This window comes from Myiozetetes cayanensis, unplaced genomic scaffold, assembly GCF_022539395.1.
Source record: "Myiozetetes cayanensis isolate MyiCay16 unplaced genomic scaffold, myiCay2020 scf1, whole genome shotgun sequence".
Classification (NCBI taxonomy): domain Eukaryota; kingdom Metazoa; phylum Chordata; class Aves; order Passeriformes; family Tyrannidae; genus Myiozetetes; species Myiozetetes cayanensis.
The window spans coordinates 27,491,036-27,635,214 of NW_026086604.1; the positions used below are offsets into that span (position 1 = coordinate 27,491,036).

The 144,179-nt window shown below is 40.9% G+C and overlaps 1 protein-coding gene across 2 annotated transcripts; it reads left to right on the plus strand.

Moving 5' to 3' along the window:
- Positions 1–467: 467 nt before the first annotated feature.
- On the plus strand, positions 468–102,115 carry ZNF704 (zinc finger protein 704). 2 transcript variants are annotated; one of them, XM_050332944.1, is made up of 9 exons: positions 477–726; positions 19,354–19,601; positions 63,046–63,149; positions 67,263–67,495; positions 71,168–71,268; positions 73,843–74,104; positions 78,592–78,696; positions 84,206–84,300; positions 86,063–102,115. In XM_050332944.1, the coding sequence occupies exons 1-9, from the start codon at positions 484–486 to the stop codon at positions 86,172–86,174; spliced, it is 1,503 nt and encodes a 500-aa protein (XP_050188901.1). In that variant the 5' UTR covers positions 477–483; the 3' UTR covers positions 86,175–102,115. The 2 variants fall into 2 exon arrangements, with proteins under 2 accessions (XP_050188910.1, XP_050188901.1); XM_050332953.1 differs by lacking the exon at positions 78,592–78,696 and having other exon boundaries at positions 468–726.
- Positions 102,116–144,179: the final 42,064 nt, after the last annotated feature.

The following is a 144,179-nucleotide window of genomic DNA, read 5'->3' on the forward strand; positions in this document are numbered from 1 at the left end:
GGGGGCCGGCGCCGCCCGCAGGGGAGCCCGCCCGCCGCTGCGGGCCAAGGCAGCGCGGCCCCGCCGCCCCGCGCCGCGCCTGGCGGAGCCGCGGCCGGCGGGAATCCAGTCCGGGTTTTGACGCCGGGGACCGGCGGCGGCGAGAAAGGCGAGCGGGAGCGGACCCCGCGCCGCGCCCGACAGCCGGGCCGGGCCGGGCGGCAGCCGGCGGGGAAGGAGGAGGAGGCGGGCGGCGGGAGCAGGTGGGCGAGCGGCTGGGCGGCCGCGCCGGCTCCGGGCCCGCCTGGCCGCGCCCGCGGGCCCCCATGGCCGCGGCGCGCCCGCCGCACACACCCACCGCCGCCCCCCGGTGAGCGCCGCCGCCGCCCCTTGGGCAGCTCGGCGGGGCCGCTGCCCGCGGCCGGGGCTGAGCGCGGCGGGAGGCGGCCGGGCCGGCCGGGCGGAGGCACCATGCAGGCGCGGCGCTTGGCCAAGCGCTCCAGCATGGGCAGCCGGCGGCTGAGCGCGGCGGCCGCGCAGGTGGACGCGGTCCGGCCCCCCAAGCCCGAGAGCGCCTGGAGGCCGCCCCGGCGGGAGGGCTCCGCCGCGGCGCTGGAGGAGGAGGACGAAGACGAAGATGTGGTGGTGGAGGTGGAGGAAGAAGAGGAGGAGGAGGAGGGCGGCCTGGGGAGCGCCCCCTCGGCGCTGACCGGCCACGGCAAGGGCCCCCTCCGGGGCAGCCTCAAGGTGCGTCCCGGGAGGGCGAGGGCGGGAGCGGGGCGGGAGCGATGGAGGGGCCCGCTCGGGGGTGCGGCGCCGGCGGGGCGGGCCGGGCCGACCGGTGTCCCGGGCCAGGCCGGGGAGCGGTGGGGGCGGCCTGCGGCCCGGAGCGGGGCAGGGAAGCGGGCGGGCACTGGGAGCTGTGGGGTCGCCGGGGCCGGACGGACCGGCGCTCAACAAGTCCCAGGGGAGGCGGCTGCCGGGCTCCGGGGGCGGCCGGTGCGGGCGGCGAAAAGCGGCTAAAAGCGGGTGGGGGGCGTGGGGCGCCACCGGTGTCCGAAGGAGTTTGAGCATCGGGAGTGGAGACTTGGCTGGGTGATGCGCGGGGCTGCCAGGGGTGGATGTTCATCCCAGTCGTGTGCGCAGAGGTGTTTTGGAGAGCCGTGCCCTGCGGGCTGCCCGGGGTGGCTATCGGGAGGAGACCTGAGTGGGCGACCTGTGGAAAGTTTGGGAATGGAGCAGTACTGTGCAGAGGCCCGATTCGAAAACCATGGAAGCGTGTGCGGGCAGTGCGCGGAATTCGATGCGTTTGGGAACAACCTGCTGAACACACCCACCGGCTGAGATCCCGCAGATTTAGGCTTAATGATTTTATCGTGGAGAGTTTTCTGTAATTATTTTCCTCTTGGGATAACCAGGGTAGTAAGATTAAGTCTGTGTGTAGTTCTGCAGAGGATTCATGTGATACGTGTACAATGGTTATGGAAAATGGAAGTTTAGAAGACATCCATTTGAATTACTTTTTTTTTTTCTTTAATCTGGATAATGATTCTTATTTAGCAAGAGTTCAGGGTTAGGGAAGTAGTAGTGCCGTATTACCATTGGGGTCTTCCCTGTACCCACAGTTGTAAAAAAAATAAAAAAAGGAAACAAATTCAAAACAAAGAACACATAAAAAAAATCCCTGAAGGAAAGTAGCAGCAGAAATACAAGTTATCTCCATATTACTTCAGAGCAAGATTGTTACAATACTGACAGGATCAGTGTTATGCCACTGGGACATTGGAGTAGGGTGAGTCTGTCAAGGGCCATGAGTTGTGGTTATGGTGTGCCTGAGTCAAACCATCCATGGTGCTGAGGCCTGACAGGCTGGAACAGCTTGGTTGATACAAAACCTTTCGACACTTGACTGGTAGCCTTAGAATGAAGGGCACCTTAACGTGCTTCTGGTCTCATCTGTCTCCCATTCGTATGAAACTCTTAAGTGGAAGAGGAGGCTTAGAGGAACTTCCTGTATATAACCAATAGAAAAAAAAGTGAAATTCTCAAGTGGAGCACAGTAATCTGAACTATCAACTGGATTACATAGGTGTAGTCTGTATATAATGTGGATTATCAGAGTGCACTGTTCTGTTTGTCAGCCTTCAACATGCTTTTGAGTAGAAGAACAGTTAAAGGTAACTGGTATTTCTGCCTTACGCTTAGGAGTATGTGTGCATATAAAAACATAGTTCTTGCATGTATTTACTTCCTTGGACAGAAAACCTACCTCATAGATGTGATGAGTAGAATCATACCTATTAGGCTACTTTTAGTGTACGTAATCAACTCTGCAGACGTTTTTGGTAACCAGGTGCACATAGTTACCCTCTTTGGAAGAGTACGTCTAACTGTCATGACCTGGCTGGTTTCTGCTTTCTCTGCTTATCCTTTTGAGTACTGTAAACTAAGAAAACTTACAATTTAACACTGTAAAGAAATTATCTTTGGTTTCTGTGTATTTCTTTAGGGATTGTTAGTGTGGGAGTACATAAAGCTTAATCTGAGTGTTCTTCCAAGTAATTTTAAAGCAACAGATTAAACTTGAGAGAAGCAGGCATGAAACGAATGCAGAGGTCTAACTGCAAACTGTGGGAGGGTAATAGGACTGGCGCGATCTGGCTGTGATTTGTCAAGTGGTATACCTGCCAAATGGAGAACTAGCGTGCGATCAGCAGCATTTGACTCCCAGACCTGGCCTTCTGAGCTGGGGACTGGGAGCAAAAGAAACTGAAGGGGTGTCCATGACTGAGAGATTGTGAATTGCTGCAGTGACCAGTACTCTTCAGAACAAAAGATGTCCTGAAAAGCTTCAGAATTTAATCAGATTTGAAAGCGAAGTGATCTGGGTACTGGTTTTGCGGTGTATGCTACGTGGGTAATGCAATTAAAAAGCATCACACAGGGTTCTGATGTGCGGTGTAGGTACAGGTAATTCACACATAACACTTGATGTGTGTGCCCTTCGATGGAATGGCATTTTAAAGCCAGAGGTTTCAGGGGCTCTTGACAAAGTCAGTTCTGTGGACTGCCTGGGATACAGGGATGAATGCATGGAATTAATATTGTTAAAATGTTGCCTGAGAATTTGGTCCAGTAGTCAAGATTAAAAAAAAGTAGTTGCACCTTTAGGTCTTAGAGCCATATTGTGTCCTTCAGAAAGAAGTCCACTGTGTGGCTGCACCACTGGTAGTCTGTTTCTGACCCTCACTCTTAAACATGGGGATAGAAAGAGAGGAAGAAGTACTTTATAAAGATGAATCTTACTTCTCCAGTTTCTGAAGCCTTGGAAGGAGAAAACAGATACAGCAGAAAAGAGAGTAAGAGAGATTGATAGTCCTGGGGAATATATAAAATTTGTTTCTTTATATTGCTGTAGCCATGTAGATGTCCAAGTGGAGAACAGTGGAGAACATTTTTGTTGCTTTTTCACTCGTGCTATTTGTCGTACTGGAATAGGCATGAGTGTGCTGTGTGTGGGCTGGTGGGTAACAGCAGAATAGCCAGAGTGTCTTCGAGAGCCTGTAAAGCCTTGTTGAGAAGCTCTGTGTTTTCATACTTTGTCAGAACTAATTCATTAATCTCTATAGAGAAACTAGTAACACCAAGGTGCTGACACTACAGACTCATGCACATGAAACTCTTTTTGGGCAGCCCATCCTTGCTTTGGCTGCATTTGGATTTCCAGCCATTTGAAACTAGGTGAAAACGAGTAAGTAGTGTAGTTACCAGTACTTTGTCTTGAAGTGTGGATTAATTTGCAGTCCTGTTTAATTCACCATTTGTATGAAGCCTAGTTCAGATGCCACGAACAGCCACGTTAGTACCATGCTGCGGTTAATGCACCCTGTGGAAACTGCTGGTTTTGTTGATATGGAGAAGAGGTTTTGAAGTGGAGGGTCCATCAGTGGCCTGCAATGCTGAGTTTATCAGGTACTTGGAAGAAAGCCCTGTTGCAAGTAGCAGAGCTATGCTAATTTGTCTGCAAACCACTAGAGCACTACGATTGAGAATTTAGGGTAGTAGTGAACATGGGCTTGTGATAACATGCCAGATTGTTGCAGTATTTTCTCTACTGTTATAAGTAGTGAAGAGATTAGTGTTTTCTTCTGTTTAGCCTAGTTGAGCTGCCACTTTATCTCCAGCCCAATTTCTGTCCCCAGGCTTAAAGGGTATGGACAGAGGACATTCCTAACCCAGCTGACTGTGGGCACTGCTCCTGTTTCTCACCTGTGGAATTACCTATTCCCAGATACTGGTTTGTTTGTGAGCACCTCTTGGTAGTTAAAAGGATGAATTTCCCACAAAAGTATTTGTTCTTACAAATACGTAGCTTTCAAAATCATGAGAAATGATTAGTTGAGAAGTCTGAAAACTAAAGGCCCAGAGAGCTGTGTGGTGATACTGGACAAATATGAAAACCCAAGGTGTGTAAGGAAGACTTTAACTTCACACACATTGGGCTCAGTTTTACCCACCCCACAAAGTGAAATTTGTGACAGATACACAGTACAGAGCATTTACAAGCCTATTCCAGAGGGTTCAGAGTAGGGGTGACAGATGCTAGTAGGAGTTTAGTCCATGAAAAAGTATGCTTTGGGGCATGATTTCTGTGGTTTGTTATGTTTTGTGTTGATTTATTTGCCCTCTTTTGTTTGTTTGTTTTAAAGATAGAGACATCTGTGTAGTATATGGGATGCAGAAGAATCTTCAGAGTTGTGTTGAAGAAATCAGTTGCCTGTTACTTACGTGTGTTGTTTGGCTGGGTTGAATTTGCTTTCTGCTCCTTTGCCCCTTTTCTCTGCATTCTTTCTAAAGCTAGGTGTGAATTCATTGCTGCCCTTTAAATGAGACTTTCAGCTTTGCTGTTTGAGTGGGCTATAGGCTCATCATGGACAAAACAAAGTGGGTTTTTTTGCTTGATTAACAAAGTGCTATGAATTTAGCTTTCATGTGTGTGTGCAAATGTATTCTAGCAGGGAATTTGCAGAATGCAGACTTCAAATACTAGATTTACTTAGTGGAGGAGAGACGTCATAAGACACATTAGGAACTTGCACGCTAACATAAGAGTAAAATGAAATGTTCCTTCTCAGACTAATAATGTTATTTTTGTAAATACTGCTAGTTATTAGAACACTGAAACTCACATTTTGATCTTGGAGCAGGATCCTGTTAGATTAGTCTGTGTACAAACTCAGAACAAATATGATCTTGCTCTACCCTCTTCTACAAAGTAGAAGAGTAACACGAGATATGAATGGATACTGATGGACTGTGAGGAACAACTAAAGGGTGAGACAAGAGTCAGATAAACACCAGCTGCTTAGACATAATTTTGTAAGGAGATAATTAATTTTTAAATTTCAACTGTTATTTGGTTTCTTACAGTTCTTGAGTGGAAACCTGCTTAGTAAAGTTGGTGTGGAAGATACATGCTAGATTTGAGATTTTTTTTCTTCCTTATGAAAAATTTAAAAAGTTTATACGTAGTATGGATTACTGGAGGCAGAGCTGGGAGTGGTGAGATTGTAGGATGATTCCACTCTCCCATAGTAAAGAATGAATGGGAGTAATTTGCTGAGGACTTTTTATTGAATTTTCGTAGTTGTTTGGACACAGACCAAACATAACCACTTTGCCCTTAAAAGGAATTGTATTAGAAAACTGTAACTATGCAAGAATAAAGGTGAAGCCACTAACAGTTTTGATCCTTATTTGTTATACTGTTTTTAGTCTAGAATGAATCCCGTTGAGAATTAGTGGTTGGCAGCCTTCAGGTATGCAGTACCTACCAATGGATAGGGATGTGCTAGAGATGTCTGAGGTGGGAAGGGACCTCTGGAGGTCATCTGATCCAACCCCTTTGCTCACGCAGGGTCCCCTAGAGCCAGTTGCCCAGGGCCATGTCCGGATGGGTTTTTATTATCTTGAAGGAGGGAGGCTTCACAGACTCTCTGGGCAACCTGTACCAGTGCTTGGTTGCCCTCACAAGGGAAAAATGTTCCCTGATATTCAGAGGGAACCTCCTGTGTTTCAGTGTGTGCCCATTAGTTCTGGTTCTGGAACTGGGCTCCACTGAGAAGAGCCTGGCTCTGTGCACCCTCCATTCAGGCATTTACAGACATCTGCAAGATTCCCCTAAGCCCTCCCTTCTCCAGACTGAACAGTCCCAGCTCCCTGAGCCTTTCCTCATAGGAGAGATGCTCCAGTCCCTTAATCGTGGTATTATAGAATGGTTTGGAATGGAAAGGACCTTAAATATCATCTAGATTCAAGCCTCTGGCCATGGGCAGCCACTCACTAGACCATGTTGCTGAGAGCCCCACCCAACCTGGCCTTGAACATTTCCAGGGATGGGGCATCCACCACTTCTCTGGGCAGCCCGTTCCACTGCTTCACCACCGTCTAAGTAAAGAATTTCTTCCTAACATCTAATCTAAACTCACCCTCTTTTCAGTTTAAAACCATTGCCCCTTGTCCTGTCACTGTCTGTCCATAAGAAAAGTCCCTCTCCCTCCTTTTTATAAGCCCCCTTAAAGCATTGGAAGGCTGCAGTGAGGTCTCCTGGAAGCGTTCTGCAGGTTGAAGTCATCCTGGTGGCCTTTTGCTGCACTTTGTCCACTATGTCCAAATCTCTCCTGTATTTGGGATCCCAGAACTGAACCTGTGATTCCATGTGTGGCCTCTCCGGTGCCTAGTGGAGGGGCACTTGCCTCCACTTGCTGTCAGTAGTTTTTCTGACACAACCCAGGACACTGTTCAGCTTGTTCTACCATGAGGGCTTATTGCTGGTTCATGTTCAACCTGGTGTCCACCAGGAACCCAGGACCTCTTCTACAAAGCTGTTTTCCCATTGGGTGACCTGCCGCACGCACTGGTGCCTGGGGTTATTCCTCTCTATGTCCAGGACTTCACATTTTCTCTGGCTGAGGTTCCTGTTGACTTCCTTGAGGTTCCTGTTGGCGCATTTCTCTGACCTGTTGGGATCTGTCTGGGTGGCAGCATGACTGTCTGGTGTATCATTCACTCTTCTGTGTTTTGTGATCCCTTTCGAGGGATCAAGGTGAAGCTGACCAGCCTGTAGCTCCCTGGGTCTTCCTTGAAGACAGAAGTGACATTTTTTTTAATCCGAAAGTTAAGTATTGAGAAAGTGCTTTTCATGGGCTGGTAATAAACATTTGTAATGTGTCCTGTGACAAGTGTGGATGCGGAGACCATCTGTGCCTTTCTTGATCCTGTGCTCTTGGATCTTTCTTCAGATCTGAGGTTACAGAGAAGCCTGAATCCTGTAGATCGGCTTTGAACCCTTGAGTCCTACTCTGTGTTTTCCCGCTGCTAGATTATAAATTCCAGTGTTATGAGAGCACCAGAGAGATCTTAATAGACTGTGGGATAAATCATTGTCTCAAAGATGGGAGCTTTGCTGCTTGGGCAGCAAGGAGCAGACTGGTCCTTGCTGGTGTCTGCTCTGTAAATACTGATGTAGGTTGAGCAATGATACTTCTATTTTTTCACCTCAGAATAAGACTGACCATTGGCTTTATAATACTTTCAAGTGATTTATTGAATTGCTTACTTCTAAAAATAGTGAGCAGCTTGAGCATTCCTGCAGCTTAAGGCCAACCCAAAGACTACAGAAGGACAGTAGGCTAAAAGGGAAACTCTTAGTAAGTGTTTTTGTTTATTTACAAAAATTGAATGAAAATTGAATACAAGGTGAATGAAAAGAGCGTTCATTGGCTCTGTGATCAGCTTCAATTTCACAGACTTGTGTTCATGTTTTTCACTGTAGCATTTTGTGGAACAGAGCACGTAGGAATTTAATGTTATCGCTGTTGCTGAACAATCTGTGATGGGATCACTTTCACTGCTCTGGCACCTTGCCAAACTTTCCAGTCACAAATGATGATTGCAGTGACATTTGTCTCATTGTATTAAAAAGTACATGTGTGGGTGGTATTTGTTGTTTGACAACAAAACTAATGAAGACAGGAAACTGAACAACTTCTGTTTCTTGAACCTTGGATAAAAGCACAGATCTTTTTATTTGTGCTTTTGCAAAACATAGAGAATCCAATTTCCATAAAATCCTGACCTAGCTGAAGTTGATGAAGAAGTCTGGCTAATTTAAGCAGATTTAGAATTTCAACCCAATTACTTAACCACAAGTGTGAATCCATTAGTCTCCTAAATCCTTTCCACAGCAGTCCTAATAATTCTTAAGTGTTGCTTCAAACTATAGAAGACCATTATGGTCACTGAACGCAGAATCAGGGGAAGGTAAAATGCCTCAGTGATTAGATACTGAAGTGTGAAATTCTATAGCTCATTGTTTTACCATCTTTAATGTATTTTTGTAACATGTTGGATAAGAGGTTATTTGAACTTCAGGTGGGCAGTGCTTTTATGTCAAGCAGTCATAGGACTGGATGATTACTTAAATTTTATTTTCTGCTTCAGGAGATAAAGTGGTTGATGCCTACATCATACTGACATAGAGAGCAAGTTGTGCAGTCGCCTTCTATAAACTGGACTTCGTAAAGTTGGTGAGCTAAACATTTGAGCCAACCTGATCTCTTATGTATACATGCATATCCCTTTGAAATGGCAGAAAAATTTCTCAACAAGTTCCTTTCTTTAATATAGTTACGACAAGTGTGAGTAGTGCCAGAGGGGGGAAAAAACCCTGTTTTTTCTACTTTAAAATACTTTAAAGAGAACACAGTGATGCAGTTCTTGCTGCTCTTATATCCAGGTTAGTGGTGGTTCATAAGGCTGTGGAAAGTGGTCTCATCTGGCTTAGAGCTATATGGAAAAAGCAGAGAAATGAATAAGGGTAACCTGGTGTTTGCTAAGGATTTATGGTGACATTTTGCTTCAACATGCGTGGCCACCAGTGTTTCAGACAACTGTCCCTACTTTTTGCAGAGCAGGAGAGAAGTGTTTAGTCTTGAAGGTGTTTCTCTTTCCAGGCTGGTAGGTCCAAGTGCTGGAGCAGCAGCCTGAGCAGCACAGAGTGCTTTGTGCTTGGGCACTGGGTGTAAACAGACAGTGTTTGCAGATTTGATGTTTCCTCAGTTCCAAAAAAGGGTAAAGTATTCTTGTCCCTGCCCTTCTGTCCTTCCTCCAACCCTCAGCCACTCACTTGCAACCTTGTGTTTGTGCCAAAATTAGTTGTGTGCTTTTGAGGGCACTGAAACAGTGAGAAACGTGCAGCAGAGCTTCTATGGATTCTGTAATGTACATCACTTAAGGTGGATCAGGGAAGGGCTTGTCAAGCATCTGGATACTGCAGAGGAAAAGATGGGATATCACAGCTAGGACATGGATAGGGAGGAAAGAGAAGGTTAGAAATGTACCAAGCCGTCATCCTTTAGAAAACAAGCTGCATTACAGTTGGACTTTGCTTCACTTTGGGCTTGGTGGTCCTTCAGGTTCTTAGTGAAGGCTCTTCTCCCATGCGATATCATTGCACCCCTGTAGTGGTTTGAAAGAGGGCTGGTTTCTGGAGTGGCTGAGGAAGAAAAGATCGCGTTTGGCCTCTGCATGTTTTTACTAGTGTTATTCTACTGCTTCCAGGGATAATGAACTGTAACTCTGTGATACTATTTCTTTGCATAGTCAGACCCAAAAATAAACTCCTTTTTTTGGCACCTCTCCTACTCTGAACAGAAAGACTGGTAAATTTTTTTTTGTCCCAAGCCAAACATGTATTTGGGAGAATCTTTTAAATGGAGGCAATGCTTCTTCCTTATTCACCTCCTCTGAAGGATTGTGCTTTCTACTTCTAGGCTTGAGATCCGATAGAGGAGATAAGGACATGGGCTTAATTCTGATTTTGTAATACCTCTTCCAGGCTTTCAGCATCAGGATCAGCACTGGCCCTTGAAACTTGCATTCACAGCACTTACTTCATTCAGAAGTTACAACAGTTGGATACATCTGTGAACTACCTTGGTTTAATTTCACTGAAATCCCATAATTTAGACAAACAAATAAAAAAGAGCAAAGTCTCTTTATTGCCAGGATGTTAAGGCAAATGGATTACATTTCCATACCCTTTTAGATGATCTAAAATCAGCGGCGTCTCATCTCAGATGGCTGCTTCCAAAGTCAGATAATAACTTTTGACCTCAGAAATATCACACCTGTGTGTCTTATTTGTGAGAGATCTTGAAAATAAAGGCAATCTGGTTTTATTTTCACTAGAGGTATCCTGTTATATGTCTCTATCCAGGGAGGCTTTCAAATGCAGATGATCCAATGAAGATTTTTTTTTACCGAGAAGCAGTGAGGCAACATTTCCAAAGCCTTCTGCTAAGTATGGGGAGTTCCCTACTGCCTCTTCTATAATCTGATTTTTGTGAGCTCTCCTTGTCTGATCCTGAGTGAGATTATAGAAGTGATAGTACTTCTTTGAGCTGCTACCATCCTTACTGATCCCAGATCACCAGCAAATGTAAAGAGAAACAAGCGGAGTTTCTTGTTTATCTTTAGCAATTGTCTTGAAATAGTTGAAAGATACTTTATTTCCACATGAAATTCAGGAAGTAAAGGCCATATTGATATATCTGTCCATAAGACATGCCATATACAAGGCTGTATTAAGCTACATAAGCTGTTGTGTACAATTTCTTAATCTAGCCAGGTAGGTCCAACTGCTGGAACAGCAGCCTGAGCAGCACAGAGTGCTTTGTGCCTGGGCACTGGGTAAACAGACTGTGGATTTGATGTTTCCTCAGTTCCAAAAAAGGGTAAAGTATTCTTCTCTCTGTCCTTCCTCCAGCCCTCAGCCACTTACTTGCAACCTTGTGTTTGTGCCAAAATTAGCCAGAATCAAAATTAGGGGCAGCAAAGATAGTAGGTGATTCAGTAATGGGTTCTGGGACTCTCTTTGCATATCTTACAAGTAGGAAAAATCATAATTTCATAGAAAATAGATGTTCATAGGCATACAACAGAAAATATGTGACGTTTTGGAGCTTCAGCCAGGGCAGTAAGAATACCTGGTTTGACGTTGCTCATTAATTGCAGTTTGTAGCTAGAACTAGTAATAAGAACAAAAAAGTTTAACTGAACTTCCCTGCTGCCCCATATTAGCATGCTTTTAGTTTTGGCTCCAATTCCAGGTTTTTTTAAACTTTCCCAGAGGTGATCAGCAAGACCCAGTTGTATCCTACTCTTTTCTCCTTCTGTGCTCTTTGGCCAGCCCAGGGCAGATGTTTCCAGGCTCTCTCCTCTCCTTTCCAGTGCCACTAGGTTGCTCTAGTGGCACTGGGCATTGCTCGTGCTGTTTTTGCTGCTGGAGGGAGGAGGGAAACCTGCTGCCTGGGAGGCACCCTTCCTTCCTGCTTGCATGGCCAGGCACGTTGGTCCCTGTGAGAAAAAAAAAAAAAAGTGATAATTAGTTTAGTTCATTTTAAATTCACTTTTTTTGAAACCAGTAATTGGGAAGGCAATTATGGCTGCCCATTCCTGGCCCACAAGTCCTTTTTAGCGTGGTGGAGTACCAAGCACTCAATGGTGAACGTGCTTAGCAAAGATTGAACTACAGCAACAGCATTGCTAAATAAAAAATGAACCTGTTTTTTGCAACTATGATCCTCTGCTTTCCTTCTGTTTAAGGCTTTTCAAGGTAGCCTTAATTTTTAGAAGATTTTTTAGAGTCAGTGTGTTTTCAAGGCACTTCTTTTATTTAAGAAAAGGAAAACAGGGGTAAAATACCTCTACTAAGATCCTGCCAGAGATGCCAAGCCTGGGGGTCAATATCCAGTTGAACCCAGGTGGCTGGATTTGCAGAGCGGTGACCGCAAGTCATCCCCTTGCATGGGCAGCATATCCAGAATACAGAACATGGAGTTATTTCTTTGAGACTTAAACATTGCAAGCAAATTTTGAAGATGCACACATTCGATAATTAGTATTAAAATTTGTTAATTGTTACTAATTAGTGTCTGGTTATCCTAGAAGTTATGTCATGTACTTTCTGTGATGAACCTGCATATGGGATGGGAAAGGAAGCTGCCATACTTTCCCATCCTCATCCCTTTGTTTATGTGGTGGAGAGAAAGGCTTCTAAAATATCTCTGAATCATTTTTGTTTAGACCTGAAAATGGTTTATGGGAAGGACCATGGATTCGCAGCGTTCCTTGCCGTCTCCCCCTGTAATCTTATTAAGACCTTTCTGTCCAGTTTTAGTAACATTTATGCTTCTTGGGCCAGTTAGTGCAGAATTTTAGATGTCACAGGATTGGTCCTTGTTTCATTTGGGGTACAACAGGTACCTGGATGGGTACTGGATTTCAAATGTGGGAGTGAAGGTTTCTGTTATTCATCTGGGTAGATGCTCCGTAACTCAGAAACACCTTAAACTGGTGCTGGGTTTCACAATTTTTGAAGATGAGTTAGATTTAGCCATGTAAGTGCTGACATACACATGATGATGATGGAGGGTAGAAACTTCTTGCTGACTCCAGGTCTTGCTACCTAACACTGTATTGCTAATCCAGGCAACTTAAAATGCTTGGATTTGTATTTTAATATCTAGAAAATATGTTCTATGGGTGGTTTTCTATGTTCAGTTAAATGGTGAAGATAGAGACTTTGTCCTAGCCTGGTTGAAATGATAGTACATTACTGTACATTAATGTGTACTATATATTGTAAAGAACACTTACAGTGACCTTAAAATGCGTTATCTTCTATATTGTTAGACACCAGCAATTTACAAATGCTTAGAATGATTAGATTGACGTGGTTTATGTGTAATGAGCAACCACTGGTGAAGCGAGTAATTAAATGCAAAGTATACTCAAAAATGTAATAATACATTGAAATTCAGGGCAGATTATTTCCAAGCATCATTACAAGAATCTGTCTTATCTCTTTGTGTTCCAGTATGAATAGAGATCTCTGGCAAAATGGAAATTCAATGCATTCTTTCCTTCCAGTGAGGACACTGTTTTAAAATGTCAAAAATTAGGGCCTTTTTACATAAAAAATTCTGTTACAGGAACTTGAACTGGAAATACTGTACAAAGTAGTATGAGTTAATCAACCTTTGTCCTTCCAGGGATTTAATTTAAATATTTTTTATTTGCATTTAATTTTGGTAGCAATTTTGGTGTTCCTCATTTCTGCTTGTTGTGACGACTTTCTTTTTGAGAAAAGTGGCTTATCCTTGTCCCTGGAGCATAGCCTGGCTGTTCAGGTTGGCCTGAGAAGGGTCTTGCAGTTATTGAGGTCTTGTTTTTTGCTGAACAAATGTATGTCATGTTGCATACGCACATTTCATTATTGTTTCCCATTAACAGGCTAGCTGAAATATATTGATTCCTTGTTTCGCTTCCCCCACTGAGCTGCACGTTTGTTCTGCAGTGGATCAAAAATGTTGCTAAAGCCCTGTTAAAAAGAAAAAAAAAATCCTGAGGGTTTTGTTTTCTTACCAGTTGGGAGTTTTATTGGCAGTCCTTAATGCTTAGGATGCTTATATCTATTTCAAAAAACGGAAAGAGATGGTCACAAAGCCAGAATGGAAAAACTGTTTATAAAAAACAGGAGTTATACAGCAGGTTGGCTGGTGCTAAAACATCTTGTAGCTATTGGTGGTTTTTTAACTGGTGTTTTATCAAAATATTTTTTTGATGGAATTAGACCAACTGATTACATAGTAAATCAGATGGAAATCAAAAATCCTCATCCTAAATTTTAACAGCTATGTAGTGTTAATATTGTGCATAGGCCTAGGACTCACAATTAAGTTAAAATTATTTATCTATTGACAGTGCAAATATACGAAATTGGAACAGTGTTTTGGGTGATTGCTATTGGGGTGGGTGGTTTTTTTTTTTGGTATGTGTTTTTTAATTAGCATGCTCCCCCCTCCCCCCTTTCTTACCTCCCCCAGTCTGGAAAGCAGCCAGTGTGGCTTGTGAGGCATCTTGTTGTTTTTGGAATGAAGTGACACTGAGGTTGAGTCCAGTTACAGTGGTCTGTAGCTGAAGTAAAGAAAATACAGCTTTTGGGTTGAGGGAGAAAAGGAAGTTTGTAGAGAAACAGAAACCTGGCAATGGCATCAGGATTATTAAGATAAGGTGGTGTTTTTTTTTTTTAAGATAGCTTCCCCAAATGTATTCCCACTAGCATGGGTTTTTTTATAGGGAGACTTGGATGCAGTCGACTTTTTTATAGATGCTTCCCTCACCCTCATAAAATAGTTTTACTGGTTTTTAGAGGTACTTCTATTACTGTTGTTGTAAAATGAGCTTTTTTATCTGTATGAACAAAACATAATGGCACAAAGTAGGCCACAGTTGCAAAATTATTTCATTTACCCAGGTCTCTGGGATTCAAACTGTGCATGGAAGGAACTTTCTCAGACATCTAAGTTTTTCCAGAATCCCAGTAGACAGAGTGAGGAGAAACCAAAGTTTTCCAGTATTCCTCCAGAAGATACAGGGAGCCTGCTGTGCTCTCACTGCTGTCCTGCTGCCTGACAGCATGGTGCCAGCCTCTCTCTGCCGAGCCTGTGTTTGCTGGCCTGTTTTGTGGCAGGCAGATGCAATCACGTGTTCTTCAGCTGGTGTAAAGTGACATAGCTTCATAGAAGGTCCCAGGGTGGGAAGCAGTGCTGCCTGGGGAGGAATGCTTTGCCCTGGGCAAAGCATTGCCACCTTCTGCCTGTGTGCTTCCGACGCATCCAGTACCCCCTGCCGACTCCTCATCAGGAAATCAGCCCTTGAGTTGTTGGTAAAACAGTCAGCAAAGTAGGCGTGGTATGTGGCGTGGCAATTCTTTCACTAGTTTTCTGTATTACCCTCTGTCCGTATAAACCATTACAAAGCCTTTTAAAAATTAGGTTTCTGCTCCTGGTATGCCCACCTGAGTCCACAGGTACTGCACCAAAAAAAAGGAAAGAACATATGTGGGAGTCAGTTTTCCCATTTGAAGATGTATTTCTATACAGTTGGGTCACATAGAGGGAAATAATGCTAATATTCTTGGGAGTTTAATACTTTCCATTGTATAAGAAACACAGACGTCTCAATGCCTGTTAAAGGTTAGAGAAATATTTGAAAATAACCTACTTCAGTTTTTAAGCAGCAATGCACCATAAGCAAGAGAAGATGATAAAGTCCAGTCAGGTTGTACTCAAGGGATGACATACATAGTCTGTCAAATCTAAGTCTCCATGTTTGCATATAAATGTGATAGGTCTACTTATTGTACTGTTTGCTGATCCTTTGAATAGGCAGTGCAGTGGCTGAGTTTTCTGTTTGATCAATATTTTTTTTTGCTGTTCAGGACAAAATCCAAGCTGAAATTTAAGTGAAAATGGAGAAGACTAAAGTTTGACTGCAATGTCAGCATCTTATCAGGACGTGCTTTTGGGCGTAGCAAAAGTTGAGTGCAGATAAGTTAGAGCCTAAACTACTAAAAAATTACAACCCTTGTACACCCCTTGTAAGGAATAAAGAAAAATTTCTTAAAATTCCTCAAAATTTGTGTCAGTGTCAATCATGCTCATTTAGGGCAGGACTTACATTGCAACACATGATCTTGATTGGGGCATGTGAAGTTCAGGACTAGCAATTTGGTTATGACAAGATACCACCAAATAAAATTTCTATGGGCAGTTTAAGATGGTTTTTGCAATGAAAAATTATTAATATACTTCTGAAAATAGTAACTGTGGTAATCATTTAGCTGTCACATAGAGTGTTAGATTTTGTCATTTAATAAAAATGAAGCAAGCAAGAACTGTAACTTAAAAATAAAACCCTCAATCTAAATATATACCATTGTCTTGACAACTTCAAAACACAAATGGAAAGGCTTTTGTAATGAAGTTTTTACTTAGAAACCAATGCAAGAAGTGGCTTTCAGATTTTGCAGGATGATTACAGGAGGAGTAAAGCCACATCAGAACTCAGCTCCGGCACTGCCATGTGCACGAGCTCCAGCACGGAAGGCACAGGTAATACTGAGCTGTTGCTTCCAAGTGGTGGCATAACTAAAGTTTCTCTTGGCCAGTAGTGGTGGAAGTTGTCAAAGTCAGGTGAGGGTAACTGCAGAGAGGAACAAAACCGGTCTTTAAAATGTGCTGGTGGTTTATAACTCCCATGCCAGTGACTGAACTTCCTAGTGATGTTGGTTGCCCCAGGCCAGGTTGCAGAGGACTCAGCTGAAAATAAACTGTATGTTGCGAATGGCTTAAGGGTGGAAATACCTAATGAATTGCACAGAAAACCAGCCTGTTATAAAGTGGCTTGTATGACTGATAATTCATCAAGTGTGGGAAAAAGACCTAAATTTTTGTCAGCAGTTGATACTGGAGGCAATAAGGTGGCAATTCCAGAGGTATGATGACAAGAAAAGCCAAACCATTTGGGAACAACATAGTCGTAAACTTTGAGAACAGCAAAGGAGAGAGAAGTGTGGAGTACTGGAAGTAAACTGAAATAAACTGGTGTTACATAACTGGTGTTACAGTGGTAATATCTGTCTGTCTGTGAGACAGGCTGTCTACTTGGGCTAGACCTTCCACAAAATTCTTGCTGAAACATTGTGGACTTAAAGGGCCACCACAAGCCTCAGATAGGTTAAAAGAATATGAAGGATCTATGGAAAAAAAAAAGTTACTGATAAGATATGACAGGACAGTCAGTTTATCTGGAAAAATATATTGGAAATTTTCTGTGATAATCTCAGAACTGTGAGAGTTTGAAATCACAGGGATCCTGGTCATTAATCTGTGTGTTTGCCAGCAAGTGAGGAACCTGATCATTCAAAGGACTGTGACCCTCAGCACTCCCCACATCAGTGGCTGCTTGTGTAGGTGGTTGTATTTCTGGCAAAAGACCCCCTCTACCCTTCCAGACAGTGCAGGTCTCTCAAGTGGAAATGGCTTCCATAGACATGGATGAATTAAAATAGAAAAACTGCCTGTGGAGCAGGAGAAGGCTACTGCAGAGTGCCCACCAAGGGAAACTCTTGGCTTTCTCTCATGATCATCTGCTTCTAAAGCAGAAAAGATTCTTTATATGCAGTCACTCTCAAGGGAAAGTTCAGAAAGAGGTTAATATTTCCAAACATCTGTTGACAACTGAAGGAAAGGAAGAGAGTTAGTACAAGCAATGGATTTGGTCTTCTGCTGTTTCTGGCCATTTAGCCCAAGAATCCAAACACCTTGGCAGCAGCTCTGCAACTTTAGCATTTACTTCAGTGTTTTTTGTCTTTCCTCACTTCCATATGCCTGCATGGGGCCAGCTATTAATTAGGGCATATTGACATATGGAAACTAAGGTGGTGTTTGAATGTGTTTGAACTGGATGTGGATAAAATTGATATATAAGAATAGATTATTTGGTATCACAGTTCAAATATTCTGCTATTTATGTTTTAGACTTTAGCTGTAGTCTGAGCCTGTAACCTTCTGTCCTCACTATTAGGTCTGTAAAGAAAACTCAGTAATGTATGACACAACATGTTTGCTGAAACTGAGTACAATACTACAGTTTTATAAATTGAAGACACTTACAGGGTTGGATATTGGAACTTGGATATTTTTAGGGATTTTTTTACTTTAGGACATAACTGTTATATCAATTTTCTGGAAAATTGAAGGCATCTCCATATCTGTTAAGATTTTCAGACTTTGAGAAGAGGGCTTATTGTGAATCTAAGAAATTTTTAAAAAATAAATCAGAATTAAATTTATCTTATTTATATGTCTTCTCTTAATTCTGTAGGATCACATGCTGACTGTTTTGTCTTCCAGACAGATTTTCCCAGTAATGTGTCATCTGTTTGTGTGTGGAGAAGTGTAAAGTGACTAATTCTTTCTACTATTTACATTCATAAAGTAAAAATTGTTTTGTTCTTGAAGAAACTGCTAAAAGCCCTTCAGTGGAAGCACTAGAGGCAATTAAATCATCAGTCCTAAATATATTTATGCATTAGCGGTTCAATATGCTTTCCCGAACACAACAAAATTACCTTGGCAAGAATGTCTTTCCTGTGAACTTAAAATTGTTTTCACCATTTTTATACCTGCCAGGGTTTGAAATCTATAAATAGAGAGATTTGTGGAGGAAGGGGTATATCTTTATGCATAAATATATATATAGGGACATTGAATAATTTTTTTGGATGATGAAAAGGAGGAATAAAGGGGAAGAGTTGACATAGGAGTTTCAGGTTATAGATGCTGTTACTATCTGAGGCAACACAGCATGGATATCTCCACTGTAAAGATCAGCAATAATTTACAAATATTTAAAAAATCAGTTTGCCAGTCCTATAAGGTGCCTGGATTTGTCTGAGATAGCGTATGTGGCACTACCTGTGTGGAAGTGCCTCTGTTCAAGGTGGGCTGTTATGTGGGGCTGTATTTTTCTTGGCTGTTTGAGTAGAGCCATTGTCTGCCAGATGAGCCTGCCTTCATGAAGCTGGGGAAGTGTACCTGGCCAGGAAATGGCATTTCAGAGGAAAACCTAGATCCTGGGCTTTGTTTTTCTTGCTGGGAAGATGGAGTGGCTTGGTTCTGAGGGCTTTCCAGGCTCTTCACTGCAACCCTGCAATAGTTTGCTTTATAAACACCAACACATTGTATTCCAGAGAGGTAGTGTATTTGTTAAGGTACCTATTTGCTTAGATGGTCTTTGCTTATAGGAAGCAGCAGACCTGAAGATCTGGGAAGTGCTGGTAAGCAGATAGACAGCCTGACACTGCTCCTGTGTGGGGCCGTGCTCCTTGTTGCTGGACAGGCTCCTTAAGGAGATCCTGCTGGTATCACTTGCTCCCCTTTGCCTTCTGGCAACTGAGTTGGATCATAGTAAATTATTTTCCTGCTCCTGAGAAACCCTCATTTACAGATACAGCTGTTAAAGAATCCAGTAAGTGGCTCTGAGAAGCGTTTTAGTTTCTTGGTTGCCTTTTATATGGATAAATTCTGACTTTTTTCTGGAATTTTAGGAGGGCAGCTGCGATTTCCAGCAGTTATGCAGCAATGATGTGTACATTAAAGATATGTTGTATATAATGTGGTTTCCAACATTCTAATTCAAATACTGATTCAAATACCTTTTTCATTTAACATTGAGAGGCAAATGATTGCTTTATCAAATGGACTAGAATTGCTTTTTTCCTGGGTAGTCTTCAGCACTGTTGAGAAATTAATGGCAGTGTCTGAATTTATGAAGGGCAAAGAAATGGTATTCACTAATTCAAAGAACTAATTAGAAATAAACGCCTGTGGGTATTGGGTTCCCCCCCCCACTACATTTCAGGAGCATTAGAGGAAAATTTAATAATTGCTTTCAATTTTTCAGGCAGCCAACATCAAGCGTGAAATGACCTTCCCTGCATTTCAACAGGAGGATGTAAAAAGTGACATCAGTCAAAAACTGCCAGACCAACAGTTTCTCCTGTTTACCACAAAGGAGGAAGATTTAAAAACAGCAGAGACCAAAAAACTAAATAGAGCTCATGAGTATGAAAAGGAAAACACTCGCTCTGTTTGTCTTCTGGAACAGAAGCGCAAGGTTGTTTCTTCAAATATTGATGTGCCTCCAGCAAGGTAAGAAGAGTTGGAGTTTTTTCTTTTAAGCTTTTTTCCACTTTTTCCATGCCTTTTTTTTAAATGGGATATTAGATGCAAGTTTCATAAATAGCACTATGAACTGCTAAGACTAGTATTCATGCCCAAGCAGTCCTAAGTCAATCACAACTCCCATACTTAAGAGATCTGCTAGAAAACTAAAGACACTAGTAGCAGAAACTGAGACCATCTGCAGAGTAGGACTTTGTATTTCTTTTTTACTGTTTTTGCTTTTAGAACATGCTGTAGCTGAGGTACTTGCCGAAGAGGATGTATCTTAAGAGGAAGAGGCTGTTGACCCAGGTTCACCCTGAGAAGTAATCTTCTAAATTAGTCACAGAAACATCTTACCTGATAGCAGTTTATTTTTAAAAATATTTTTACTGTCATACTTGCAAGAGTTTATACTCATGGGAATGTGCAGCGCATAGTGAGGATGTGGTATCTTATGTTCTGTTATATCCCTGTATGGGTATACACCATAATGTGGTCTAGGAAATGGGTTCATAAAAAACTGTGGTGAGGAAAGGCCAGTACAGGGAAATCAAATTTATACAAAAGGGGGATTTTTTTTATTACTTTTTAATTCCTTTAAATTCTTAATTAATTCTTTGAGGATTTGTTGCAAATGCACATAAATGTTTGTGTCTTCAGCATTTGCATCTGTGCATTTTTATTATGAACAATTTATAGTGAATTATTTTGAGAAAAATAATTGTTCTATAATCTGAGCCTGACATATATCACAGCAAGAAATTCAAGGTATGTTTGTCTGGGTTTTTTTCTTCCTCATATTTAAGGAGAATAGTAGTAAGAGAGAAGGATAATCTGGAGAAACTGAGAATTTAATACTGGCTACTGATTTAAAGAGAAGGCCCTTCAGAAATACAGAGTCTAGAACCTTGAACTTCTTGGAAAGACATTACTGCTTTGAAAGAGAAAGGGAATGACTCCTCTAGGAAATGCTGAATATTAATATAAAAGAAACATTCAGTAGTGCTGAACAGAATCTTTTCTCTCATTGGTGAAAAACTGACAATAAGTTGGATAATCTGCATTGCAAGATGACGAGTGCTGCTTCTTTTTTTGTTCATGATTTCGTGTTAGCATCAGTCTTTCTGCGGACATTTTTCTTAACCAGGTTAAGAAAAAAGTGCAGATTTCACTTGCACATAATATTCAGTGAAAGGCTTCTTGAGTTTATAGTGCCACTTAAAAAATTTGTAGTCAGAATGAATGTTGAGTTGTTTTTCGGTTTGTTGGCTTTCTAAAAACCAACACAAACGAGCAGGTTCTGCCATATCATCCAGAACAGAATGACTCCTGTTTTCCTCTGGCTTTCATAGATGACACTTGTGAAAAACACAAGAGTTCATGGATGCTTTGGCAAGATTTTTTTCCCCTATAAAAATCTAGTAAAAAGCTGTGCATTAAAAACATGAAAATATTAGGATGCTTATTTGAGATTTTCCCCATTAATCAACCATGTTAATGTCTGAGTGCCCTTCTCATTGATCCTGTGTGTCTCAAAGCAAGTAGGATCACCACAAAATTTAGGTCAGGAGGGACCTCAGGAAGTCACCCAAGCCAACCTCCTACTCAAACCATATGTTAGCATTTCCATTTAACAATTCAGACAGACAAAGTACAATATTTAAGTGTATTTCTGTATGACTTCATGCAGATAATCCACTTGAAGTAGTAGTCGAGCTCCTGTTTTCCATAGCTGCAAGATCATCCTTCCTTGGAGGGTTGGATATTTTTTCCTGAATGAGCTGGAAAAGAGGATGAATAAATATCTTTAATGCCTTCTTAAGGCTAATTGTGACACCAGTTGTGAGCACAGGCTGCTTTAGATGATAGGATATAAGTTCATTTGCAAAGGTGTCTTTTTAAGTTGTTCTTTGTTTCTGTATTTTGTTGGGAACAGAAAAATTACTATGTTATGTTGTTGCATGTTTTGTGACATGCAGGTTGAGCCTCCTGCATTAGCAGAATTTGAGAATGAAAAAGAAAACAAACTTAAGAGTCTAAATTCAATAGCATAATAAACATTTTGGTCATTCTTCCTATATTTTTGCAGCCAAGGTCAAGTTTTTCTTTTAATCTGAGGTGAATTATTGAACCATTTATCTATAACAGATAGGAAGTACACTTAAACCTTTGCTTGGAGATCTTCCTAAATATTTGTTGTTGTAATGAAGGGAGTGCTCGGTTTCTCTTCCTGTGCAGCACAGTTTGATCTCTAAATCGCATTCCCCAAGAAGAGTCCATGCAGTTGAAAATCTCTTGCATCCTTCCTTCCACTCTTCTGTGTAGGACTGTGCTGATAGAGTTTTGTGTTCTTCAGAGGTGAATTCCTTCTCCCTTTGCCTCATGGCAGGAGTTGTTGGGTTGACTATCCTCTCCTCTGGTGGGAACATCCATCCACCTTTGCAGATTGGTCACACCCAGTTGTGGAAGATCATCTTGTATTAATCAGATGATGTTTAAAAAAGCGTGGGAGAAATAAGGGCTTTGATATGGTCTTCAGTTTCTTACTGCTACATACACCATCTTTACAAAAAAAAATTCAGCTATTATTTTGAAATAGGAAAATGCTATAAAAATGAAGCTTGCTACTTGTTTTGTTTTAAAACCCTAGTGGAGCTGAGGGGCTTACCCTTTCACTTCTTATGCTGAAGTAAAGGGTAACATTAAATTTTACAGTATCCCACTAAACCCAAGACAACATTTAAGTGATTTTGAGACAGAAGTTTACAAAACTGCAGATTCCTTATTAACATGGGTATATGAGTATCTCCAAAAGAGCTCTGAAAAAGTATTTGCAAAGGTAGCTGGTAAGAGCGTGGATAAACATGCTTCATTTTGACCACAAAATGAAACAAAGCCCATCCCTTCTTATCTGTTTTTAAGGGTCTCAGTGAATAGAGGCTCTGCATCTAAAATAACTAACAGTTCAGGAAACACCAGCAGAATAAATGTCTATTTGAGGCATTTGGTTGCCAGGCTTTCATTATTGCTTATAGACTCTGAAACTTTAAAAATGTGAAAATATCTTAGCTCAGTCCTAGTGTTTTAGGTGAATGGTAGTCAGGTGTGCTGAAAATACATGAGATGGAACTGTAGAGTAGGTGGCACATGTTCTACATGTGCCACATCAGTCTGTTGTGCACATGCAGGAGAACAGGAAACCACTGGAAACAAAGGACACTTTAGAGTTTTGGCTTATAATGATATCTGGAGAGAAGGGATAGATCCATACTATTTAATAGCTCAGCAGTTATGCACTTACCTGAAGCCTGGCAGGTGTGGGTTCAGGTTCTTCTGCTGTTGTATTTGGAAGAAGGACCTGAACTGGGGTCTCTACTGTACAATGGAGATGTTTCACCACTGAAATGATGACATATTCAGGTGCTTCTTAGGGCAGCTCTTTAACATAATAGTGTCAGGCTAAGTGCCGCAGACCTGAAATAAATATTTTATTGCATGCAGGAGAATTTTAAGATTGAAATTAAATTACATTTTTTAAGTTCATTATTTGTATTTTCTGTTTCATCTTGCAAAAGTATGATGGACTTTTCTCTCTATGTTAGATGTTCTACTGGAAGTATCTTTTAAATTAAAAGAGGAGGAGACTGACTTTCTTAATGATTTTTTATGTTTGGAATGCAAAAATGAAATGAGAGGTTAACAGCATTAAGTCTTTTCCCTTTTCATATTTCTTCATTTGGTCATTCTGAACAAAATTTATAATAGCTAAATAGCTTTCCTACTTCTGAAACTCAGATAAGCATAAATGAAACCGTTCAGCTTGAGTAAATGAATTGATATAATAAGGAAATTTGAATTCCTTACTTTCCCTTTAAAGTGTAAATTTATTGGTAGTTTTGATGCATAAAGGACTGCAGTCTTGGAGAAAGGGGTCTGACCACTCAACTGTGAACTGCAATTATCTCCAAGAATTGAGATGTTATCTGTAGAGCAGAGGAAAATATGCTTTAGGTTGACCTTCAGTTCAAACAGGAGCGATCAAACACAGCCAGATCCATGGATCTGAGTAGTGAAAGGTCTTTTTTTAAAGAGAAAGTGGTGTCACTGAGGGACTAATCACCTTGTGTGGTGGGCAGAAACAAGCCCAGGTCTACCAGTGTTTCAGGCAGCTACATCTGTAGAGGTCAGATATAATCAGAGATGATGTCCCCCGTAGGCAGCGGTGTGGAAGTTAACAGAGCCTTCTTGCTTATTTGTATTTTCACCAGTTACTTACTAAGTCATGCAGACTTAGTTCCAGAGAAAGTCAAAAAGAAAGATGTAAAAAAAGCCTGGACTGCTGATACAGGGGATGTGAGCATGTGAGTAGAGACGCAGTGCAGACCAGGTACACAAGGAATGACTTCTGCGTCTTGGGGGAATGAGGAGGGAAGAGTGAGCAATGGAGAACAAGAGATGAAATTACCTTATTTTAAGTAAAATGTGGGAATAAATGTCTGGAGATGGTGATGGGGTTAAAGGACCCTTAAGACAGAAGTGTTTTGATGAGTGGTACTTGGAAACCTTCAAAACTTAAATGCATTAGTGTCGTAAGTGGTGTCCTTTGGGTGTCCCAGAAGGAACTAGGCAGGTGTCACTCCTACCCCTCTGATGGGTGGGAATGTTTGAATAGTTTTGCTTTTGTTAACCTTTTGCTAGATGACCTCAAAATATTGTGGAATTTGTATTACCATATCACATCATTCTTCTTTTCCCCAGTCCTACTGTACACTGTTGTCTCTGAGAAAAAGAACAAAAGATAAACTTTCTTTTTCTACGTTGTTTGTGGTCTTAAACGACAAGCCAAAGCTAAAGCTCAGCTGCTTAAGCACTTCCTGATATAGTGTTAAAATAATTATTACGCTTAAAACCTAGTTTTTGTGCTCTTCTGGTTCACTGTTACTAAGAAGTGACATTTGCCATGAGAATATGTTGAATTTTACTATCTTCAGTTGCTTCTACATTAAAAAAGTTGCTCAATTACTGCAAAAATAATTTTTATTCATGTACCCATATTTTATCTACTGATTAGTTTATAATTGAATGAAGAATATATGAAATAATTGAGATAAATATCTCTAGGAATTCTCTTTGACATTGTCTCTTTAGACCTTCTAGAATAGCTACAGAAAGTTGGGGCAAAATGAATTGCAGCTGCGTTTTCTGACCATCGTTATAAAAGAAACAGTACAGGCAGTGCTGTATTTTCATCCCTAAATGATTTTCATGCCCGGTCTCTCCAGGAACATATCTCTGGGCAGCCTTCTGATTAGAGAGTGTGTTGTTGATTTGTAAGGCCTTCTGGGCATGATTGATTATGCATCATGCATTCTAGTGGAAACATTTGCATATTTTTTTAACCAGAAATCTCCAGGAGCCTGACTCCAAGATCAAAAACAGTATCTGCTTAACTATGATAACCTCACTAGGAGGACTTCCCAATCTGCTTGCAGAGGGAAGAGGCTGATGATCAAGTTGTGGTTTTCTCTTTATCCAGAGGTGGTGTTTATTTCAGAGATTGTCTTCTATTATTCTTCACCACTGTTTTATTTCATTTGGGGGAGCTTCTTTCCTGTATCTCTCACAATTTTTGCAGAGGGGATTGATGGGGCAACTTCAGAGGGCATCAGCTATTTGTTGGCTGCTGAGGCTTTTCAGTCAACCTGGATGAAAACAAAGAGGCTGAGAAACCAAGCTGTGCTTCAGATTTACTGACTGTAGCTCTGTGAGCTTCTGAGTTCTCTAGTCTTCCTGTTAGCCCAAGAGCACTTCATTGAGATGTGAGGTTTTCTTTGAGATTTTTCACCATCCTATGGGCTGGGTGCTCCTGTTGCTTAAATTTCATTTTCTCTATGCCCATGTTATTTAGAAACTTGATTGTTTGGTTGTTTTTCTGTAATGAAAATTACTTGCAGAGTCATTCCCATATTTCTGTTCAAGTGCTGATAGTTGGCAATACCATGCATTTGAAAGCAGCTTCTCAGAATACCCACACCAGCTAATTATTGAAGTAGTAAATTGTTGCTTTGTTTTGCTAGACTTCTTTAGTTAAATACGTGTGCAGCTTGATTGAATTTCACCCAAGCAGTCATTAGAGCTTGATTATGTTTAATATTGATGGTAAACTGCCATCATGGTCTGCTACAAAAAGGTGTGGTGCCTTGTAGGATTTTAATGGGAAAAAGAGTCTTATCCAAAGAGCAATCAGAGAATCAGTCTGTTAGCACATTTTGGAATAAAAACTTATTTCTTGATGGTATTTTCTTTGTATTCTAGAAGGACTGTATACATCCTTTTAACTCTAGATGCCTTTCATCTGCCTGCAGCAGGCAAAAGCAGTGTAGCAGAAACTTCACTGAAAACTGTAGATTAAATTGCAAATAAAAACTGCAGGTAGTTACTGCAGAGCTAAATCATAGCTCCAGAATTCACCTTGCTTATTTTGCTGGAAGGCCATCTTCCAGGTTACTGGCCTGGTTGTGCCTAGTGTTTGTTGCCACCTTTCAGGTGGTGAGACAGATCAAGTCTCAAGAGTGCTGGGGAACATAGTAAGGCTGTCCCATTCTAGGGGTGGCTGACCACTGGGATGGTTGAGCTTGTGCTGCTTCATAGCTGGGTGATACAGACTCAGAAATTACCATTCAGAAGTCCCCACTGCCAGAGAGAGACAGCAACATGTTGAATGGGATTCTTTGTTGAAAAAGGTGTAACATTCTCAGCTGTAGAAAAATTTACTCTGAAATTGTGCGTAATGTATCTTTGGCTTTCAGTGGCCTTTTGTCAGTTCCTCTGTTTCTCTCCTTTGTGTTGTGCTGTGTGCAGATCTGAGAGTTTCTAGGTATCTCATATTTGACTGTGTTACTGACATCCCCATGATATTCAGTCAGTTACAGCTTGTTTAGAAACCAATCTATGACTAGCACGATTTATTCTTTCACCACTTGCCTTGGATACACTCGCTGGCCTATCCATCAGGATTTTGCCAGCACATATACTGTGTAAATTTTGGATTAGTTAACGTTACTCCATTTTTTTCCAATAATGTTCAAAGCAGCAGGAATATGAAACACATTAGTAAAGCAAAGTGTTTTTGTTGTTCTTTACTTGTAATGTTGTATTTCATAGTGATTCTCACACAATTTGGTATAATGGCAACTATGTGTGATTGTAGTCTTTGAGCCTGGTTTCGTATACTTGGTCCTGTGAGATCAGGATGTGATGTAAGAGTGACAGACCTAACGAATACGGATGAAGCTTTCTTCTCATGAAGCAGTGACTTTCTGTTTGGTAGGGCCTTTTGTAGCACCTAGTCATCACACAGACCTCTTAGTTCATTGTTCCCAGGTTTCCATAGTATTAATGCTAGAGGACCGAACTTCTGGTGCACTTCACACCAGCTGGTGACTTCAGCCATATGGATTTTTTGCCAATATTACTGTCCGTATTTTTAACTGTGGACTTGCTACCCAGTGAAAAATCAAATGTGTGAAAATTTGATTGTGCAATTAAGTGTGACAATGCTAAGTTGATCTTCTGCCTGACATTGGAGTCTGTATTATTTTAGGTAATTAGTGTTTTCAAAAGAAGGCTTTGCTTGTGCATGTATACATATATACACATAAGTAAGTTTCCCATTTCTCTAGGAAATCCCGTATTCAAAGCACTGCTCAGAAAGATCTGTCTTCGTCTATTGAAGTGTAACTACTTCTCTTTAAAATCTTCTTCCGCTGGTAGCCAAGACAAAGGGCTACATAATTTTATCTGTGTGATGGAAGTTGCCAACAGACAATGATCTCATTACCAAGCAACTTTCAATGAAATCCTCTAAAGTGGCACAGAGGAAAAATGTGTCCCTAATCTGCAGCAACCATTAGTCGCTGGTTGGTGAAGAGCTGCATTCAGTCAGCACTGCTGCTCTATCTGTTAGCCATTGATGTGAATGCATGGCTTTTTCTCAGCTCTTCAGTTCCCTTAAAAAATTGAGTGTAATTTCAAAACACTCTTCAACAGCAGGCAATATTCAATAAGAGTAATTTCTTTGTGGTTTGTGTTAGCTGTGGCACAAAAAAAATTCCTCTTGAAGTGCCATCTGTGCTGAGAAAAAGAAAAAAGTCAGTGGGTCTGTGGTTTGTAACTTGTGTATCTGTGAAACGTGCAAGAATGGGCTACCGTATATATGGTTACACAGAATACACACATCATAGCTATGTTCATAGCTATAATTTTATTTAAATGCTATAAAACTAACACATTCTAGTTTGTGCAGTGGTATTTGATGTTATATCGTTGAGGTCAGCAAAGACATGAAACCTGCCTTTCTGGAAGGAGTTATATCACTGGCTGTTATTTATAAAACAATTTTAGAAGTTTTTCTTTTAATTCCTTTAGTATCATCTGCAAGAAAACATTAATTTTAAACATTTTGAAAAAAGGAGGTAGAAAGTGTGACTTTTCTCCGTGTATAGTAATATACTTGTGTAGGGGGAGTTGTGTTTTGTTTGTACCCTAAGAAAACTACATTACAATGAAACTCATGCTTATTACTGCTTCAGTTGTTGTGACAGTGGGAGCATCGTCAAAGAATGGAACACTTAATGACTTTGAAATAACAGTATCTAGATTAGGACATGTACGTAAATTAGATATTTCTAAAGGGTTATTTTTATTTCAAGCAGAACCACATCTTCTTGTGATTTTACTAATCTGCATGGTTTAATATGAGCTGTGTCTCTTCTCTCTCCCTGATCATTTTGGGAAAAAGGTGGAACAGAAATGTTGCTAGATACACAAGATCTGCCTGAAGCCTCTGCAGGTTTTGGTAATTTGGTAGTGTGGTGGCAGCTAGGCTTTAAAAAAAAACACCTGTGATTTTGTTACTGAAGCAGCACTTGGTAACATGGTATTTTACCACATATGTACTACATATGAGTTGCAGCATGGCTTTTGTTCCCTGTGGAAAGCCTAGTTCCATACCTGGATGAACAGCTGCTTTTTGGAAGTTTGCAAGAGTTAACCTGATTATAGTTTTCTCAGGCCAACATTAAAAAATAGTTTTCGTCGTTCAGGTATGCTAGTTGAGCTCAATACACAGGGAGCTTTGCAGTTTTGCATGGGTCTGTATTTTAAATTCTACCACAAGAATTCCTGCAGGTGATCTGCTACTGTATTTGACAAGTGACCTTGGGCCATTTGTGCTTGGTACCCAGTGAACAGAATCAAGGTAGTAGCATCTTCAGTAGTGGCATCTTCAGAGGACAAGGAGGAAGCTCTGTGTAAAATATGAAGTTCTGCTGTTAGTTGTCCCAGCAGAGAAAGTACATCCCCAAGTACCTCACTCTTCCATCCACAGAGTAAAAAATGAAAGAACACATTTTACTAAAAATAACGTTACCAAGCAAATGTATCTTTACACTTTGCATAGAACCAATGTTTAGAAACATTTGTTCGTTCTCATTTTAGGATAAAACATTCTCTCATAGTGGCTGTGTATGTGAAATGGTTTGTTTAATAACCACATCTTCAAAACAACCTCCTTGGGGAACTGAGCGAAAAGTATAGAACAACACTGTCAAAATACAGTAGCAGAGTGTTGTCCATCCTTCTCTCTAGAACCCTGTCAGAAGCCCCTGGGACATCTGAGCTGTTGTTCTCTGCAGCATCAACACTGGCATACAGCACTGAGGCTGCTAATATGTTGACACATGTATTTCTTTTACAGTAACAGCAGTATTCCAGATGGTAAATGGAGTCAGTAGCCAATTGATGCTTTTAATAAGTTTTTCTTATATTGTAAGTTGTTGTACCTGTTGCTCACATCTGCTCGTAATTGGATTTGTTTTGTTACCCAAAACTTAACGTCATGGTTGGTTGTTTGAGGAGGAACAGAGGGTGATATTTCCACCAGTAGACATGCTGTCATTATCATCAGCTTTACAATGGAGTTAAGCCTGTGTTTAGGTAATGCTTTCTCCAGGAAAACCTCCATTAAAATACTTGGTAGTCTTTTACCTAATTTTGCAGGTGAAGGACATTCATCCTGTACTGTGTTCCCAAACTTGTGCTTCCTGGTGTGTCTGCCTGCTTTCCCCCTTCACCTTAATTTGAATCATCTCTTTTGTCTTCACTGTGTATGTCCAATTGGTTCCTCCCTTTAAGCTGAGGCAGGCAGTGAAATGAGATGTTAGAAAAGGTATTTAGTGCTTTCCTACGTACACACACAGAGTGCCATGTACTGCACTGTGCACCTGACAGCTTGGTGTGAGGAGACTCCTCACCTGGCTGGGTGAGGAGGGAAAGGATGATGAAGAGGGGGTACTGGGCCTATTTTTATATTTATTTCTAATGAGAAGGGAGTGTGGAAAAAAAAGGGTTGATGTCATCTCCTGGTAAGTCTGTGCTGATGATTTAGAAAGAATATTTTGGCCGCAATTTCCTAGCTTGTTAATTCCTGAGAACTGTGTCCTGAAGTCATGGACCTGTGTCAGTGTCCTCTTGGAATAAATGATTTATCCTCCCCTCTCCAAATACCAAGGCTATTAGTATGGGGCATGCTCATGGTATCTCTTACTTCTCACTGTTTGTTAATTTATTTTACATAATGGTAGTTGCTTTTATAGGGTGCACTGGGCCCTCAGCTCCAAGATTACAGATGAGTAGTTCTCACCTTAAGTGCAGAGTAGCTATTAAATAATATGTTTATGGATGTATGCATACATATATATATGTGGAGGGTAAGCTATGTGTTTGGTGACATACTTGTGTGCTCATCTGTTATATCTTGAGAAATGTCTTGCTGATATTTAACCTTTATAAACTAATGTTTTTACTTCTACCTAGCTAGAGTACTTTTAAGTCAGAGGAATAATAACAGCAATAGTAAAAATCTAATTGATGTTGAAAGCCCTTTAAAATATGTCACATAAAAAGGCTTGTGGTTACACTGATTTGTATTTTGTGGTATATATTTTATGATGATGTTGACAGAAATTTAAAGTATTGCAGAGGAAGATACATGAGTCTTCTCTTGCTAATCTCTGAAGGAATTATGCAGAGTAATGCACAATTTTGTCACTTTATTGTGTTCTGATCTGAGTAAGAAGCTTGGAGAGAAAATCTGCATTGAATGTATAATACTGATTTTACTCAGCTAGATATGCATTACACTTATAATAAATCATTAACAATAAAGCAGTGCAAAACCAAGCTTTCACATCTTAATTTAAGACATAATAAACATGGCTTGTATTGGTCCTACAGATAGAAGCTTTGAATTACATTATGCAGCAAATGTTCTTAGTTATCTTTGGTGGTTTGTTTTTTTTTCCCTTGGGATTTTTTTTTTTTTTGTTTGGCAACCTGTTGTGCCGACATCCAAACTGTTCACAGTGTTGAGTTTGCCTGTCATTATTATGGCAGAAGAATATGAGAGGCAGCAATCTGCAGTGGGGAGTTGGATTTATGAGCAGGGAAAAATATAGTTGCTGTTAAAGAAACCATGAGGGCTCAGCAGATGTCCCACCTACCAGTGCTGCCTGGCACAGCCATGGCTTCCTTCTGTGGGACAAGGATTGAGGTCTCAGCAGTTGGCTGCCCCTCAGAGTCGTGGTTGCAGCTAAGCCTCCGCAGCAGGAGATGTTGGCCTCGTTTCACCAGTGAAATCCCCCTGAGATGGAGGGGACTGCTTGGGTACAACTGAGGAGACCCTGGCTCCTAGGCAGTTTTTATTGTATATACCTGGTAAAATACAATCCTCATAAAGGAACTTCAGTTGATCCCAGTACTTCAGTGCCATTGGTGCCTTTTAAAGTGTTGATGGCTTTGTTGGTATTTGCCTCTCAGTGGTCCTAGAAGTATGGCTTACTTACTTGCTATTGAATATGTTAGAAACAGGAAATACAGAAGATAGAATCTTTAGTCAGACTTCAGTACTGAAAACAAACTCTCCCTCTGTTCATCCCTATATCAGAGGGCAAATACTAAGCCATTCTGCGTGTTTCTGCCTTTCTTACCTACTTTTTAAACCTGAAGCTTGTCTGAGTTAAGTGTATCCCTTGATGCCACGAGAACGTACAAAGCATCTGGCCTAGAGTGCCCTCCTGCTTTGTAAAATCTGTTGACTCACTGTGCTCTGCAACCTCGCACCTATCGCTGTGTGTTCTCTTCCTCCTGATTGTTCTCCCCAGCTTCCTTCCATGGGAATGCCCCTTCTCTAGCCATCCCTTAAGAACACCAGCAACTCTCCAAACCTGCCTTCTTTTGAATACTTTATATTTTTCATAGTTGGACTTCTAAAACATTACCTTCAGTTCCAGTGAGGAAAACATTTATCTTCCTCTCCAAAGGATATACCTCAAATCTCCTCGTGCTTATGTGATGTATTCTGTAAACAGTGTATGGGATAAATGGTATTGTGCTGAATTAAGGAATTACATGGTCCTCATATTATGCATTGAGTGTATTTGTGCGCCTGGAAAATATCCAGGTAACCTTTGCCTGCCCCACCACGTTGCAAAGGAAGGCTCCCAAGAGCTGTGCAAGTTCATGGAGGGAAGTAGCTGGGAAAAAGCAAATCTGGCTAACTACATATGTGAACCTAGGTGTCATTTTTTCACTACTGTTTTTGTGAAATTATCAACATTTGTTACATAAGCTGATCATACCCAATTTTTGTTTGGGGGAAAACAGTAAATAACAGAGTGAAGTTCAAAATTTGCTTTGGTTGATGGGAAGTATATTCATATATGTGAGCTAGCCAAAACTAACAGACTTTAATAAGCAAGGGCAGATGTGTATACATGCTAGGATATGTTTCTACACAACACTAAATCACCAACAGCATAATTAAAATTTGCTGAGTAACACCCGTGGTGAGGCCACAAACAACATACACATTAGTTTCTTTATGTAAGCATTGAGGGACAAATTGTTTCCAATTTCTGTAAACAGTGCAACCTAAAGAAAACACTAGACTTTGAAGAAGCTTATCTTTCTAACTACAAACAAAGAGAACAAAAAACCAAAAAAACCAACACAACAACAAACTAGAAGTGCCAAACAAAATACCCCAAACCAAGCCCTACAAGCCAAGTGAAAGATAGACAACAAAAAGCCTGGAGAGGAACCATTATGAACAGATGGATAATTTCCTCTGTTCCCAGACTAGTTTTGTCAGTATATATTGCTAAGTCTAATGAGTTGGTTTTTGTTCATGCTATGCTTAAACCCAAAACGTGCATAGCTATCTCTAGACCATAACAGGAGCTCTCCATTCTGCCAGTTCTGCACAAACCTGAGTGGGTATCTGTTATGGAAATTACATTTTACGGGGTTAACAGGAACTTTGTTCCTCCCAGCACACAAAACCAGGCCCTTTTTTAGGCTCTCAGAAAATGTTGTTCATTACTTAGTAGGGCAGCTACCTCTGGAGGACAAGGACTGGAAAAGGAGTGAGCAGGGCCAAGGTGTACATACACTGGACTGCTCTTGCTGTCATGAAGCAAATTTACTCTGCTTTCGTACATCTTCCATAGTTGATTTTGACGAAAACAAGGTCTAATCATCGTCTGCAGTACCCAACTTGCAGAGAAAGGTAGTGGGATTTATGAAAGACATTACGGAAATCTAGGTGGTGATTGGTAAAGATTTTCCTGAAACATATGTGTATATGTACATACAGTAAATTCTTCATGTTAGAGTTCATCTTGATGGGAAAATCGGTATGCTGTCATTACTGCAGAGCCTTGCTTTGTTTATGGAGAGAATTGCTGTTGTTTTAATGGAAAATATTTGAACAGATTTTAACAACCCTAAACTCATACCATCTTCTGTTTAAAAAATATGCTGATTACTACTCCAAACTCTTATCTTTTAGGATGTGCATGACTGCATGTTTTATTTCTGGTGTATTGCCAGATTTCCTGTATCATCATCTATGCCAAGTAATTGCTCATTTATTATACTGGTAGTTTAAATGCTGTTGCCTCAGAGACATGTTTAGAAGATACGATAGATAATGGCATAATATGATTTACAGCATTGAAATAGAAAAAACATGGGTGGAAAGTCCTTCATGGGTTATATATGTCTTGCACAATCAGTTGTATCTACCGTTTTTGGTAACTGTCTAATCTGTTCTTAAAAGTCTTTACCTATTGACAGATTGCCATTTAGGAGGACAGTCAGTTCCAGGGTTTAAGTATTTTTACTGTTATTTAAAACTGAAGTTTTTTGCTTTAGTTAAACCCTCCCTCATTGCTTTTTGCATGCATTTCATCTTCCTCATACCCCAGTGGGCATGGAGAACAATATAACCCCTTCCTTCTTTTCTTTCTATAACCTTTTCCTTCTTTTCTTCCTCATCATCATTTTACATAGTGGAAGGGACACCTCATATTTAATATGCTCTTTAATGCAGATTGCATAAATAAAGTTGAAAATTAGCATTCCATGGGTGGATGTCCCATTTCATTTTGGCATAGATGTTCAGGCTATTTGCTGAGGATGCCTTTTGCTGAGGACAAGGGATTGAAGCACCCTCCAGGAAACTGGGGGGTCACATTTGGGATTCTGTGGAATGGGAAGGGGATTGAAGCACCCTTCAGGAAACTGGGGGGTCACATTTGGGATGGCGTGGGATGGGAAGGGGGCTGATGCCAGTCAGTAGAGACACACAGTGGCAGAAACCCTTGAGCATGTTGCAAGCAGGAACCAAAGAGGCATGTGGTTTCTGTGTTGTTCACGAGGAATTTGTTGATCGTACTTTTTAAGCATCTGCATTTTCTGTGGCTTTATTATTATTTTTCCCTCTCTTCCTCTGTTCTACAGTTTTTACACAGAACATAAAATAGTGGTGAAGAGAATTAGAGAGCCCCACAGCTGGTTCGGTGTCTGTGTGGGGTTAGTGAGTAGAACAACCGGGTGAGGCTGGTAGTGGTTTCATGTGCTAAAAGAGGTCACATGGTCTGAAAACTGAATCCAGCATTTGTTTTTCCATATTAATGCATTGTATGGGCTCAATCTGCTGTAGTTCATGCATGGTTGGGAGCCCAGAAATGCCACTTTATCCGCTGAAGGATAGCCACTTTTATCCACTCTAAACTAGTTTAGAGAAGGCATATCTGTTATTCACTTGTAAAAGTAATAGTCTTATCACCACTGCTAGGTCCGCGATTGAAACTGTTGTCTCTTTTTTATGCTTAATATGCTTCACCTGCTCCTTCTGCCCACACCTCTCTCCCTGTGTGCTCCCCAAAATGTACACAGGCTCTCGACACCTGAGTGCTGCTGGAGGTAGGGAGGCTTGCTCTGAGGATTCAGTGCTTTGAATGCAGTTTGTTTACAGCAGGTATAAAGAAGATGCATTGTTTTACGCTCTAAAGGAAGGGGGAAGTTGGCAACCATCCATCTGTGCAGCTTTGAAACTTGATTACTATTTGTTTGAATAGTAATGCACTAGATAGGTTTTGACGAACTCCAGATTGCAAAACAGTGTTGATGAAGCATTCGTTTTGCATAAGTGTGTACATGTGTGTAAAGTATAGATAAAATATGTATGCGTATCTGTAAAACCTTGTGGACATGCATTCAAAAAGACCGTGGTTTAGATGAGTCTTGGGGATCACTTCTATTTTCCCTCCCCCCCCCAAGGAGATTTCCATTGTCTTCTGTTGGAATTGGGTCGAAGTTAGACCTGGGAATGGTTGAACAGATGACCCACTGTTAAAAGTGAAGGACCATTTCTGGGGGTATTTTCAGGTGCACCACCCAGTTGAAACTCATGGCATCCAAAAATTAATCACTCTGAGAATGGTTGCTTTGCCAACTACATATGGTACAAATGATTTCCCATGTATCTTCCCTTGTCCATGCCTGCACATTGTTTAGCATCTAATTAGTGTGCTGTGTAATTCAGAAGGGATAATGTTTTCTGCTTTTTAACTGAACCTCAGGTACGCACAGAGCGATGACTACGTTTGGGGAAAAAAATAATTACTTGGTGATACCTTCAGAATTCATCAAGTCTGCTTCAGTGTGCAGGATAGCTACTGTGCTGACAATAAAAATAATAGTGCTTAGTACAGCATTTTTATGATTCAGTGCTGTAGAGACAATAGCATGTTCTAAACTAACAGAGAACAGTAAGCAAAACTACTTTAAAGATGTTCAAGAAGAAATGCAGCAGGAGGAAGTGGCTGCCCAGCAAGGCAGAGGCTGTACCAGGATTAGAAGTGGAGACTTCCTGACTGCCAGCCCTGCCCCTCCTCCTTCTGATTCCCAACAGGCTGCTTCTAACTTTTATGCCCCATTTTTACTTCTCATGTAAGGTCTCTTGTTTAAAATTCACCTCAAAGTTGAGTTGAAAAATAGGGAAAAACCTCTAATCTAAGCAAGCAAAATACCTTCTACTTCATATAAAATCTTATGCTCCACTTACAAAAAAAATCTGTGCCATTCCTGCCTTGTGTGCCTAATGCCCTTGAAAAAAAAAGTTCATGGTTGTCTGTGGTTTCTCTTAGATGTTAAAATGCTTTTTCTGTTCTCATATTTAGATTGCAGTGATGGTCAAAAGCATGTATTCTCAAAATGTAATTTATTTGTTTAAAACCTTTTATCTTTGGGTGTTTAATTCAAGTCATGTAAAGTGTGGCTTTAAAGCTGCTGAGCACCCAGACTTGCAGTGGTCCGGGGCGTTTTGTGGTGAGACTTGTGCATGAATTTGTCAAACTGAATCGTTCACTTTCTGAAAATTGTGGCATAAGTGAGTTGTCTAGATGGACACAAGGGCACTGATAGCCTTCGTGGGAGATTCTAACTATCTGTCTTGCTGCACGTAGCAATTTTAGATTATTGCCAGTCTCTGATCAGTCCAGAGGAGGTGTTAAACAGCAAATTTTTATAGAGGTCTGGTGATGCAGAAGTGCGATTTTTATGTTTTCGTCTGGTTTAAAGCCCACTTTGTAGAAGAGTATGCTTCACAGCAGTTGAAGTTTTAAAGAAGAATGAAAGCATCATTCATTCTTATTGTAGCTTACCTTATGAGCAGCTTAGTGTCTGTGATACCAACCCTTGCACCTCACCCCAGATATAAAAGTAAGGAGCAGAAGAAGGGTACATTTTTTGAGTCAGACAATACATTTTCACATTCTCCACAGCTCAGGCCAGAGGAATGAGCTGGATGACTTTTCTGCCATTAGAAGGTGAGGGGTTCAGAGCACCTGTACTGTTTTCAGCAGTTACACACTTATCAGCCTCATGAAGAACTACTACAAATGGAAGAGTTAAAGTGAGCTATACAGCACATGTGAGTGTTGTATAAGTATATATAAATAAATCAAACAGTGCTACAGAAAAATACATGTCAGTCAGTCACAGTGGTACCAGTGGCTCTTTACAGCATCAGTGGTTTGTGTACCATATGTTGCTGGTCTCTTGCAGTGCTTTACTTTTGTTCAGCAAGAGTCTCCAAACTAAGCATCCCATCGCAAGGATTGACTAGCGTGGAAATGCGTAAAAGATTTTAATCTCAGTTTGATAAATTCTCTTTTGGTCCACATAATGGAAACCTCTTGAGCCAAAGAAAACAAAATTGTATTTGAACTATGATGGTCTGTCATTAGTCAAAAGAAGCAGAGATAAATCAGCCGAAGAAAACATCTGAGAAAGTGCAATTTGGTTTTCTCTGATGTCTTCTGAAATCCTGTTCTGACCGGGGAGCCCTTCTGCTTTGCCCACTGTCATTTTAGCACTTCTGCTGGTGCCTCAACATCTCTTTGAGCTTTGTCCTACAGATTACATGTTTTGTACCCTGGAATGTGTTCCCTCCCATTTTCACACCTGGGTGTGTTTTCTGGTCCACACCACTACATCAGGGCGAAAACTCTGTTCTCAGCCATGATTTTTCTTCTACCTCTCACCTGGCATGTAGTCCTCTCTTTGCTGGTTATCCTTCTGTGTTGTCCAACTCTGTTTACTTCTGACTGTTGTAGCTCTTGAAGTCTTTCTGCTTATTTTATCCAAAAGTCCCTTTTTGGTGTGTTCCCCATATATTTCCTGTGTACCCAACTGCATGTTCCCCATGGCTTACACAGCCAGATTTGTTCCACAGATCTTTAGACATTCCTTAAAGTGCCACTTCTGCCAGATGTTACACAACAGATTGACCACTTCTGTTTTCGGGCATGCCAGTGTTGGTGCCCCTGCCCATCTTTTATCTAACAGTTTAGATCCCTGCCAGCAGTCCTTGACTCTGAGCTTGTGTTATGCAGATCAAAGAAATGTAAACTAAAACGTATCGTTATGAAAAAGCCACATAAGCAAAGCTTGCATGCAGTTATGGTACTTTGTAAATGGTTTTTAAACCCGTCCTTAAAAAGTTATAAATAAGTTATACTTGCTGTACACATTCCCCAGAAAAGATGTTTTATATTCCATAGATTTTCAGAATAACTTCTACAGAATTAGATTGTTTTTTTAAAAATTAACAATAAGTAATAAAAATGCACCTATCGCTTTGACTATCCAAGTGCGTGCCATTCTGTACATCCTTTTGTCATTCTGTCCATCCTTTGAAAGCCACTAAAATTCTATATCAATAGAATTTTTACATATTATGACTCTTCATTTATATATTTTCTACTTGGAGAGATTTATCAAGCACTAAAGGCTAAATTTTTTTTTCATTAGTCACTAAATTGCATTAAATATTTGCTTTGTGCAGATGGAAGCAAAATGTAGAAGAGCTTAGGTAACGTTTTGTGTTTTTTCTAAATTACAAATCTAAAATTACTTTTTTAAAGCAGAGGCATTACTGGCACATTTTGTTAGCATCTTCTGGGGAGAAGTAGTGTCATAGAGAGATTAAACAATCTGTAGTTTAATCTAAAGTTTCTGGTTAGACTTTGTCCAGATTAACTCAAAGTATCCCATTTGGGGGGTGGAGTGAAGAGAAGGGAGCAGTTTAAGCTGTTTGAGATTATAAGAAGAGTAAATATTGAAGGATAAGTATGTATCCTCAACCTGTGGTAGAATGAAGGTAAGGGATTTGGATCTGGGGGCTGATTGCCAAAGACTTTGATGCTAACATGGGAGACTTCCAAATATTCTTCATAATACAAAGTCTGTTTACAAGATTCAAAATCTGCACTTGGATCAGAAGGGATGTTTTGGCTTGTTTTCCTCTGCTGAAATCTTATTTTCTGAAACCTTGAGCATATCAATATGCAACTGTTTACATAGGAGAGCTAGGCAGGATTCCTTGGAATAGAAGGAGATTCAAGGAAGAGCCAAAGTGTTAGTGCAGACACTGTTTTATGGCATCCTGTGTTTGTACATGTCCCAAAGTCCTACTGAAATCAGAAATCAGGGGTCAGGCTCTCCTGTGATACGAACCTCTGGTGTTTCACCTGCCACCCACCAAAAGGACTTCGAAATGCTTCACCTGATAGATGAGCCCCAGGGGGAGATCACAGAACCACAGAATTCCTGCTGTCTTTTGTTTGGAATTGGTGTTTTGTAGTAACATTTACCTGTGCAGTGCTATAGCTGAAGTGTGGTTTTGTTAATGTATTTATTACATTCTGGGCATGTATATTTTAGGTTTCTTCATCTTATATCTGAAGTTGTATCTGGGACTTGTATTAGTTTGAAATAACAGGGCTTCTTGCTTGTTAATGGAAAAATTAATTCACAGTTTGTTGAGCACAAATCTCTTCTGTTTTGTTTTCTGTTAGCATCTGAAAAAGGTCCTAGTCCAGGAATAACACCACTGTAGTAGACACTAAAAATGCTATGCAAAGTCATAGTCCTAAAGTTCTCAAAGCTAAAAAAGTCCTCTAATCTTAGAGCTTTCTCCTCCTCTACTTCTGCACCAGGCAGGTCATATCAGGTTGTAGTGGTCCTTTGCCCCTCTACCACCCCTCTCCTTGTGACCTCTGACCAAGTCTTTTCTTCGGTTTTTTTTCAAGCACTTCTCTGACATTTCTAACACTTTCAAAATACCCCAGTGCTTCCTGCATGGCTGGGAGCCCTTCCTGCTCTGGTACACCTTTTATCTTGCTTAGGCTGTGTGGTACTGACTTCTGGATGCATTCTGCTGCCCTGAATCCTTCATCACTGTCAAATGTGCTGCTTCTGCAGCCTGTGTTTGGTTTCTCTCATTTTCTATTTTTCCTGTGCATCTAAAAAGCTACAGTCTTTTCCTTCAGGGGCCTGCTTCAATTCTCCTGTATGTTGCTGTCTGCAAAGACAGGAATACACGTGTGCCTGTTTTTTTCTCCAAACTGTAGGTTTTAGGTAGCATAGTTCAACAGACAACTGGCAAGCCTCTAAACCTCCTGCAGCCACATTCTGTCATTCTCACTCGAAGCAGAAACTTAGTCCCTTGGTTTTGATCCAGAATACAAGACAAGAAGTGCATATTAAAACTACATTACTTAGCTTTGGGTGTGTTAACTTCAGGTGTTTTGTTATAAAGACTTCTACAAGAAAACAAAAAAAGGCATCTAAAATTTCAAAATTGCCAAAAGAATATTTTTGTGTGTTTTCTGAGGAATCCATGAGTATAAGGTTTAAAACTTTCCTTGTATTTCCTTACATTTCTTCCCTTAGTGTGAAGAAAGAAACCTGATCTTTGCATGGGCTGTTTACCAGACCAGTAGATGCTCTGAGACTGAGAGGTGTTTCCAGTTTTGTTTCATTGAGTGGAATGCTGACTGCATTGGGCAGCGAAGCTGTGCTTTCAACTGCAATCAGTAATTTTATGAACTTATCCAGTATAACAATAACTTTAATTATTGAAGAGTATGAAATAGACCTAAATGATCTTGTTAATATTAATTAACTGTACTTTCTGAAGTTAGTAAGCTTGCTACGGACCTGGGCTAGCGTATGCTTAAGAGTAAACAAATGCAGTTGCCCTTTCTGTTCATGGATAAAACGCCTTGGATTTCTGGAGGTTAGTATCAAAATTGTTGTCAGATCATTTCTTTCCCATACATTATTTCTTCTGTTGATTTTAATTAGCTATTTAGTTTGTTTATTAATAGGTTCTGACTGTTCATCTGTGTTGCATATTTTTGTATCTGCACCTTAAGTGTCTGATAACTAACTGAAACAGTGTTGGGGAAATGAGAGATTTCAACAGTATGGCTGTATGAACATTTTCTTTAAAAAACATATCTCTTTGAGGACCTGGTTTTGAGAGTGGTTTTGCGGTCTAAAGGTCGTCCAGTTGCATGTTCAATTGAGTGGTCCTTTGAAAAGTACTTGTGGATCTTATTCTAAGGCATGTCTCTAATTTTTTTTAAAGTATTTTTTGAGTTGGATTGATAAACACGCAGTTTCATTCTGTTCCAGATAGATAGATGTATCTTTTGTGACTGTGCTGGAGCTGTGACAGATCTAAGAGGACAAATCCCATGATTTCAGTGCAGGTCCTCCAGCTGCTGTTCCTTCTGCCTAGATATATCTGTATATAGTGAGCTTTTGGGGAAAAAAGCTGTGTGAAAAAGTAGCAGAAATCCTGTGTGGGGAGGAGGAGACAGGGAGGGAGTGTGAGTGCACTCGCGGCTTTTCAAGTATGATGTCATTCTAATTTGCAGTGCTAGGGGATGAGCTCATCGGGGAGGGGCCTTGCAGATTTACAGCTGTGCCAATTCATCTCTGGTTTGATTAACATTCTCCAGGCTCCCTCTGTGAACTAAACAACAGGCACTGCGTTATGAATTATTTAAAGACCTATGAGAGCTTCTACTAAATAAAAACAAGCCTCAGTGCAAAACAAAAGAGTGAACTCTATTTTGCTTCCACAATGTTGTTAGAGAATGGCATGTCTGCCATTCCCAAAAGGATAAACAGGTATTTTTTTTCTCCCTCCGTTCCTGTTCCTTAACATTTTTGCACTACTAGTTTTCAGCAGCAATCTGAATTGCCTTTTGTGGAAGGTGAATATGTAGACCTAGTATGTATGTGTATATATATATTTCTTGTTTAGATGCATTGTAGCATTGGCAAAGCTGTATTGTTCCGCTCTATAACTGGGTTCTCATTTCTAATAGTAATTTCAGTATAAAACTTGTGCTGTTAGAAAAAACCCAAGCATGTTCTTCTCTTTCTGGAGGTCACATTTAGACTAATAATGTTTAATTTTTTTTAATAAGCCATGAGAAAATATCTGAGAACTACATAGGTTTGCCCTTCACTGTTTAAGGAATTTGGTTGCCTTTAATAGAAGATAGTTATACTTTTCTGTATGCAAATTTAAGAAAATAATTTAAAAATTTTGCTTGGCTCGAGATCTAGTCTGGATTTTTTGTAAGAAACTATGCCATTTTGCAAACAGGTCAGAGCAGCTACTTGAAAATCAGAGTACCTGGAAACTACTTCTGCTGTATTCTGCCTCCTGCACTGTTGCAGGCTGGAGGTGTTACTGCTTTTGTATACTTAGATTCAGTGAAATTCTCTCAGAACTGCATTTAACAGATTTTTTTTAAAGATTAAGATGCTAGGTTGAGATGATGTGTTCAAAGGTTGAGAACAGAATTGTGCCTAGCATCTGGAAAATGCTTTGGGACCTCTCTAAGAAGCAAAATAAATGTTCAACATTATTTTAGTTTCTTACAGATACCTTGTCCCTTCTCCTTCAGTGCCACATCTACCTTCAGAGATGAGGACAGGGTGAACTTCTGTATTTCTAATCCTAATTATTGCTGCTATATGTAGCAGCCTTGTAGGTTATTCATTCCTGATGTGTTAGGTACTTTAGCCACCTTTCTTTAGATGCATCTGTCTTGGTAGCTGTAGGACAGCAAGCAATACAAATACAGGGAAATCTGAAATTAAGCAGAGGTTGGGTTTGAGTTATGACAGTGGGTTTACTCTAATATCACTGTGTTCCGCTTTCAGATTTGGGTTTGGGGTCTGAATATCCCAAAAGTGAACAAACAGATGAATGTTTTGTTGGGGAATAATACTCAAAAAACTTGTTGCTGGGGTAAATAACTCAGTCCAAAGGCCAAGCTTTTATCAGTAAATTCACAAAAAAGTAGCCCAGTAAGAAAACAGTAATTTTCTAAAATTTACTTCAGCTAGGTAGAGTATGAAATTCTGCACTAGCTATCCTCTTCTCTGAAGGGAAAAGAGTATTTTAAGTGTATGATACTACAGGTAGATTTTTAATAAAAATCTTCTGCTACTGAAGGTGTGGAAGGACTTCGTGTAATTCTTGTAGTCTCCATAACTCAAACAGATAATGAAGCAGGATTTTTTATCTTCATGAAAATATCCTAGAGGCATGGCCAGCAGTAACAGCTCTTCAGCACCTATGAAATGCTTCATCTGGGTGACTGCTAATGCTCCCTGTCCTTCTTCCACTTAAGGAACATTAGGAAAGTCTGGAGAAAAGCAAATAGACTTGCAGTTTTAAGTGTCAGCTTCCTTATAATCAACTTTATCTGTGACAGACAAATTGCATACCATGCCAGTTTGTATACTTTCAAAATAGTAATCTTTTAATTTCACACCGTTAATGGGAGCAGTGCCAAAAAACATTTAACTCAGAGGTGAACTCAAAATAACTTCAGCATTAACAGCCCAGCATGGCCCTCTGTAAAAAAACCCACAATGTTGAATAAAGACTATTTAGTTTTCAGTATTTTATGGCACATTATACACATTTGTGCTTGAGGATGAACTTAATCTTTGAGATGGCAAGCGGTTTGCATTCAGAGACAAAAGCGAAAATAAACCTGCTACCCAGATTTAGAAGTTTTGAGACAAACCTCACCTTGATTTTATTGAAATAAAGTTTAATTAATTGTTTTGTAAAGTTACCTTGAAATGCTGTTGGGGATGCTGTTGATTCCAGAAGTGATGGATGGAGGGGGATCTGCTCTGGGTTTCACTGCTGAATTGGTAGCACCAGTTGTGGTGGTGTAGCTGATACTGGGGACAAACTTTGTCACTCTTTTACCATTCCATATGTAAAATTTGGACTATTTTGCTGTACTGAAAAACTAAGTAAGAATAGGATCTGCCTTTCAGAGAGCTGAATGTAAGTATCTTGTGTAAGCTGTTGTTGTGGTCAGGATACCTCCTCAATACAGAGGCCATAGAGGACTTAGAGATCAGTTCATCTTACCCTGAAGGAAACCCCAAGTGGAAGATGGAGCTGTCTAGACATAAACACCCAGTGCCATGTTACATGCCATCAGGTGTTTGAGATGCCTGTGCAGAGCTCTGGATGTGACCCATGAAGGTCCTGAGACCTTGCTCTGGGAGCAGCAGCTAATGACGTGGGGGGTGGATATGCTAGGTCATCTTGAAGATGCTGGATACTTAAATTTAAGCAAGCCAAATTTTAACCCTGCTGGTAGTGTCTAGTCTTGTGTTCTTCTAGTTTTTGTGACCATGTGTCTCTTGCCAGTAATGGGAGTGCAGGCACATAGCCCACTTGTATACCTAAATATAGATGTCCTGACCTGGAGCTGAATCCCACCTTGTGTCAGCCAGCTTTGCATGTATTTCTAACTCATTCTTAAACTGAAGCTCAGTGTCAAGTATCCTATGTATTTTGGTTTAAAAATCCTCAAAAGGAGTGTTTTCAAAACAAATTTGTTGCTTATGGCTGTGGTTTGTAAAACTTACTGATGTGTTAAAGACATTTTGTGTCAAAATGGGAAAAGGCTTCTGTGAGAGAAGAGCTTCTTGACAGAAACCCACACTTCCCTTTGGAGCAGCCCCGGGTGCTCCAGCAAACACTCCACCAAGCATTGTTCTAGGCAATGAGGTTAAAATGTGGGGGTTTGAGCAGGGGGATGCAGAGGGAGGTGTAGTGCTGCTTTCCTGCTAGCCTTGATAAAGATACAAAATTGGTTTCAGAACTGCAACTAAAAAGCATCCCTCAATTATGGTAGTTAAGGAAGCATATGGAAACTACAAATCAAGTATGATTTCAAGTGGCTTGCGGGAGAGTGAGAGTAATCAGTGCTCTCAACTATACCCTTTTTGTTCCCAGGAAAGTGAATAATCAAGCTGGAGGCAATATTTTACTACGTTTAAAAGCTTAAATACAGGCATGGGTGTCCTAGATTTGTTACCAAAGCTTTCTGAATAGTTTTTTTCTGTTGTTTGCTGTATTTTTTAAGATACCGGTGACTATAGGTGTCATGGGAGAAGATGGGAAGGAGGGACACCAACACTTGGTTTCATATATTAACAAACTCAACAGAATGCAGTTTTTAAATTCGAGGCTGGGTTTTGATTTCCTGACATAGAGCTGCGATTTGCAGGTTCCTGCAACTGTCAGAGCTTTGCCTGGAAGATGGGGGATGCAGGTCTGAGCTTTGCTTGCTGGCATCACACCTGGTGGTCCATTGGCTGTACGTAATCCTGAGCTGTCACGTTAATGGAGAGCAGCAGTGCTGTTGTGCTGCCTTTTCTGCAGCACCAAATATCCAGCCTATGGGGAACTGGGCTTGGTAATTTGGAGCTGGCTTGTGTGTGTAAGCATATAATGTATATGTCTGTTAATATATATAGTGCAGTACAGATTCATTTTAACTTGTGCTTCTGTTAAGTTGTTATTCCGGGAGCTCACGTTCTGAAAGCGGTTGTTTCAGAGGGAGCCAACATGTAGATTTTCATGTGGCCATTTCTAGGACATGGTTTCCAGAGCTGAGTTTTAAATTAATGGGAACATTTTTGCCTGGTTTGGAGATGTAAGGCAGTCTGTCCACTTAGCTGTCACGTAATTCTGCATTTCGTTTTCCTAAACAGATAAATAAATCAAAAAATAATTTGAAGTAATTAATCAAAGTTCCTTTTATAGAGCTAAAGCCATAATACCAATGCATTTTAATCCTATAATATATGCCAAACAGTCGTTTTCTGGGGGGACAGAGGTTCTGTTCTAGAGGGGAGAAGAGATGAGTTTTGCTAAGATTCCTGGTACAAACTAAATTTTACGAGATTAGACCCTTAATATTTATGGCAAGTGTAATAAAAAGTAAAATATTTGAAGGAAATACATAATTTTCATTAGCTGATCATTTGATTTTTTTCTGAGGACTTCTCAAAGCATTTCATGGAGTTCAGTGGTTGTACCCTATGTTTTGGTTCTTTCTACAAGGGTTGGAATAGCCAGCCATGCACAAAAACATTGATTTTAGCACATTTGGCTTAAAAACAGCACAGGGAAAAGGATCACTTGGCTAAAGGAGCCAAGTATTTGCAGAAACTTCTTGTTGAGTCTTTTGTGGTCCCTGCTGGGCGTTTCTCCAGTGGAAAATTAATGGAAATTAAATCAAGTAGCAACTCAACAGGACTGTTAGCTGATTTCTGAGTGGAACAGGTATTTATTTGCTCTTTCCACCAATAACTATATCCTTGTCACTGCTGTAAATGAATTTTAAAAAACATTATGCAATCAATTGTTATTTCACATTAGCAAGCTCAGGTTCAACTTGTTAAATTGTTAAAGTTAAATCTTAACTAAGAGAAGAAAAGAGCAATATATAACTTCATGAAATATTTCTGGAATGCAAGTATAGGAGCAAAAAAGGGTACCCCTTTTATCATACCTGCTTTATGTTTAGTAAAGAGGACTGTGGGCTACTGAAGCAAAATTTCAACTAATGATTTCTCCCAGCTGTCTGATGTGGGAAAATGCAGTCCAGAAATACGCTGAAATCCTCCAGACTGTACGTACAGCTTTGCAACATCATCTAAGGCACAGCTTGAAGATGTGTGATTTTCTTCTGACAAAATAGTAAAAGTCATAACTTCCATGGGGGAAAAAAAAAAGTGGGAAAATGGAAACTCCAGAGTTTGATTTAAGAATACAGTTAAAATTCTGGCTGCAAAAAAGCTTCTCTAAATGTTTGTTTTTTACAGACTTCTGCTCATAGAAGTTGAAGCTGAAGTGAGGCTCGAGTTAACAAAAATAAAATTGACCCCACAGATTTTTCCCTGTGATTTAGCTTTGGGAACAGACGTTATTCAGATCCATGCCAGAAATCATTAGAGAAAGTCTCCCTCTTTAATAGCAGTCTCTTCTCTCCCAGCTTTTGAAGCAAATACCCTTTTCAGAACTGACATTGTAGTAACCCCCAACCCACTTGTAACAACTCAGAAGTACTGGATATTACTTTTGCAAACATTTTGCAGTGTCAGAGAACATATTGCATGTACTAGAGAAGTACTGTTCCATGTTATATTTGGTGAGAATACAGCCCTTGTTTACTGGATTATACTCTAAACTTAAGTTACTTGTGAAAGTTTCTGTGAAGGCAACTTTTAAAGCTTTTAAAGCTGCATATTTCTCTGACTCTAATGAGTCTCCTGTGATTCTTTCAATAGTGGTATTTTTAAGAAAAATCAACTGAGAAAGGAACTGCTTATTCTTGAGGAATAAAAAATTGGGAGATTAAGCAAAAAACAAAGGCTGTGATTACTTTTGTGATTACTCTGATATATCCAAAATCTTGGCTGTTCACCATGGCAATAATACCACAGCAGAGTTGTGCTAGACACTTAGGCTTCCCTGAATAACTCAGATGTCCTCCAGTCTAAAATATGAAGTCAGTTTTACTTCTACACGTCTTTGATTCAAGAATGATGCATGAGGCTGTGTTGATCACATTGTCTGATTGCAACAACTGATTGCAACTTTTTTTTTTTTTTTTTTAAATCTTTACCTCAACATTCTCCGAAAAACTGATCCTTACAAGGTTGTGCTAGGTTGTGTGTTCTGAATTACTGGTTATTCTAGGAAAAGCACAACTGTGAACACATATGGAACAACATAGTTTTTTATTTTGCTTTAGATTTTCATGAAGTATTTTGAAAAGATGGTACCTTTGACAAACCTTTCACCATCAAGGTGGTTCAGACATGGTCTGAGTCGGGATACCAAAGTAACATCTGTCTACTGAAGTTGACAGCACATGAGTATGTTTAAACAGCCCAGCACATGTAGCTTTATGGTACAATTGTCTCTTTCACATCAATAGATACAAATGTTTGAATTTATCTGAGATACGTTGCTTGGTAGTGAGGTATGCTGAAGGAAGGTGTGAATTACAGAAGTTGGTCAAAACTTTTTTCTTTCTTTTTTTAAGTATATTTTACTGTTGTGTTTGCATTCAGCACTATCCAGTTGAAAATCTGTTTTTTCTAGTTATTAATCTTTGGCTGAGGCATAGGCCCTAGGTTATACTCAGGTGGATGTTTATCTACACACCAGTAAACTGGGGACAAACCTTTGTAGTTACCAACAGTTCCATTATCCAGGCAGAAACACAGAAACCAGACCAGTTCAAACCAGTCCTACACATCTCAGTACTGGGATGCTTGGACTGCTGATTTACCAGTTGAAACAGGAGGGAGCAGCTTTCTCTTTTTGGGCTTGGTCTCTTCTGTGCAGTCCAGCTAGAAGCATGCTTGGTCATCAGATGTCAGCTGGATGAAGACTCAGGCACAATAAAATGCTCAGGGATGAAGCCTTTGCTTTTTCACCTCCTGTTGTGTTGGGTTTTTTGCTGAATTTCTGCTTTGGAAAGGCAGGATTTTGCCAGTTCCCAGTACTGCAGTCCCAGGGGCAATGCAATTGCTGTTGTACTGGCAGGACTCCATGCATTGCTCTTCGTGAGCCAGGTATGGCAGTGAGGAGACACACAAGCGTCATCTTTAGAGTTATTTAAAGAACAAGGAGAGCCTTTGAATGCAGAGGAGGGATGCTGACATGCTTGGCTTTCCTAAGGCGAGCAGTCAATGCCAGCAGAGGAACCACAGATGGACGTATTGCGTAACAGCCTTGCTGGTCGGCTGGTTGATGTATCCCTTGTGACAGAGCATCCCTTCAGCGCAGCAGTGAGCAGGGAGGGCAGGGAGGAGAGCAGGCGTACGGAAACTGTCACACGCTGAATCTGCCCTTGAGTTTATTTTCAAATCTTCTAAACGTGTTCCTGGTTGCAAACTGAGACCAAGGAAAATAAGTCCTAAAGCGTGTGTTACTGTTTTAATAGTATTTTTCATTGTGAAATGTTCTTTGGAGGCTGTGTCATTACAGATGCTTGCTTCAAAGTGATTTATCATGCTCTGCATATTGCTGTTTATAGCTGAATATCTTTTGTTAGGAAATCCCATTTGTAGAGCGTGTATGGACACAAATGGGTGACTGATTTTTTTTTTTCCTGGCATTATAAGTTAGCAATTATCTTTTTAAGATATTCCTTTAAAGTGAATGATAAATATACATCTGGTGCATGGTTCTTTATCTTATATGAAATCAGTGAGCAAAAAAATCAATTATAAGGTCCTATACAGGACTCAGGGAGGACTTGGTGAAAGGAAATGTTATGCAGGCACCAAACCCTGACTGCCAGCCTGACTGTCATGGCTGAAGCTTCTCCCTTTTATCTGTTTTATTTATTTGTTAATGGCTTTATTTGCCTTAACCTTTAAGTTTTCATTAAATTGTAGGGGTTTTATTTCTCCCAGAAATTCTTGGATAGTAGTTGGAAAAGACAGGCATGCTGGGGGAAGTCCCATGTCAGGAGGAGAAGGGAGTATAGGAAAACTGGAGCAGGGCATCACAGGGGGACTAAGATGAGAGGGGAGAAGTTGAAGAGGGAGGATGTTTGAATTTATTACAATTGTGGACAGTCGGTGACAGTGTGCAAAGTGGGATGTGTTGCATTTGCAGTTCTCACAGCTCTCCAGGCCTACATTTCTAGTGGGTATGATTTAAGATTAAACTAATAACAGTGCTCCTCTCAGACTCCATTCTGAAGAAAGAGGTGCCATTCTCTGTGTTGTGTATGAAGAGAATTCTTTAAATAATTTTAGGCAAAAGTTTAAATGCCAGTGCCTCTGTGACTACAAATGCTCTCATTCATTATCATGGAACATTCCACATGCTCAGCCTCTTCTGTGTTTGTGATATGAAGACAAAGAATCGAGACCATTAGGTCATTACAAATCCCATGAAAATAGAAAAAAGGATGGAACATGTTGTATGTTGTTGACTAATAGTGGAAAAGAATCCACTTCTTTATATGGGAGTAGGAAGAAAATTGAGTTCTATAATGGAAAATGATGCCATCTTGTTATTAAAGCCTGTGTTATCTTTGGTAGATGTTAAGTAGAAATAAGGTTAATAGTATCAACACTAACATGAACATTTTATAAGTGTTCAGTAAGACTTTGGTAGATTTTTACAACATGCATCTGTAGTTTAACACAGAATTCTGCTTCCATGGGATGGTATGGAAAGTGGGGAAGATGTTAATTTTTTGGTGTGATTCCTTTTGGTGACAATTCTTGTACCTCTCAGCAGCAGAATTAACTTTACAGAAGTCTGAGAATTGGTAACGAGCATAATAGCAGACCCACAATAAGTGACTGGCTATTTTATGTCATGGTAATTATCGCTTGTAATATTTGTTACAGCAGTGTTTTCCGACACAAAACAAAATGAAAACAAACAAAGAAGAGGCAAGCACATTCTGCTGTGTAATTTGAATACTACAAAAACATATTCAGTAACTGAGTCCATACAGCAGTGTTGTGTTGTGGCTTTATAAACAGTTACTAACACAAATACATATATACCCAAGGAGAATGTTTCCATCTAATAGAACAAACTGGAGAGCAAGCTGGACCTGGTACTAACTAGCCAAAGGCTGGGCAGCGTGTACTCAATACCCCTTTGATACCTGCAGGCCACAGTTCTAGTAGTTTCTTGTAATGAAAAAAAGGTTGAATTCAGAACAAGAACACAGTAGAGTTAAGCCAGATGCGTTCTTCTGGTACTACATTTTGTGTTAGTGGTTTCGTTCTTTTGAATACAAAGCATTCAAGTAATTAAAACCAAACAAAAACACAAGAAGCCCGCCCCTGGATTCATGGAGCAGACATGTTATATAGCACAATGAATGTTTAATGTTAAAAGCATCTTGGAAAAACACTTACATTGGGAGTACTTATAAAAATTCCTGATACTTCCTTTCAGTTTTATTCCATCTAAATTGTCCATCTTGTACGTTTATGGTGCTTTATCAAAAACAGGTTTCATAGGACTTCTTAATCCATTTCTATTTCCATATCCCCAGACTTTTTGTTAAGTTCTGCCTTTATTTCATTCAAGATGTGAGTATGTCTTTTGGTTACTGTTTCCTATAATGGTGTTACAGATCATAGGTAAGCTGCTTGGAAACAAATGACAGGGTAATAATTTGCAGATCTGTTTTGCCCAAATCTACCATCCCAATAGAACTATAGTTGGTAATTGCTGCCCCCCCACTTTTTCTGCATCCTCTACCACTTTGGAAGGTGTTTTGTATATTGCCACTTGTAGATTATTGAGTGTAAGGCTTCCCCTGCTTTAGTTTTTGATGATTTGATACTGCCATGTTGCAGTTATTGCAGTTACAGGGTTAGATTCTAATTTCAGGTCCAGTTTGTTCCACTGGAATTGTTACATGTGTTTTAAAAAAACATAACCAGTGTAGCTCTGGGCAGCCTGGTCTAGTAACCTGTCCCTGCCCATGGCAAGGGGGTCCGAACTACATGATCTTTAAGGTCCCTTCCAACCTAAGCATTCCGTGATTCTGTGATATGAAAACTATGCCATTTTTTTGTTTTTCTTTGACATTTCTCCATAAAAGGACAAAGCTTTCACTTCCCTCATAGAACAGTATCAAAGGTGAGAAACCAGAGCTCAGAAATTTTGTGAGGGCTTGAATGGCTTCCCAGTGGTTTTAACGAGAAACAGTTGTGTATCCATAGTTGTTATGAATCACTTGTGCTGCTGTTTTTTGTATGCTAGAACTGCTTATAAGTGAATAAATCCGCTTTAAATAGTGGTGAAGGGGCCCAAAGTAAAATGCTTATTTAGTTTAAGGTAGATCTGAAGGTCTGATATAGATACAATAATGTCATGTTGTATAAATGAACTGTGACAACTTGTTTGATGGCCTTCAATGTAGTGTAATGCAAGGAAGTGGTTCATAGTACTGGTTTTCCTAGCACAACAAACTTTTTAGTTCATGCTATTCCAGCAAACACAATCATTCCCAGCCAAAATGTCACCAGATTTGTGTGTGAAACATCCCTTTTCGCACTGTGACACATAGCCATGGTATGCTTTGAAAGCACAACTCTAGGTCTAGTGCTGTGGGTTTTAACTCTCATTATTTGGAGTGCAGGACACTTGACAAATGATCCTAACACAATTGAAGCAAAATGATGACTTATCTGTCACCACTGCTCTCTGAAATCATCTATCAGCATGAAAATTGTACCCTGAGCTGGGAAATACGGAAACAATTTTTTTAATTGTTTACAGACTAAAGAAGTACCTTCTACAGGAGATTATTTTAAAGCAGGATTGTTAAGAAGAAGCATCTTCAGCTCAGTGAAGATGGTGAAGAAATACGTATAGTGATGAAGTCTCATGCCTACTGTTAGTGAACACTGGATGCTGTTTAGAGCAGATGGTCTGGATGGTCCATACTTTCTCATTTTCTCGTTGAAACCATTCTGCTGTACATAGATACCTAAATTCCTGTGCACTTACTCCTGCCGGGGGTTTCTTTGACAGTCACGTGCACACACTGTACGGTGTACATGCAAGGGACAGTGCTTTTAGGAAACTCTGACTTTTCCACACGCCAACTGTGCGGATGGCTTGCTTAGCCACAGAAAGCTGGCAGCCCTCACTGGTGATGCTTTGGCATGGCTCTGTGATGTCACTCACCTTTGGCTCATGCCCAGCAGGTTCTGCTCTGCCCAGTGTCTACAGCAGCATTAACGTACTGCCCATTCATCTTCTCAAATGTTCTGGCAGATTTTAGGTATTTTGTAGTGTCTGGTTTTATACACATCATTTTTAAAATATCATATCCCTGTAACAAATGTTTAAATTATGAGGTGAGAAGATGGCTATCCATGAGGTTGTATTTGGTTCCTTTGGAAAAAATGAAGTTGTTTAGGACCCTTGAAAGGTTTGAACAATTCTTTAAAAGGCAAGAAGAAAGACTGATGTTTGACTTAAATATATTTTATCTTTATAAGAGATGGTTCAGAGAAGAGATGGTTTTGTGCCCTATTTGTTTCAAGGCCGTGTGCCCTTGTTCAGACACTTTGGGTGTTAGACCTCTCCAGGCCTGGAAATCATCTGGTGGTGGTACTCACAGTTCATATTGTCAAGTTCAAGTTGCAGGTACTAACCAAACATCAGAAACCTCTCATCTATGATTGTGAGATTTAAAAAAACCCAGAAAACAAAAAATTGTAACCTGCATGAAAAGTCTGAAGGACGTAATGGTAAACTATGTGTCACCCAAAACAAGATTATATGGTGTAGAGTGTGTGCAATATGGTTTTACTTGCTTCAGAATGTATTTTTAATGTGGTGGTATCTATTTTAATCTGTAATCTAGCACTCTCTTTCCTAAAACAGAAGGACTCAGGCCTTCAGTAGCTCTTCACACGTTGCCAGTGTGTTGTCAGAACATCAGCTCGTCTCCTGAGTCATCATGGCATAGAATTGGTGAAGGCAGTTTCTTGACACTAGAATAGCCTCAGGGACTTTGCTTTGTATTTTTCGTGTTTAATTTAGAGCAACTGCAGGTTGCTATAAAGTACATCAAACAGTGGCTGGGTCCCTAGCAGACTGAGATATTATCACTCCAAAAACTCCTGTTACCTTTTTTTCCCTTGGCAATGACATATTCCAAACTGTGGCTTGATCAACATGGAAGGACCTTGATGTAAAGAAATGCTGAAGTTACAGGGTATGTTCACGTCAGAGGCAATTGATAGGAGGCAATGTCATAGCAAATAAAGCAATGATGAGCTTCTGCTCTCTGTGTCTGATAGTGTGAAAACAACAATTGGAAGAGTTACTAAATCAAACCTGCTAAAAGAGAATATTGGTCTCTGAATAATGTAACTGGATTGCAGTGTTTCCTGTTGTAGAACGTGACTGAAGCCCAGACATGATGACAATGTTCAGGGGATGGAGAAAACATGGAAGAGAAGAGTATCCAGAGGCACAGGTGATAGAAGATGTATTGCAAGATCTAGAGTGTTCTCTTTGTGTTGCATTTGTTACTTTATTTTGAAGGAAACATTTTAGTCACCCTTTCAAAAGAAAGAAAAGTTAATTAGCACCAATTAATTCCAACTTCATTAGCTGTAAAAAAAGACATGAAGGGAACAGCAGTGGGGTTCTTCTGTTCATTACAGGTGACTGAGCTATCCTTCTGAGTCAAATCATAACGATTTCAAGTGAGACAGTGAAATAATACCGTCCTTGTAGAAGATGTGGACAACACCATCTTAATAACTCTTAGATTAGCTCTGTTCTTGATGGATATACTCACATCAACAAGAGATGAAAATGGACTTGTAGATGATCAGGGAAATGAAAAAAGAGCCCATCTGAAGAGGTGTACCTGGATGCTCTCCATGAACATGTGGACATAGGCAAAAGAGCTGTGAATTAGCTATCACAGGTACTGTTGTCCATGCAGCCCTGCAGAACTGGTCCGAGGACATAGAGATGAAGGGAATTTGGGAGTGGAGAGGACAAGATGAGCTCTGGGTGCTTTCCGTGCTCTGAAGCAGATGTCTTGAGAAGGGCAGAAACCCAACCAGTTGTGAGGAGAACCTTGGTGGGTGTCTCTTGAATTGCGGCAGTAGCAAGGATAACCCTGGCAGATAGCTTACCTGTTGGCTCCTGTATGCCATAGAAACAATGGTTTAATGGTTCCACTCTGGGATATGCTATCTTACTTTGACAGGAAGCAGAGGATCATCTCTACTTGCCAGTAGTCTCCAGATCTCTTTCAGCAGTACTGGTGGCTGTGGACAGCCTTGCCCAGAGTCAGTGGCTTTTTTATTTCCGGTTTTCTTTGCTTCCCGCTTAAAAAAAAATAAGGAATTGGAAAGCTCAAAAAGAATGACATCTAAATATTAACAGTAAACAGAAACTGACCCCTGGGTCATTTTTGAGATTGATTTAATTACAGCAAAGTGCTTGCCATCTTCTTCACAGTAGTAGATATAGGTAGCAACAGGACATCATGCCTGTAGCTCTGCAGTTTGTGAGAGGAAAACTTGCAGGTTTCATCAGTGTGTATTTTATTGGGAAAAAAAGGTATATTTTAATGTATTTTATTTTAACTTTACTTACAGCAACTTTCTAGAGATAAATTGTGCTAAACAAATTATCCATGTAGATGCGTAAGGACTGTATATAGGCATTAATATTATAAAACGTATTTTGGGAACGTTAGACTTACGTTCATACAGTATAGGAACCATGCTGTTTGGAGTAAATAATGGGGAAAGAAGGAAGAGCAAAACATCTCTGACCTTGTATTTTCTCTTCTACTTTGGGAAAGACAAAGTTCATTGCATCTGCTTGTGTATCTTCAGCTAATCACTGGTAAGATAATTCTCAGAAGTTAAGGAAGATCTGTGGAAAAAAGAGTTTTACAACAGGCTTAGTGAGAACATTGTAAAAGAGACATCAGACATCAAAATGTTCGACTGTGGGGCCAGGTGAGGGTCACAAATGTTGCTTCTCTTCAGCAGCAGTGGGAACCAGCTACCTGGATAGGCAGAGTGTCTTACCCTCTCTATGCTCTCAGGTGGCATCAGTTCCTCTGTTAGCACCTCAAAACATTTCTTGGCACAGTTCTTGTTACACTTGATAAGCTTGGATTCTCTGGCTTTTTTTCCTTTTATTTTGTTACTTTTCCATCTTTTTTCGTCTTCAGCATGATAATTCATATTTCATTGAGCAGGACCTCTCGGGCATTGTAGCAAATGTTTCAGCCCCTTTCCCTGAGGAAAGCATCAGAAGTGTGAAAGTTTCTTTTTGTAAACAGTACCCCATCAAAGTGGTCTCATTTATGAGTGGGGATGTGCCTGTGAACAAGCTAGAACAGTAGCATAAGGCAAAGGCAGGAAAGGGATGAACGTGAATATTTTGGATAAGTTTTGGAATAATTGGTCTGTTGCTTCAGGGCGCTATTGAGAGTTGGTTTGCAGAGACCGAGTTATTTCTTGTATCAACAAGTGGCCTTTAAAGTAGAGGAAATGGAACAGAAAATCTTCCAAAATAATCTTCAAGGTTTGTGGATGACCATAAGGGATAACCGTTCCCTGCAGGGTTCTGTTATTCCACTCTGAATTTAATTTTTGCTTTGCACTCATAATCTATCAAGTGATTACCATTTATTTGATTGCTGTTTTGAAGCAGACAATTTCTGTGTCATATTCCTACTTCAGCTTCTGTCATTGCCCCAAGGGCTCTTTGCCAGATAAGTTTTCCTTATATGTTGCAGCTGTTTGAAAAGTAAAAATTATTCATTGGATCAACTTTTTCAATATATGGAATAAATTGTTCCTGTAAACTGCAGCTTATCTCCCAGTGTGGAATTTAGCTTGCCCCACTCTTCCTGTTTATGCAGAGCATTTAAAACCGTAGATCTTATCAAAGGCCAATAATGAGAGCCGTGTTTTACTACCCATCCTTTCCCTCCCAGCTCCCAGCACACTGTATCCTGTATTTTGTAAAACAGATAGTGAGATGTAGAGTTCAGTCCTATTCCCATCTGGATAGGTTTGAAATTTCAGTTGCCTTCTAGGAAGTCAGAGAAATTGCTTGAAAAGCAGTGATAAAAAAGGTTTCTAGGAAAAAGGCATTTTCCATCTGTTTTACAAAACTTAGGCAAACTTTTCTGGGGAGTCTTAGAGGGCAAAGCAGCTGTTCCTGCCACTGGACTGCAGAGGGACAGTGACAGCAGAGCATATCTGTGGGGTGTGTTTACAGCAGTCAGCAGAAATCACAGTAGTTTGGCATCCTTTTTGTTGCTGGTGCAGCTCTGCCAGCACTCCCCAAAGAGGCCTGGTGTGGTGGTAGCCTCCAGAGCAGACAGGGTAGCATCACTGGGCTGTACTCCCGCAGTGGGGAGAGGGTGCTCCAGGTGCTCCTGGGGACACACCTGGCTTGGAAAGCTGTCTGGCTTGAGGAGGTGGCAGGAACAGCAGAGGGAGAGGCAGGCAGGAACCCTGTCTGTGGGAGAGTACATCAAACAGCCTTTGGAACCAAATATCACAATTTCTTGGATATCTAAATATAAAAAACAGTTGTAAAAATGAATGGATTCTCTTCTGTCAAGTTTTAGTGTTTTTAGTGACAATGGCTAGAGAAATACATGTTTATAAAAACAGGCCTTTTTATTGTGGAGCAGGGGAAAAATGATATAAGGTCTGATGCGAGTTAAGTAAAAGACTTTGAGAAACCTGCGTGCATTGCACATCACTTCATTTCTACTGTTAAAGGTATTTTCTGCTCCAGGATGCTGAGAACCACTCTGTGAATGTCTCCCATCTGTTAGGACTGATTCACAGAGACTTATTGTCTTTAAACTATTATGGTCCAAGTGGAAAGTCAGTATCTCAGTTACTGATGACTCTGTCGAGTGTTCTCAGGCTCTAACACACCAGCCAGACTTCCAAAGGCCCTTTAAGTAACTGAATCACTAAATCTGTTCACATGGCCAGGAGGAGGTGAAGAGCTTCGAGGTGGCCTGTGATGATATAAGTGGTTTTTTTAGAAGAAAAGATCATATATTTGTGTAATAGAAGATTTTTATCTTAATTTCTAGTAGCTGTCAGCATAAAACAAAATCTACTTGTGCATGACAAGGAAAGCAGAAACAGACAGAGAAAGGCCCTTTATTGTGCATAAGAACTAGTCTGCAAAAATAGTGTGGAAAACGTTAATTTTATGTTTGGTTATGATGAGCAAAGGCAGAAATCCCTAGCTTCTAATTAGTGCATTATTATTGTATCTCCACTTCAAATATCAAACACCAGTTCTCTTTTTAAATGTGCAAATAGTAATTACCATTACAGTACTATACTGATTTAATATTCTATTTGAAAATATTTCCCTTTACTTTTTGCTTTATTATGAAAAGTTATGGCTTTTACTAAAGAATGCTGAGGACCTTGGACTGCATGTATGGATCATTCCCTCTATAGTTTTTGCTTTTGTCTTTGGCAAATGGGTAATTTTTAATCTCCATAATCAGCAACCAAACATAAGAGCAACAAATAAGATCATTTACTTATCTGTATTGTCAGTATTTTGAGTCCTTAGATGATAACCAAGTGTTATTGTAAACGTAAAGTATTTTATGGATTAAGAATATTTTGCAGCATGATGTAGATCTTTGCTCAGTACAGAAGAGTGGTTGTAGTCACTTTGGATGCATGGAGTCACAGCCACAAACATGGCTTTTCTTCTGGTTCTTTGTTAGGATGTTGGTTTTGCCAGTAATGATGAATTGAAGAAAAATAATTTTTTTTTTACCTGTAGAATGTAATTTAGGATTTTTATTTCTTTCAGAAGTGTTTCTATTATTACTAGTGCACTGCTTGCACTGATTACTTAGATGATGGATCCTATTTTTGGTGTACAAAAGCCTGTAGCAATATATTTATCAATCAGTATTGATGCAGTGCTCAGTATGACAGCATCAGTGTGATGTGGCTGTAATCAAGTCATCAGAGTCAGACTTCAGAGGTCTCTTTATGAGAATTTAGCACATATAAGTATGGGAGGGAGATATAAACAGGTATCTAAAGATACTGTTATTTTGTCCTAGTTGTAGCATATTAATGCACACATATTTATAGGGTACTTCCTTAACAAAAGGTCCAGGTGTTTTGTGAACCATTGTCATAAGCTGTTTTTTTTAGTGGAGGACAGTAGCCAGCTAACATAGCATAGTAGCATTTTTGTGCTTGGCTGCCTCTGTCCTTATCAATCCTAGTTAATTTTTAATTTTTTTTTTTTTTACTGTCCCTCTGGTGAGGATAGCAGTAAGTAATAGGTAAGCACATGCCTCTGCCAGGACAAAGGAAAATATAAACCTTTTAATAAATCTGAATGTTTAGGGCATATGAGCTTCAAGTGCTTATTGTTTAGAGAGTAAATTAAGGAAAGGCAAGCTCAACAATGCTGGAAAGCAGGGGTATGTGGTTCTAGAGAAGAAGGTTGAATTTGTGACCATCGACTTTTGTAGCCAACATCCACTTGAAGTAATTGGAAATGCCCTTCCCTTTCCCCTCTCCTTGGGCTCATGTCCTGGTGCAGCAGTTTCTATCCCCATGCATCCTGGTCCTGCCAGCTGCAGGATGCTGCTGTCCCTCTACCTGTCTTGGTTGGGAGCAAAGCCCTGGTGAAGAAACGCTGCCTGGTCTGCATTCCTGTCGTGTCAGGGCAGCTCCAGAGTGGGGGAGAGCACTTTCCATACAGTGAACCTGTGCCTAATTGCTTTGAGCTTTGCTGCACTGGAGTCAGAGGTTTCTGGTCAGGGAATTAACTACAAGCTTTGGAGTTGTGGACAGGGAAAATGAGGTGGGTTTTTTTTTTTTCCTTTGCTTCAAATGAACTTAGATGTCGTTTTGAGTTAGGTCAATTTTATCAAAAACACCTGCTACCCCTACCGGTTTCTCTGCTGTAAGAATATTCTCCAGGACCCTTAAAATATGCTTGAGAAAAGTACTGACTTAAGATGCAGTTTTTCTAAGAGGAAAAACTGCAGGCTATTTTGTCTAAGGCAGGCAAATAATAAATGATAGACTAAAAACTTAAAAACTAGAATAAAATGTGTATTTCTAAAGATTTTTTGGAGAGCAGGTTAATAAAAAGGTTCCCAACACAGATGATGTGGCTGATGGAGAAGAAAATACGGAAGTGTGATGTAGGTGTGTCCGGATGGGATTAACACTTGGTGGGGAGTGTGAAGGTCACAGTGGCCACAAGCAGGCAGAGGAAATGGGACAGTAGGAGATTGGATATTGTGTTGGCTTGGGGCACTTGCATAGCTTTGGACTTGTCTTGGACCCACTTTGTCTTATCTTTTGCAGCTTAAACCCAGCCTTTCCTTGTAGGAAGCTTTGAGGAGTATGTGATGGTTTCTTAACATTGATAAGTTATTATCAAAAAAGTAGTAAATTCATCAGCAAAACCAAGGAAAGGATTGAGCAAGAGTAAGTGTAGTAACTAAGTTTAATTTGGGCTTGGCTATTAAAGAAAAGGACGCTTCTATTGGCATGTGTTTGGATTTACAAAGGATGCAGAACCGTTTGGTCTCAAATGCAGACTGGGTTGACACAAGCACATCCATCAGTATGTTGGGAAATGTTTTTTTTGGAGACTCGGATGTGGGATTAGAGGAAAGAAGAAATCTTCATAGCTGATGCAGTAAATGGTCGTACAACTTATTTAAATTTCATTACATCTAATAACAGTATAAGGAATATCAGGGGCTATAACTTCAGTCCACAGAAAATTGCCTCAGCAGTGATGGGGTCAATGTTTTGTGAACAATCCATGTGTAACAAACGAGTTATTCTCCCCTCTGAGTGCAAATACTGTTTAACAGCTGTATGCAGGTTCAGCTTTCCAGCAGAGAAAGCTGGAAAATGCTGGGGCAGTCTTAAGGCATCAACTCACATGCGGTGCTGACTAAATGCAGATGGCTTAAGTAGTTCCTGTCTTCAGTTTTATGCTTTTCCTATCTCTTGAAGGCTGCTGCTGCTGCAGCAGTACTGGCTGAGTGATATATGAAATATGTGTGTTTACATTTATGAGCCAAACTGTAAAAATGTGTTTAGGAGCAGAGTCACATAAGCTAGCACTTGTAGCTGCTAAAATTCTTGTGGCTGAGAAGCATGAGAGGAGCATTCCTTGTTTGTTGGATGCAGCTGAGGAGCTCTAAGTACTAAAAATGACCGTGATTCAAAATGGGCAGAGAAAAAGTCCATTGTTTGTTTTATTTGGGCTGTTAGCCTGTTAAATTGGATCAGGTGGAAAAAAGCATTCCAGTAATTGCAGGAGTATGGTTTAGCATGGCTAGAAATGGCAAGGATTCTCATGACTGTTCCTGTCCTTTGTCTGCCTGTATAAACTTTCACCTTAGGCTCAAATGCCAATGTGGACAATTTTGGGACATAACAAAATTGTTTGGAGCAAGGGTTAGTTTTTCAGAGCAGCAGTGCTTGTCATTGTAGAGGGGAGAAAAAAAATCAATACAAAAGAGCTAGAAGAAGTTAAATTTATAGACTGCTTGGGGGAACTTTGGGATTAGGTCCGGGTCTACACTCTGACATCTCGACACCAAGTAGGGAAACACTTGCATCAGGTGCTGTGGTGTGATTTTGCAATTCTGCAGAGGCCTGGATGAGAGCAGGTTACTCCTGTTGCCACACACACAGCCTAGTTGGAAGGGTGATTGAAAACACTAGGGATCAACTTCTGCAGCATATCCGGAACTTGTGCTCATTTTGTCCTCCTATATTGCAGAAGCGGAGATATTAGTGGTTCATCCACAGCAGGATAAAGATGTAGGGACAGTTGGTGTTGTCTGGCAGGAATGGACTACAGAGACACTGAATCTTTCTCAGAAAGTGGATTTTCCTACTGGGATATTAAGTAATTGGAAAATCACGTGGTAGGGCTGGTTTTCAGAAAGTGTAGTATTCTCCATGTCATCTCTGAGGAAGGGTCTTCTGAGCCCAGAGGAATTTGGCATTCTGAGTGAAATACTCTTCTGCAGGCATGAGGACCTGACCAGTGATGTATTCAGGTCTCAGTTGATTATAGCAGATATCCGAGACCTTTCCAGTACTTGATGATGACCATATGGCTGTTGTGCTCTTTGCAAAAGCCTTGGCTGAGGGAAAAGAAGCTTTCCACGGATATAGTCATAATGCAGCAGGAACCATCATCGGTGTTTTGGTTCCAGGCACTGATGTGTTGCAAAAGACAGTCGGGAGAGCTAAGCTGTTGTGTGGCGTGGGAAAGTGTTCATCAGCATCTGTGTGGGTCCTTGCATTAGCCAGAAAGCAGCTGTGAACTGTTTCATGGACAAGTTAGAGGTTTGCTCACTAAAATATCAAGAGGCTTTGACTGTAGCATAGTTTCCAGTTAATAAGCCTTCCACCTGGTGGGTGAGATAGGATTCTAGAAAAGGGGGTGCACCCAGCATGTCCTGTTCATCTTGGTGACTTACCAATCAGCAGTCGGTGGGAAACATCAGATAGCTGGCCACTTCTCATATTGGGCTTTAAATTGGACTCAACCCGACTGGTTAAACAGAGCTCCTGGCAAGGCACAGATGCAATTCCAGAAACCCCACAATGCAGCATAGATGGGGGGGAAAGTGACCTTTTGTGAGAACAAAATTAACTTGACCTGTATGAAATGAAAAAACGGTTTTGGACATCGGTCGTGTGTTTGAAAGCAAATGGTTACAAGAAGCTGTCTGCTTTGATTCCACCCACAAGGTAGAAATCCCACAAGGATGGAAAGCAAAAGTCTGCCAAACCTAGTGGGCTTAGTAGTTTTATTTTGGTATGTTCACTCTTCAGAAATTTTGCATTGTGAGGAAGAGAGTTTTTCTCTTAGGAGAAAAAAATATATAATTTTTACAGACAAAATCCTGCATTGTCTTAAGAAAAACATGACTCCTTGAGTAATGGGGCCCTGCTGGCATTGTCTTCTGTCCAAATCTCCTCCTCCCTCCCCTGGAAAGCTGGCTGCCCTCCTTACTACCTATTCCTCATGTACTCTGCTCTGATTTACGCAGGTTCCCACCTAAGGGACTGTGCCATCCTGGTGGCTCAGATGCCCATCACACCTGCAAAAAAAATCTTCCCTCTCTCTCTCTCCCCACCCTTGCCCCCCCGCCTGGTTTTTATGCCAGTTTACTAATTATTTGAAATAACTGGGTTATAGTCTGTGAAAAAATTTAGGATCAGTCTTTTGGAGAGAGTAGGGAAAGGTAAATAATGTTAAGCAAAAGCAACAAACTCACATCCCTTAGATCCAGTTCATAGTTCTTCCTCACCCTGCAGAGAGTAGTGTATGTTATTAATGTTGCTACTAAACTTATCCAGCTTTGCATCTCTGTGTCTTCATCCAGGAAAAAGAAAACCAGCTTAAGTATACACTTAGCTCTAAGAATATGAATAGCTGAAATTCTGAAAAGTAAAGAACAAAGTTGAAGTTACAGAGGGTCACAATAGTCCTGACAATTTATACAAAGATGTATTCTCTTTTCCCGCTTCTTTTCCTATTTACACTGAGCTAGTTTGCTTATAGTAGCCACTTGATATGCTCAGGTTGCCAGAAGACTAAAGCTTTGAGAACTCTGCGCAGCAGCTTGTTTTTGTTACTGAGCTGTGCTGGCTTAGGGTTTGGGCTGGTATTAAAAAAAAACTTTAAAAAAAAAAAAAACCAACAAACTAAAAAAAGTTAAATATTTGCTGATGTGTTTCCTGCCTCCCACTCACTGTGTTTCAGAAAGTCTTCAGAAGAACTGGACATGGATAAAGTAACAGCAGCCATGGTACTTACCAGTTTATCCACCAGCCCTTTGGTCCGCAGCCCTCCTGTCCGACCCAATGGTAAGCCTTTGGAGCCAGGGGCTGCGGGGAGGGGTGCCAGGACCGTTTATTTGGGGATTTGCGTCCAGGGGTTGTGGCCATGGTGGAGAACAAAGGCTGTCTTCTGGTATGCTGGAGTTCATACTGAGCTTTGCTCAAACCCAGTCAAAGCCTTTGGTGCAGCATTGTCAGAAATGAAATCTTTTCTGTAACTGTAACGGCTCCAGTTTATGAAATGGGAGATGCCCCATGCCATAAATGGGATATGAGCACTGTGTAAGATATCCTGACCTCACTGAAACACTTGTTTGCATTTGCACATATAGAATCCTAGAACTGTAGAATGGTTAAGGTTGGGAAAGACCTCTGAGATCACTAAGTCCAACCATCAGCCTGGCACCACCACCACATTCACCACTGAACCATGTCCTCAAGTGCCATATCCAGTAAGTGTGATAGCAGTTGTTCTTGTCCTCCACTCCATGGAAATCAGATCCCAAAACCACAATGAGGCAAAGCACTTTCAGATCAGAGCGCTTGGCTGAAAGGCCACACACTGGCAATCTGTACAGCAACAGATCTGCTTCTGCAGATGCAGGATTAGACCCTCAATTCCTGTGCTCTTTGTAACTGTCTGATGTTTTCCATCAGATCCATGACCCCTTTAGAGACTACTTCATTCATGGTATAGCAGAAGACACAGAAATAAAAATAAATAAAAAAATTGTTGGTAATAAAGAGTTTGGTAATTAAACATAATTAATCTATGCAAGCTTGACTGGAGTTACAATAAATTTTTAAGTGTTCTATTTTAATGAATAATTTAAATTAGGACACCCTTGTTAGGATACCTCAGCACTGTTTGTATGACACTGGCTCTTCTTTTCACTTACCCTGCTAAATAGACGCTAGATGCCCTTCTCCTGTAAATAAGTGGAAGACTGAGGAATACTTACAGATGCAAATTAAGAGGGATGTAGCCTTTGTATTTCTTCAGGCAATCCACTGAACGATGTTCTTAAAAGGAATTCATACCAAATGTCACATCTTTAAACATTTTTGAACAAACACTGTGGTTTTCCGTTTATTTCCAGAAAATGTAAGTTTTATCCATTTAGCTGGAATTCTAGCCATGAACACCCGTGGCTCTTGTTTGTGTGCTTTCCAGTGTGGAAAACCAGAACTGTTTATGGAGTACCACTGCTCTGAGGAGCCCTGGGAAACCTCCATCAGTGACATCCCCAGTGACTGTCCTGCCTCAGGGCAGGAGGTTGCCAGCCCCTGGGGGAGGCCAGCAGAAGGACAAAAACACACCTGCTCTCCAGCTGCTCAGCTCACAGCTGAAGATGGATCTGTGCTGATGTGCCAGGCAGGGATTTGGAGAGGCTGAGGCACACACATGTCCCCCTGCTGCATCCCTGTTCCCGGGGAGCTGCTCCGCTGTGGGTAAGGCAGTACTTGCCGCCTCAAACAGTCTGAGCAGCTGACACTTGTCAGGAGCGGCAGTGCACAGTAGCTCCCCAACAAGCCTTTTGAATTGTTAATAGGTAAATGGTGGCTGTTAGCTGCCTTTGATATTTCTTCGTGTATTCTGAGTGCTCTTTGATATTTCTTCACACAGCTTGTCTGCTTGTTTCCCAAAATCTGGGAAGACTAGCCTGAAAAAGTAATTCACATGTTTTCAGTAGTCACAGACAAGATTTTGAAGCTGTAGTTGGGCACCTTTTCCCTGAGTATCTTAGTTTTGCCTGACTAACTAAGACATACTAAGGACTTAAATAAAAGTGTAAACACTTAATAATATAAAGCTCATTTGGTGTTGCAAGGCTAGGCTCTGATCCTACTAATATGAGCAACAAATGTACTAATGATTAGTTCTTTCTACATTCTTTTCCAAAAAAGACCAGTAAGGAGCAGTGTCATTAAAGAAACACTGTTTAAACAAGTGGAATTTTTCCTAGCAGTAAAGAAAAATAACATTAGCATTAATATTAAAGACAGATCTGTACTGGAATTATTGAGGATGATCACCCATGTAAACTGGATCAGAGTTTGGCCCTTGTTTCCCTGCAGCTGAGTAATATTTGGTCTGGTTCTCTTTCACACAACTCCAGCAGTGTGAAGAGAGCCCCCAAATAAGAGTAAGTTGCATTTATTTTTATTTTAAACTTTTTCACATTGACAGATTTGTTAGCATTAATGAGAACCAGTGTTTAGGGTTTTTTTGCTGTTGTCAGCCTCATTCAGCCTTTTCCATACTACTTTAAAAGTGTTCTTGATTTGCATCTCTTTCTCAGCAAGGTGAGGAGAAGCTGTAAACCCTGAGAATACAAAGTACCACCATAAATATATCAGAAAGTAGTAGTTGAAAGAGTGCTGTTTCCTTTGTTTTTCTTAAGAAATGGAAACTAAGCTATGCTAAGGTCACAAGTTGATACCAGATGTATTTCTTGGCTTTGGCACAAGACTGAAGTACAAATACTTATAAGAGACAAAACCCACTTTCATTACAGTCACATGAAGTCCGTAATCATGAGCCAAAACATGACATTTTCATATGTTAACGTATTAGCTACCAGAAATCTATATGTCCTTTTCCAAAGAGGAACTGGAGGGGTAGAGGGGAGAGTTGATCCCGTTTATGCTGCATAGCCCTGCTCAGTAAATCAGTAACTCAGGGACTTGGCTGCTGCCTACTCAAGCGGGCACTGCATTCTGTTTTGTGAGCAGCTGATGTTAATGATTTAGGATTTCATCCAAATCCAACAGAATTAGGAGGAAAAAACCACAAAAATTTGATGGTTTTGGGGTAAGCTTTGGATAGCTCACTTTCTTGCTGATATCATTAGTTAACTTACCTCTAAGATATTGAGAAGGAGTGAAGGAGTAACTTCTGCAGAACTCTTAAAGGCAGGCACTGGCTTGAAAAGACTCTTCTCACACTTAAATGTTGTTCCATGAACAGATAAGAAGTTATTTGCTTGCCAGCTCCAAAGTCAGGTATTGCACAATGCTCAAGCACCTACAGTGTCATTGGGAGCAGCTTCCAATGCCTGAGTTAGGGAGAAGCCGCACCTAAACCGTCCCTGCACATGTGCTCAAGCCCTGTGAGAACCTGGGGCTTCTGGCAGAGCTGCCTGTGGCTGCACCACTGGATGTGCTCAGGCCACGCCTTTGCTGAGCTGATGACCTACATGCTCCTCTCCTGCCAAAAGCCCTTTAGGGGCTGGGAAGAGCGACGTGTGAATGTCCAGTGCCTGAGGACCTCAGCATGTGAAGCGTGGCTCAAGCTGTGCCTCGGACTGTGCGAGCAGTGCTGTTACTCCCTCCCACAGTGCTGTAGAGTGTAACCTGTTGGTTTGTGTCTGCTTACCTCCTCATGTCAGGGGAACTGCTGCCGTGAGGAGGCGGTTCCTCCAGGGAGTAGGTGTGGAGGTGATCCAATGTCTGTATGTTCCACTTCTGAAACCAGACGCCTATCAGTACACCTGTATGAAGAAAATGGGGTATCCCAAGGGATACATGCCACCTCATGTAGGTGGAGGCGTGTGTACTGAGAGATTATGAGACGATAGAGTATAATTATGGTTTTCTTTCATGTTTTAATACCGGGATGATGATCATGTTTTTGCAGATCTGCTTAGCGTTCTGGGGCTCAGAGTGTACGTCCCCTTTCCTATTGGCCATGTGGGGCTCGCTCTCAGGCCCACTACAGTCACGTGTTCCTGTTAAAAGTTGAGGATATATTTAGAATCACAGAATAGTTTGGGTTTGAAGGGACCTCTAAAGATCAATTTAAATATTTTCTTTTAATCATGCATGCAGTATCTGACTATTTTTTGCTGTTTATGCTCCAGAACAGGTTATTTTTCCAAACCCAGCATTTCGTTTTACTTTGTCTTTGTTTTTTTGTTTGTTTGTTTGTTAAAAAAAAAAGAAAAAGTCAAATGTGGAATATGTAATTCGTGTGCAGTGGGATAGATATGGTTGTCCTTTCTACATCCAATGCATTCACTTTCCTTTATTGAACATGCAGTTAATTATCAACATGGCATCTAAGCCTTAGAAAAAAGAGCTCCTTAGCCCTGAAACAGTGATACTCTTGTAATGATGGTTGTTATTGTTTCTTGACAGAATCCCTGAATGGATCTTGGAAAGAAGGAGGATTTGTGCCTTCTAGTACCAGCAGCAGTGGATACTGGAGCTGGAATGCTCCCAGTGACCAGTCCAACCCATCCACCCCATCTCCACCTCTGTCAGCTGATAGCTTCAAAACTTTTCGGACACCTTCCCAGCCAGATGATGGTATTGATGAAGGTGAAACAAGCAACCTTCTCTTCGATGAACCCATCCCTAGGAAGAGAAAGGTTAGCCTCATGTTAAATTCCATACCCATGGGCAGATAGGATGTTGATAGGCTTATTTTGCTGTGAGAAATCACCCAGTAACTCTGTCTCTGTATTCTTCCTTGGCATCCAGTTAACATAGGTACTTAGCCTAGTCACTGTGTCTCGTTCAACCTGGTCACCTCCTGCACACACATGCTGCCGTCAGCACCACATACTTCCTGGCAGATGGTGAGGTTCTACAGAGCCTCCTGCTCAGGAAACACTAGAGTTATTTCCAGAAGGTGTTGCCTCTGGCCATTCATGGGATTTCTGTCCTGCTTTGACAAATTCTCTGTGTGCAGAATGCAACAGGCAGCATTTATATGTCATCACAGAAACTGGATATGGCCTTAATAATCCTTGTTCCCTGAAAGTGCTGTTTGTCTGACAGCATGTCAGATACCTTAATACTGTGAAGCTTTCTCTGCACAAACATATGGAGTGAAAGAAGGAGAGAGAGAGAGCTCAGCTTGGTGGCTTTTGATAGAGTATTAGCATTGGCCAAATTTATCCTCAGTCAGAGTGCAAAAGCAGACTAAATAAAACATGATGTAAAATAAAAAGAAAGGTCCAAAACTAACCCCAAAAAGCACTCTTATGCTAGCAAGCAAGCTCCTCTGGAAGAAAAAGAAAACAAAGAGATGGCACTAGTCCAAGTTTCCATCCCTCCCAACACAACAGGACAGATTTTTACATACCAAGATGAAAAAGGGCTTTTTGTAAGGAGAAAAAACAGAGAATTTATTCCCCTTAGTGAATTTGTTTCTGGCTCAGTCTGAGACAGTTAATTGCTTCATCACCAGCAGGAAGAAGTTTTAATGATCGTTTAAACCTGTTCAGATTTATCCTTTTACTCCAGAAGTTGCTTATTTGCTGACCCGTGCTGTTCTTCCCTTGATCGTGGGAGAGGATTTTAAAATGTTTGTGTGTCTTGCTAAGAAGGAAAAGTATTTTGGAGGACACCTCTGTTACGATAAATTAGTAGTTATAGCTGACTGTTAAACTAAAGACAGATGATTCGGGGGCATGTGGGACAGGAGAGTAGGGGTGCAGAAGTGTGCTGGTTTGCCTTCTGCTTCTCAGTTAATGTTCATCTTAGTCGCATCACTCTCACTGCTCAGCTGTGATGAGACAGATGGGTTTGCAGCTGCCATCTTTATTGTTTTCTAAGTTGCTTTCAAATATTTCTATTAATGCACCCACTATAGGTCTGTTACACTGTCTGTTCTGGTTCACAGGGATTTTGCTTTGTATGGCAAATGTTTTGTGTAGATAAACAATAACATTCCATGCCAAAATTTGTTTTATAAATTAACTTGCTTTCCTGCAGGTTTTTTTATTCTGGCCCCAGCAGAATACTTGATTTAAGTACAACTTTGCACCTTTAGAAGCTGAAATAAAAATGTTCAGGTTATTTCTTCTTCAGGGCTGCAAAAGTCAGAAGGAATAAGCCTGTAAATAGAGTGATTGGTAACCGTACTTTTACTCAGTAAAGTTTCTTCCATTTCATGTTTGGAGAATGTCATGTTAGGAGGCACTTCCCTTTAAGAAAGTTGTTTGCTTAAAAGTTTCCACTAATATAGTTGTTCCTCACCAAACCATTTATGTTCCACTATTTTCTTAAATAAAACATTAAACCTGAATAGGCAATTTTTGGACTAGTCAGAAATGGAAGCATGGGTTTTGTTCTTTATTTCTACTCAGTGAGCTCTCACTTGACTATGTTAAAATGCACTGGTTTTTGCAAACTCCTAGCACTGACAGTTAAGGATCTTGTGGCATCAAAACCCTAGTGGAGCTAGGAAAATGGTTTCGCCCTCAAGTTGAGGATGGATGTTAAACCATTCTGTGTTCATAAAGATGCACAGGGTGTTCGTGATGTCACATTGGAATTCCTAAAACCTAAATGATAAGCATGGCCTTCATCTTGTTGCCATAGTTGGTGGTTGGTTGTGTGGTTTTGAGCTGACAGTAGTATTTAGTATTATGTTATAAAAGTAAGAAAAGTGTTGGTCAGAATTGCTAGATAAATTATATTTAATTGGAGGGGAAAAGGAATTCTGTATCTATTTGAATGATAGTTGTATCATGAAATAAAAGAATAGAGATGGAATTTATGTGCAATTTATGCCAAAGTACAAGTTTTTCATATAAACACTGTGATCAGGTACCTCAAGTCCCAAATCCCTTAGCAACCATACTTTCAAACAGATGTTAGACTGACAAGTCTAGCATGAGAATGTTACTGCAATCAACGTATATTTTAGAAAGCCTATCAACTGAGATTATTTTTTTGTAAGTTATATTCTAATCATCAACTTCTTAGCAAATGCTGAAACTATCCACTGGCATGCAGTTCCAAAGGGTCCAAAGTGAAGAAAGCACCAAGTTAACTTTTGTTCAAGATATTCACCTACTCTTACATGTAACTAAAATTACATAATAGTAATACTGTATTTTGAAGGTCTTCCTGATGTTAATAATGTGTTTTGTAATAGTCAGAGAAAATTACTTTTGAGAAGTATAGACTATTTAGATTTTTTGAAATTTAAAATGTACAAAATTGGTTTCATGTTTGAGTAAAATTAGCTTTTAAATATCTTCCGAGTTCTGCAACATCTGTGTTGTTTGTTACCACACAGTGTGCTTTACATTAAGACTGGTTTTCTCCAGTCTTCAAAACATCTAAGATTGGGATGCTTATAACCTTGTTGGCTGTGCTCTAAATAACTCAGTTTAGGTCAATGATAACAATGATATCAGTGATAACTCAGTTTAGATCAATGAAGTTATAGTAAAAAATATAAAAAGAATATTAAAATGAGAACATGCACTTTTTTTTCTTTTACATATTGAACACAGCCAGGTGGCTTCTCATTCTCTTGTCCAAATAAGGGTAACAGCAGCTTCTGAGTGCAATAAAAGCAGTTTTTTCCAGCTTATGCATGAATATTGACATAGCAGAGGCTAAAGCTATGGTTTTCTGGCACAATATTTTCTGTATTTTGCAAATTCCATTATTGGAAACATTTATACGAGCTTGCTTTAGAAAGACCTGAATTTAAGAAGGTGCTTTGCATTAAATGAGAAGTCCTCACCTGTTTTCTTTTTTTGAAAGAAGTGTAGACAGTTTTTATCTCATCTACGTCCTTTAGTGGAGAGACAAACTGGAACTTAAAATGAAAAGCTTTGCCAGTGTAATAGGTAAAATAGAGGTAAAGTTTTGTCACAAGCTGCTCCTGCAGCTTTTCACTGGGATTCTGTTGAATTCAGTAGGGTGACACATTTGACAGAAACTATTAGATCATCACTAATTTGGAGGAACCTTCACAGTGTTTGGTAATTGTTTATCTGTTTCAGATGGTTTGGTTTTCTTTTATCTTCATATAATTATAGAATCACAGAATTGTTTAAGTTGGAAAAGACCTTTAAGATCATCGAGTCCACCTGATAGCCCAGCACTGCCAAGTCCACTACTAAATCATGTTCCCAGGCTACACATCTACACATCTTAAATACCTCCAGGGCTGGTGACTCAACCATTTCCCTGGGCAGCCTGTTCTGATGCTGGCAACCCTTTCAGTGAAGAAATATTACCTAATATCCATACAACTTCCATATATCTAATCATGCTTTATTCATAATTTTCAGAACTCCATGAAGGTGATGTTCAAATGCCTGTGGAAAAACTGTGGGAAGGTACTGAGCACAGCTGCAGGGATTCAGAAACACATACGGACCATTCACCTTGGGTAAGAGAGCAGTCTCTTCGGAAGTCTAAAGGATTTGGTCTAGCAGGGGAGCACTTACACTTGGTTGGGGAGATGATTTGGATTGTCCTTGGTTTTTCTGTCTCATATTCCTGTGTTTCCGAGGAATTGGTGGAGTAGTGGGTCAAGGCGAATGAGAACTTATTCCAGCAGTGAGGCACTTTCTTTTCTGAAGTTCTGTGAACTTTGCTAGAAGGTCAGATACAGCTCTAGGTCACACTGCACTTCCCTATCAGCCTCACAGCTCAGTGGCATTTACATGGTACGTGCTGTGTGCACATCACGTCCAGGATGACACTGTGTGGAAGATACATTTCAGGGTCTTGCATGAATACTTTCCAGCTTTGTTTCACATTAGGCCAGGTGCTTGCACCAGTTCTGAGTTGAATTAATGCAAAACCAAAAAAAATTAATGCCAAAAAAAAAACCCAAAACCACAAAGCACCTAAGAAACCTGAAAAAAAAAAAAGAAACTGAGCTGCAATTCCGTGTTGTCATGGTTTGACCCCAGCTGGCTACTAAGTACCATGCAGCCGCTTACTCAATATCCTGTTCCTTCTCTGGTGGGAAGGAGAATCAAAGGAAAAAAAATAAACCTCATGGGTTGAGGTAGGAACAGTTTTAATGATTGAAAAAAAATTAAAACTAATAACATTAATGATGATAATAATTATGATAATAATAATTGTAATGAAAAGGAGAGAGAGGAATAAAACTCAAAAGAAACAAGTAATGCTCAATACAATTGCTTGCCACGCACTGACCAATGCCCAGCCCATCCCCAAACAGCAATTGGTGGCTCCCAGCCAACTCCCTCCAGTTTATATACTGAACACGGCATTCTGTGGTATGGAATATTCCTTTGGTCAGTTCAGCTCAGCTGTCCTGGCTGTGCTCCCTCCTGGCTTCTTGTGCCCCTGCTCGCTGTTGGAGCACAGGAAACCAAAAAGTCCTGCTCAGCAGCAACATTATTCTCATCCAAAATCCAAAAGACAGCACTGTACCAGCTATTCAGAAGACAATAAACTATCCCAGCCAAAACCAGGATGCACGGGTATGGTACTTGAAGCAAAAGCAAATGAATCTTTTAGGATACAAGTTTGTTTCAGAGCTTTAGTTTGCAACTGAAGTCTCCTGTGCAGTTTACTGAGCAATCTAGCTATCTCATACATAGTTACAGTGGAGACTCATGTTCTTCTCCTGTTAGGTATGTGAAAATCCATCTTTGTTGTGTGGGCCTGTGTTACCCACTGCTTAAAAATTAAAGTGACCATGTGGAGTTAATCTGATGTGGAGCTCAGGATAGTCTTGAAAAGGTCATAGCAGTTATTGTTGGGTTTAAGAGTAAGGCTATCAGAAACAGAGAAAATCTCTCTCAAAATGCAGTTAGGAACATAGCTGTGCCCTTTATATTATGGGGACATCCTTTTTGTGGCATAGGAGAGGGAGAAGTAAACCGCAGAACTTTCCTGGAATTTGGAGTTAGTAATTTTGCTGAGAGAGGAGTTTTGGTGAGTAGCTAGTTACACTCTGATAGATGGTACTTCTGGTAGAGCCTTTCAAACCTGCTGGATCCATGCTCTCTCAACTAGTCTATTGAGTAAGGTGGTGAGAGGACCCCAGGTAGAGGTATACAGGCAAGCAGGCTGAAAAACTGGCTAGGGGATGGTTTTGGGGTACATGCACGGGAAAAGGGAGACCAGTGTTCAGCCCTGATATGGACATGCAGGCAGGAAGACACTTAGAGCTCTCAGATTTCCTGTATGGAAGATTTGGGAGGAAATACACGTGTGAGCTGTGAGTTACCTGCGTATAGCGTGTGGATTTTATGAATGTGCTACAATAGACATTTGATTGGCTGCTTCAGTGCTAGTGTTTGCACTCAAACCTGCAGCAGATTAAACGTTAAGGCAATTAAACCTACATCCCTTCCTTCAACAAGTCTGCTTCTGGACCAGAAAGCCCTAGCCCTTGCAAGCCAGCCTGTGTAAGTCCCTTCTCTACCTGTATCTCAGTGAGTTGCATGGTGAGCATGTTTTCTAGCAAATTTTCATGTTATGCTAAGGAAAGTTATGGTGAATGACAGCCATAACTATGTCTGGTCTATTTAAGTAACTTATTACAAGATTACATATTATTTGCTGTAACATTAATAAAGTATATCTTGCCTGTGTCTGTTATCTTTACCTGTCATTCTGTGGCTGCTCTGTCATTGCCAAAGTCAGAATGCATTGAGGTTCTTGTTAACTTTAGGAATGAGAAGGTGATATTTAAGATGAAGGAGTCAAACATCTATTCCAAGGTCAAAGAATTATTCACGAGTAACACAGAAAGAAAAAAAAAGTAATTCCTACTTCTTTTCCCTCAGACTAGATGATTTTCTTTTCCTCTGCCCCTTCCCTGCAGCCAGAATGCTGATAAAGTAGGTAGGGTTGAAACTTCGAATATTAATTTATTTACAATATGAATATATTTGCTCATGCATCTAGAATTAAAAATTTACCTTGGCACTTTTGCTTTTATTTAATCAGTTCTTCATTCTTTGTCTTGATACAGACGTATAGGAGAGTCTGACTACAGTGATGGAGAGGAGGATTTTTACTATACAGAAATCAGGCTCAACACGGACTCAGTAGCTGATGGCTTAAGCAGTCTTTCCCCAGTCTCTCCATCTTTAGCATCTCCTCCTTCCTTTCCCACCCAAGATGCAATCCGTCCTGAAACTTCCTGTGCCAAAACTGAGACTAAATTGATGACACCTCTGAGCCGCTCAGCTCCTACCAACCTCTACCTCGTACACACGGACCATGCTTACCAGGTAATGCCAGTCAGTGAGCTCCAAGAACTACAGTGATGCCATGAATAAATAAAGAAATGTCAGATCACAGTGTTGGGTTTTAAGGAGCCAAGTTTAGAAAGCCATTGATTTTAATGGGCTGGAAAGTTTTCAAGGACAGCCCAAGGGGGCTATTTCATTTAAACGTAGATGTCTGCTTCTGAGCTAATTGTTTGTTTGTTTATGTGCCCACTGTAGATTTTGGGTGCTGTTTATCCAGCCACACATAGGTGCATACTTTAGGTTGAGAAGAATTGCTCCGTGATCCCACTACAAGGTGCCGTGCTCAGATGTGGTCTTCTGCATTGTAAAAATACTTAAATCAGGTGAATCCCTCACAGAGTCTTCATCTCAGCTCTGCTGGTACTTGATGTGTGTGTAGACAAGTGCGTGAGGGATGCCAGGAACAATTAATTTCCTTGGTTTGTACAGTGTGAGGTATCAGTTTGCATATGTGAAGTAGAGCAAGAAGAAAGAAAAGGCATAGATGGTATCCTCCTACTCTTAAAGGTAATGCTTTTCAAATGGCAAAAATTGCTGTACCAAAACCTTCCAACTAAGTTTGGACAGAAGGCATTATTTTAATAGTGCACTAAAATTTGACATGTTTTGGGGTGGATACCGTATGAGAAAAGAGGGGTAGAGGCTTTGAAGTAGTGTGGTCCATGACCTATGTATGCACCCGAGAAATTAACTCTGTTAAATTTATCAGATGCAATAACTTTGATATACGGCATTGTGCAGATAAAACCTTTGTGTGTTTGGAACAGACCCACTAAAAGGCCAGAGGGAACCATACAGAATTCACAGGCTTGTTTTAGACATTGAAGCTTGATATCTCAGGTGGAAGCTGCATCATGTAACACACCAACCTGGGGACTGATCAAGCCAACTAGGAGAAGGACTTTATCTCAATGTAGCTGAAGCCCTGTCTCAGAGAGTGAGGCACCAAGTCTAGGCTACTGAGAAGAGTCTTACTTCATTTGGGATTTGCAGTAGTGACGGTCTACTTGTGCTGCTCTTTGGAGATTCACATTATCCTGTTTGATAAGCAGCCTCTGAGTAAAGTACTTGACTAAGGGAATCCTAATTCAAGTGTTTAAGGCACTCAAATTGCATTTGAATTGATGTATTCCATAACGTGAGACTACAGGTGCTTGAGCCATGTCTCCTTTTCAAGTTGCTCTGGTTTCAAGACTTTATTTCATCAGTGAGGAGTGAAAGAGTACACTGTTCACAGCTTTCAATTTGTAATCAGGAGGCAAGGTCCCTACTCAAGCATTCAGGCTGTCCTTGCAAGCGAGGCAGCTTCTGCAGAGCAGGTCAGTGGTATCCTGTGCCGGGATCCCTCTAGTCCTGCAGGAAGAGCCAGGAGGGAGGGTGGAGATTCAGCTCTCACCAGCCAGAGGAGAAAGTGGAAACACTGGGAGTGAAGAGGCAAAATTCACAGCTCAAGGAACTTTGGTAAGGGAGGCTAAATAATGTTCATCCCAGGATTCCTATTAAAAAAAAAAAAAAAAGAATATGGACCCCAAAGCTGGATCGCAAGAATCCTAAACAGTATCTGTTAATTGCTATTTCCTGTATGACTGGAAACTGTCAAGTAGACTACTTGCAGTAAGAAAGGTATAAACAGGAAGTGAGCAGGCAAGTCCTGACACTCTTCTCTGACCCAGTCCTATGGGTGAGGAAAAATTTAGAAAAATAATTGAAGAAGTTATGGTAAGTACTGCTGTTGAAGTTAACTGCAGTGGAGGAACCCCAGAGAAAGATGATACTAGAACAGTCTAGGAAGCAGTATAGAAGAACAAATCCTTCTGGATTGAAGGAGAGCATTTGATCTTAAAACATATAAGCAGTATTTGTTATGCTAGAGATTAAATTTAGTGTAGGAGAGAGAGCTGGAAAGTCACGAAGAACAGCAGTGAGTTATTTTGAATGTTAGTGGAGTTGAATGAAAAGCTGTTCTTGGCCCTGACGTCATTTTCATTAAATCATTTTTGGTACTACACAAATAGTATAATAAAGTTTGCTGATAACAAAATCAGCAGTAAGGGAGTTATATATCATGCTTACATGGGTGATCTTAAGAATAATAGGTTTTGGATGCAGTTTAATGTCAGAACATGCACTTAAGGAACGAATGAGATTTTTCTGCTATAAACTGGGGTAGTTAGAAAATTATGTGAGAAGGACACCTCTGTTTATTAATCAAGCACAGAATGACCATGAGCCAACAACAGTAGAGCTGTGAAGGGGAAAAAAAATAGTTGTCAGCTCTCTTGGGTAAGAAATATCTAGGAGAGACAGGGAATTTTAATGCTGTTATATAAGACTCACATATAACTTCAGCTAAGATCCTGAGTAGAATTCTGGTCAACCAAATTCAATGTGATGGGCTCCAATCAGAAGAGGTAGAAAGTAAGTCATCAGCATTGAAGAAGAAGGGCAGAGAGGACATGGACAGCATCTCCAGCCCAGGGACTGGTACCTCAGGCAAGCAGGGGTGAGGAGAGGATGTGATGTTGCCTGGGAAGAAAGTGAGAGGACAAGTGTGAAAGGGGAAGAGGATGAGTATGTGTTATTTCAAATATAAGGACAGTGTTGGCACAAAAAATAACTGTAAGTTACCCTTGAATATATTTTGATTGGAAATTAGATGGAGGTCTCTAAGCAAAGCGAAGTTGGGGTATAGAAACTCTTCAGTTCATTGTAATGTTATGGTTGCGTACCTCATGGAAGAGATTGTCTAAAATGGTAACCTAAAAAAGGGGACAGTGCTTGATGAACAAAGATGCGCATCTGGGAAACAAGTGAACAAGGTGGTTGACTAAGTCTGATCATGTCTGATGTAGACATTTAGGCACTGAGAAAAAAGAATTGAGCACTGTGGTATTTCAGGCAACTGCGAATAATGTTGATTTTAAACTTCACATACTTTGTGTTTCTTTATAAAACTTGTGCCTGTACGTATTAAATTTAGCTACAGAGGAACTATGGGCAGGCTCTTTCAGCATCTAGGATTTCCCTTTCAGGTCTTTTTCAAATACCTGAGGAAGTTGCTGTGCTGTGACCCCAGGTTTGAGCTGATACCCCTGTGGGATACTGAGCAGAGGCAATGCCATCTCAGTGCTCATCCAGCTTCCTCCAGTTCTTTCTGTCCTGTTTGAACAGGGGAGTTGCCAGATTTTCTTGATACCTTTCAGCAAAGGTTTTATATTTTATGGAGCTCAGCGGATGTTTGCTCTGCATGCCTGTGTGGATTCTCTTGGAGCTGTCAGCAGGCTCGACAGCCCACGGAGCATTGCTGCTCTACATGGAGGCATCTGGTGGTCTCACTTACTTTTCCTTGGAGAGACTCCAGGGGATTGCTTCAGCACTTGTTTACTCTGAAGATTAGTGGGGAGTATCAGGTTGTAGTTTGTCATCACTCCTCTGTGCCCGGCAGCTCAGGAAAGAACTCTCTCCCCTGAAGCAGTGAGACAATTTCAGCAGCCTCAAACACAAACACTACTTAAATGAGTGTATTGCAGCACTGTCAGGCACAGGCAACTGAAAGCCAGAAGTGAAAACTCATTTTAGCAAGTTCTTAATAAGTTTAAGGAGAGATTTTTTTTTTTGTGATGTAAAAAACCTGAAATTCAAGGGTCAGAGTGAGCCTGTGTTCATGGTGGCTGCTCACACTCCTGCTATGCAGGGTAGCTTCACCGCTCTGAATTTCCTGATTCTGAAAAGTAAATGGGATTCAAAAGGAGGCAGGAAAGAATTCCTGAGGACTCATAATCCAGTGAGAAAACCAAAGAAAAGGCACAAAATGAAAGATGCACAACTATCTGAGCTCAGATTATCGTGTTTTGCACCCCAGGGCAGCACTGGGTATTACATCCTAGATGGGAAGATCATAAAAGTTCAAGGACCCCAGGAGTCCTTAAATAGTTGCTTCAGCTTACTATTTAAGAGCTGATTTTGGATCCCCAGGACAATTTTCAGCTCCTTGTTTCATAGGAAGGACTGTTTTAATTGGGATGATTGTTAACATTTATCTGATAAACCAGAAATGGCCAGGCCTTACTGTTGACTGGGTTTGTCCAAGAAGCCTCACTATCCACACTTCAGTTGTGTAAACCAGCTGCTGTCAGTTTAAGTACGGCCTTGTTCATCACCGTGGAACAGGTGATCATTTGTAGTATTTTTTGCTTCTTGCTGTCATTATTTTAGAAGCTAAGAGCGATCATCTTTGTCTAAACAAGGTTTAGGAGCAATGATATATAAATATAACTGTGTCCCTTCCTTACTGGCTTATCCATCATTATCCGTCTCATAAGGGTAAAATGCTTGTCACCATGTAGTTTTTTTCTGCCTTGGGAAGTCTCTCATAGATTTACCATTTTGAGGAGTGAAAGATCCTTAGAAATGCTTTGGAAGAAGAATGGCTCTTCTTGCTGGAATAATATTTTCTTTTCACACAGGCCACTCCTCCGGTGAACATTCCAGGGTCAGCAAAATTCACTCCCAATGGCAGTAGCTTTAGCATCTCTTGGCAGTCGCCTCCAGTTACCTTCACCGGCATTCCAGTAAGTGAACATCAAAAAAAGAAGGAAAAGGTTTTAGATCTTTTTGTTTTGTTTCACAGTGTGTAGTGGTAGAAGTAAATGTGACATAACAGATACCAAAAAGAAATAAATTAAATTCATGCCTCAGTTTGCCAACATGGCTGGTTTTAACACCTTTGTCAATCTCTTTAATTCAGTACATTTACTTTTTTTTTGCATCACTGTCTACAAAAAAAGAAGTTAATCTATAGTATATTTTTTTAACTATATGCTTACAAAACATTCCAATATATGAAAAGCTTGGCACTTATGTGCTCCTTTTCTTAAAAAACTAGATGGAAAATGAGTGAGGTGATGGTTATGCTAACAGGCCAGTTGGATTCAGGCAGTAGGGCTGTTACCTAAATGGACTCTTGAAAGGCAACTGAAAGAAAAAGTAAGATGAAACGCAAAGTCCAGCTTTAGGAGGCTTCAGATAGGTAACCCCTACTGATAGCAGAAAATTGTTGTTTTATACAGAAAATGCATTCAATATCTATTGCATTTTGATATTAATATATGTTGCACTTTGACAACTTTTTAATGAAGATGTATTAGATGTAAATTTAACACTGACCCTTTCCTCAAAAAAGCCTGATTCCATGGACAGGACTGCAGAAATGCAGTGTTTGCCTAAACATAGACTTCCAGTGGCCCTAACCATACATGCTGTAGGTGTGGGTATGGAGAGGGAGTGAAAAACCTTTATGAAGAGTTCGGAGGGATTCGGCTTCTAGTGCCTGGCATGGAGAATGCTGAAAAAACAATATAAATCACTATTATGAATAGTGGAAAATCTCTATAATAAATATAAATAGATAGTAATGTAATGTATCCTCGTTTTATTGGAAATAATTTTTCATTATAAATTTATATTCTCTAATCATAAACCTTTTTGATATCATAACATCTCATTTAATATTTCACTTTATGAATTTGTGAATTTTTAAAGTGTGTTATATAAGGCACATTGCTTATCCAAAGAACCATACATCTTTTTTTCTCATGACAGCGAATATTAGACAAGGCGATAAGAGATACTATTTCCCTCCCTTCTCTTCACCAAGTGAATCTCCAAAGCTTCTTACTGTCAACCTTTGGCAAATCTTGGAGATTTTCTGCAGAGGCTGTGGCATCCTGCAGAGCTGATAAAAAATGAAAGTGGCTGAATCAATTACAATGCACTCTGCCAATGAATATTTATTAAATTCCATCAAGGAACAACTAACAGTGAAAGACATCATGCTGGCAGCAATTTCAACAAGAGTGCCTTGACAGAGCGTGCTATCTGCAAAGTTCCCTGAGAATTTGATTTCCCAACAATGGGGTTGATACGGAGTAATTATGAAACTGGCTCCTTTTGTGGTGTAGCAAAAACTGGTGCCAGGAATCTAAAAATGCAATTAGCCAATTGTAAATCAGAAACTTAAGAGGACAGGATTAGACATGTACATATCGAGTTTACTTGTTCAGGCAACAACACTGATCAGTGGCTGTAGACTAGAGAGTTCTCAAAAGAATTTAAGAAATGCCAAATCACTTTCTGAGAATTGTATGGAGATGCCAGTGATTTAAATACAATTTGAAAATACTCCCAATACAAAAGCCTGGGGAAGCACTGATGCAGAATTATAAACTGCTCAGGGAACCATATAAATTGCTATTACATCTCTAACAACATTTATAAGGCTGTTCAACAAAGAAAAAAGTAATAAGAAAAAAATCTTTTAGGTTTGCACACATTTGACTATTCTGTCATCAGCGCGATCATTTATGAATTACAAAAGCTTGCCTGCAGTGAAAAATTAGGTGCAGTAAGTGAGGGTACAGATGCCAAATGATGTTAAATAAATACCAGTATATTAAATGAAAGTTTTATTTCTCCTGTTTCAAAGTAAATTAGATATTGCTATATAACAACGGGGCTCTTTTAATTCCCACTCTTACATGGAGTGTAGCTACTTTAGAAAAGCTTTATTATAGGGGATTTTCTCCTCCTCTGATGGTGTTTATTTAAGCCCAGACTAAGTGACAGAGTCAGCATGCTATAAACTCATACCATTGTGTACATACACAGATCCTGGGATTAGACGCAAGTCTGTAGCATCCAAGGGAACTTCAGAGAGTAAGTCCAAACCATTACTTTTTGCCTGACCCTTAATATTTATTCAAGCAGTTTTCTAAAATGGCTTTGGAATACTTTTTTGGTCTGGACAAACTACTGAGCAGGAAAAGATTAGGTACAGATTTACAAAAGTGCGTAGGTCTACACATTTTTTCATGTTACTAGTGATGTTGGAATGGGGCCATTCTGCCCTTGACCCATTAGAAGGCTCTTGTATCCTGGTTTTGAGCAGTCTTCTTCTAGACATGTATGTCAGTAATTAGGTCCACAAGAGAGACAGAATTTCAAAATAGTCTCCTTTTGTGTTTTGGTTTTTTTGACACATACTGTAGTGTTTCCACATTCATTCCTGTGGACATTGAATTTCAATGACCCTGAGCACTCCCTGCTTGCTTTCCTGGGAACCAGGGTGTTCAGACATCATGACTCACATTAAGCCCTTGCTTTTGGACAGTCTTTAGCAGAACAGCACTGACAGGCCTTTGTGAATGTGAATGTGCTTATCAGCAGGTTCCTGAGTGCCTCTAAACAAGCCAAACATACAGCTGGACCAGTCGGGGTTCAGTATGTGGCTGATTCAGGCTTGGGGGTATTCACAGCATCTAAACACAGGCATTTATTTAGAAGTGTTGTAGTCATAAGGAGGAGAAGAGGTTGAGGTCACTTGGTTTGTTCAGCCTGGAGGAGGCTGAAGGGAGACCTCATTGCAGTCTACAACTGCCTTGTGACAGGAAATAGAGGGGCAGACACTGATCTCTTCTCTGTGACCAGTGACAGGACCCAAGGGAACAGCATGAGGCTGAGTCAGGGGAGGTTTAGGTTCTCTGATTCTGTAATTAGGGGAACCTTCAAACTCCTTTGTGCTCTCAATCATGCATAAGTTAGATTCCCACGGCACATGAAAAATACACTTTTTCTTACTATTTTCCTAAGATAACTTTGCAGGTGCGAGGTTGAATGTTGGCACAGTTATAAGTCACTGCTAGGTACTGTTCTCTGCATGAAGCAGAATAAACAGGATGATGTTTGCTCTACCACTTGAGACTGAACTAGGAGAAAAAAATCGGGCACAGCCTGAGGACGTACAAGGAGGGTGAATTAAGTTATGCAAGTGGAATGAGCCCTGGTGGAGTGTGTATCTGTTGGTAGTGGAGGGCTTAACATAATGACCATAGTGTTCCACTTTTATGTAATTATGTAATGTAGGATAAAAGTCTTCCTGAATACTAGTGTGATCTCCACTGTGTAATACTGGCTTTTACCTGCCTACTCATAACCCAAAAAGGTTGAACTGGCGAGATCTTTAAGTTTGATAATCTGATGTTTACAGATCACAAATCTCTGTAACCATAGTTTCCCACCAGTAGTTGTAACTGGAGACTCCAGGCCCTTGCTTCAAACAAACACATGTCATTTCACTCTGTGTTAAACAGCACTTCAGTGGTGAAAAGCCTTGGAGGGCAAGGACTGCGTTCTCAGGGCTTCCTGTTAATCTGCTCCTAGTGTCCCCTGCAGAGGAGAACAGTTGACTGGTATTGTTTAGACCTGCTGCAAAGTCTATCAAGATACACGAAATTCACCTTCAGTGCAGTCTAGCTGCCTTGGTGTGCCAGGCGGTGGAACCATTGTGCAGGCACCCTCCCTGTTGAGGGTGAGGGGAGTCTGCACCCTCCAATTACTGCTTAAGCCTGTTCTGTGTTTGGAAGCAATCAGGATAATTGCTTATAACATAGGAGGTCATCTAAGTACTCTTCTGTTCAATGACAACCATCTAATATATTGAGTGTCAGTTTGTAGTGGTAGACACAAAATAGTTTCAGGTTTTTAAAATGTTTTAGAACCCCAGCAGAATGACTGGAGATCTCTGGTTGTTGGTAATGACTTGACTGGAGAACTGTGCAGTGTGTGGTAAATGCCAAATACCAGAAAAATGCTATTGCTTTGAATTTTATCTTCAGTGTTTCAATCATTCTTAGGTAAACAAGGGTACAGGTTGATAAAAGACTGGAAAAAGAAGTAGTAGACAACAAACTGCCCTTAGTATTCTGGAGTGATAGAAGGAGCTAGTGTGGTCTCTGGAAGTATAAAACATGACTTATGGTAAGCAGGCTGAGAGCAAGGAAGTTTCTTTCAAGCTTTGCAGGTATATTTTGTGTATCAGTAATGGTCTAAACTTTAGAGTGTGAACCACACATGCAGTTAAATCAGAAATTTCCATAGTTACCAGCTGAGAGTAAAAGTTGAAAGAGTGACTGTACTCCATTACAAGCATTAGTTAGTTTTTTGCTACTGTGTAGTAGATATAAAATAGACTTTGTGTCAAAAATCAAAGCACATACAGTAATTCTCTTCAAGTCAGGTCAGTCAGTTCCCATTCTTCCAAATGTTGTAAAGACTTCAAAAGGGCAGGAGTGAAAACTTGTAGCAGTGCAGAGAGCTATGACCAGATCTGCAGTTCTGGCTGCAGGAGGCTGACTCCGTGCACCAGATACCCAAATGAAGCTTGGTACGTTCAATATGCAGCAAAAAACGAGTGGGCGTAATTTTATTCTAGTGTTTTAGATGTAAAGCTGTTGTGGTCTTTACCCAGGAGCAAAATAAAACTGTAGTGGTAAATAATTTAGGAGTTATTTAAGGGCAAGCATTATGCCATGTGATTACTCAAATAATGTTGCCAGCCCCCAAGCTCACGTAGAAAACTTCATTGGAAAGTCTCAGAAGACCAAACTATACACATTCACAAAGAGGGTGCCTGCTGAAAAGGTTACTGTGCAGAAGAAAGAGATAATCCAGTATCTCTTGTCAGCAGCCTTTATCAGAAGGGCTCCCTTGCACTCCCATTAAACCTCAAGGGGACTGTAACTGCCCTGCAGCAAAACCCCTTCTTCAAGGGTGTCTCTCCACAAAGAATGCCTCGTCACAGAAGAAAGCAACAAGTGGGAATCCCTTTATTTCATAGCAGGTTACTGGTATTGATCTCAACACAGGACAAAGTTTATTTTTCCAGTTATTTTCTCTGCTTAAATTGGAGACAGTTTTCTTAAGAGCTGTTCAGAATTCTTAAGAATGAATGCATATTTATTTCCCAAATACAAAAAGTGATGCTGATCTGTATTCTGATTTGCTCAATGGGGAGCTCTTGAAAGTACAGGGAAACAAAGTGGAGCTGATGCAATGTACCTAATGCTAAATAGACATATTTTCTAAATAAACCTATGGCTTACTTATGTTTGTATGTTATGTAATCACCTTTCCTGGGTATCCTTGCCACAATGAATCATAATGTGCATTTTCTGGGAAAAAGTGTTTAATCTGCATTCATATGTGTATGTTCTTCATAAGCAGCCTTTTTGTCTGTATTGGCAGGTTTCACCAACCCATAATCGTCCTGCAGGGAGTGGAGAGCAGAAACAGTCCCACACAGTTCTTTCGTCACCGCCTAGAGTAGCATTTGGCTTGAGGTATGGGACCATTAGCTCCTGCTGACACATCAGCAGCCTCACAACCTGGAGGGTGTTCAGTAAATAAGATGTCAGTGGCCAAAGGAACAGGAAAAGCACACTGCCAACCCCAATTGCAGTTGTCAGGCAGTTTCTTAGTAGGATGCTTCAGAGTAAGCATTCAGAACCTATTTTGCTTTTCATTCCCATCAAAGGTAAAGTTCAGGGGAAGATTGAGTTACTGCAAAATTAAAAAGGCAGACTGTGAAGCAAAACTGCATGCCTGATGCCAGGCACATCTGGAGTTCAGATGCAGTCCTAAATTTACCCTGTAAAGCAGTGCTGCCCAGATTCTCTGCCCCAGCTGAAGCATCCTGAACTGCATTGTGTGGCTTTGCTTTTTTCCCTGAAAGGCTGGGCCATCTTACATGTTCACCACCATTCAGTCAGAATGGTATTTGACTTCAGTGGAATTATAAAAAAACATATCTCACAATAGATTAGATCAAGGCAGAGCTTTTTATACCTTGTCTTCCTAGACATAAGCTGCATTCACTTCCATTAAAGTTAACTGATGTTTGACCAGAACCTACTTTAAAAGTGTTCAAAAATTATGTTAAAAAATCAAACTGTGATGCTGAATTTCTTCTGGTAAAGAAACTCGTTATTTCTCCCAGTCCTAAAGATGACTATACCCTAAAATGAGACAAAAAAAAATTCATGCTTTTAATTTTCTTCAGGACTCTCAGATCATTGCATATGCTACAAACCAAACTCAGAATCCTCCCCAGTTCATGGATTGTGCCCATTAATTAATGTTTGGTAATCAGAAAATGTGTAGGCATGCAAGAGAGGAGTCACCAGGCAATTCCCACATGTGCCATGCAGCATATAATACCAGTATTAAACAATTCTGTCAGTACAGTTATTTCATTTAAAGATGCCTCGACAACTGGCACTGCTGGTAGTGAATGTTGGGTTGCTTGGTGAAGCTTTGCTCCTCAGGTTTGCTGGCTTGCTGGGTGTAGAATAAAAAAAGTTCCATTTTAACAGTTACTCGGATCATTTTCTAAACTTGCAAACTTTTGAGTGTGGCTGTAAGATGGGAAGCAGGACAGTTGTTATAGCTGTAACAGCAGGTGCTGCCTGCCTTGCTGGCTTTGGGGATGACAAAGAAGGAGCACATGTGAACGTGCTGCAGGTGAGGGTAAGGGTTAAAACTTTTCACTCACTGTTTTGTTTTTTAAGTCAGTGAGCTCAGAGCAAACTGTGCAGGAAGGAGTGGCAAGCTTAGGAGCTGGTAGCTTTTCTCCTCTTTGGCGTAGCTGCTACCTGCTGTTTGTCAAGATCTGATGCTATGCCAAGTATTTTTACCGCAGCTCTGCAGCACTTCTGCCTGATGTGACCTGGCCTGTACTGTGGAACAGCTATGACTGTCCATCAAGGCATTTCATGTGGCTAAACTACAGTTTATTAGTCCAGGTTTAGTTGCTGGCTGAAGTCAGGGATCATCCCATGAGCAGAGGAGCAGGCTCAGCAGCTGCTGCAGAGGCTGTCGGAGCCAGGTGAGGAGAAGGCTTGGTCCCTCAGAGCTGTGGAGTCACAGCCATGTCTGTCTGTCTGCTTCATTAGCTCCCAGCTGACTTGAAAGCAGCCTAAATCCTTTTGGAAACACCAGGGGTCTCTGCCTGCTGCACTCCGTTGAGATTGTTGTCCTGATTTTAGGGTGAAAAGCAAACCTACTAAAGCATCTCCTTAATGAGCTTCCCTTTCTCTCTGACAGGAAGCCTAGAGGGGAGGGGAAAAAGTGTCGGAAGGTCTATGGGATGGAGAACAGAGATATGTGGTGTACTGCCTGCCGATGGAAGAAGGCCTGCCAAAGGTTCATCGACTAACGATTGAAATTATGCAGAGGATTTGGGGATGGGGGAGGACAACAGCAGAACCAGATCGCTGCAGCTGCACTGTATCACTTCCCATTTTCCCCTCCAGTGATGTGGTGTTGGGGGTTTTGTTTTTTCGGGGTGGTGTTTTTTTTTTAAGAGCTTTGTATTTCAAAGTGAAGCACTTGTAGCCAAGGAGAAGCACTAATTAAAACCTGTGTGGAGCAATAGAGCAAAAAAAAAGCAAAACCAAGAACACACGACAAAATTTTGTCTTAGTAAGCATGGAAACCAGAGCAGCTATTAGTGTTCTTCTGTAAAAGAAAGGAAAAAGTTAATTATTTTGCTAACTCTGTGAGCTACTTGCTCCTTAAGATCATTTTTAACCATTTCAGTCTCTGTGCTGTGAACATCTGTATCTGCTAAACTGATTTAAGTTTTCTTTTCCTGAAACGAAGATATCTTTTTGAAAGCTTTCTAATAAACACTTCAGAGTTGTATAAGCTACAGTTTTCTCAACAAAAGCTGTACTAAGACTGGATAGTGCTAAATAATTCTCCTGATACGAATTATCATTATTATATTTTTGAAAAGGGGATGTGGGGAGGAGTTGGGATTTTCGTTTGTTTGGTTTGTTTGTTTGTTTATAGGGGAAGAGCAAAGTCTGAATTTGCAAGAAGGACAAGCAGTGCTCCTGGAAGATTTTTAAACCAGTCACAGACCAGTGGAGTGGAACAAAGTAATTTAAGTACGAAATTGGATTTTGACCCTCTAGAGGAAGAAAAGCAGCAGTGTAAAGTCACCAGCAGATATTGTCACGAGAAGTTGAGGGAAGAAAGCCAGTGATGCTTGATTGAAACCCATAAGAATATATTGGCGGTCCAGTAGGTTTCTTACCACTCTTCCCTTTCTGAGAGAGGATGACTAGTAGGACCAGCATGGCTGTTGCTGCAGGAGGCCTATGAAGAACTGGTACTTGCAGCCACTAGGATTATATGTAATATCCATTCAGGGACATGATCCAGCCCAGCAGTTCTGCTTTTGCTTCCTTTTCTCATATTTGAGAGATTGTTGTTAAGATAATGGTTTGCTCAGCTTTTTTTTTTTTCTGTTAAAGCTACTAAAATTTATTTGATGCAAAAAGTGGTAAAGAAAATACCCCCTTTCCACAACATCATCTCAGAAAAAGAAGTACAACAGCAAAGGAGCAGCGTTATTTATGGTAAAAATCAATTTCTTAAATAATTTTGTAATATGAATTAAAAAGTTTCTCTACTTGCAGTACTTCAATAGATTTGGGTCATTTAGTTTCTCAGTCCATTAGGAAGTATACACCGGAGTGCGGCAAGCTGGTGTTCTGTCTCAACTTGTATCAAATTACTATTAATTAATGATTATTTCAATGCAAAAATAAAGTAAGGATTTACTAGGAAATGAATGTATATGGTTAAATAATACTAGCCTGTAAACAAGACACCTTAAAAAAATCAAAGACACAGAAGCAAAACTTTGCCTATTAATTGCAGCATGAAGGGCTGAAAATGCCTGGATTATTTTTTCTTTCATAATATTCGAACAAATTAAATTTAGACCAATTTTTTTTTTTTAATTGTTTAAACTGGCTTGTTCTCAGTGAAGTAAGGGAACTTTTAAATATCTGAACAACTTTCTAAAATCTGGTCCAAAGTTCAGCTGATAGCTTTATTAAGTGTGCACTGCTGCTTGTGCCTATGTAAAAGCACAGAATAACAATGCAGAATTTTGGAATATACACTATGGATTCAGTAAGGTAGCATGGAAAAGCAAAATCTATAATAGGAGATCTTGAAGGTTATCATCTGATTTTCTGTGAACAAGTTAATTGGGCAATCAGATGCCTAATTTGAGCATGCTATTTCTGCAGTTATTTACAAATTGTGTGATTTACATGCAAAAGTGGCAAGATACGCTTGCATGCATGCAATTACTTGATTTTTTGCCCAATTGTGTTTTCTAAGTCATTAAAAAAAAAAAGAAAAATAGACTCTGGAAGCTAGTAAGACCCTGAAATATATACACATATATGTGTGTATGAGTATTTTTGTATATGTGTATACATATATGTAAAACTATATATATTATATAGTTTTATATGTGTATATAAAATCTGGAATCAACAGGGAGGAGAAAGATTGTTTTCTTTACAAACAGAAAAAGCAAGACACTAAGGGTAAGTGGATATACATAACCCACTGTATTATCTTCTTTCCTCTTAGTAAAACATGGGTCGTGGGTTTTCTTTAAATGTTGTATTTTTTCAATTTCCATAGTAAAATACCTCATAGTAATTAATAGACATTTCATATTCAAACACTGGGCTTGCTGGTGGTGTGCTTACTTTGATAGAACTTTAAAAATTTGGTACTTTTCCAAGATACTCCTGCCAGTTTGCCCCCACCCCCTCTCCCATTTTTACAAGCACTCCAAGACTATAAAGCATTCCATGATTATTTTGACTGTTGCCAGACTAACAGTATTTGCCTATGTATTTGTTGTTCCCCTCCTTTTTGCTTTGGAGGATTTTTTTGAAAATAACGTATCAGATTGTGTATTGTTTCTATAATGTCATGGCATTGTGAGCACCTTTCCTGAGGGCACTTTATGAATTGTTGTAATAAGATTATTCTTTATGAATTTCTACACAGAAGAATGGTTTTGTTGCCAGACCAGATTGCCCTCTGGTACAAATTGGATATGGATTATGTAAGGGACAAAAGCCACAAACCATCAAAACAGGAGAGAAAGCTGGTGTCAACAAGGCAGAGGACAGAGAGGTACTTGATAAATCCTGCCAGGACAAAACTAAGTTACCAATATTTTTACACAACCTTTAATCAGCAGTTTATATTAAATCAGTTTTAGATCTTACGGCTATGGCATTTTGATTCCTAATTAGGCACTTCTGTAGTTACCATGTCTCACCCATGGCCACGATAGCAGGGCGGCACGGCTGTCCGGGCCTGCACCAGTGGCTTTGTGTTTTGAGCTCCAGTCACTTGCCACGTGAGCACTTCAATGCCCACCGAAATCCCTTTGTGATCCTGACACACCCAGCAAAGACAGAAATGTCAGCAAAGCCTTTCCTCTGCTGGCAGTAGTGAGCATAATCTGGAGTAACCTCTTCCATTTTCAGTCTCTTGCTTCTGTGTTGCTTTGAGCTGCTTCGCTGTCCTTCTGACACCTGATTTATCTCACATGTCTGCACTGACCTCTCCAAAACACTCTGATTTCTTTGTTTTCCCAAGGAAGAGCTAGCCTGAATGCTGTGGTCATTTACTGTCATCAGTACATGCCAATTCCCCTATTTTCTGTTTCTCTGTGGGAGGTAGGTCATTGTCTCTGACCTCCCAGGGAAGTCAGAAGGAATGGCTTGAGCACATCGTGCAGTCTCTGTGTGCTGCAGGGATTTGGATGCGGGTTCATGTATTTTGAGAGGCAGAACTTGATATAAAAATGTAAGGACCTGTTTTATTGTTACTATTATTATCTATTTAACTTCTTGATACTGGTAACAGAAATTGCCAACGTCAGTATCAGTGTGGAGATCAACTGTATTAATTCCGAATATTTTGCTTTAGGAGTTTTCTTCTTATTAGAACAAAGCTATTTCTCGCTTCTCCATTCTCCCATCCCCTGAAAAATCTGGAAAATGAGATAGTTTTAGAAGTGGAAAATTTTAATAGCAATTTTAATAAGGGACTGTGATCCAACTGCTCCTGTATGAAGCTATTGGACGTTAAAACTCAGATCATCTTAGTCATAAAACGATTTCCACCCAGAACAATGTGCCTGATTCTCTAGTGCCTTGCACAAATGTAACAGGATATACAAGACGCAAAAGTGAGTAAAAACTCTTCTGTTCCAATCTGCAAGTTTACATTTAATTTTAACCAATACCAGTCGTCACCTAGCATGTACCTGTTGGCATGTCAGCCGTGCTTGTGCTAATAAGCTGAGCAGAATTGTCTGTCCAATTACTTTTTCCAAATCCTTAGCCTTGTATGAACGTTAGCTGTCTAATTATCTACAAGTTCCTTGCAGCCGTTCACTTTTGCCGACATCACTGTCTTCATCCCTTCTCCCTTTTCTTTTATGATAATGACTAGATAGGCAACACAACAGGAGGTAAAGCTGTTGCAGAACCTGCATGTTGGAACAGATTCCAGCTCCATGCAATGTCCCAGATGTTTTTGTCTCTGACTTTACCATTCTGACCCAGTGAGTCAGGATGTTTTTCTACTGCTTGCTGTGGCCTGGGACCAGCTAAAGTGGCCCTGCTGAGAATCCAGGAAAATCACTGTGAATGTGGCAATACCAAGTGATTTATTTCTTCCCCTGCCTGTAAGTATGTTAGAACACCATCACAGAAACAGGACATGAAATCAGAAGCTTGCTAGCCATGTGCAGAGATGTAGGTGGTTGCCAGTGAGGCTTCTTTCAAACTATAGGTATCTGCTGGATAAAGTTGTGCTGCACCTTTTCTTAGAAACACTTTGATATGGAAACATTTATCAAGTCTCATCTTGGTCTTACATTTTATTCAGTCTTCCTGAAAGGTGGTAGCACTGGAACTGAGACAGTATGGAGTATGAGATTTAACCTGCGTTTGTCGGGATTTTTCTGGTAGATAACTGGGCAGTCGTAAAGCGTCATAGCGTAGATTTTGTTCTGGTGTAAGTTCAGCAGAGTTTTATGGCACCCTTAGAAAAGAACTAGAAAGTAAGTGATAGGTAAAAATTAATCAAGCTGAGGGTTTAAATACATTCTGTGTCTGCTAGACATGAGCAGTCCTTGCCAGCATCCCTGTGGAGCTTGAAAAGCTTCAGGCTTGCAAAACAGCTGATGTACACCTGTTGTTGGTAGTGCGACTTGAACTGCTCTTTCCATCTTGGACTACAGTGGTTTTGCATCAACCATGCTCTCACTTCTGTCAAATGTGGGATTTAAGGAGTGTGCATCTTCTACTTGCAACTTTTTGAGTTTATTCCTCAATATGAAAAACAGTCATCATGTTTTTTGTGCTTCACACAGACCATTTGTAATAGCAATCCAGAAAGACCCTGAGAACAGAAATCGGCCTGTTTCTGATGGAAGAAGATAAAGGTTGCTCTGATGCTTGCTCATACTCACAGCTACAATTCATTCAGCTGATGAAATAGAAGGGAATAGATAAATGAAGTGACAAGCCAGTGTTCCACTGTTTTTTTTAACACATCTTAGCACCAGGAATGATTCTCCTTACATATTCAAATCTGAATGTGAGGTCTCCAATATACCCTTGAGGGAAATAAATTTAGCAATAGAAGTACTGTTTCAGCTTTCCTGCTACTTGGGCACATACACAACATTGTACTAATGAGGTGGTGTTTCAAAATTAAATCCAAATTCTTTTTGTAATTCAGCGCTAAAGATGGACTTGAACATTAAAAAATGTTTGAATATTAGCATTTACTGTTTACCAATTCTCTTAAAAAATTCAGGTTTGATTTTGGAGTCCTTACCTTAGTATGTGATACTCTGCAGCAATTAGTGTATGATGTTTAATGTCCAGATAAACAGAAATTACTAAACTATTTGTAGAAAACTACCAAGGGAAAACAGGGAAATAAAAGATAGTTAATACAAATTTCCTCAGGGAACATGAGAGGGCTGTAAAGGGAGGATGTGGGTTTATTGGAATGGAAGATTGCTAGGAAATTGATTTTTTTTCTATTTTAGGCAAAATTAAAAGAGCAATATATCAGTACTTGAATTATTAAAATTAGAATGAAGCACTAATAGATGAACATGATCCTACTTAATGTTGTAGCTTATAAAAATATAGAAAATTAGCTTGAATGATAACCTAATAAAAATACATTTGTGTGAATCTTTTCAGGATCTTCTGTAAATATAAAAGTGTCTTGTTTATATAGTTGCTTGGTCAAAGCATGCTTTGTCTGTAATTGGATTACTTCTTACCAAATTACTTCAGCAAGCAAAAAAGCGTTATGTCAGCACAATATCCTGGAGAGTTGTGTAGTGCACTTTGAAAAGGGCTAATTAAAATTTAAAAGAATATAAATAATAGTTTAATAATTGAAAATTAAAAAGAAAACATGTCACCACATTTTTTTATCTGCAAAGGTATCAGCTTCTGTAAACCCAAAGTTTTATCAAACCATGGTAAACCAGAATTTCGAAATTCTGCAAATTTTGAAAATTCTCAATTTTGCTTTATTTTTACACAGAAAAATAATTTTTGATCCATAGTAATTTTTTTTACTGTCAGCTTTTTCCCATGTCCAGAGATCTGTTCTGCAAATTCCAAATGTGTATACTGAAGTGAATAAAAATCAGGATCTTCAGTATTAGAACCTAAAAGTGTAAATAGCATTTACATGGTATCCGAATTCTTAGTATTTAACTGTAGTAACTAATTCTTACAGTGATGCCAACAAGTCTTTCGGGGAAGGGGAGCACATAGTCTGTAAATTAGGAGGTATGGCTGCACAGAGGTAGAACTACTGGTATTCCAAGAACAGAGTGTAGTCTCGGGTTTATCAGAGCACTCACATATGTGTTTACCTCAGCTTGCAGAGTTTGCTGATGAGACTCTCCACGTTTCTAAAGTTTGGCACACATTTTTATGCTCCTGTGAAATCAGGCCTTGGCAAGAGCAGATACTCTTAAAGCTTTGTCTGAAATATGCACTTTGTGGGACAATCTATCTTTTCCTGGTTTTATGCAATTTACCTTGTATTTAAAAGACCAGACAAATTTAGAGAATTCTTTTCTTATTTTTTGCATTGCAAAAAGGAAGGTGAGAAAGAAGACAAGTTCAGCTGCACATTTCAGCATGTGAAAGCATTGCTTAGGTTTGTAAAAGCCGTTTATTTGCCATCAAGCTCAAAGGAACTCATTTGAGCACAAGCAGGTCACATTATATAAATTTATATAGTTCCATCTGTACTCCCTGTACACTCAACACTCCTCCAGGCAACCGGAGGCATAGGAGCTCTGAGTATGCAAGGAAATAAAAGAATTTACCTAAAAACTTTAGGAATACTGTGTTTTTAAACCACAAATTATATTGTCTGTATGTAATTTTTAGTATTAAGACAAAATAGACAGTAGCCTTATTAACCAGGTGCAATACTTATAAAGGGCTAAATTATGGAAACAAGTGTGTGTGTTTGTACATCACTGAAAAATGTGCACTCTCTGAAAACTGACTTTTATAGCACTGGGATCTTATTACCTCTCTGAAATTATAATGTTGGTATAATTTTATAACCATTTATTATACATTATGAAATAGGATTTGGGATTTCCTAAGAACCAAAAGGAGGAGAGGGGAAACTGTAAATCACATAGACTAGTGGTATGTTGTTTTACATGGCAGAAGTAACCTAAAACACCTTTACAAAGCCATACAAGTTCTGGATTATGGAGAGAAAAAATCTCTTGCCCTTGGTTACAGACATAGTTTAGTCTGAAATTTCCCGTGGTGACATGAAAATGCTTACTTCAATGTTCAGTGTTTGCTTTGTCTCTTGCATTTTCTTACTGGATTTTATTTGTATTCTGATCATGAAAATATTCCTAAATTAGTAGTATTTGGCTTGAAATTGTATTCTTTTAAAAATAACCTTTAAAATGGAGAGAGTTCTTCATTCACTGTACAGTCTGAATGAGATCATACAACATGATCTGCTCTAACTTAAATGGGGAGTTCTTACAAGCAGAAGATTATAGGAAAAGATTATGTTGAGGATTCATTGTTCAGTCATGAAAAAAATTTGAACAGTCAAACTACAAGTTCCACTCACATATTTCTTCCCTCTGTCTCTGCACTGGGGGGTCAGTGGAGTAAGGCTGCCAAGTACAGTGTATCTGGCTATCCTACACCTGGCAGGGGAGGGGGTGTTGGTGGTGTTTGTGGGTTTTTTCTGTTAGATAATGACATACATGTCATCTTCACATCTCTCTTTCTTGTCTTCTGCTCACAGTCCAGAATTACCTGAAAGTCAGAAATAGTCAGATTTGTTGAACAGAAGAGTGTTTGGTTGTTTCTCTGTTTGACTGACTTCTAGCAAAGGCACTGAGGGACAGACTCGAACTTTGAGACAACTTAGTCAAAAGAGGCTTGAGCCAATCAGGCAGGACCTGAAACAAAATTGCTCAGAATTGAATCCCAGTAGGAGGAAACTCATCTTAAGTCAATTACAGAAATTCTGTGGTTTGATCTTTGTGGTGTTGGTTGGTTTTGTTGGTTTTTTTTTTAATTACAAACCTGATAAAAAGTCTTGTTACACAATTAAGAGCAGAATGAAGATCACATTGTAAGTAGTTGAGCCCTCCAAGCAGTACAGATTTTCTCAGGAGAGTTGCAGTTATTCCCGTGCATTGACAAGGACTGCTCACACGGGTAATGGTTGTAGAACAGAGGCACATGGGTTTTCCTCTCTGTAACTTTCCACTGGAATTGAGAGTGTGAAATTGTGACTCTCCCTTTCTGAGTGCTTGAGGATTTTGCTGTTAGGCTTTGTGAGAGGGGTGGGATATGTACCTTGGCACCTTTGCACAGCTGTTGGAAGAGTTCCTGGTAATACCAAAGTGGCAGTACTTTGGATGTGTCACTTAGTGACAGGTTTAAGAGCTGTTAAGCAGGTGGTATTCAGTCTGTAATCCATCCTACTGATATCAGGCCCAGGGAGAAGGAGCTCTCTCAGGATGGGACCCAAGATAGCCAAGCTTCTGTGAAGGGAGTCACCACCATAGGCCATGTGCTGTTGGCTGGAGCAAGTGCTGTCTTTGTTGTGTCCAGCTTGAGGAAGGTTGGTTATCCTCACACATTCATGGCATGTTCATAGGACAGAATGCTCTTTTGAAGAATATTCCCTTTTTCAAAGATTTAAAATAAAACTGTGGGTGAACTTTTATGTTAAAGAAAGTCACTGAATAAATTACAGTATTGTCAATGTTGAAATTCGAAGGGGTTGTTTCCCCCCTTCCAGAACCACAGAGCCCTGTAACCTTAACCAAGTCTTTTTCCCAAAGATTTGCTGGAACCCAGCATTGAGCCCTAAACTGAGGCCAATGTGAGTCTGACCCCCACATAAAGGAGGCTCTTTCCAACTCTTTCCCAGCTCTTATCCTTACTAAGTTGGTGTTTTATTAGTAGACCTTTATAAAGGGGGCATCACCTCATCACTGTTCCAGGGTCATTTCTCACATAGCACCAGCCACCCCTGCATTTGCAAGGAGCCACACATTACCTTTGTCAGTCAAGGTGTTTGGGGAATATTATTTTAGATTTAGACCTCTACATTTCACCTAACACTGCAGTTCACAGCAGATCAGGTTGACATAAGCTTGTGCTGTTGTTGAAGAAGCTCTTCCTACCCACCAGAGAAGTATCCCAGGTTATGCTGGCTTGAACCATTTCTGTGAGTCTGGGTCTGTATAAAATGGCTAAAGGCTAGATCAACATATTGCCAGCTGGGTTTGTACCTCTACTCTTTCTTGTGGCAGGCATGATAATACTGCCTTTATCCCACCCTGTCTTGGCTGCAGTCTCATTGAGATCGCGTAAGACCTGCCTGCATACATTGTTCTTTCTTTTCTTACCAGTCTTGTTTCAGAGAATATAAAGTAAATTCAAGTTCTTTTTAAAAACATTTTTTCTGAATTAATTTTTTTAGAATGAGAGCATTTAGTGTAAAATTACTGAGCTTTAATTTGGTCTGCATTGCACTTTATATATATTTTCATTTGTTGGGCCATGTATTTTTGATATATTAAACAATAAAGGTTTTGTTAATCTAGATTTAACTAGAAATTAACCTCAAAACTAAAATGTTTTTATAACATTGCAAGTTCCATAAAATGCAACAAATAATTTGTTTAGATCAGAGACTTTTTTAGTGATACATTGATAAATATTATACTTCTGAAATTATTTGCCATTTGGTAAATCTGTTACATTATTGGATATCATGAGTTAAAATGGAATATGGATAAGCAGGAGACAAAGTTCTAGACATTGAGTTCGCTTGTATGCAAAACCTGAATTAATTTAATTGATAGGAGTTTTTAAAAATCAGCCTAATCTAGTTTAAAGAAGTGTGAAACTATTTAATAGGCAAGTTTAAAATGAAAAAAAGCTCACAGAAAAGTTGAAATTAGTTTAACTGAACCACCAAAGAGCTGTGTTTTCCACTGTGCTAAGGCAGTGCTGTCTGGTGGGTGCCCGCAAATCCCCTTAGCTCTGCAGGGGCTGAACTCGTGCAAGTACAAGGCACCAGCAGAAGCCGTGTGTGAGTATGAATTTTCCTGCTTTAAACAGCAGTGCTCCAAGTTGTTACACTTAACAGGCCCACTGCCGGGTTGGCAGTGGTACTTCCATTTGTGTTTTTTCTGCCTTCATCTGCACTAATTTTGGGAACGAATGTCCTAAAGACAATCCTTTTGTTCTCAAATGACCTAATGAAGAACTCGTCTTCCTTCTGGTTTTGGTGTTAAACTTACAGCCCTAGTACTATTGCATTAGTTTATCTTAAGAATTTGTAGGTGCCAGTTTCAGCACTTTAAACAAAGAGCAGCTACTTTGCTTCAGCACAGAATTCCTTCAAATCTTGGGGAGTACATTGAAAAATAAAGACCTTTTTGACTTTTACTTCATACCAAACTCTTTTATTCCAAATCACACCCAGAAAAGTGGCAAAAACAAAGCACATGGTAGTGAAGGGAGGAGAGAGAGGCAGCGATGAGATACTTTGTTCCCAGCATGAGCCCTTCCTGGGCTCCCCTGGTTGATGAGTGTGTTTGCACAGACCACACCCAGCTTGGAATTCCTGTGAAATCCCTGCAAAACTTTGTAGTTGGCCACCTCCCAGAGTCCTCAGTTCCTTTTAAGAGACTTTCAGATTTTCTACTTTCTCACTTCTACATCCATACATAAAAGTCAAAGCTGACTACTGCTCCAATAGCCTGGCGTGACCCCAACCTTGAGCCGCAAATACATCACCTTGCCATTTTTAATCAAGCTGCAGTTCTGCCTGCAAGGGATAGGCATGATCCAGGTATTTCTGCCTGCTGTAAAGCTGTTGCATCCTTTCATGGACCACTGGGAGTCCCCGGAGGGAGGCAGGTGCACTGCCAGTGCACTGTGCAAGCTTTGTGTGTGACATCAGCGAGCACCTGATATCTGTGCTGAAGAGAAAGCATAGACTGACATCACCTGTGCATCCTACCAGAGAGATGGGACCTGCACAGCACTGCTCAGGTCTTGGAGTTACAGGAGAATTAAGCTTAAAACCTTTGTATGAGTACAGAGTGCGTCTGAAAACTCAGTCTGTGTTCAGCTGAGGAGCAAGAGCAGTGACAGGCCTCCGAGGTGGTGGTCTGTCAGGCAGCACAAATAACAGCTCTGTTGCCTGACTAGTTGTTGTGCTTCCATGTACGTTTGAAGGAAGGCTTAGTAGAGAAGACATTGTGCGTAGGTGCTACTCCTTTGCAGTCTGGTTTGATTCTGCCCTCTGGGGGCAGCCTGTGGGCCAGCACAGCACATTTAGAGAAGGTGTTTCCATGGGCTTGCACATAGCAACAAAAATGTTTTTTGTAAGAAGCAGGTGCTGCTTCTTTTCTGTTTCTTAAAACAAAAAAACAAACAAAAAAAACAAACCCACAGAACAAAATGCCACAGTTCAGACCTTTGCCAGACTCCCACTGTCTCCCTTTAGCATTGTCAGCTGGGGAGAACTCCGGAGTTCAGAGGGCCTTGGCCATAACTCATCAAAAAGCCCCTGCAATCTATTGCTGCTGAAAATGTTTTGGGGCTAGATCAAAACCACACAGACTTGGGCTCTCCTGAATTCCACTTAAGAATTTTACTGTTACTTCATATGAAAAAAAGTGCTAAAATCTTTGTTCCTGCATCTGAATCAATTCTGCCTGCTGATCCAAGAGCGCTTCAGTAGACTTCAGATATCTAAGGAGTCATTCTCAGTACAAGTCAGGACACTCCAAACATTTCACATGTTTTTTTATGTTAAAAACATTGGCAAAATAAGCAATGTGTCTATTAATGCCTAAAACTTAATGAAAATAATTGAGTTAAAATACTGAGATGTATCTGTTTGCACTCGAAACTTTAAAGAAAGACTACTGAATTCTTGATTTGCTAAGCACAATCTCCTGAGTTTTAATAACTCACTAAACCAGCTTTGGACAGACTAACATTTTACAAAAATCAAGAAAGATTTTTTTCTTCTCAAGTTATTCAAGTAATTCAGGTAATGAATAATTTTTTTCTGGTCACTGGGTTTTAGAACGAGCAAATCTCATCCTCTTGCACTTCTGATATTCATTGTTTATATGGAAAAAAGTCTCTACTACTTTTTCATTTCCCAGTGAATGATCAGTTTGCTTGCTACAGGCAATGTTTCTTGACTTTAGATTGCAGAATATGCTTTGATAATTTTACTCCTCCATGTGAATCCTGGTTCTCTGGTAATTAGTTTTTTCTAGCTTCAGAAATGCTTTTGTGCAATTTCCATAGATATGGTTGAATAAAACTTGCAAGAAAGAATCTAAGTCAAATCCCAAGTGAAAATCAAGTACATGAAACAACCATGAAGATAAAGTATCATGAGAAAAGTCAATTCAGCGCTGAATTAAGTATTTATAGAACATGTTGATTAGCAAAGAGCAGTGATCTTTGTTGAAGTTACATTTAGTAGGAAACCACTGTGTTTTAGTAAGTGTCGCAAGTGACAAAGCAATTTTTCCCCAGAAAAGGTGCAAATGGAAAACAACACTTAAATAGGTCATTTAAACCAAGACTTTCTCCTATATAAGCCCCTTCTGCCTGGTACATTACTGTTATGTTCAGGGATGCTCAGGACAACAGACATTCCTCATGGGAAGCAGCTAGGTTCCAAAGTGTCAACTAAATAAATGCAAAGTGAGCAACTCATAGGACTTTCTAAATACTAGCTCAGGTATTGCCAAAAGGAAAAAAAAAAGCAGAAAAAAAAAAAAGCAAGGAAATACTATTAACTACTGACCTAGAATTTCAGCAGTTCAGAAGAATCATGTTTTATTCTAGCTCACATGCCATAGTTAAAACCAGGTTTCTGTTGGTTTGCTTATTTATCTTAGAGGGCATTTACTTCTTAACCCCCAAAGCAGGGTATGTCAGTACTGAGATGACCATGGTTGAATAGGAATCTCTTGAAATCCTAAAATACATTATTACAGAAACAACAGCCTTTCAATGAAAAACTACTTAATCTCAAAAAAGCAAAAAGCAGCTAATTCTCTGTTTGGGAAATGCGATTGAGCTACCATTGACTCCCAGGTGGTGTGTTTAACGGGTCTCCTATAGCTTTGTCAGCTTGCATTTTTGTTAAAAGCCGATGGTGATTAAACTACACAGCAAAGAATCTTCCTTTGATCTTTGTAAATGAATGTATACATACAAACTATGCATTTTCACACAGCTGCATACTGTATCTTGAATCGGTTCAACTCCAACCTTTCCCCTAGGTTAGCAACCCCCAAACTTCAGGAGCCGAAGGAGCTCCCATCTCCTTTAGCGTTTATTTGTCTCCTGTCTTGTTTCTGCACTCCAAAACCTGAGATGCAGGATGAGAAATGCTGAGCAGCAGGGCCCCAGGAGCAGAGTCAATGGGGACCTGTGGCCAAGGCAGGGACCTGGCATGCCCTGTCAGACCACTTTGGGCTCCCAGACCCAGCGTGGCCCAACACAGGGGCATGATATCTGTGCTGGCTCTGCCAGAGCTGCTCCAGCCCCTCTTGCCCAGCGTCTTGGACACTGGGGCAGCTGAGTGGGACCAGCAGCTGCTCTCACACAGGGTCAGTAGGAGTTTGCAGCAATATTTGGTCAGGCTGTGCCAAGGAGGAGCCACTGCACCTGGGCTGGCAGGGACAGTGTTTTTAGCCACCCTACCAACCTGGTTTCGTTCTGCCCATCACTTCCCCATGGTGCTGTGTGGCACTTAAGAGGCATGGATGGCTCCTCAGGGGTTGTGGTCTTACTGCTGAGACCTGCTGCCCCGAGCAATACAGTGCTCAAAACGCTCAGCCCTTCATCCTGATCATTGCTCGGACTTCAGGGCTGGGATGTGGAAGGGACGAAGGATCAGAGCTTGGTTTTAGCATACCTTCTGTTGGAAGGGAGGAGGAAAGATGGAAAATGGATGTCTTGTTCTTGTAGCTGGTGTAATTAAAGGAAAAATATTACATGCAACATTTCTTACTTAAATTTTGGGTTGTAGCTGTAGTATGCATCAGCCCCAGTCTGCAAAATGAATGAAATGTTTCTTACACTTCATGCTACAGGAAGAAAGACGCAAAAAGTAGAAGTATTGAGAATATCCTTGCTTTAAAGTAAAGCAAGCTTGGACTCAACAACGAAGAAAGATTTTGTTTATATGCAAACTGTTTAAATATTTGATACCAGTATGAAGGCAGTAGTATTCTTATCTATCCAGAGACGTGCACTCATCTAGGTTATGTTTAATTGAAAAATATTTTTGCAGTATGTATTTGTATTTGATGGGCTAAGGCCTTTAATTTTATATTCTTTACAAGAATTACTGTGGCAATTATGTTTTTCCATTTATTGAACTACCTGCCCATGCTAGTTGTCTGCTTACATAAAGAATATTTCCCACTACTTCAGAGGTTTTTGGGTTGTTTTCAAAGGGGACCTGCCCCAGAGGGTTCCACAGGGGTGCCCAGCATGGGTGGGAGACTCCCTGGAGCGGGGCAGGTCTCCCTTACTGGGGTGTTGCCTGTCACTGCAACAGACAGACACAGATTCATTTCCCTGCAATCTGCAACTGCCTGGTGGGCCTGGGGTAGCTCCAGCTGCAGTTCCTCAAATCAAAACTCTGACTGACACAGTCAGTCCTTTGCTGTCACTTACTATCACAAAGTTAACTTTTTACAATGAGAAAGAGCTTCCAACTCTGGCACTGATGGAAATACTGAATACTTTTAATATATATATATATTTGGAAAGTATTTGAACAAAGTGTTTTGTCTTTTTTTATACAACTTTTAGCCAAATAGAAGTATTCTGATTATTACTTCTGTGGATATCTGTCCACCTGTAAATAAACTCATATATTCAGGTACATGAACCTGAAGAAAAAAAAATAATAAAGACTGTTCAGTGGCTATGCGCTTTGCTAGCTCTTGTTTCCTTTGTACATAAGAGGTAACTGTTTAAATGTTGGGTGGGGTTTTTAATTTAATTGTTGTTCCTCTAAAAAAAAAAAAAGAAGAAGAAAAAAACTTTTGACTTTGTTTTCTCTTTTCTGAGTTAATACAAAGATTTTCTAACTTTTTACTGCAGAAATGGATAAATACCTGGTGCTAAGTGAATGTGAGTCAAACTGGCCATAGCAGACACACCAGTTAGAATGCACTTTTCCTGTGGCACACAATGTATTTTCTCAGAAGGGACTTTCAAAGGACTGTCAGATGTTTACATTTCTTCTTGTTGCCCCAAATAGTTTTGAATATTGAAATAACTCCCAAAAATCAAGTCATGATCCATTACTGATGAGACGAATCCTTACACTTAGGTATCTATGACAGCTTTGTACAAATACCATTTTAGAGATAGTTGAAATATTGGGCTTTCATACTTTGTAATGCTTTGATGTGACAATAAATATGCTGTTGCTATCTAGTCTAACCTCATTGTAGACCTGTAACTCCTTGTTTATGGTTATGTCATGGTTTGCACTGGCTTGAATTCAGCCAAATACTGACTGTTCAGCTGAAATACTCAGACTGTTATGATGTCCACAAAACGTTTATTAAATGCACTTGTATCTGACTGCTGTGGAGTATGTCAAATTATTCATGTAATAAACCCCTTCTGTATAACTTTTGCTACTTGTTTATGTGAACTTTAGTTCTTTTACAGACATGATGTCAGTGCATCAACCAAGGACCAGCTGGAGTCAGTGAGAGCCTTTGCATCGACTTCACTACACACAGGACTGATTTCCTTCCCTTTGATCAGAGGGACGATGTTTAGACATTATGAGTAAGACACACAGAACAGGGATGTTGAGTTTTAAATTTTGGCCCTGTGAATTTGAAGTGCATCCTTTAGCTAGTGACTGTGGTTTGCCACTTCCAAGCTTATGCTGCTCTTCCTGATCATTATGCTAGCAACACTTTCCCTATCCTGCTCTTCCCTGGTAGCCAAGGAGCAGTCTCCATGTGCACAACAAGGAACACTCCTGATAGGCAAAGGATCATTTGACCATGGTATGCCTTTCTCATGGTAAAGCTAATGCACCTACTGCTTGACACTCGCAAGTTGGAGAGACATTCCTGAAACGGAGTAGTTTCCTAATAAAAGTGTAAACTAGTATAGTTTCTGTCCAAGTTCTCAACTCCCATTCTAGCTTTGTTAGGTCATATTTAGATTTTCCTTTGGCTCGTGCATTCCTACACGCTGGCTTCAGTGCCAACTCCAATGTAAATAGCAAGGCTATTAAATTTAATGAGTGGTTTTATCACTCTTCTTCTGTTCACACTTTCCTCCCTTCAAGCAACACCTCCTTGCCACACACATGCACGCTCCGTCATCCATCTCCAGCGAAGATCTGTAAACTAACCTGTTCTCTAAGCCAGAGGCAAAACAGCTCAGGCCAAGAGGCCTCACCCTGCTGCCCAACAACATGCACGGGCACTACAGTCAGACCTGTCCAAACAGTTCCCTCCTGAACTTGCATTGGATCCAGCAGATTCCCAGGCTTCTGCTGGAGGAGCTGGTTGTCTTCACAGCCCCACTCCTCCCAGGCAGGTATCCAAAGCTGTCTGACTTGTTATCATTAGAGCAGGGAATCCTATGGCTGATTCCTGTAGATATAAAAAGGAAGGGATTTGAACTCAGCAAGAAAGCGGTTTTAGTGATCCTTGCAGAATTTCACAGAATTTTCTGAGTTGGAAGGGACCCACAAGGATCATCAAGTCCAACTCTTCAGTGAATGGCCCATACAGGGATCAAACCCACAGCCTTGGCTTTATTAGCACCATACTCTAACCAGCTGAGATAATCTCATATTTCAGGTTAAATTCCACTAATTAAATGCCACTTCAAGAGATAATAATCTCTGCTTAGTTGACGTTTCTGAAGACAGGCAGGCTGTCAACAGTGCTCTTTATTCAAACAACGTTTTCTACACTAAAGGGATTTTGTTGGGATTTCAACCCAAAATTCAATCCCTGTGCTCCCTCTGTCCACTGCTGCATGAGTTTTGTCTCTTTCTGAGCCCATTCTGAACACTTTTAAGAAAAGTGACTACTTTGGTTTAGAATACTTCACATCCTCATTTACTTCCTGTAGAAAATTCTGAGACAGAATTATTCCTTCTCTGCCTGCATCAGTAACTTCCTCTAAATTAATTCCTTTTAGCTAAAATAATTCACTGCATCCAAATTTAGACTCCAAATGCTTTTAGCTGAAAGAAGACAATTTATATTGAAATGTCCTGTGCATTTTGTACTTCCCATGCTGCCATTGTCTTGTTTTATGCCACTGCCTTTGAGACCTGTTCTCCAAATGTGGCCTTAACAGAATCATTATGTTATAATATTACTTATGCTGTGAGGTCCTAGTAGAAATCCACTGCACCAAAAGCAACTTTTTAACAATGAAAATGTCACTTAGAGAACAATAATATTATTTTGGTGCCCTTAACTGAACACATTTTTTTCCTACTTTATTTGCTTAAACTGCCAGCTTTTTTCCTCCCTCTCCCACACACTCATTTTTATGGTGCCAAGAAAAATATTTCGGTTATAAAAATTGCCATATTGGTTTGAAGACTAAGCTACATTTCTCTTTTTGGCTAACAAAATAAAAAGCAAACATTATGCTAAGATTTATGTTCTAAATTTAGCTTTGAAGAGGAAAGAGAAATAATTTGCACCTTCCTGAATTATACTTTCCTGGTTTATCCCCAGATGATACCACTGTGAACAGATGCAGCTTTTTTTTTTTTTTTTTTTTTTTTACAATTTCTGGGGAAGGAGAAGAGTTTGCAAATACATTTATTTCAGTGCAAGACAAATGACAAGCAAATTTCTCATTACTCTGTCTCAGCTTTGCCTTGTGGTCACTGTAGTACAAATGTCTTGCTCTGAGACAAGACTTTATTGTTTGCCAGGTTGTAAAAACAAAATGAAATTTATGGATGGTGAGAAAGGGAGGAACCATCCCAAGGACTGGATTAAACCACCAGCATTGTTTTTAACCAAGCATCTGCCATAGCTCCAAGTGTCTCAGTCTGACTCTGACCACTGCTAGTCCACCAAACATTCATTTCAGTATTTTTCAGTAATATGTGAACATTCCTCTTTGGCTGTTGGCCAAAAGCAAATTTACTCTTTCTTCCCTGACTTTTATATTTTTATATTGTTGGCTTTGCAGGCTTTTTGTCTTTCCTTTTCAGTACTATAAGCAGCATATATATATATGTGTGTGTATATATATATATATAGTGTGTGCATGTATATATATGGTTCATAGACCCTTTTCATAAAATTACTTTGCAGAATGAGAACGTGCAGAAAAAGGGAAAATAACCACAAAGAAAACAGTCGTTTTTGGAGCGAGATGGGGTTAAAAAGATGTGCAGCCTAAAATCGTATTACATCCAACAGTTGACAAAAGCAACTCAGCACTCACCGGGTGGGAGCTGAGCATTCTCAAGATCAGGAACATTTTTTTCAGCGGAGGTACAAACTTATCTAGTGCTGACCTCCTGTGGTACGCAAGGAATCTGCAGTCGCCAAAAATAGTAGCCAAGAGTCAACAGTAGGCGAGGTTGGAGAAATACCAGCAGGCTGGTAAGTCGTGGAACACAAAGAGCATGTCCCAGAGGAATACACAGACCACACACCCTTGAAGTTTTCGTGTTTAACTCTTAAACACATAAAATCCCACACCTTACCCAACACTTAAACATGGTGAATAGATCAGGTAAAAACAGTTCTTAAATTTGAGGATTTATCTAAATTCTTTGCAAAGATTTATGAACAGCTTTAGCTGGGAATTTTGTCATTCACCCTTGCAGATCAGAGCTGTGTTTGTACCATCACTAATGCTGAGTTATCTGAGTGTGTACAAGGCCTGGAGAGTCCCTCTCTCATTACTTGTGGTTGAGTGCATTTGACTAAGTAATCTATGGAAGACCAATGTCTTGTCTTCAAAACCTTCTTTGTTGCTCCATTTCCCACCAGCACACCAACACCACAACTGTCACAGTGAGGTGTATATGCTGTACATTTCCTTTATTCACTCCTCTAAGTACTTGTCCATATCATTCAAATCACTTCACCCATTCCATTTAGGCTCCAGAGGATCAGAAGATGAGTTGGTAAGTGGGAACCCAAATATTTTTAATAACGTTCCTCAGTGGTGATCCCATTGAAGGTCACAGGAAGCAGACACTAGTAGCTCTGCCAGGAGTGAACTGTCAAAGCCTGAGGGTTGTGACAAGGAGGACAGGATTAATCACATCCTTAGCCCGCTCTGAGGTCCAGTTGCACAAGGTACCCTTCCATTTGGGTGCACCAAAATACCTGTCCCACTAGACCTGCTTTCCAGTCCCCAGGATACACCACACCCACTCTCCAGCCAATGCAGAGCATCCCCTACCCTCAAAGCCACAAGGCTCTCACTAACAGTGCCTATACAGGCATTCAACAAACAGGGTGCTCTGAGTCCTACCTCAGGAAAGGGACCAGATTTGTTCCTGCAGCCTTGCTCTTTTAGCACTGGCAGAAAAAGCACTGTGTATAAAGCAGGCCTTCCCAATGTACCCTCCAAAATGGGAGCACACCAAGGATGCCTTCATCTTCCCACACAGCTGGAACTGCTACTCAAACACAAACATGAGAGCCTTTCTAGCTGCAGATCTTGTGCTTTAAAGTCTCACCCCCTCACAGTGAGCAGAGAGCAAGCCACCCCCAGCAATCAATGCCAGATATGCTTTTAAGTCTTTTTTATCACCATCAACACACCTTCTACCCACCTTAGAGCAGAAACTGTCTCTTTATTTTGGTTCTCCTTATTTCTCCCCTCTTTTCTGTAGTTTGCAGGTTCCCTGGTCTGGTGTATATTAGTATCACCACTGTTATTTCCCGTCATGCCTGAGGTATGAAGTTAGTAAAGTGGTGACTCACGTAACCAAGTTTAGCCTGAGTTTTTAGCCAGGGCTGACCAGGCTTTTTGCAGGGCTGTAGTGCAGAGGTTTCTGTTTGGAGACTCAAATAATGTCCTCTTCAGGAGGACACAGAAAGGGCTGGTTCCTTCCTTCTGGTCAAAGACCTCTTGACCTATGAAACCAAACAGGATACAGAATAAGAGAGAAGGAAGGAGAAAGGAAAAATGTTTTTTACTTCCGCAGCTGTGTAAAAATCAGAAATTTCCAAAAATATCTGCAAAATCCCACTCCCAGGCCACTTCTTTCTCTCTTTTCTTTAAATATTTGTGCTTTCTCCCAGAATATTAGTGAGGAGTTTTGGCATTTCAAACTGAACTTAGGCTCACTACATGAGGTGATTTTCTGAACTCCTCCCCCTGCCAGCTCTGCTGCTTCACAAAATCAGCAGTAAAACAAGAAGTACAATCCCTCACTGAAGATGTTTCATATTTAGAATGGGTACTTGATAAAGATGTATCCTGCACTGCACTGCTACAAGACATGTGGAGGGAGGCACACTGGGTGTAGTGTCAGGGCAGGGGAACTAGAAAGCTATTAGAGGAAAGCAAGATGAAAGTGGAAGGGAAATGAAGTAAGTGGGTGATAAAATAATTCTGTTATATAGGGAGAAAGCCAGAAGGATCAAAGGATCTCTTATTTGCATTTTATCCTCATTTCTGTTCCTTGCAGTTTCCTTCCTCTGCTGTATATTATTATCACCTCTATTATAAAACTTTCTGGTTGCTTGCAATTATCCCCCTTTAATCTCATGCTAGGCTCTTCCTCTTTGATCCACTGCAGTACATGCTTTCTTGCCATATGACTGATTGTGTGACTGCTGCATATGTATGTAAAAACATAGATTTATTTCAACTTCATTTCCCCTTGTGTCTCCAGTTTAAGTCTCTCAAGTCCAGGCAGAGTTGAGTGTCCTTTACAAAATCCTTTCTGCCTACCTCAGCTAGGGTTGATTCAGCTCCCAATAAAAAATTTACAAATGGAAAGTTCTTTCTATTGTCTTCATTTGCACAACTTAACAGTTATAACTGTATACAATAAAAGAACACAATTTACAGAGAGGGACACCTATCCCCCTCTTCATGGCAAGGCTAAGCTGAGTTCAACAGAGACCAACCTGTCATTGGCAGACCTTTGATTCTTTCTCTTCAACTTCTGGGAAAAAAGTCATCTTCTCTGCTCACACCTGCTGCTCACTCCTTCCCCTCCCTCCTACCACCTTCTCCTGGGACCACAGCTTCCTCTGTTGCTGCAAAACAGGCTGGCATCAGGGCTGAAGCATTACTGAAGAAGGCTGAGACCTGAGGGCAGGGAGAAGAGCCCTGAGATGACAGGGAACAGAGTAGAGTCAGTCGTATAGTCAACAGGGAATATGCTCCTTCTCCAGAAAACAAGCCGGTGCTTCCATCTCTGCTGGGAAGCAGGAGGCAAAGCAGAGCTGCCCAGCCCAGCCTGGCCCCATCCCTCTGCAGGAGAGGGCAGCTCCCCACTCAGGGGCAGCCACTCTCTCACAGGGCTGACACCAGGCAAGACCAGGTGAAGCCTTATGTGCTCTTTTTTTCTCCTTCTCACTGGTTTTGGGTCATATTTTCCTTAGCTGTGCTCAGTCCTTCAGAGTGCATGAAACACACTGGCCCTGGATGACAGGAAAGTCTCATCATCATTCTTTTTGAAGGAAACACTGAAAGAACAGTCTGGATGTTCTGAAGTAGACAACTGCATGTGTGTATTCCATACTTATGAAGGCTGTAAGGAGTGTCAAAAAAACCCGAAGCCCGCAAAATGTTTAAGCAGCTTGTAGTGTGAATGTTGTTAATTAAACTTCTTGGCTTTAAAAGGAACATAGAATATGATGGAAAGTTTCTTCTTTGCCTTGTTCACAGGGGCTGAATTCCTGTCAAACATCTACAGTGAGCACCCAAAGAGCTCAGGAAAAAGGAGCCACCAAAGAGCATTAGGATATCACCTAAACTATAACTCTTATCCTGGCCTACCCAAATCTTCCATGAAGCAACACATCATCCAGAAAAATCAAGCTTTTGTTCTCCTTGGCTATAAAGAGCAACTGCTCTTCATATCCTTCAGAATAGCAGTTCCCCTTCTAGATTTATTCTGTGTCATTCCTTGACTTCCACATCCACAATTACAAGCTCCCATCCACCACCACCCTATGCTGTCCTCACTAGCCCTTTCCTTGTGAAGAGGAGAGCCATTTGAAATTTTAAATGAGCAACAACTGATTTCGTTTTGTTTTCCTTTGCGTGAGTTTTGTGCTAATAAGCATGGAACAAAGCATCTGCAGAGATGAGAGTGACAAAATGCATTTAGATTTTTTGCTGTAAGCTCTTGCACATGCAGCACTGTCTCTCTGGACTTAAATGGGGCCACGGTTGTTTCTTATACTGCTCTGCATTCAAATAAATCCAGTAGTAAGATGCAGCCCCACATTTTTTTGTATTCTTAGATCACAACGTGACCTTGAAGATCTTTACACTGCCACGCTCACAGACTACATTGAAAACACACAAAGGATTTGCATATGTTATTGAGTTAGAAAAGAGACCTCAGGATGTTGCTACCTCACATCCTTCACATGCACTGCTCTCTTAACATACTGTCACGTCTCGGACGATGCATCTTAGCCCTCTTTCTCTCTTCAAAATCTCAAACAACAGTGAGTTAATTGGTGCCCCTCTGTGCTCCCTGATGATCCATTACAATTAGCCACACAATCCCCCATCCCCTCACACCCCAGTGATTAATTACATTTCCCTCTCAGAAATTCACCTCACTTGATATATTGTTGGAGGTTCTACCATCGAGAGCAAGAACTGGATCTTGCTCTGCAGAACTGGAAAGCCTGTGCTAAAACACCTTTTGCAGCTGTGAGTATCAACACCCACTCACCACGTTGCCTTTTTCAACCTTCTCTTTAGTAAGATGCATTAGTCAGACTCCTGAAATAAGCACCTTCAGGGCTTATTTTCTGTTCTTGTGGTTCTCCTTTGAACTCAAGCCAGCCTGTGCCTTCCCAAAACATTAACAACTGTGGTAATAAATACATCTGATAAGAGTTCACAGAGCATTAGCATCAGCAAGTCAACAAATGGCTACCAAGTGTTGGAGAGCGTTACGTGCAGAGGATGCATCACAGACCGTGGAGGCTCTTGAAGACCTGCAAAGGGCAGCTGCCCTCCTGGGGAGTGTGGATGGGCACAGCTGACATGAATTGACTCACAGGGCTGGATGCCCCAGCTTAGAGACTTCAAAGACTTCGAGTTTGATAGAGGAGTAGGTTGTCTGTCTTAGAGATTCAATTTTCTTATGATTGACTGATAAAAGAAGGGATGAAAGAAGGAAAGAGATTCTCTTGGTTCATTTTTGCTGGGTAGTGGTGTTATGATTTCCTAGGCTTTAAGAGAAAAATAATGTTTTGCAGGCATTGCTACTGAAATAATAGTGGTAGCAGTTATGTCAGTAGGCTGGTAAGAGGTATGATGTGTGGTCAGTCTGCTGGTTCACGGCATGAATAAGAAGTTGTGGATGGGTTGTGGGGCTGGAGCCAGAATGTGTAGAGCACTGATGAAATATGTGTGCAGATGCACTCTGCCTGATGTGGTGATGTGCCTGACACTCACAGAGGGGAGACAGATATTCCAACTGTTGGTCCCATGAGACGTGGGCTCTGCTCTCTGCTCAGCCTCGCCTGTGTTCGCAGTACAAAGCAGAAGGGCTCTCACAGGCCGTCCTGGCAGCTTGGATTTCCTGGGGTGTCAGAAATTCCTAGGCAGCTTCCTGCTGCCAGGAGCCCGGAGTTGCGGAGTGCGGGGAAATCCCTTAGTGGGCTGCTCTCCTAGGGTAAGTGGACTACAATTCCCCGAGTGTGGTGTCCTCCATCATAAGGGGGAGAAGTGAACCATTAGCTGCTGAGGTCTGTCTTGGGTTTTGATGTTTTCTCTTCTGATCCTAAAGTGTGATCTCAAGTTTGTGTGGTGCGTGTTTCATCAGGAATCAGGTTTCAGAAGCAGATGTGAGGACTTTTCTTTTTTCATAGCCTAAAGACTCAAGGCTGTGCTCAATCTGTTCAGACCCTGTTTTCTCTCAGATGCCCACAGCTTGTATTTCAGCAGATACACAAAGGCTATGCACCATCATCTTCCTGAATTGTATATTAGCCATCCAACACACTGCATGGCAGGCTCTAGTGGGAAGTGAATTGTGCACTGTGCCTAGTTCAATCTGCAAAGGGGATACAGACAAGCAGAGTGTAATTCTCCAAAGTGGAAGCTGGACAGAGTATGAGGCCGTGACTCCTCCCTGTTACTCCAGGTTTCATCTGGGGGAAGGGGAGAGGGTGCTGGCAACAGCAATCCCACAATTCAGAAAGGAGGCTCTGCAGTGTGTATTGTTCACCTGCTGACTTCAAACACGGTGTCAGAGCGCACATACAAAGGCTGTAGGGAGAAGGATGTATGTGGATGCCAGATGAAACACTTTGTTACTAGAGCTCTTCAGCCAGCCAGACAGGAACAATTATTGCATTCTCATTGAAGACACCTTAACTGCAGGTGTCACTGGGAAATTCAGTGCAGTGATCTTAAGGCACAGGCAAAGACAAGTCAAATTAGAAAAGCCATGCCTCCAACTGAGGTACAGTCAGCAGTGAGGTTCTCTGAACAGAAACTGACATCTCTTAATGACTTGTGACAGAAGATGAAAATACAGGTTTTATATTGTGAAAACTGCATTACTGAAGACTTCTGCTTCAATTTCATAGTAATTGCCATTTGGTCTATTTCAAATTAATCTGGCTTCTTGCAGCTTCTGAATGGTGTTCTTCAACCTCAGCCCTTCTTCTGAGACTTTAGTTTTATTCTGAGCTGACAATTTGTGGCTGTGCTGATTTCCTTCTTTCACGACAGAGCTCTTCTGCTTGTGCTGCAGACTACTCAGTTACTGGAGGGGAAGACCAACATCAGGGGAAAATCAAGCAGGAAGTGACATTTCTGTCTAGGAAAACTATGGTAAAGATTAATCCAGTTTATAGTAGTACTGTTCAGTAAACATTTGAATACTTCTTTCCTAACCAAAACTTTGAAGAGCTGAGTCTGTCCTTGGTCTGCACTAAGGTCCATAAATAAGAGGATGATTATCAAATATGCCATGTTTTACAGCTGCTTTAAAACTTGCAAAAAAAAAAAAAAAGGAAAATGCAACCATGAAGAAGTTAACATTTTTTTTCCTAGAAGAATGAACTATTTGATTAATGACTCAATCATCTTAATTCAAATTCATGGCTTGCTGGAACACATGGGAAACAAATTTGGGACGGTGGTTCTTATCAAGGTATTTTTTCTCTCACCACACTCCATTCTCTGGCTGGAATGGTGCACTAGGAGAACCATGACAGTGTTGAGTGGGATATAGATCCCAAGGCCTGTAAAGCAGTAAAACTACATGTGAGTGTACATCTCTATGTGAAACAAAGCCAAAAGGAAGTGGTTTGAATTGGAAGATGTCAAAATGAAACTTTCCACATGAGAACATTTCTGTGCATTTTACTGGGGGATGCTGGTGGTCATATTTTTCAGTCTTTATCCTGAACATGAGACAAAAACATTCTGTTGAAATATTAGAACTGAAAGCGTTCTGATTACTTGTTCAACAAAACACATGCAGCTTTAACTGAGGTCAGTTCAAGTCCATTTCTAACAAGTCTGAGAACTACAACAGCAACAAAGCTCTACCCAATACTGGACTGTGCACCCAAGCAGTAGGGTGGAAGTTATCTTCTCCCCTACAGCTTGCTGTGCTAGGAAGCATCCTTCCCTCTTACAGAGCTAGGATTCTGCATATGCTTTCTTTGAACACTGACAGAGTAAGTAAAGGGGCAACCTACTGCAGTGTGTTCGAGCTGGCCTTGTCTTAAAGTGCTTTCAGAGGTAAGCAATCCTGGTGCAGTCCTGATTTACACACCCTACTGTGCAGACTGATGGCTTATTGCCTGGGAATTGGAACACTTGGGGTTAAAGAATGTTCACCGCTGAGAAAGCAGGGTTGTGTGGCTAACTCAAAGGGCTGGCAGCCTGTGTTCATCACTGCAGACCCCTTCAAATCAGCACTGCTCAGACTGCAACAAGTGGAGGTCAAAACTCTTCCAATCATAAGAAGCTTCCAAAGTGTGTGAAGGCTGTGTTTTGAACCAGACAGGAAATGTGGCTTGCTTAAACCAGCTTGATTCCTGCACAGTGTAGGCCAGCATGCATGCAAACCATTTCTAAGGATATCAGAATCTTGGCTTGGCAGGTTACAGCAGACAGAGAATTTTGTGTTGCAAACTAAGCAAATTACTATCTCTGAGAATAGGCCATCAGACATTTTAAGTTATCTAGTTTCTGATTTGAAACCAGACTTTTTAAAATCTGTAGAAGATGCCTGTTAGCAACTTCTTTGATCTACCATGTTAAAACACAATCTACTGTGATGTTACCTACTAGATGTGAGGCAAAGTATGTTTAGGGGCAAATGATGGTCCAGGTAAACAAGATTTGGATTAGATGTCCAAGGTGCGCATCTTGTTTGTTGAGGTAATCACAATTAATACTCTTCTATTCCATTATTTTGTGCCATCCATGTGAGTATAATCCACATCTTTGTGCAATTCTCAATTTGCTCCAGGAAGGTAAAACATGAGACACCCTGTTTTTGGTCCTGCTTTTTGAAAGGCCAGTGCCTCTTGGCCTTTCTGTAAAGATAAACTTCTGAGTCCTTCTAAGGCACTTCATTATACCTTAATACTTGGATACTACTTTTGGCACAAGCTGAGGTAGAAAACTGAAGAATGGGCTAGTGGGGACAGCAGCCATAGGGAAAGAACAGACACATGATCAGACAGTCTGTGCTCACCACAGAGCTGTGCTTAGATGCCATGGAGATGTTTTATCTTAAGCAGGCAATGATTCCTGCTTCTTTCATCTGCCAGTGTACAGCTGAAGGAAAAGTAACAAGAGAGACTTCAAAACTAGAGGCATTCTAATGTAGTATTTTCAAAAATGTCTTAAAATTATCTGAGAGGCATGATCAGACACAAAAGGGAGAAGGGCTAGAAAGCAGTGGACAGCTAACAAGCACCTGTGTGGAGTAAAAGGAATGAAGAGGAAGAACTTTGCAAGGCAGGGCTGGGGAAGGAGAGAAAGCCTTTGAAATCTTTGGCTTAGATGGCAACATAAATGAGAGGGGTGGAGGCCAAGACTTTTTAAAGCCTGGCTGATAAACTCTATAAAGTGCTGCCACAAAGCCCAGCACAAATAGACACGTGTGCTTTGCTAAAAGAGTCTTAACATTTTCTTCTGATTTTTCTTTTCTTCAGCCTTTCTGTATTCCTTTAGCCACTTTTTGTACGTGTTGGTTACTCTGCTGTGCACTGTAGTTCATCCCATTACTGCATTCAGGTCTTCTCTCCTTACCATTCCCCTGTACATGCCAAAAGAGTCCACAGAAAGAGTTTGATAAGTTCAGCCCACTGGCCTTTTTAAAAGGGGGATGGGAGAGCTTGCTGGTGTCTAAAATGTGGGCTGTTCCAAGGGGCTGGTGGCTTGGGCCTAGGATGTAAAGGAATGCTATTTCTGTAAAGGACAAAAGGTACCAACTCAGGTCTGTAAGACAAGAAGTCAGCAAATAAACAAGATAAACAAAGAACAAATATCATTTACTTTCTTTCAATTCAGTGCCTATTACACTAATTTCACCACACAGAATACAAGCTGTTTCAAGTACCCCAGGAACCAAAAAAAAGGAGAAACAGAGATGTTTTCTTTTAGAAGTGGTTTTCATGTGAAATTCCAAAGATGGAGTGCATTTTTAAGCTACTGATTGGCTTTAGAACTATGCTATCCAAAAATCCACTTGACTTTTCTGTAAGACTTCCTTTAATTTCACAGAAATTTTTTTCTCCCGTTCTCATATTTGATTACTAAAATTGCTTGGGGAATTTTAACCATATTTCTGTACTTGGAGGTTCTGAGAAAAGACTGAAATAAAAAGTGAAATACACATATGAGGCTGTAGGCTTTATTTTGGAGGCTTTTGACAGTTACAAGGCCAAGCACAGAAACCCTTCCACTTAAGAGCAATGCAAAACCAGTGACAGCTCATTTCAGATGTAATGCAGGTTTCTTTGGGTCAAGCCAGGATGCCCCTCCTGTAAGATAAAGAGTAGGATCAACACGTGTTTCTGAAGAGGCTTCTCCTCCTCCACGATGACATGGAAAACCTAGAACCTTTTAAAGCCAATTTACAAAAGCACAATGGCTGGGAGCTGTTCAAACACCGTTCTCACTGAAAAGCTGCACGGCAATGGCCACTTTATGGGAGCTGGGAGAACACACTGGCATTGCTTTGGGTGTTAAAATTATTACTCAGACACACTTAGTTCTTCTCTTTGAGCCTTCACAGTAAGTCTGTACCTGTAATTACTGAACTGAAGCACCCTGGTACCACTGAAAATCAAATACCTAAATCCCAGAGGTGCTTCTAGAAAAGTGAAACTCCTAAAACAAAGGTATGTATTAATTCAGTGTGTTATCTGTGCAAATCTGGATTAGTACCTCCTTATTCCACACATATCCAACATCCTAAATTGGAAGGGACTCACAAGGATCACCGAGTCCAACTCCTGGCCCTGCACAGGACCATCTCCAAGAATCACACCTTGTGCCTGAGAGTATTGTCTGAATGCTTCTTGAACTCTGTCAGGCTTGATGCTGTGACCACTTCCCTGGGGAGCCTGTTGCAGTGCCCAGCCACCCTCTGGGTGAAAAACCTATTCCTAATATCTAACCTAAACCTCCCCTGACACAGCTTCAGGCCATTCCCTTGGGTCCTGTCACTGGTCACCACACAGAAGAGGATGGTACCTGCCCCTCCACTTCCACTCATGAGGAGCTGTAGGAGGTCTCTCCTCAGTCTCCTCTTCTCCAAGCTGAACAAATCAAATGACCTCCTCAGCCATTCCTCATGTGGCTTCCCCTCCAGGCCCTTCACCATCCTCATGGCCCTCCTTTGGGTGCTCTCTGGTAGCTTTATATCTTTCTTATATTGTGACACCCAAAATTGCATACAATATTGCACAGATGTTACCTTTTCCTTAACTACTTATGAAGCTTCAAGTCAGCAACACACTTATGCAGTGAAACTCTCAGTGACTTAAACTCTCCAGGTATTCACACAGCCTAACAGGAGGAGAGAGGAACGAAACCTCAGGGATTTTAAAGTACGGCTGTTTTAGAAGTGAGGGCTTGCATTCAATGTCTTGGTTTTAAGGAAGGCAATTTTAAGGTGCTCATGTTTAATTTCCAAATTCAACTAGACTTCACTGTTTTCAGATGTGACAAGCTGTGAATCAGACTAACTGAAGTGCTTGGAGTTAACTGCATAGACACACTTCTTGCCTGAACAAACACCATCCAATCGTAAATGTGTTCTTAACCCTGAAACATTGTCAGTAATTGCTTTCAGTCTTAACTGGCGCGATAGCTCAGAATGAAGTACTGCCTGGCTTTTCCCTGATTCTCTGCTCAGGCTACTTAGTAAAAGGGCAGCTCTAGGCAAGCCTCTACTCTCCTCTGGTCTTTGTTTCCATTCCCTATTTTTGCTCTTATTATCACACAGCACTGAAGGAACACGCTCATTCCTACAAAATTACTGTGGTAAGTGGAAACTTTGCAAATAACCCAAATGGGTGACCACAGACATTATGGGAGAACCCAGGGGTTTGGGGAGGGAAGCTGGAATTTATTTTGTTGTTTTACAGCTGCTGTATCCCTAAGTTTAGTGGCTGAATAGCTGAAGCGGCATGCTGAAGGAGACAGGTTCCTGACATCTCCTTTCTCCTTCAAATTGAGACAAACGCTGGCAGGCTTAGCAGTAATGTCTGAGGCATGAAAGTGCCCAGCTGACATGACACTCACTGCCAGAGGTTACAGACTTGTAGCAGTAGAAGAAAATACAAATTGTATCCATCTTCATTCTCCCTTTACCTTGTAGCTCATATTTCACATCCTAGAGGAAACACACATTTTTCTGACAAAAGGAAGACTACTCAGATATATCTGGTGCAGCTGAAATCTGTATTGTTTTTCTTAAATCACCATATATAAATCACACTCTGTAAAGAAACCAGGCAAGCAGATTCATGCACCTGATGTGTTCCACCAGCTTGAGACTGTCCTAACAGATACTGCAGAGGACCAGGACCATTCTGTGGACTCCTACTACACAGGAGAGGCGTAGAACAGCTAAGCATTTAATGAAGCTGAAATTCATGGTAGCACTTCCTACTGGTTACATGATTACAGTTACATCTGTATTAGACTGAACAGGTTCAGTGCCTGTCCTCTGACTGCAAGGGCCAGTGATGCTGCCCAGCTTGTGTCCATGTGGCAGCATTCTCCTTCTCTCCTAAAACAAGTCTTCCTGATGTCTCCTGGGAACAGTTGCTGGCTGGAGTATGGGCTGCATGGACCAAAGCCATCCCAAGAAGCATGCTGTCAGCATGAACTCATCAGTCACCACTTGTGCCCTATTTAGCTCATTATTTTTTTATTGTAGTTACTAAAAAAAAAAAAAAAAAAAAAAAAAAAGTGCTCTTCAGAAGAGAACAAAGTTATGAAAATGATTTATTTGCATACAGACTTACGGGCAACTGTGCAACAGTGAAGCAGAGCATGGAGTGCTGTGGGGACACAATGAACAAGTCCTTCCAAAACCATTCAACAGCTCAATCTGCATTATAGGTGTTTTTAGACCATGATTTTAGGAGCAACTGAAAAAGAAAGAAGAGAAAAAAAAAAAAAAAAAAAAAACCAAAGTAACCACGCCTGGCAGCCTAGCTCTTATTTACTGGGAGCTGTAAAATAAATTCTGGAGGCAATGTTATTTTCTTAAAGACTCACTGTCAAGTAAAACACAATAGAAAACACACTTGCATTTCAAATCTATGTGTCTTCTGGTGTTTTATGTCACACAGACTGCAAAACTAGCAGATGCTACTAGCAATACTTTTTTTCTTTTGCCTGGTGTGTTGGCAACCTTGAGGGCTATTTTGGTGGATCTTCCACACAGCAACAGGAAGGAGAAAACATTTTTGAAAGTGTGATTGTAAAACCACAAAATACTGCCTTGGGAACTTGAAGCTGCCCTTATTTCAAACCAAAAGTAACCCAAAAAATATGTACTAAATTCTCTAGATTCCCCACCCTTACCAGTCACCATTTCCTCAGCTATAGACAACCTTAAAACAGTCTTTTTTAAAACTGTCACTGCTGGCTGGGTTGTGCTACTCTGTAAATAAAGAGGTTATTTCCTCCTCTATATCCAGAATCCTTAAACCTATTTTCTTGCCTCTTTTTTTCCATAAGACAAACAGAACAAAGGAGACTTCTACCCTTCTAACTTCTGGCTTTGCCGGTGCCTGCTCCCTGGTATACTGAAATATATTGATCTCTGGCCCAGCAAGCCATCCTCGTGCAGGGCCCAGCTGTCCACGGTCTCTCACTGCCCTCTGGCCAGAGTCTCCCCCAGCAAATCAATAATGTATTCCAGAGCCTGCTTTCCCCTAGGGAATGCAGGCTGCCTCCCTGCATTGGTTCAGTTCAGGGGAGAAAATGAAGGCAGCAGCCATGGTCTGGCTGAAGCTCTGGGCTGGGCTGGGCTGGGCTGGGCTGGGCTGGGCTGGGCTGCCGTGCAGCAGGCAGGACTTGGGATGCCAAATCAGCTCACTGTCACTCCTTGGGCACCGGGATGCTGCTCACAATCTGCAGCACCTTTCCAGATGCCTCAGCCAGGCAGGTTGAAACGGAAAAACAGTTGTCCTGACCAGATCTAAATGGGAAGAGAGGTATTTTTGGCTAAACAGAATATCTTGAAGGAAATTAGTATTTTAGTCAAATGGAGAGTTAAGAGCTGTGCCTCTTGCACAATTGTGTGAGGATGCAGTCTGTAATTACATGTAATGTTCTAAGGTGGTTTTTTTTCCTGTGGGATTCTACCATCACTGGTGAGCAGAACAGCCAGTGACCACTTAGTGAGCCCCTGGTCAATAATTTGATTTCTTTCCTATTCTGTCTCTGCTTGTGTGTCTTCATATGCCAAATGTTGCCCCAACTCTGCTCTGTCCTGCCAGAAAATTATTCACTGGCGTTGCTCAGGGGCTCAGAGATGGCCGAGTTACTCATGAACACTAATGTAGATGTTTTTACAGGGCTTCTGGAGGAGTGGGGCAAGTTTTCACACCATCGTTACTACTCAAGACTCAGAGTGTTGTTTTAGGAAAGTTTTCTTCCATGGCAAAGGAAGCTGAAGACATTCCCTCTCTCTTGGCTCCCATCCCCAGTTGCCCAGTCCCACTCTGGCAGCACAGTTTGCTGCCTCCATGGTAGAACTGATACAATCCTTTATGAGGTTGGTCTGTAAATCATCTGCACTGCAGACCCACAGACAGTTTCATTAGTGCATTTGGGAGCTGGTAGCTGCCACACAGAGGCAGGGAACAGCGTAAGGCCAAATGTGACATGAAGGAACAGAATCTAGCTCTGATACTGCAGAAAAGGTGCATTTAACTAAACCATAAGGCCAGTAAAAAACATGAACGCTTGGATTCTTGGTTTGAATCACCTCCAGCTTTTGTTTTGCTTACTTTTTCAGAGTATTTAGATTTTTTTTTTTTTTTTTGCACCACTTTATTGGGACAAGAAGTCTGGTGATCTCAGCTCGAGCTGTAACAGCACAGGTTGGACATTTGAGAATGGGCCACATACCTGCAGTGGCCAGTGTGCTGGAGTTTAAGGTGATGCCCAAAGTTGTGTGAGCATCTCTGTCATGCTGGCAAACAGAGATTCCAGTTCTGCTAAGTGGTGTTTAACTACCTTGCTCCTGAGACCATCCTGTCTCCATTGTATCTCCATTGCTCACTATACATGTTCCAGTGTCTGCAAAATGAGAACAGGAGCCATCTGGATAACATCCCTCTTCAGTGCCCAGCTACAATTCACCCCCAGAGCACCATCCACCTCATGCCCTGAGGAAGAAAGGCATCCTGTGGAAAACAACACACAATCCTGCCATTGAAACAGGCAACATGCTGAATATGTGCAGAAGGAGGATAAATTAAGAACAAGTCCTGCAGCACAATTTTGCAGGCTATATTAAAAGCAAAGAGAGGATGCTCATCATCTGAATTCATGTATGTTACCACAAGATCATTAGCAGGCTTGATGAATGCTGTAACTCCACAGCATGGCCTTCTGCCATTTGAGCTGGAGGATTAACCTCTGTCACTGGAAAATTGCCATCTTTTACACAGATGAGCAGAGCAAGGGCTTGATGCTTTCTTGCTGTTATTTGTTGACAGCAGAGGAATAGCAAATTGTGGGTGCAGCTCCACATTTCCAGCCCAGCTGGTCCATCAGCAGGGGATATCCCACTCGCCTCAGCTCTGTTATAATGATGAGCCCCTCCACTGTTCTGCTTCCTTGCCCTGGCTTTGGGAAGGATTAGTAGGAGTCAGTGCAAGGGATGAGGAAAGATGGTGCAAGGAGGAGGCAGAGGGCTGCACAGCAGTGCTCCAGCAGCAGCTGACCCTGGGACCACCTGGACACTGGTCAGTCAGCCCCTGAGGGGGGCCCTGCTCCACATTTGGGAGGCAGCTGATGAAGAGCAGACTTTAGATTCCTCCCCTCAGCCCACTGTGTTTCTTTCTCTTTGCCTGTTTTCACATTCCAGCTTCCCTGTCTGCCTTCCCCTGCACATTAGGTCCCTGCACGCAGCTGCAGCCCCCATACTCTGGTCCTTCCAGACACTGTAGGAGGAGACTTGCAGCACCATCTGCCTACACCAGATCCCGCCCGACCTCTCCATCCTGCCCGCCACAGCCGACCCTTCCAGCCCCCCCGCTATCCCTCCGCATCCTCCAGCCCCGCCACCTCCCGCCCGGCTCCCCGAGCGCTGCCTCCCCCTCGGCTCCCCGCTCCAGCACAATTCCTCCCCTTTCAGCCAGGAAAAACCTCCCCACCAGCTCGGCCCATTGCCGCTTTCCTGGCTTATTAAAAGTAAATAAATATAACAAGTGGTGCGCTGACGAAATTTGGACGATTCCCCCTACATTTAAAAAAAAAAAAAATCCAAAACAAACCCACAAAACCAAACCACCCCAGCACTTCGTGGCCCTGATTTCTTTCAGTTTTGGGTTGATTTCTCTCGGGTTCTGTCCCCCACTCGGCGGGCGGGAATGCAGTGCCCTCGGCCCGGGAGGCGGCGGAGCGGGATGGGTTTCCATGGCGTCTCCTTCCCGCGGCTGGCCGGGAGAGGCGGGAGCGGCCGCGGCACGGCCCGGCCCTGCCATCCCCCTCCGGGGCCTCTCCGAGGAGACGGGAGGGAAATCTCGAGGGAAACAGAGAGCTGATACGGACAAATCTTTATTTTTCACCCCAGCGGACTCCCTGTTACCCTACACGCAAGCTGTGTGAGAGGGGCGCAGCCCCGACGGCTGCCTCAGTGCAGCCATTTCCAAGCCAGAAGTTTTCCCCATCCCCGGGTAGGCTAGCAATGGCAGCTTGTGTTTTTTTTTTTTCCAAGGGAAGGCTGGTTCTCCCCAGGATATTTCCATGTCCCTGTGGAAAACGCAACGGTGGCTTCCCAGAACCAGAAGTGGAAAGTAGCAGCCAGCACACCAGCACTTGCCATGCCAGGGAAAAGGGTCCATGATCTGTGTCTGAGCCACTTTGGGAATGTGGGTTTCCAGGACAGCTCTTTTCCAAGTGCAGTTGAATATTCTACTCTCAACCATTCAAGTTTTTACTAAAATAAATGTATTTCATGAAAAAATCAGTGTTAAGTATCTCTTTGAAAGTCCTACTGCTGATCAGTTGGGGGACTGATGTTGTAATCAAACTGGTCTGAAGCAAAAATCACTATTTATTCAAGGATATCTCTATTTTTTCCACACACGAGCAACATTTCAGTTACAAGAAAGCCCAGAAAACACAACAGCACTGTTAACTCTTTTCATTTTTCTCAGAATTTTGATTCTGAAATCCTTCAGGAAAATAGAGAACAAGATGTTCTTGCAAACACCAGAGTTGTCAAAATTATATGTACATCATTTAACTTTAAAAAATCAAGATCATTAAATATAGGCATCAACAGTGTATTGCTAGTGTGTGCTATGTAACTGCATACATTATGTCATGTCTTATTCTAGGAAACGCAAAGAAACCCACTGCTTCCAAAATGATTCACTCCTCCAACCTGGCACCCAGTTTCAAGTGAGTAGCGCAGAAGAGTAATGCATCCTACACATTCCCTGCAAACTTTGTTTGAAAATCAACCTAAGGAATCCAGGGATGGGCAACGCTCTGCCACAGCCAAACTATATACACATATTGTCTTATGCTGGAGCCCACTTGGCTATGTAACTGTACAAACTTGTTTGATATTTTGATTATTATGTTGCTGCTAAGAACTCTCACCCAAATTACATAGTTTCGGAAAGTTGCTTTCCAAGCACGTGTGAAGATTAGAAGCCCCTTAAGGTTCCATTTATGGGTTATTAATTATATTATTATTATTATTATTATCATTATTATTAATGTAATTCTCTTCTGTGCTAAGTACTTGTGACTCCATGTGCTTAAGGAGCTTACTGGAGGGATTCCAAAGCAAGGATGTTGCAAAGCAGGAGAGGGAAGAAAAGCCTGCTGCTTCTTGGAGGAAGGAGACATCTTATGTAGGGCTCGTGGAAGAAGTGGTTGTACTGAAGCATATAAAAGGTGGAAAGCATAAGAATAAGGGACAGTCTGGGTTTCAGGAGTGTGCAAAGTCAAGACAGTGGGAACAAGAAGCTAAATTCACGATGGTGATTTAAAAGGTGCCAGCAGTTCCTTCGAAGCACCTTAGCTTTTAACTACTCTGATACAGAATAGCATTCACAGATTTGAAATAAGAGACCTGTTCCCTTCTGAAATGCCTAGCATCAGCAAACTGAACAGGGATCTCTCTGAAATAGCTGTAGGAAATGCTAAGGAGAGAGCCACAAGCTAACCCCAAGGGGCTTAGGCTCAGATTCTTAAAGGTAATTAGGTGCCTTTAAATACAAGTTAGACATCTAAGTCTTTGAGGCTCAGGGTCTTACTTAACTAACTCTGGAGTGGAGGAAGTGTCCTTAATTGATTCACAGTCATGAACCCTTTCCTGGATTTGAATCCTGCTTTGTCTTTCAGAAACTGAACAGGGCATAGTTTTATTACAACAACTAGGCTGGCATGCTGGAGAGAAATGGTCTCCAGGAAACGAGAGATAGAAAAGTGGGGTGGATAGGAAATGTAAAAAATATGTATAATCATTGGTCCCTTGTAGGGAAAAAACCCCACCTTGCTTTTGGTCAGCAGTGCGGTTTTCCTAATGTAAGAAAGCCAGTAAAAGTGAGGGGAGAAAGGTGTGATTTATTGTGCCACGGAGCAGCTATTCCTATGTTATGGGAATATAGCAGACTGGCTTTTATTCATCTCAGGCATAAAGATCTTGAAATTGCAGTCACAATAATTTACACTGCATGCGGTAACCTTACAATATTTTAAATTAATTCCTTGAAGTATTTGTATGTGTGCTTTGGTTTGGGCCTCTGGCACATATTGCATTCCACACACAAGTCTTGAGGGGTTCAAAAGGATTCATAGCATACATTTCCTGAGAGTTACATTATTAGAAATGTAATCATAGATTTGCTTCTGTATAATGTTCAGCTTCTAGTAAATTACCTTCTCTTTTTGTCTCTTTCTTCTGTCCCTGTCACCTACTGTCATAAAACTACAGTTCTTCTCTTTAGGAATCTTGACATTCATTGTTTTGACATTATTCGTGGTGTAATACTCAATAGTTAGGAAACCTTTCCTGCTGTAATGTTAAGGGGTAAATAAAGAAAAGCTAATTTTAAATGCATCAAGGCTCATTTTTGTACCATGTCAGAAATTCATAGTAATAGAAATGTTCCTGTGATATAAAATCCAGTGGAAATAGTTTTCTTTCAAGTTCCCTGAAGCATTTACAGCCCAAACATTACAGTTGTGCAACATTAAATGACATACCTGCTAGAAATAGGATGTAAAATATTTGTTTCCTTTCAGTCACTGATGGAGCGAGAGTCTGGAAAATTGATTTAATTTTTTGTATTTCCATTTTTAATAACTTGGAATAGAGCAAATGGAACAAGTCACCTCCTGAATAGTGAGTAGTTGAACTAATTTACTCCCTTTTCCACAAAAAATATGTCAAAAGGGAGTCTAAAGTACACTCCTCTTTCTTGCTGAGCTTCCTGTGGAACATCTCCTTCCAAAAGACTGCGACCATTTGCAGCTCCTTTCCTAATCTCCACACAGCTACACAGCTCTTATCTTCCTGTCCCTTCTCCCCGCTTCTTTCTGTCTTACAAGCCTTTGCACCCTTCCACACCTGGCTAGACTCGAGCTGCGTATTTGTCCTTGTGCTGTGCACCAGGGAATGGCATAAGGGTCCTAGCAATGACCAAGGATCACATCAAGGCCAGGCTATGGCAGCTGAAGAATCATGAAGGGTCTCAACTGGAGCAGGAGAATTGTCACATCTTGAGAGCTGTAGAGTACAGTCATAAATACTCCCACACAGTAGATGCTGTGCAGTGTTCACTGTGGTGACTCTTACACACTATAGGGGCTGCTGGAATGAATTAAAAGAATTCAAGGGCTGCTAAAACAGATTCAGTTCTCAATGTGTGCCGATCCCCTAGAACCCAAGAAGAAAAAGAGCTGCCAAGGTACATTAAGTCACTTCTGCATCCCTTCCCCCATCTGTGCCTTCGAGAGGTGATGCAGCTCAGCATTTGGTGTCTTGTTATCCAAGTTAGCAGATCTGGTATAAATCTAAAGGGTTTTCATGGCAGGAAGTGGTAGGTGGAGATATCCTAAGGGCTGGAGCAAGGCTAAGACACAGCTGCCAGGGAAACTCGGGTGGGTGAATGAGTGGGAGGAGGCAAGAACATGCCTGGCAAGAGAGAGCCTTCCCAGGGATGAACACAGCTGAGAGAGGGAGTGATAGAGAGTGTAACTCTCAGCAGTGATTGGGTGAGCTTTGTCCAGTGCTCATTTTAAGACCAGATGTGGAACACAACTCCCTCCATTCTGTCATAGAGAAGTGAAACCAGAGAAGCATCAACCTCCTCTCTTACTTCTCCCCACCTCTCCCCTCTCTCCAAGTAGAAGAAGAAACTTTATGGACTGAGGGCATTATTTCCTAAAATCCAAAACAACCTTTTCACTCCTCCCAGTACTCCTTTCACATTGTTTATTGACTGTGCGGCTGATACCAGTAAAAAAAAAGTCTGAGGAGAAAAATATTGTACTGCACTGAGACATAGCCCTCAACTGTGGAGATGGAAAGTAAGTGCCAGAGGATATGCTTGGAAATTCCACTGTGTTGCCTTCTTTATAGGGTCTAAGTCTGTATTTCTTCTCAAAGCCAGCTCTGGGGGAGCATCACCAGGAGGCCTGCTGGCACCTTGCAAGGACTGAGTGGGCTGGATGTTAGCAGCCACTGCTGCCCTCGAGTGTATCAGGAGGATATTTAGGCTGTATTCTGGTCAGAAGCCATGCTCCCACTACATCTGATTGCTTACCAGCTTCTCAGAGGGGAAAAAAAATCACTGATAATTAGATCCTGATTTTATTGGGAGACCTTTAAACAGTAATTGGAAGGTCTGCCTGTGGGCTAAAACAGCTCTTAGAAAGTTGCAAGTAAGGACTTGATACAAAGCATAGGGAGAAAATCCTAATTCCAGGCAGGAGCTGTAGATTTGTGCATAACTGACATTTTCAGCTCTGACCAGGAGCTCACAAGCTGGCATTGCAAGTAACATAAGCGGTAGAGGTGTCTTTACTGGAACTGGAAGGAAAGGGCATGTCAGCTTTGGGCTCAAAGGCAGTTTTTAAAATCAATGAGAGTGTAGCAATCTTTGGCCTTGGTTGTAAGAGGCTCCTGAAGCCTGTTACTCAGCAAAAGGCTAACAGAGTAAAAGCAGATTAGACAGTGGTTAAGGCTTTTTTTTTTTCTCCTTTCCTAAGTAAGTTATACACATCTGAGTTTGGTCCCTTTGTTCTGGGAGCAGTAACAAATATTTTTCACGTGAACATATTCTCTACAAACTTCAGGAAGATAGTTTGTATTTTACAAAAAGTGCTTTTCATCTTATCTCTGCAGACAGCTGGGTTCTCCCAAATCAGTTTGAGAGCATTTGAGAATACAAAGCAGCTAGAGAAACAAGTCTGCCTGCTGGAACTCAAGCCACCGTTTCTATATCATTTTGCAAAAACAAAACTGAAAGCGTAGGTCCTACAAAATGCTGAAGTGAATGTGTTCATCTAGGAAAGTATAGTTAAGGCTCTTCTAGGGGAAAAATGATTCATTTGACTTACAGTAGGAAAAGGATGATTTCCTTTGTTTAAAACTCCATGGAGAATTCCTTATTTGGAAACTGTGCCGTTCCCTGTATTTGGGAGAATCTGTTTGCTGTTTCCTAAGGGTGTGTTTCTAACTGTGAGAACAGCCTAGATTTTAAAGGCAGAGGACTTTCTTCCCGCTAGGAATGCAGTCTACCAAGCTGCTTCAGCTGCTTCTCTGTCCAACTGAACATTTGTCTTTCATCTGAATATTGAATTTAGTTATCTGTTTGCAGAATACAGATTGAATCACCATCTTGTTGTTATGTCCTCTTTGGACTGTAAACTTTAAAGAGGCACATAGTAGTTTTAGCCATTTATCTGAAACAACAGGTGGTTTGATTAGGAAAGTACAGGACATAGCAAGAGAGGAGAAATTATGCAGCTGGAATAAATTAAGTGTCTCCATGTAAAAGTCTGTATTTACCATGGCTCCAAGAGTCTTTTGCATTCATTCACTAAAGCAACAGCATGGGATTTTGTAGGATGGTGTTTTTATTCATGGCAGCAAACTAGAAAATGTCAAAGCAACTGGGAAAATTCCTTAGGATTTATGTTTTTAGTTAATGCTTATTCAGACTTTGCAAAAGCCAACCAATCTGATAGAGTGGTGAGATAGGAGTCAGGTCAGACACAAAATCCCTATTATAACGTCGGTAATAACATTATATCACCATAACTAGTAGCTTTGTTTTCAAAGTAGGCTGTAAAATGTGCTCTGAGTTGAAATATAGTGTATGTAATTAGATTTTCCTGCAAAACTTGTTTCTGGAGGGCTAATATTCCCAGCTGCTCTGGGTTAAAAAAAAAAAAAAAAAAAAGGAAAAGAAAATTTAGACCAGAGCTCCATGCAAAAAGGAAAAACACCTAGAAAACTAAGTTTACAGTTTTCATGGTCTCATTAACCTCGTTACCTCTGACTTCTGCATTTCTGCAGTGTCAGAGTATGGCTACATCTCCCTGCTCACCAAAATATTGTTGGGAGTAAATACGAAATAACTGTTTGGCTTTGTTAGAATTGCATAGAGAATTTGCATGTTACTCTTTCGAGCATTATATTTTCTCCTTCTGTGGCTGTGGAATTCCTTAAAGGGGACCCACGTGCCCAAGAGGCAGGTAGAACCTGGGCAGATACAATGGTTTGCAAGAGCAGAGGGAAGTTGTGCAGGTAAGTAGACTGGTGCAGGATTTCTCTTGCTCGTACAACAATCATGATCAGACGTCCTCTCCAGACCTATAGAGCTTATGGGACAGAGGAAGAGAAGTTACAGGTCTCCATCCTCTTCTGGTAGCATTTTACCTGCAAAAAGGAAGCTGTAGGCCTTATTTCACTTTTTACATGTGGTCAGTAGCTGCACTGAAGAAAGACACAGTATGGAGTCTGCACATGGGCTGTGTGTTCTGCCTCCATGAGAGTTTCTCCTGGCAAAATGAAGGGCCATTCCTGAAACAGCTGGGGGTCATGCTGTACTGTCAGTCCCCCATGAGGACTGAAGGGGAAATTAGTCATCTACAGTGGAGCAGTAGGAAGGACAAGATGATAAACAAAAGAAAAAAAGTCACATGATTTTTTGTTTTGTTTTTATTTCTAAACCGTGCTTTCTCCTGGTGAGAAAGTAATCAGCAGCCAAGGATTTTGAAGGGACAAGAGACATAAAATCATCCTGTTTAATACCTTTGTTGGTGATCTGGATGAGATGACACTAAGCTGAGTGGGAGTGTTGATCTGCTGGAGGGTAGGAAGGCTCTGCAGAGGGATCTGGACAGGTTGGATCCATGGGCCAAGGCCAACCGTATGAGGTTCAGCAAGCCAAGTGCCACATCTTCATGTGGGTCACAAGAACTCCATGCAGTGCTATGGGCTTGGGAAACAGTGGCTGGAAAGTGGCCCAGCAGAAAAGGACCTGAGGGTGCTGGTCGAGAGTTGGCTGAACACGAGCCAGCAGTGTGCCCAGGTGGGCAAGGAGGCCAATGGCATCCTGGCTTGTATGAGGAGTAGTGGGGCCAGCAGAGCCATGGCAAGGATCATGTCTCTGTACTCAGCACTGGTGAGGCCTCACCTCAAATCCTGTCTCCCATTCTGTGCTCCTCACTAGAGGAAAGATGTTGAGGTGCCGGAGCACGTCCAGAGAAGGGCAACAAAGCTGGTGAAGCATCTGGAGCACAAGTCTTACGAGAAGCAGCTGAGGGAACAGGGTGTGTTTAACCTGGAGAACAGGAGGCTCAGGGGAGATCTTATCACTCTCTACAACCACCTGAAAGGAGGTTGTAGCAAGGTGGGGGTTCGCCTCTTCTACCAGGTAACAAGAAAGAGGACGAGGAAATGTCCTCAAGCTGGTCCAGGGAAGGTTCAGGTTAAACATCAGGTTAGACATGAAAGGATTGTTAAACATTGGATTGGACTGCCAAGGGAGGTGGTGGAGTTACCATCCCTGAAAGTATTCAAGAAATGACTGCACATGGCAATTAGTGGTATGGTTTACTTGGCATGGGGGTGTTTGGTGAAAGGTTGGACTCAACTTGGAGGACTTTTCCAGCCTTAATGGTTCTATGATTCTGTGATTCTCTGATTATGGTAGGTGACCTTGGGTCTTGCTTTCCTCCTCTGCAGTGAAGTATTTGAACTCCTTATTTTTCCTGTCTGCACATCAGATCAAGTGAACTGATACCTCGGGGTTTTGACTTTTTAATTTTTGTAGATCTTAGAAGTAGTTATGTAGTAAATGTAGATTTTAGAGTAGCAGCATATTATCCCTTTACCCTTTAACACACCAACCACACATAGCAAACTCTGTTACCCATTCCCATATCATTCCCTAAATTCCATTAATTTATTTAGTCTCTTTTTCAAGGTAGAATTGTAGAGAACACCCTAACTCTACGCTAGAAGACATAGCCATAGACGCAACAACCTTCAGGCCTAGGACTCTGGAAGGCCTCCAAGAACATTACGTGCTCTGAGGAGGATGAAGATGAAGAAGAGGGGGTCCCAAAACACCCGCAGACCCAATTCCCAAGAGGCGTGGTGGGGGCAGAACCTGGGTGGTGGCTGGACGGGGATTGGGTGAAAATCATTATAAAAACTGTGAACATCTGTATTCAGGAGCACACGTTGGGAGTATTCCGGAAAGCCTGGGGACTCATTAAAGCCTTTGTATCCTTATCTTATCTCCTATCTAATTTGGCTTGGAGTCTTTTTTTTCCCCACAGCCATTTAGGCAACAGAACCAAAGAGTGTCTGTACTGCTGCAGAGAAATGTGAGAAATCAGCTACAGCCCCACATTACCCAGAGCCCACAGGCTCTCCCACCATTTGGCAGCCAGGCAGAGCAGGGCTATACCCACCCATGCTAGGGGCACAGTTTTGCCCTTATAATGCTGTAGTTAAAATATAAATATGTTTCCTAGATTCCTCCTTATGATAACATAAAAATATCTGAAACTTTGAATTACCTAACTGATATTTAAGTATTCTGCTGCTTACACTTGGCAAGTCTCTTCATTACTAGTTCTTCATGCTTTCTCAGAGATTTAACCCTTTAAATCACTTCTGTATTTTTGTTAGTTTTTCATTACAACTATTATTTTCTTTATGAAGAAATTGCATAAATTACTTCAGTGCAAAAATCTCTCCATGTCTCCTTGTTTCTATGAGTTTGCAGTTTTGGCAGTATTGGTGATTTTCAAAGAGATCAGAGACTCCCAATCTTTAATATAAAACTGTTAATTAGATTCTGCTGCAGTTAAATCTAAATAAAGATTTGCTGTCTAAGCTATTTAGCTCTCTTAAGACTGTTCAGCCATCAAATAAACCTGCTTTGTTGTTATACCCAAACAGCACAGGTCTTGAAGATTCAATAACACCTCCAGGACTGTTTCAGCTTCACACATAACAAAGAAATGTGAAGTTGCACTATTCACTGAGTTCTGGTCAAATCAACGTGAGCCTGAGCAGACAGTACTTCTCACAGAAAATGGACTGTATTAGGTTCGTGTGGTAAATTTTTGGTAGCAGGGAGGCCACAGGGGTGCCTTCTCTGGGAAGATGCCAGAAGCTTCCCCTATGTCCAATAAAGCCAATGCCAGCTGACTCTGAGAGGGATCCACTGCTGGCCAAGGATGAGTTCATCAGCAGCGATGGTAGCACCTCTGGGATAATGTATTTAAGAAGGGGGAAGAAAAGCCAAAATGGCTTTTTGGGAGTGAAGAGTGAGAACATGCGAGAGAACCAATTCTGCAGACACCAAGATCAGTGAAGAAGAAGGGGCAGAAGGTGCTTCAGGTGCTAGAGGAGAGATACCCCTGCAGCCCATGGTGCAGACCATGGTGAGGCAGCTGTGCCCCTGCAGCCTATGGAGGTTCCCAGGTGGTGCAGAGATCCACCAGCAGCCTTTGGAGGACCCCATGCTGGAGCAGGTGGGTGCCCGAAGGAGGTTGTGACCCTGTGGGAAGCCCATGCTCCAACAGGCTCCTGGTAGAGACCTGTGGCCCCATGGAGAGAGGAGCCCACGCTGGAGCAGGTTTGCTGGCAGGACTGGCTGACCCTGTGGAGCACCCGCAGTGGAGCAAGCTGATCTTGAAGGACTACAGCCCATGGAAAGGGAGCCACACTGGAGCAGCTCGTGAAGAACTGCAGCCTGTGGGAAGGACCCACACTGGAGAAGTTGTTGGAGGACTGTCTCCCATAGAAGGCACCCCATGTTGAAGCAGGGGAAGAATGAGAGGAGTCCTCTCTGAGGAGGAAGCGGCAGAGACAATGTTTGATGAACTGACCTCAACCTCATTCCCCATTCCCTGGGGAATGCTGCTGGGAGGAGGAGGTAGAGAAAAATGGGAAGAAGAGAGGAGTGGGGTGAAGGTGTTTCAAGAGTTAGTTTTTATTTCTCATTATCCTACCCTAATCTGATTGGCAGTAAGTTAAATAAATGTCCCCAAGTCAGGTCTGTTTTGCCCCTCACAGTAACTGGTGAGGGATCTCTCCCTGTCCTTATCTCGACCCATGAGCCTTTCACTGTATTTTCTCTCTCCTGTGCAGCTGAGCAGGGCAGTGATAGAGTGGTTTTAGTGGGCAATGGCATCCAGCCAGGGTCAGTCCACCACATTGTTTTCCAAATTTATCAGCACTTTAGACAGAAGTAATTTTTCAGACAATTGTATTCTGAAGTGAGAAATGTGAGGTGATGATTAAGGTGGGATGAACTGTAAGAACAAACATACTGTCATAATGCTCCTCAAGCCCTCCAGAAATAGCCCCTGTTCAGTTATTTTCAGAGCATGTATTTGTGTGTGTGAGCTCTGTTAGGTCTACTCATTGGGTCAAATTTAGGAATGTTAATTTTTTGTTGATTTGAGACAGTAATTCTGATCTCTGCTTAACAGTTTCCTCAGTGTTCATATGATCACCATCTTTTGCCTAATGTACCGTCTTGATATTGAAATGTTACAAGCCAGCACTAACCCAAGGAATAAATTCAAAGAAATAATATGACAATTCCTGACAAGTTTTTGCAAAGTTGCTCAAACAGTTGTCGTGAGTATGAAAGCATTTGGAAGATGAGCACATTTACTTGTTACCAACTGTCTTTGTTTATCCTTAGTCTTGCACCATGGGTGGTTTTCCCCATAAAACCATAAACTCCATTGTTAGAGCTAAGATTATGTGGGAATTTCATCTTTTATTTTCATTGCCATTGATAATTCTAATGGCTGCAAAGAAAAAAAAAATGAATTGTATTCCATAAGACAATGAAATTTGGAAAGAAAAGCGGTGCTTCAAGTTTTCATGGCTTCTGATTTAGAGAGGCCTGAGTTGCTGTGACTGCTTACCACTGTACAGGGCTGCACAGGCACTGTGATGGCAGAGAAGCCACAACAGGAAGTTTAGTAATTAGTTTTACAACAGTTTGAAGTGCTTATATTTCTCTATACACATTTCTTCATAGTAGCTGTTGCTGATTCTTCAATTAAAATAAAGTGTTTGGATAAACAGATTTCCAGGATTTCAGTAGAAGTTTTGTTTGGCACTTCAAGTGCCTTCTTTGAGAAGCGCTCACCTGTGACAGATTACCATGGCTACTGATTTGTGTCTCAGCCTGTTTTACATTAGTTGTCCTTTCCTGACTCCAATAACAATTTGTTTGTTTAGTTTGTGGCAGATGTGCTAATCCTGAGAATTAAAAAAAATTAAGAGCTTCTCCCCCACATGTCCCCCATTTAGGTGCCTCCACACTGTGGTTATTTATTTTGGGCAACATTGTTAGGTTCTTTTATTTGCTTTCTGGTTTCTGATCTTGAGGGTGGACCTGACTCATATTTTCCAAGCACTATGCAAGTGCTGTGAGGGATTGTTTGGGTTTTATTTTTCTTTAGAAAAGTTCTGTTCTACTGCAGTTGCTCTACTCCTGCAACCCAAGCCTCGAGAAGGAAAATCTGTTATAAAATGAGGTGCAACAAACCCCACAGAAGCTGGCACCTCGCTGTTGTGCATTACTTAAACAAGACAAGAGTTCAGAAGAGGTATGCAGTGGTCTTTTTGTTGCAAGATGAGAACAGTAGATATACATATTAATTGTTGTATCGAAATATTACGTTCTAGCCAGAAGTAAGAAAATTACAGCTCGTACGTGATCCCAGTTATCACGTGATCTTTGGAAAAGACAAGCCCGTATTGCTTTATGGCCAAGCCAACAATCCCTGAACAGTAATTTATCTTGTGAGCAGGCCAGAAAGGTTACCAGCATCCAGACAAAACCCACCACTCATGCAGAACAAGACTTGCAGAAGATGAAGGTAGTTTTTAATTCTAAGTACTTACATCTCTCCGTAAGTACATCGAAGTACTTACACCTCACTCTGAAGCCTGACTCCGCAGCTCACCAATATGGGCCTTTTCCCTCTCAAGATGTAGGTTGTCTGGTGGCTGCCTTCTGCTACACTGCACCCAGCAAACTGGTTCTGTAGCATCTTGAGAGGGTACAGAGGGTGCTTCATCCTCATGCCTGCAAAGGTTACTAGCCACGTCTTCCCAGAACATTCCCAGTTCATTCGCAGACCACAATGAACTCTATTCCTGCCTGAGCTGCTCCCATTCCCCACTCTTGACAGGAGCTTAACCTGTTGAGAAGGGTGAACTGGTGTTACTGAGGAGGTGGCTGCAGCACAGACGTGGATTTGTTGTTAGCCTGATGCTCTTTCTCCTTGCTTGGGCAGTGTGAGCTCTGTGCTGACCTTAGCTATGCCCACCACCACCTTGGTGTGATTCAAGAAAACTTCTCTGACACCTCAAAGCCCCTGAGCTTAGGCTGGGCAGTTTGTGTCAGAGCTCAGATTAGAGCTGGGAGGCTCCTGGTTGCTGAGTCTACTGTGTGAAACTGCACTGTGGCTGTAGACTGGGGAAGCTCAGAAGACTGCCAAAGTCATTTCACTGGGACACAGGTAAGGGCTTGGATTTTCAAATGCACTTCAAAGCCCCTGCTGTAAGAGTTTGGTATTTGCTCTGTAGAGCATCCTGCTGGTATGTCCAAGTACATGGTAAGCCTCAATTTTTTTCCTTTCAGCAGCTGCAGCACATCTACTCCACATCTGGGAGATGAAAGCCGGTAGGCAAACAGTTCCAGCTTTGGCTACCTAAAGGCCGAAGTGTTGAGACGTAAATGTTTAGACAATTTATGACTTCTCTTGCCTATAATGTCACTGTTTTCTAAATCTCTTCATGTCTCATTTTGACAAAAGGCAATTTATGCCTGCTTAAAAGCAAATATTGTCCTTTGGGATGGGGACAACAGGGTTAACAGACGATAAAGGTGCACACAAGTGGCAGAATATCTTAATGTTGTGTTGTTTAATTTAGAAAATAAAATATAAAATTGAAACTGAAGCTCTGACGAAGTTTACAGTGGAACTAATATGACCAATCCTTTTTCTAAAAAATTATACATATTTTTATGCTAATGGTTAACACATGCACTAGGAAAACTGTGCAAAAATTCCATCCAGAGTTAGGGATGGCCACAACCCTTTGTTGCTGTTGATACACCTTTATAATAACACAATTAGGAAGAGAAAAGCATTACAGATACCAATATTTCAGTTTATTTTGCTTTTTACGGTACTATAGCTAAAACTTGGAGAGAAAGGTACACTAGTAAGGTTCAAGCTTTGCTCCAATAATTAAAAATCATTGTGAAATGTCAAGAGAGAGCAAGCCCTGGCTTTTCTTCTACGAGCACTTGGCAGGTCATAAATAAAGCATGAGAGAAATAAAGGAAGTAAAATTGTGCCAGCCTCCAAAGCACCTGAAGGTTCATTTCACTGTCAGAAGTATTTTTTCCAGTGAAGGAAAACAGTTTGCCTATTTCTTATCCATTTTGCTTCATTCTACTGTATCACAAATTTTTAGGGTGTTAGCAGCTGTATACAGGATAAGTTAGGTTAGATTAGTAATGAACATGCCCTTAGAAACTGCTGTGAGGAGTCAAATGCATCACGATCAAAGATGCATTGGATAGCTAAGCAATTTTAATAAACAAAGTATGAGGTGGGGGTAATCTGCATCTTTGTGAAAGGGACTGACTGTTGCAGTATGGACTGTTCAGCAACAGTGTTCACCTCCCAGAGAAACACAACTCAAAACTGAGGAACTTTTCATATCAGCCAACTCAGCCATCTTTATAACTGTGATATGTTAGTTTGTATGATATTTTAGTTGTACATAAATTTCTCCCTTTAATTTATTCGATGTTAGAAGGAAATACCCAGCACCAAATATTGTTTGGAATAGACATCTGTCTGTTCTACATAACTTGTAATGTCTGATTCTGCAAAACACGTCAGCTAATTGAAACTGAAAGTGGTGTGCAAAGAACTCTTCACCATCAGTCCCCGAAAAAATGCAAACAGTTTTTAGAAAATTAGTTTGCATGTTTTTAAAGGAACCTGTGTCCACTGGATGGATAATTGGAAATTCAGATATACAGAACCAAAATTAATATTCAGGCTACAGGTACAAAATTTCCTTGACTTCCAAGTGCAACTGAGAGTCAAACTAAATATCCTAGGTTTAAGCCTGTTCTTTTATTCTGTTTGTTTTTTACTATGAATCTGCTTGTGCACCTTCATTCAGCATCAGACATGACCACGTCTGTCACGAGATATCCATATATTGTGTACAATACCTACTAGGATCTACAGGACTCAGAAGAAAGACCCTGGGCGAGTTCAACTAACATCTGTTTTCCCTGTGAAGTCCTAGGATTTATTTTCTGGCAATGGAACAGAAATGAAAGTTGGGAAGAAATCTGAATCCCAGTAACCAACAATTTTAGTTCTCATTCCAGAGATCTTGCTTCGTGCAGTCTTGGCCGAGTCAGGGGGACTGGCTTTTGGTGAGCCTTAAGTGTTCTCCTGCCGTTAAAAGATGAAAGCTGTAATAACAACTTCAATTTGAAAAGAAATGGAGAGCAAAAACTTGTACATATTTTTACAATTGTTCTTTGGTATTCTAGGACTGTGCTGTTACATACTATGGTTCCTAGAAGAAATGTATGAGACTGTGCATGTGTAAGCTTCTTTATTAGGCATTTTATGAGTAGGTATGACAGACTTGACAAGAAATTAATGGATAGATATAATGTTACAGCTACATGTACTTTAAGAGTTTCCTGAAAGTTAAAGTGTGTACAGACTTGCTTTAATTACCTAATTATAAAACAATTCATAATGCCAACCAGCTATCAGTTGACACCATCTGTGTATGTCAGCACCAGTTTGTTTTGCTGAGCTTTTGCTTAATTCCTGACTTCTTTTAATTATTATATTCTATGGATCTATCAAAGGCAAATAATACAGCTTCTTCCACAATAATATACTCTATTTTCTGCACATCACAGTGTTAAGAATCTAATCACAAGGAGCCGTCACTTCTAAAGAAATTCTGATCTAAGGAATTGGATTCCAGTCTGAGGATTTTCTTGGCAGATGTAGCATTACCTGACTTTCTGTGTCACTGTTTGCCAGGCTAACTCATGAACAGGTGAGAGCTGTTATACCACACTGTTTTGTGAAATGAGGAATGAAGGATAGGTAAGTCTTAGTCTTTGGCCCCAGTAGCTAACCAAAACCTGGAGTCCTCTGGATTAGTGAAGGCAAGAGCCAAATGGCTTTTCATGTGTCCCTTTATACTTAACAAAGCCCACTTCTCTCAGCAGAGAACAGGGAGGAGCATCACTGTACACACCAGCACTTAGCTGGCAACAAACCTTTTAAAGGCCTTTCTCAAGGCCACATACCCAGTGTTGCTCTGGGTCTTCACTTGGGCTCTCTTTTAGCTCCTGTGCTCTTTTGCTTCATGAACCTTCAGAAAGCAACAGAGGCATCAAATGAAATTTTTACCTGACCAAATACAAGGTGAGCTTTAGCTCCAAATCAAGACACCTGAATCCAGGTCTAAATAAGCACAGTGGAGTCTACAGAGTGATTCTGCTTAAGCTAAAAGAGACTCTGAATAGCTCATCTTCTAAAAGGCTCATTAGTGTACATCTGAGCTGATCTTCCAAAGTAGTCCAGGTAGTGACTAGCTCTCACTGACTCTGATGGATACATACCTCAGATGTGTAGATGCCTGCACTGGTTTCTTGGCATCAAACCAAATTTCATCCCATGGAATCAATTCAGTATTTCAGTTCTTCAAACACCTGTATGGGACTGGCAGAGCTGCAAGTCACCCACACACTTTCTGACCAGCAGCTGAAGGCCAAGTGAGATACCCTGAAAGATCTGAAATGGGGCAGCTGGATCCAGCTGGATCAAGCCCTAGCTCCCTTCATGTGAAAGGGGTTTCTTTTACATTAAGAAAGCATAAGCACCTCCTGGGTTAACTTCCTCTTATTCTAAAGCAGATGTTTGAAAGGGATGAGGTGAACACAGACAACCAAGGTGAGATGCAATCCAGTGCTGACATAAAGCTTGCACATGCCTTTGTTTGGGTGGAAAAGTGTGCCTGTGTTAAGGGTAGAGATTGCTAACCTTTTTCATTCATCACTGTAAATTAAGACTAGCAGCCACATTCCCCTATTCTAACTAAATGCAACTCAGTCTTCCCAGCTCATGCAATTAGATTCTTATCCCTTTAGTTAAAAAACATGCCTGCATGCTTTCTCTTTGTTCACTTTACTGAACTTATTGTTTGCTAAAAAGCCTGGCTTCTTTCCAGAAGGAAGAAGCTTTGATGCCTCTCCTGACAACACAACTCAGAGAAACACATGGAATTTTTATTCTTTGCTTCCATCTTAGCAGCAGCAGTCGGAAATAAATAATGTCCAGCTAAGACTTGGAAAGAATGCCAGCCACACAGAGGTTTTGGGGACAGAAAAAACAAACTGTGTGAAAATGTCTGTCAATTCTGTCAAGGATTTAAACACCACTCTGGAGACAGCATTTACCTGGGGCAGTCACAAAGGCATTTGGTTTATCAGAGGTGGGGTTTTTTTGAGAATATGAATGTGTATATTAAGTAAGACAATTAAATACAGAAAAGGAAAACTATTTGAACTATTTGTGTTTCCAAAGAAGGGCAACGAAGCTGGTGAAGTTTGCTGAGGAGCATCTGGGGGAGCTGGGGTTGTTTAGCCCGGAGAAGAGGAGGCTCAGGGGGGACCTCATCACTCTCTACAACTACCTAAAAGGAGGTTGTAGCCAGGTGGGGGTTGGTCTATTCTCCCAAGTAACAAATGACAGGACAAGAGCAAATGGCCTCAAGTTGTGCCAGTAGATGTTTAGATTCAATATTAGGAAAAAATTGTTTTCTGAAAGGGCGGTGAGGCATTGGAATGGGCTGCCCAGGGAAGTGGTGGAATCGCCATCGCTGGAAGTGCTCAAAAAGAGAGTGGATGTGGCACTTGGGGATAGGATTTAGTGGTGAACTCAGTGGTGCTGCATTAACAGTCAGACTCGATGATCACAGAGGTCTTTCCCAACCTTAACAATTCCATGACCAAACCATAGCATGGTATCGCAAGACAAAAGTGGAGATGACACTCAAAATTGAGCTGGGCACTGTAGGAGCAAGCCCTGCCAAACTGTCTCACAGTGAAGATGGGGATCATTCCTAGCATCATGCTCTCCAACAGCAGCCAAAGCCAGTTGCATAGATATGAGTGGAAGAGCAAATGGTATTACACCACACTTCCCTGGAAGCAACAGCAGCTCAGGGACTGGAGAATATGAGACAACACTGAATCACAACAGTGTGATTCAAAAACCTGAGTAGCTTTAAAATCAACGTTTGTATTTGGTGGAAAAGTAGACTAAAGATAAATGGATTTTTCTGTAATGTCAGCAGGGTCATTTCTTGAGAAAAAGGTGAAGGACAAAGCATTGAGTCTTGCAGCTACTTCATTTAGACACACATAACTGGGTCCATGCAGATTCCTGCAAAGCAAAGCTAATGCTCCTACTTCACTTCTTGACAAAGATCTAAAACAAATGGGTTCTGAGAAGATGCTTGAAAGGGAATAGAGTGGGATTTCTGGAAGATATTTATCTCTAAAATGACGAACTAATTGTTCAATTAAAATTAACACTAAAAATTGACTTAAAAAGAAGGCTCTCTAACATTCTTTAACACATTCTAATTTAGCTGCAAACACCGTTTTTCTTCCTCTCCCTCTCATTTTCCAAAAGGCCATCCAATATAGCACTTTAGTAAAAATTAAATTTGATAATTCTTTGTGCCAATCTAAGGAACACATTAAAATTTATGCAACAGCTATCTGGATGACTGAATATTCTACACAAATGCAAATTATGGGAGAGCTGTTACTCATCAAAGGTGCTACATGGATGAAGATGGTTGGTAATTTCCATTCAGGACATTTGACAAATACAGAAAACACCAGCAAGAACTACACAAAAACATCGACTAGCAAAGGAAAAAAGAACATGGTATTCATCTTTTCAAAAATGAAGTAATATAATCTCCTTACTATAATTCCCAAATAAATTGTCTTGAGTTGGAAATAGGATGATCAATCTGAAGTCTACCACACAACGTAATTAGAAGACATTTGGAGAGTGAAGTTGTTCACTGCATCCTTTGATTCCTGTAACTATCTCAGCCTAGATTTATTGTCCTGTACTGTATTAAAGGCTTTGCAAACTCTTAGGACCGTCAAGCAATCCCCAAAACTTTGTGTAACTTGTGATAGTAAATATTTCAAAAGGAGTTCAGCAGTGAAGTCTATGAACTAGACTGTTTTGAACTGGCCAGTGTCTCAGCCTGCTCAGTGATCAGTAGCACTGGATCAGGCCCCCAGATCCTTACATAAATGAAGACCTAGAATTTTGAAGACACTTAAGGTCAAACCTTTACTCAAGAGCTTTAAACAATCAGAGCCCAAAAACTTAAGTCAAACTTCAGGAAACATTTGACTAAGCTGCTTCAAAGCAAAGAACAAGTATTTTAAGAAGTTGAACTGAATGATCCAGAATTAAATATTTGCTTTGGATTTACTGATTGTCAAGACTGACTGAAAACAGTAGTAAACCTGTACATGAGCAGACAAACTGTTGCGTTACAGGTCCATTATGAAGGGAAACAGCTCAAAATCAAAGCTGCTGTTTTGAGAACATTTCTTTGTACCTACTGCTCCTGGCTGTTGCTGTTTTACAGTGACAGCCACCCTTCTAAAGCAAAAGTGGGAATCACGAAGTTCTACATTTTCAAAAATTACAATAGCTAAAATGCAGTTCCATAAGGTAAAAAAAAAAAAAAATAAAAATCCAGAGGTGCATAACTAAACTGAGCCACCAAGACTTAACTAGGCATGCCTTGCTGGAGTAGGCTGGAGTGCAGGGGCTATGACATAGGTTTTGGGTTCCTAAAACATTCCCTAAAAACATATCAGTAGAAGGGCTCTCACCAGCAGCCACAGACAAATATGGCATTGAAATTAACCTCCTCTACTTCCACCAGGTCCATTGCTAAGAAGCAATCCTGGTTGTCCTGTTTAATCAGAGTTCAACCTTAGCACAGCATCTTTTGGAGGGCAAAGACTTTTGATCCTGGTGGGTAACAGAACCTCCACAATTAATTCAACATCTGTTTGCCACTTTCAGTCACACCTAACAGATGGGCCACATGAGCTGGGGAAAAAAGAACTAAGTGGAAAGGGCACCTTATGAGTTCCTTGGGTGAAACACTGTGATGTATCACAAATGGCTATTAAAAAGAAAGGAGGACAGCTGTAGGGAGGATGTTATCTTTAAATTGCACCCACTGATACTGTGCAGGTAGGAACAAACTCAGACTTTGTTTTGAATCCTGCACCCCAAAACCATCCCTTCCCCCTCCTCTCTCCCAACTTCACTCACTTGGCAAGAGGTGCCAACCTGCTTCCTACAGCAAGTATTCCACCCTCCAGCAGGGAGCTGTGGCTGCTGCCCACTTCACATTATCCCAGCACAATCACTGTGATCTCTGGAAGGCACCCAATTTGTTTCCACAAATTTAAGATATGACTATGAAAGTTACTGGAGTTTCCCACTTTGCATGATCAATCCGAGTTTGATTAGTGTTTTTGTGAACTAGAATAATTAAATGGCTGGTTTCCAAACTAACCTTCCTTAAGAGTACACACAATTGCACTTTAAGCAACTGGGCACAAGAATAATCAAGTATAGCTTAGTTTTTCACACTACCAGTCATTTTTTCACTCTCAACAGGCTTCATGAACATTAATGACTGCCTGTCAAAATGTGATGAAGATTTAATCAGACTGAAGAAAGATTACAATCAGTGTTATTGTGAGTACTTAACAAGACAGAGAGACAGTAGAAGGTTTCTGAACAAGTTTTCCACGATATAAATGCACTCCCATGCATTGTTAAATGACGATTTGTCAAAATACATTAAGTAGTTTGTTATCCTTTCTAGGACCCAACCTTGCAACTCCCAGAATAATAGGAAAAAGGCTTAGCTTGAGAAACAGTATGTTATCCAAGGGAAAGGATATAAAATCCATTGGTTACTTGGCTTTTCCTCAAAAGATCTTAAAAAGACAAAAAAAAAGAAAAAAGGATTCTAGGGAGGTCCAATCAAGGACCTAAAGAGCTGCTGAGTTTATTCAGCTTTAGCTCTGTGCCTGCAATTAATTCTGCAATTGTTTCTGTCCACCTCCCCCAAAATGGTCTGTGATATACAGCAGAGCAGGCACTCAAGCCACTCCAGACAGCTCCTTGTGTGTGCATGACTCATCTGGGCACTGCTTGCACTGCCGGCAGAAGGGAAAAAAAACCAAAGCTGTTTTCTCTACCGAAGTTATGGTAGCTGGGCACAAGGAAGTATCATGATTAGGTCTCATGTTCAGTCAGGGCAATTTCAAGGAGTATTTAACATGCAGTAATAGAAAAGGGCCAAGTAAGGGTTTCCACTTCCATGGCAAAATTCTGTGCTCAGTCAGCCTTCTTCAGCAAGATGCTCAGCAAACTGAGCATCCACAAGCAAACAATTTTATCCCTAAAGTTTTCTAAAATATTAGGAGGCCCTGTGAGAGCAGAAGCATCACAACACCCTATGGATAGGAATCCACCTGAAAAGCTCTAGGACAGTGGTTGTGAGCTCTTCCTCTCCACCATGTCAGAAATAGGTCACAATAATCACATCCACAACTTAGAGAGAACTAATCCTCCTATGAGCACTGTCACTTCTGCCTTATTCACTACTTCCAGTAAAGACACTGCTTCACCAGAACAGTTCCAAAAAGGAAGTTAAAGATTTTAAAATTTAAAGATATTTTGTTGGTTTCAGCTTCATTTAAAAAAAAAAAAAAAATCCAACCACCTAAGCAACCGCAGGATACTGAAGCAAGACAAAATAAGTGAGAATGCAAGTTTGCAGGTACTGTTTCATCATCAGGAAGAGAAATACTCTTCTCACTCCCAGGCTGTGCAGCATCACACTGCTAAAGAACTTGGGTCAGAAAAAACTGCCAGTAGTTATCATGGTTTGTGAATCACTTTTTTTTCAGGAATTACTTTGGAAGTTAAGAAATTCCATGCCCTCATTTTGGTCCTTGGTAGAGTTGATGAAAGCAAAAGCAGCAAAGCTCTAGAGTAACACTGATTTGTGACCATTTGGGCTACGTCTTTTAGGTCTGTGACCCATAGAAGATTTTTAAACAGTTGTCCAGATTATGCACATTTCAAAGAAATTTTCCTTTTAATTATCTTTAATTTGGTCCTGTGGGCAGGGAAGCATTTGTAGTTTGGAGCATAGCAGGAGCACTCCTAAAGTATGTCTTCAAGTTTAGTTTTGCCCCAAAGGAATTCAACGAAGTGTTCAGAGAGCTCCACAATATAAACTGCAGGTGGGTAAGTGGGGGTGATTGAGACCTCTGCTTTAGAAGCAACCCTGCATCTAAACTAACTCCCTGACCTGGATGCCGTTACTTTGGTTTTGACTGGAATGAAATGACTGCACCTTGACTCAGCAAGAGCTCCAGGACTGTTCAAGTCTTCTGGTCTCTTGCCAGCCCAGAAACAGCACCTGGCAATGCAAAGATGAGGGTTGGATGTAACGGGAGCTGGATGGAGGATCTTCATAGTTTCTCCCAGAATCAGTCTCAGAGGGTTATGTTTTCTTCAGTTGCAGAAGGCACCTGGAAAACTATATCTGCTTTACCTCCTCATCCCTCTGTATCTGTGTCATTAATAAGCAGATAGGGACCAAGATATTCAAGAATACTAGCAAAAATGCCCAACTTTAGGGTGGGGGGTGTTGGGCTGCAGGTTTGTTCTTTTTTTTTTTAACTGAGCAATCATTTGCAGTTCTCTTTTGCACAGTGAAAAAAATAGAATCCAAATGTGCAAATTTTCAAATTTAATCAGTTTCCTACAGTATTTCAAAACAATACATAATTTGAGTTTATATATTTAGCAAGGAAGCCAAAGAAGTTCAGAAAAGAGATCAAAGAAAATAAGGGGATGAAAAAAGAGAACTAGAAAAAGTGCTTGTAGTTGTTTTATAGTTTGCTGGAAACAAAAAAAGGTTGGTCACAAGTATGTGAGAGACTGGGCTGGACAAATTTTCAGAAAATAATTTTCATTATTCTGGAAAGAGAAGTCTAGTAACTATTATTCTGAAAAGAGAAGTCTAGTAAGTCTAGTCTATTCTGAAAAGAGAGTACAGTAACTTCTAAACAAGCTAGACCTGAAAAACAGCGAAGTTGTCCTTTTTATAGCATCTGTACCAGCTCTTCCATTATTTGTTTTAAATTGTAATGATGTGACAAAGCTGATTTGTACTTTACTTAGATTTAACAGCAGTTGTAGCAAACTAATAAATCCTAAGAGTAAAGTAGTTTGTTAGCACTGGTAGTTTAGCCAGCAAACATGAAAAGGACTTAAATCAGAAATTGCATCCCCGCTCCTTGCTTTTTAGCTGGTAACAGCAGAAGATATAGGATGCCAATGAATCATATAGGATGCCAATTAATCAGTCACATCAATCACTGGCCATTAAAATCTACAAGAAGAGCAGTACAGCCCTGACAAAGTCTGACGATACTGAGCCTGTCATCCCTAGCACCGACATAAGGTGGCATCTCTATTCAAAGGTGAGAGCTTGGTATCAAATTTGAAAAGCAGAACATAAACCACTTCTCATGACAGAGTTTACTTAAGTATGTGAAGCCTCAACATCATCATACTTTGCCCCACACCATTTAAAAAAGGGTGCAAGCTCACTTAAATAGTTGCAAGCTCAAAAGAATAACTCTCTCTGGGGAGAAAGTGGGACACCTGGTGCACTTGCCTTTTGTCCCTTGGAGAGAATGCCACGGAGAAAGCCAAGCACTGCAGAGGATGAGCATTGCTTCTTGGCAGAGAGCAAACAGAAGGACCTGACCAAGCTTTCAGAAAAGCTTTCCATGTCACAAAGCTGGCTGGCAATGGTTGTGCCCAGCAGCTCCGAGCTTTAGTGATCCCTTGATTTCTTCCACTTCACTTGCCCAAAAGATCTGCTGCACTTTAATACAACTGCCTTCTGTACCATGTTTTATTCATAATGACAGTTGTGCCTGGAGGCACAGCCCTCAGCATCAAACCACCAGAGTCTACCTCTAGGCAAAAGTTGGCATTACATTAAGTGCATTAATAAGATATTGCTTTGGCCATCCTGAACACAGAGAGATCAAATGTTC

Coding starts and splice junctions, on each gene's coding strand:
- ZNF704 (XM_050332944.1), top strand. CDS start 484: ATGGGCAGCCGGCGGCTGAGCGCGGCGGCCGCGCAGGTGGACGCGGTC. Junction 74,105..78,591: donor ACACGGACCATGCTTACCAG/GTAATGCCAGTC, acceptor CTTTTCACACAG/GCCACTCCTCCGGTGAACAT. Junction 78,697..84,205: donor TTACCTTCACCGGCATTCCA/GTAAGTGAACAT, acceptor CTGTATTGGCAG/GTTTCACCAACCCATAATCG.